The 144,179-nt window shown below is 43.5% G+C and overlaps 1 protein-coding gene, 1 long non-coding RNA gene and 1 pseudogene across 6 annotated transcripts in view; all 3 read right to left on the bottom strand.

Moving 5' to 3' along the window:
* The window catches only part of LOC105476610 (dual specificity phosphatase 26), an 8,372-nt gene extending 254 nt beyond the window's left edge, over positions 1–8,118 (bottom strand). The window contains exons 1-4 of one of the 5 annotated variants that reach the window (XM_011732693.2): positions 7,755–8,118; positions 5,378–5,674; positions 1,955–2,169; positions 1–632 (exon numbers count right to left, since the gene is read on the bottom strand). The exon at positions 1–632 is cut by the window's left edge and continues 254 nt beyond it. In XM_011732693.2, coding sequence (XP_011730995.1) covers positions 433–632; positions 1,955–2,169; positions 5,378–5,598 — 636 coding nt within the window. In that variant the 5' untranslated portion in view covers positions 5,599–5,674; positions 7,755–8,118 and the 3' untranslated portion in view covers positions 1–432. Of the gene's footprint in view, positions 633–1,954; positions 2,170–5,377; positions 7,285–7,327; positions 7,551–7,754 lie in introns of those variants that run through there. The other 4 variants (XM_011732694.2, XM_071068404.1, XM_011732695.3 and 1 more) reach the window with 4 other exon arrangements.
* Positions 8,119–23,713: 15,595 nt separating this feature from the next.
* LOC139355873 (uncharacterized) lies at positions 23,714–130,338 on the bottom strand. Its single transcript, XR_011607112.1, has 4 exons — positions 130,202–130,338; positions 120,642–120,705; positions 45,955–46,029; positions 23,714–23,967 (listed from the first exon to the last, which is right to left on the bottom strand). It is a non-coding gene; the product is annotated as an uncharacterized lncRNA (long non-coding RNA).
* A 26-nt stretch (positions 130,339–130,364) lies between these two features.
* LOC105476630 (homeobox protein VENTX pseudogene) lies at positions 130,365–131,161 on the bottom strand (annotated as a pseudogene).
* Between the last annotated feature and the right edge of the window lie 13,018 nt (positions 131,162–144,179).

The following is a 144,179-nucleotide window of genomic DNA, read 5'->3' as shown; positions in this document are numbered from 1 at the left end:
AACTCTACACCATTGCATTCATGCCTGCTGCATCCCTGACTTTCTGCACAAGTGCAGGGCAGAGATGGCCCTTTTGTTTTGGTGAGGGAGAGAGGGGAACACTTGGGCACAAAGAGGGGAAGGGACTGTGAATCCCGGGGAGCACCCTGGCCAGATCCCAGCGGTGTTTGAATCCCAGGACCATGTTTCATCTACAGCCTAGCTGCCTCCTTCCCTGGTCAACCCTTCCTGGGTGCCCATCCACCACACTGCCCAACCTCACTCCCCATCCCCTCCCACAAAGAGTGACAGTGGCCTGGGACTCGGCCTCTCCTGACCCCAGGGGAGGATGGGTGATCTGGGCCTCCTGCTACCTGCCACCTGGGCCTCCTATCTCCAGCTGGGAGCCAGGGACCCACCCACAGGCCTGGCCTGACCTCTCTCCCCCTCCCCTCATGCTTCTAGACCCTGCCGCAGCCTGCGGTCCAGGGCCAGGAGCTGCCTCAGGAAGCCCCGGTTGGGGATGATGCCTCGGTGGTCTTTGACTTTCTTGATGGCCTCCACAAGGGTGAGGTGGTGGTACAGCATGAGGTAGGCCAGTACCAGGGTGGCAGATCGGCTCACGCCCACGGCACAATGCACCAGGATCTTCCCTGAGAGGAGAGACACAGAGAGAGAGCTTCGAGACTGCTTGTGGCAGCTTGGAGGAGGCTGGGGAAAGGGTGACATGGGGCTGGGCACAGTGGCTCACGCCGGTAATTCCAGCACGTTGGGAGGCCGAAGGGGGCAGATTGCCTGAGGTCAGGAGTTTGAGACCGGCCTGGCCAACATGGTGAAACCCCGTCTCTAATAAAAATATAAAAATCAGCTGGGCGTGGTGGCACATGCCTGTAATCCCAACTACTCAGGAGGCTGAGGCAGCAGAATCGCTTGAACCCAGGAGGCAGAGGCTGCAGTGAACCAAGATCGTGTCATTGCACTCCAGCCCAGGCAACAAAAGCGAAACTCCAGCTCAAAAAACATGGACAGGGAAAAGGAAGACAGGTAAGTACAGGTGCGTGAAGACAGGAATGGGTGCAGATGAGTGGATGTTACGAATGCAGATCCCTGGCAAAAGGGGAGAGGCCTGGACAGAATGAGAGAAAGGTGACATGCAATGGCTCAGTGTCCATAAACCTGAAAGGGGTCAAAGGTGGAGACCCACCACTGATGTAAGAGCCAGCTTTGCATAGAGTAGCGTGAATGAATCAATTGAAAACACTGTCGTTACCAGCCCCTTCCTCTATCTCCCCACCATTCTAGCTTGTTATTCTCAACCATTGAATATATGTATGTATTTAGAGACAGGGTCTTGCTCTGCCTCTCAGGCTGAGTGTAGTGGCACAATCATAGCTCATTACAGCCTCTAATTCCTGGGCTCAAGAAATCCTCCTGCTGGCTGGGTGCAGTGGCTCACACCTGTAATTCTAGCACTTTGGGAGGCCGAGGCGGGTGGATCACCTGAGGTCAGGAGTTCGAGACCAGCCCGGCACACATGGTGAAACCACGTCTCTATTAAAAATGCAAAATTAGCTGGATGTGGTGGCACGCCCCTGTAATCTCAGCTACTTGGGAGGCTGAGGCAGGAGAATCACTTGAACCCAGGAGATGGAGGTTGCAGTGAGCCGAGATCACGTCACTGCACTCCAGCCTGGGCGACAGAGCAAGACTCCATCTTGAAAAAACAAAAAAGAAAACACCGATCACATATAATCATGCCACCCAGGTATAACTTGACACTCTTAACATTTTTGATAATTTCCTTCTTGTCTTTTTCTGTATTGCTTGAAAAAAATGGTTGAGATATTTTTTTCTTTCTTAACAAGATCCTGAGCGTTTTGTGATGTCACTAAAATCTCACTCCACTCTCAGACCCTTGGACTTCCCCAAATTCCAGGTACCCTGTTCTTTCCTGCTCCTGGCATTCCCCTCCTACCTCCTGGCTGGCTCAGTGCCCGGTGGATGAAGTCAGCCGCCGTCTGGAAGTGGATGCTCATGTCAAAGGCTGGCGAGTCGTGGGCCTCAACACCCAGGTAGCGGATGCCCAGCCCCTCATAGGCCTCGGGCGTGCCTCGCCACCGGCTGTGTGAGGCATTGAGGACGTGCGTAATGCCCAGGCGGCGAAGCTCCCGGCGGTTGCTAGCCATATCCCTGCATTGAGTAGAGGTTAAAGGAAGAGTAGGAAAGACAGGTTGTTGGGGAAGAGTCCCTTGAGTACACCCTGTTCATTTCCTGAATCCTATTGTTGATTCTTTTTTGTTTGTTTGTTTGAGATGGAGTCTCATTCTGCTTCCTAGGCTATAGTGTTCACTGCCGCCTCCATCTCCTGGGTTCAAACAATTCTCCTGCCTCAGCCTCTCGGGTAGCTGGGATTACAGGCACATGCCACTACATCCAGATACTTTTTGTATCTTTGGTAGAGATCGGGTTTTACCATGTTGGCCAGGCTGGTCTTGAACTCCTTGAGTTCAAGGAGTTGAACCTCAAGTCATCCTCCCACCTCAGCCTTCCAAAGTGCTGGGATGACAGGCGTGAGCCATCATGCCTGGCCTCCTGGATCCTACTATTGGCCTAAGCACACTATTTTACTTACTAGTGACCCAGAAGGGAGGAATCAAGATGGGCAATGACTTGGAGTCTTGTCTTGTGAGCCGTGGTTGAAGGTATAGGGGATATTTTGCTTGGAGAAGAGAAGACTAAGGGGATGGGGTAAAAATAGCCATAATAGAACTGAAAGTGTGTTTTCTGGAATTGGGATTGTCTTGGATCTGTAGGGTTCTCAAGGCGAGAATCAGGATCAAGGAATTAAAGCCCCAGGGAAGCAGATTTCATTTTTTTGAGGGGGAGGGGGGACAGAGTCTTGCTATGTCTCCCAGACTGAAGTGCAATGGTGCAATCTCGGCTCACTGCAACCTCTGCCTCCCAGGTTCAAACAAATCTCCTGCCTCAGCCTACTGAGTAGCTGGGATTACAGGTGCCCACCACCATGCCCAGCTAATTTTTGTATTTTTAGTAGAGATGGGATTTCACCATGTTGGCCAAGCTGGTCTTGAACTCCTGACCTCATGATCCACCCACCCAGGCCTCCCAAAGTGCTGGGATTGTAGGCATGAGCCACTGCGCCTGGCCAGCTGATTTCAATTTCATACAAGGAAGTACATTTTAATGGTGGAGTCTAGCTAAGGAAAGGGTGGAGCACCTCGGGAGAGAGTGGTTTTCCTGTCCCTGGGGTATTCAGGCAGAAAGAGGAGATGGCCATGCAGCCATGATGCTGCAGAGGGGAAATGAATGTCAGGCAGATTGTTCTGCTCATTTCATCAGTCCTGCTCACCCTGAGATAGTTTGGTTCTGACATCCATTCCACACGTAACTCCCCTGTGTCTCTACTCTTGTTGACACCCAGAACCCTCTTGTGTATTTGCCAGATATTCCAAGGCTCACATTTACCATTTTTTTTTTTTTTTTGAGATAGTGTCTTGCTCTGTCACCTAGACTGGAGTGCTGGAGTGCAGTGGCACAATCTCGGCTCACCGCCACCTCTGCCTCCCGGGTTCAAGCAATTCTCTGCCTCAGCCTCCCAAGTAGCTGGGATTAGAGGTGCCCACCACCACGCCAGGCTAATATTTGTATTTTTAGTAGAGACGGGGTTTTGCTATTTTGGCCAGACTGGTCTTGAACTCCTGACCTCATGATCCACCCGCCTCAGTATCCCAAAGTGCTGGGATTACAGATGTGAGCCACCACGCCTGGCCACATTTACCCTGTTTTATGACGTCGCCTTCAGGTGTTCATCTGGCCCAGACCCCTCAGCTTGGTGGCAGATGCCCCTGGGCACCACAGTCATATCTCAGGGCGAATGTCCTGTCCAGGGCAAACTCCTTAAGCAGTAAGCGCACTGAACTTGAGCCTCCAAGTCCTGGCTCTGCTACTTACAATCTGTGTGACCTTGGGCCAGTCACAACTTTTCTGAGCTTCAGTCTCCTCATCTGTAACCCAGGGATAGTGATACCTACCTCACAGGGCTGTTGTGAAGATTAAGAGAGATAATGAGTGTGAAAAAAATCCTTGTAGGCCAGGCACGGTGGCTCATGCTTGTAATCCCAGCACTTTGGGAGGCCGAAGCCGGTGGATCGCTTGAGGCCAGGAGTTCAAAATCAGCCTGGCCAACATGGCTAAACACCGTCTCTACTGAAAATACAAAAATCAGCTGGGCTTGGTTGTGGGCACCAATAATCCCAGCTACTTGGGAGGCAGAGGCAGGAGAATGAACCCGGGAGGTGGAGTTTGTCGTGAGCTGAGATTGGGCCACTGCACTACAGCCTGGGCAACAGAGCGAGACCCTGTCTCAAAAACAACAACAATGCTGGGCACAGTGGCTCATACCTGTAATCCTAGCACTTCGAAGACCGAGATAGGTGGATTGCCTGAGCTCAGGAGCTCAAGACCAGCCTGGGCCTGTCTCTACTAAAATACAAACAAATAATTAGCTGGGCAACATGGCATATGCCTGTAGTCCCAGCTACTCTGGAGGCTGAGGCAGGAGAATCGCTTGAACCTGGGAGGGGGAGGTTGCAGTGAGCCGAGATCGCGCCGCTGCACTCCAGCCTGGGTGACAGAGTGACACTAAAAAAAAAAAAAAAAAAAAAAAAGAAACCAAAACAAACCAAAGAAGCAAAACAAAAACAAAAACAAAAACAAAAACAAAATCCTTGTATAACTTTGAGAGAGAGAAGTGGGGATGGCTCTTCCTTTGATGTTTTTCTCCCACTAGCCCTCAAATTGCAGAATCTCTGTAGGCACTGCCGCTTTGCTTGGTCTCAAGAGAAACCACTGCAGCTTCCTACCTACTGCTCCTGGCTTCCAGTGACTGCCTTTTCCCCGAGACATTGCACAATAGATGGAAGGTCAGAGAAGTCATCTATTGTGCCTGGTATGTAGCACTGGCACATAATAATAAATATGTGATACATGAATGATATTATTACTGGAACAGAGTCTTTCTGTCCAGAGTTAGGTATTTTTATTTTATTTATTTTATTTTAAAATAATAAGTAGAGATGGAGTCTGGTTTTGTTGCTGAGGCTGGTCTAGAACTCCTGTACTCTAGATACTCCTGCTTCAGCCTCTCAAAGTGCTGGGATTACAGGCAAGAGACACTGTGGCCAGAGTTGGGCATTTCAATAATCCTGACCAAACTCTCCCAAACCTGCAGACTCTACCCTCGGCCCATGTGCCCTATCCCCTCAATCTTCAACCAGGAACCAATGACACCACTCCATGCTGTCTGCCACCCTTCTCCTTTCTTACACACACAAACACACACACGCTTTGCCATGGGCCCAGTCTGCCCGATACATACTGGTCTCCGAGATAGAGGCCTGGCCAGACCTCATCGGCATGGTTACAGGCTGTCTTGCCTGTGTAAAGGAGCCGCTCCAACTCAAAGACATTGAGGAAAGGATGTTGAACGGTTGGCATCTCCTCCAGGGTCCCTCGAGTTCGAACAGGAGACCTTGAGCTACTCCGGGAGAAGCGAGCCATAAAAGTCATGGAAGCCCAAAGCCAGTTACCAGGGCACATCTTAGAGGTGGCAGAAACCGTGGCAGCTGCAGGAGTGGCTGCGGTGATGATGGGTTCTGTCGCCAGGTAGCTGCTGCTGGAAGAGGAAGGGGTGTGAGACACACTTGAGTGAGTCCAGAGCAGCTTCTTCCCTTCCCTGGGCTGGTCCTTCGGGAGAAGATTCTAGAGGGAGAGAAGGTAAAGCCTGGCTCTGGCGGGAGCCTTCAGGGGTGGCTTTTCCTTCAAGCTGCAGCAGCTCCTTTTGCTCAGCTCTTTGGCTCTGCCACGCAACGAGGTGGGAGAGTCACATGTCCTTGTTTACGGGGAGAGGGAGCTGCCCAGCTGCTGGATTTCTGCTCTGTCACCCCACCCCCACTGCCAGCACGCGTGTGCACACACACACACACACACTCTTAGCACTTGGGTGGCTGTCCCCACTGCTGGGGATCTTGCCAGCTGGAAACTGGGTCTCATCTGCCTGGGGCTATAGGGAGAGAGCCTAGGGAGCTGGGATGGGGCTGGGGGTACCTTTAGACCCATCCAGAGACAATTAGCAGGGAGACAACAGCAGCTGAGGCCACGACACATGTCAGGCCTGCCACCTCTGTGCCAGAGAGTTAGACTTTAACCCCTTCATGACCTGCCACTGCCTCAGAGATAAACCTGCTATGGGAAGGGTGTGGTGGGCGGGGGATGGGGTGAGTGGAGAATAGCAATAAAGAGGAACAGTAAGTTTGGGAAAAAAATACTTGCTGAATGCACGAGCTTATGGAAGAAGGCACCAATCTATGTGCACAACAGGCAAACTCCCCTCCTTGGATCAGCATTAAGAAATTATTGATCAGATCTCAGCTCTAATGTGAGAATTTCTGTAGAAGCAGGGTTGGAGTGTTTTGTCTGTGTGTGTCTTGAAGGGAGGGGGACAGAGGTGGATGGTGGCGGAACTGACGCAGGGTTGAAGTGTTTTGTCTGTGTGTGTCTTGAGGGGAGGGGGACAGAGGTGGATGGTGGGGGGCTAGAAAGCAGGAAGGAAAGGGAAAAATGAAGGATCCTGCCAGGTCCAGGGGCTCAGAGGCTTAGAATTACCAAGTGTATGGCTGTTGGAGTCAAGTGACTCTACAAAACACATGAGGTCAATAACCAGGGGCTTAGCAGTTGTGTCTCAGATGACCTGTTGAGCTGCAGAGCTGGGAAGGACCAGTGTTTGAGGCTTGCCCTGGGACCTTCAGGCAGCGAGGCAACAATGGCAAGACCCCTCCCTTCCCATCCTCTCACACCTGTGGTCCTGCCTGTTTGAAAGCAGGAGGTCCTGGAGCCTGCAGAATCCCCTCCCACTCCCTTCCCGGCCTCCTGCCAGGGGAACTTCAACTCTATGACCAGCAGTGAGAGACCATCTTTGTCCCTGCCCACGCTCTGTCCCCGTCTCACACCCCTAGCCAGGGCCCAGCTCTCCCTTGCCCCAGTGCCAAGAGAAACCAAGCACTTACAGGGCATTAAAAGAGGGGTTTTAGGACCAGGATTGGTGAGGGAAGATTGGATCTTAGGGTGTTTAGGGAGAGAGAGAGTTTTCAATGGCTGGGTCCAGAAGGAGCACAGAAATATAGCACTACAGCCATCACCATCACCATCATCCCCACCACCATCACTATCATCCCTACCACCATCACCACCATCACTATCACCATCACCATCATCTTCTTCTACCTTTGCACTCAGGCCTAAAGACCCCATTACTTTATTACAATACAACCTTTCCTCTTAGCGAGTCTGCTGTCTACGAGATGATGAATGGATGGGGGAAGCGCGAAGGAGTCCAGGTCTAAGAAGGAGCTCTGTGGGGCTGTTTTTCCCGGGGAGGGGGTGCAGAAGCCCCTTTCTGTCTCAGGATACAGCCCTGGGCATTCTCCAATCCCATCCGTCGGCTCCAGGTGGCCCGCCGCGCCCTCCCTCCGCCTGCGGTCGCCTTTGTAACAGGTCCATGGCTGTCGCCCCAGTCCTCCCAACCAGGCAGCCCGGCCCCGCGCGCGAAGGGAGGTCGCCCGGGAGAGCGCGGCTGGCTCGCTGGGCTCGGGTGCCTGCTTCCCGGTCCCCTCCCTCTCCCGTCTCCCCTAGCTGGGCGCCTCTCTCCGGCCTGGGGAGCCAGCTGGGAAGGCGAAGGCCCACCGCAGCCCCTCTACCTCTTTGCAAGCGCTGCGCTGGGCCTCAGTCCGAAAGGCGGATCGCCGGCGCAGACAGCGCCACGGCCATGACGCTCCCGCTGCTGTCGCCGCCGCCGCCGCTGTTTCTGCCCAAGACAGGTTGACAGATTAGCAGCTATTTTTAAGCCATGACACGCACGTCGAAGCAGGGTTCAAATCAGCGTGTGCACTGGTGACATACAGGGACTCGGTCTCACATTCAGTGGCCCGAGTCGCCGGCAGCGTGGGCTCCCCAGCAACCCCCTAGGAGCCGGCGCTCCTTACAGACCAGACGCGGCCCCGCCGAGCCCCAGCAGCACCCCCTGGAATGCATGCGTGTGTTTTCAGAGCTGCACCAATTACAAAGCGTTTTGCCTAAAGATTACATTATAAGTCATCCCAGGCAGTGTCTTAAACACACACACTCCTCTCAGACAGAATTAACTAATTACATAGACACGATTCTGTGCACTGGCTTATACATGCCTCGGTCTCAAGAAACCGTGTCATAAAGAACAACGGTCCGTAGCCCCCATTAGCCTTCATTATATGCCATGTACTTCATGTAGCTTAAGACATTTTATCCTCCCCACAAATCTATGAGGGAGGCATGATTACTGTGGTCCTAATTTTAGGGAGGAGGCGACCTAGGCGAGAGGCTAAGTACTCTGCCCAGGTCACACAGCTCATTACTGGCAGAGCTGAGCTTGTTCAAACAATGGCAACCTGGATTTGCAGTCTATGTCCTTAACCACTCTCTAAACCAGTGCCTCCCACAAAATGGAGAAGGCACCATGGATTTCCTTCATTCAGGAAGCCATTTCCACCAGCTCAGTTCATAGTGAACGTCACTTTCCCCAGACTCTCAAAACATTCATCTTCATATTAATTTCTTTCTTTTTTGAGATGCAGTCCCACTCTGTCGCCCAGGCTGGAGTGCAGTGGTGCAATCTTGGCTCACTGCAACCCCACCTCCCAGGTTCAAGCCATTCTCCTGTCTCAGCTTCCCAAGTAGCTGGGATTACAGGTGCCTGCCTTCATGCCCCGCTAATTTTTTGTACATATGTTTGTTTGTTTATTTCTTAGTGGAGACGAGATTTCACCATGTTGACCAGGCTGGTCTTGAACTCCTGACCTCAAGTGATAAGCCCACCTTCTCCTCCCAAAGTGCTGAGATTACAGGCATGAGCCACTGTGCCCAGCCATCTTCATATTGATTTCTCATGTGCTGCCTTCTAGTGACATATTCACTTGATCTGCATTTTTATTCTAAGTACCAAGATTGTAAGCACTTTGAAGGCAGGGACTGTGCTACCTTCCCCAGTGCCTACCTCATTGTGTGAGAGGGAAGTGGGGAGATGATAAATGTTAGCAGATGATGCTGTTGAGAACTAGGCTGGCTTGAACTCTGGCTGTCTCCTAGAAGAAAGGCAGGAAGTAGATTGGCTCAGACTGAAGCTGACGGTGTCAGCTATATCTGAAACCAAGACTGACTCCATTCCCAGCAGTGGTGGCAGATCAGGTTTCAATCTCTGGATTAGAGAAAGTAGTGGCCAATGTGACAAACCCCGGGTTCCATGACAGGCTGCCATCCAAGTTTAACATACCTCCTAGCCTTTTTTTTTTCTCTAGAGAAACAAACTTAATTCTTTTCACTTTTCCCTGTCCTTTGTGGTACAGCAGTTTAAATAAGAAATGAAATCCTTTAATTTAAAACAGAGGCAGGGCATGGTGGCTCATGCCTGTAATCCCAGCACTTTGAGAGGCCAGGGCTGGCAGATCACCTGAGGTCAGGAGTTAAGACCAGCCTGGCCAACATGGTGAAACCCCGTCTCCACTAAAAAACAAAAATTAGCTGGGCGTGGTGGCAGGCGCCTGTAGTCCCAGCTATTTGGGAAGCTGAGGTGGGAGAATCGCTTGAACCTGGGAGGTGGAGGTTGTAATGAGCTGAGATCATGCCACTACACTCTAGCCTGAGCAACAGAGCAAGACTCCATCTCAGCAAACAAACAAACAAAAGCAAATACAAACAAATAATCAGACAAACAAAAAACCCCAAGGAATTGACCTGATAAATTTGAGATTTTAATTTGTGCATCCAGGAAAACCTAGTTAAAACATTTTCACAAAAGGAATTGTGAAAGAGCACTTATAAGATCAATGTCATTTTTTTTGTTTGTTTGTTTGAGACGGAGTTTCGCTCTTTTTGCTCAGGCTGGAGTGCAATGGCGCGATGTCAGCTCACCGCAACCTCCGCCTCCCAGGTTCAAGAGATTCTCCTGCCTCAGCCTTTCGAGTAGCTGGGATTACAGGCATGCGCCACCATGACTGGCTAATTTTGTATTTTTTAGTAGAGACAGGGTTTCTCCATTTTGGCCAGGCTGGTCTCGAACTCCCAACCTCAGGTGAAAATCAATGTCATTTTAAGTGAAAAGTCTTCAAGATTGGTAGGTTGAGAGGATGTTGTAGGTAAAGCTGATCTCAATCTTTGACAAGACTTCTGTTTCAACCCTGCATTGAACTTTTTTCAAAAAGCTGGGAAAATATGGTTTAAAGTACACCACAGACAATGTGCACAGCTGTTTATGGGTAACTATAGAAATTGTCCATGGGCTGGGTGTGGTGGCTCACGCCTGTAATCCCAGCACTTTGGGAGGCCGAGGCAGACGGATCACGAGGTCGGGAGATCGAGATCATCCTGGCTAACATGGTGAAACTCCGTCTCTACTAAAAATACAAAAAAAATTAGCCAGGCTTTGTGGCAGGCACCTGTAGTCCCAGCTACTTGGGAGGCTGAGGCAGAAGAATGGCATGAACCCGGGAGACGGAGCTTGCAGTGAGCTGAGGTGCGCCACTGCACTCCAGCCTGGGCAACAGAGTGAGACTCTGTCTCAAAACAAAAAAACAAAAAAACAAAAAAACAAAAAACAAAGAAAAAAAAGAAATTGCCCATGGACTGACATATCCATGAGGATCATTTTTATGAGTTGATCTATAGCCCACTTGATTTCTTTTCTTTTCTTTCTCTTTTTTTTTTTTTTGGAGGCAGGGTCTCAGGCTGGAGTGCAGTGGTACAATCATAGCTCACTGCAGCCTCAACCTCCTGGGCTTAAATAATCGTCTTTTAAATGATCCTCTTGCCTCAACCTCCTAAGTAGCTGGGACTATACAGGTGCCTGCCACAATGCCTGGCATTTTTTTTTTCTTTTTTTCTTTTTTTTTTTAGGCAGAGTCTTGCTCTGTCTCCTAGGCTGGAGTGCAGTGGTGCGATCTTGGCTCGCTGCAACCTCTGCCTTCCCAGTTCAAGCAATTCTTGTGTGTCAGTCTCCTGAGTAGCTGGGATAACAAGTGTATGCCACCACACCTGGCTAATTTTTGTATTTTTTGTAGAGATGGGGTTTCACCATGTTGGCCAGGCTGGTCTCAAGCTCCTGACCTCAGGTGGTCTGCCCGCCTCAGCCTCCCAAAGTGCTGGAATTAGAGGCCAGAGCCACCATACCTTGCCAATCAGCTCATTTAATCTCACCCATGTATTAAATTGGTGTCATCATTCTGATTGAATACCTGAGAGAGACTGACATTTGGTCAGATTAGTTAACTCATCCACATCTAGTGTGTGGCAGGACATAGGTTCAAACCCAGGGCTATCTTATCTGAAACTTCATTGTTTCAAGACTAGGCCGGAGAATCATTTCCTCTGTAAAGCCTTTTTGGATTCACTCTTTTTTTTTTCGAGACTGAGTCTTGCTCTGTTGCCCAGGCTGGAGTGCAGTGGCACAGTTTCGGCTCACTGCAACCTCTGCCTCCTGGGTTCAAGCAATTCTCCTGCCTCATGCTCCCAAGCAGCTGGAATTATAGGCATGCACTACCACGCCCAGCTAATTTTTTGGATTTTTAGTAGAGGCGGGGTTTCACCATGTTGACCAGGTTGGTCTTGAGCTCCTGGCCTCGTGATCCACTTGCCTCACCCTCCCAAAGTGCTGGGATTATAGGTGTGAGCCGCTGCGCCCAGCCTGCATCCACTCTTTTTTTTTTTTTTTGAGACCAAGTCTCGCTCTGTCACTGCAACCTCTGCTTACCCAGTTCAAGCAAGAGTGGCTCAATCTCAGCACACTGCAACCTCCACCTCTCAGGTTCAAGCAATTCTCCTGCATCAGCCTCCCAAGTAGCTGGGACACAAGAGTGTGCCGCTGCGCCTGGCTAAATTTTGTATTTTTAATAGAGACAGGGTTTCGCCATCTTGGCCAAGCTGGTCTCAAACTCCTGATCTCAAGTGATCTGCCCGCCTTGGCCTCCCAAAGTGCTGGGATTACAGGCGTGAGCCACTGTGGCCAGCCTGGATCCACTCTTATTTGTCCATTTCCTTCTTTGTGCTCATATACACTTCCATCAAAGGACCTATGAGCTATATTTGTTTCACTTATTTATATACTTATTTAAATTCATATTGCCCATACTAGAAGCATGAATGGATACACTATGCTGGGGTGAACAGATTACAGATGGAAAAATAAGGCTATGGAAAGATAAAGATAGGGCCAGGTACTGTAGCTCGTGTGCCTGTAATCCCAACACTTTGGCGGACCGAGGTGGGAGGATTTCATGAAGCCAGGAGTTTGAGACCAGCCTAGGGAACATAGTGAGATGGTGTCTCTACAAAAAATAAAGAATTAGCTGGCCATGGTGGCACACACCTGTAGTCCTAGCTACTTGGGAGGGTAAGGTGGGAGGATCACTGGAGCCCAGGAGTTTGAGTCTGCCATGAGTCATGATTGTGCCACTGCACTCCAGCCTGGGTGACTCAAAAAAAAAGATAAAAATAGATTTCAAAATAGTCTTGAAAGAAGTGATTAAATAAATATACAGACAGGGAGGTGTTCAAAAATAGAATGCGGAAAAAAAAAAAAAAAACCAAAAACAAGAATGACCATCAATATATGGCATACACTAAAGGTCAATTCTAACTTCTACCATTTAATTATGGGTTGGACTTTATATACATTAGCAAATTCACTCCCATAAATAGATTTAATTAATTCAATTTTACAGTTGAGGAAACAGGTTTAAAGCGCTGGTGGTAAATCCACTCTGAGGTCAGAGAGCTAATGAGTGGAATTTGAGCTTGGATTTCAACCTAGAACTATTTTAAACCAAAGCCTGTGCCTCAAACCACTGTAGTAGACTTGAAGAAAATAGAAAGGTAGTTGTTAAAATGTATTAAGCCCTGCTGTGTGCCAGGCATTTAACAGAAATGGCATGAATCATTCTCAAGTGACTCTCCTGGCTTTGTCCCTTCGGGGATGTGGCTCCCTGTGGCAGGATCTGCGAATGCGCACAAAAGGTTGGGACCCGCCGGGCGCGGTGGCTCACGCCTGTAATCCCAGCACTTTGGGAGGCTGAGACGGGCGGATCGCGAGGTCAGGAAATCGAGACCATCCTGGCTAACACGGTGAAATCCTGTCTCTACTAAAAATACAAAAAATTAGCCGTGCGTGGTGGCGGGCGCCTCTAGTCCCAGCTACTCCGGAGGCTGAAGCAGGAGAATAGCATGAACCCAGCAGGCGGTGCTTGCAGTGAGCCGAGATTGTGCCACTGCACTCCAGCCTGGGTGACAGAGCAAGACTCCTCTCAAAAAAAAAAAAAAAAAAAAAAAAAAAAGAAAAGAAAGGTTGGGACCAGCAGCCTCTTCAATCTCTGGAGAAGCTCCCTGCTGCTCTGTAATCCTTCCTCCTAAGTAGAGGATAGCGCTTCCTCCCAACCACACCCCAGGTACCGCCATGCCCATCCCTCCTGGGCTGGCTCACCCTGAAATCTGCCGGTGGGTGAAACAGCACTTTCACCTAATGCTTCAGATAGCAGAGGACCGACCGCTGTGACTTTATCTGGCGATGGGCTAAATAAGGTGAGGGGAGGAGGGGCACAGAATGTTCTTCAAGGGTGCCCATTTTCATGTTATTTTTCTAAATCAGCATCTTCCCAGTCCCAAACCTTCTTCAGCTTTTTATTGTTGCCTGTTTAACTCCTGCTTTCCTCCACGTCCTTGCGTGTGCTTTGTGTCAGTTCTTTCAGGCACCAAGCGGGTATTAGTGGGGCTCTTGCTGGCTCTGAATTGTGGAGACAGGCACGCTGGTCTTTTGTGTAGAGTGAGAATCTGGTTTTGCTTCAACTCCACTTCTGTCCTTCACCTTCCCACCAATGCATTCCGCTCCCTTTTCCTGCCGATTTACCTGGGGGTGAAACCATTTTAACACTGTTAATATTAAATATTAGTTTTCTTCTAAGGACCGCACACTGTTGCAAGGAGCAGAAATTCTTTCCATTAGCATAACTTTGTAAGGGAGACTAGTACTCCTCTAGTGGTAGTAAAGTTGAATTATTATTTGTGAAACAGGTATAAAACGAATATACAGTAAATCTCAGTATTACAACAACAGCAACAACAACAAGGAGATAGAAAAAAAAATGCCTAAATACACATCTTGAGAAAGACTGAAAAGAAGTATGTCAAATATTAAAAGAGGTAAACTCTAGCCAGAATAGGATTTCAGATAATTTTGTTTGTTTTCGGATAGGGACTTGCTGTGTCACCCAGGCTGGAGTGCAGTGGTGCAATCATGGCTCACTGCAGCCTCAACCTCCTGGGCTCAAAGGGTCCTCTTGCCTCAGCCTCCCAAATAGTTGGGATTATAGGGAGGTGCCACCACACTCAGTTATTTATTTATTTTTTTGTATAGATAGGGTCTCTCTATGTTGCCCAGGCTGGTCTTGAACTCCTGGGTTAGGTGACCTTCTCACTTTGGCCTCCCAAATTGCTGGGATTATAGGTGGGAGCCACCATGCTTGGCTAGATTTCAGATAATTTTTTTTTTTCTTTTTTGAGACAGGGTCTTACTTTGTCACTCAGGTTGGAATGCAGTGGCATAATCTTGGCTCACTGCAGCCTCAACCTCCCAGGCTCAAGTGATCTTCCTGCCTCAGCCCCCCAAGCAGCTGGGATTACAGGCGCATGCCACCATGCCCAACTAAATTTCATATTTTTTTGTAGAGATGGGGGTCTTGCCATGTTGCCCAGGCTGGCCTGGAACTTCTGAGCTCAAGGGATCTGCCCATCTTGGTGTTCCAAAGTGCTGGAATTACAGGCATGAGCCACCATACCCCACCTCAGACCATTTTTAATCTTGTCCTTTAAATTGTCTGTATTTCCCAAATTCTCTGCAATCAGTACATTTTTTTTTTTTGAGATGGAGTCTCACTCTGTCACCCAGGCTGGAGTGCAGTGGTGCGATTTTGGCTCACTGCAAGCTCCGCCACCCAGGTTCATGCCATTGTTCTGCCTCAGCCTCCCAAGTAGCTGGGACTATAGGCACCCACCACCATGCCTGGCTAATTTTTTGTGTTTTTAGTAGAGGCAGGGTTTCACTGTGTTAGCCAGGATGGTCTTGATCTCCTGACCTCGTGATCCACCTGCCTCAGCCTCCCAAAGTGCTGGGATTACAGACATGAGCCACTGTGCCTGGCCATGAATTAATTTTAAAATGTCAGTTTCATGAAATTAGTTGAGACTTTTTTAGTGGCTTCTTATGTGGCCAATTTTAGTAAATGTTCCATACATGCTTGAAAAGAATATATAATTCCTGTTTTGGGATGCAAATTTCTATCTTTATCTCCCTTCTACATAAGTCTTTATTTTTATTTTTTTTATGTTTTGAGATAGAGTCTCACTCTGTTGCGCAGGCTGGAGTGCAATGGTGTGATCCCGGCTCACTGCCACCTCTGCCTCCCAGTTTCAAGTGATTCTCCTGCCTTAGCCTCCTGAGTAGCTGGGACTACAGGCAGATGCCACCACACCTGGCTAATTTTTGCAGTTTTGGTAGAGATGGGGTTTCATCATGTTGGCCAGGCTGGTCTCAAACTTCTGACCTCAGGTGATCTGCCTGGCTCAGCCTCCCAAAGTCAAAGTGCTGGGATTACAGGCATGAGCCACCTCACCCAGTCCTAGCTGATTGAAATTTACATACCCTCTTCATAGGGGAGAGGGAGGTGGGGGAAATGTGAGCAATTGTGAAGAGTAATAAATAATTTTCAGGGGAAAAAATGGGCCCAAAGAGCAGACAATAGTTTAAAAATGATTAGGTTAATAAACTAAATGGGGCTGGTAAGTTATGGAAAGGTGAGGGATGGAACTGCATTGTGATCAAAGGTTGTCTTATTATGCAGGTAAAATCTCTTAGGTAATCTCTCAAAGCTGCCCTCAGAAGAATAGATGAGAAGTCTGTCTGAGAATGGTGATGACTTTTATTCTTGTTTCTTCTCTCGTCTCTTCTCTTCTGGTTAATCATTCCTGGTTATTTGATGAGATTCTTAGGGAGGGGGTCTTAAGACAATTGCATCTTTTTTGGAAGATATTATTCTTATTCAGATAAGAAAATTTCTGAGAGACTCTCCCTGTGCTGGAGGGTGGGTTGGGGGGACAATAAGAGAGGGTTAGGAAGTCCTTTGTTCTGAGGCAGCTTCTGAGGCCTTCTCATTTCCTTTAATTCAAAAGTACTCAGCATGCCAAAGCACCATGCTTTGGGGTATCATTCTCTGAACCCCAATATAAGCATCTCCTCTCTACCTTTTTCTCTCTTTCTTTCTTTTTTCTCTCTCTTTTCTTTCTTTCCTTCCTTCCTTCCTTCCTTCCTTCCTTCCTTCCTTCCTTCCTTCCTTCCTTCCTTCCTTCCTTCCTTCCTTCCTTCTCTCTCTCTCTCTCTTTCTCTTTTTGGAGACAGGGTCTCACATTGTCACCCAGGCTGGAGTGCAGTGGTACAATCTTGGCTCACTGCAGCCTTAATCTCCCAGGTTCAAGCGATCCTCTTGCATCAGTCCCCACAAGTAGCTGGTACTACAGGTGACCAGCTATATATATTTCTTTCTTTCTTTCTTTCTTTCTTTTTCAGATTTTATAGAGGCATGGTCTCACTTTGTTGCCTGGGCTGGCCTCAAACTCCTAGACTCAAGCTATCCTCCTGTCCTGGCCTCCCAAAGTATTGGGATTACAGGCATAAGCCACCATGTTCAGCCACCTATTTTTTCTTATATAACTATATCATAATTTTGTTACATAAATATTCAGTGTTTAGAATATTAAAAACTATACAATTGTGGTTGGGCATGGTGGCTTACTCCTGTAATCCCGAGGGAGGCTGAGGCAGGTGGATCACAAGGTCAGGAGATTGAGACCATCCTGGCTAACATGGTGAAACTCCGTCTCTACTAAAAATACAAAAAAATTAGCTGGGCATGGTAGCAGAGAATGGTGTGAACCCGGGAGGCAGAGCTTGCAGTGAGCCGAGATCGAACCACTGCACTCCAGTCTGGGTGACAGAGTGAGACTCCGTCTCAAAAACAAACAAACAAACAAATAAACAAACAAAAAACAATTGTTATTCACAGTTGAATCATGTCATATGCCATTTCTTCTCTTGCATAATGTTCTGTCTTCCCATCAGTAAATAATTATTTTTTGTTTGTTTGCTTAATTTTCTTTTTTTTTTTTTTTTTTTTTGAGACGGAGTCTCGCTGTGTCTCCCAGGCTGGAGTGCAGTGGCGTGATCTCGGCTCACTGCAAGCTCCGCCTCCTGGGTTCACGCCATTCTCCCGCCTCAGCCTCCCAAGTAGCTGAGACTACAGGCGCCTGCCACCACGCCCGGCTAGTTTTTTGTATTTTTAGTAGAGACGGGGTTTCACCATGTTAGCCAGGATAGTCTCGATCTCCTGACCTCGTGATCCACCCGCCTCGGCCTCCCAAAGTGCTGGGATTACAGGCTTGAGCCACCGCGCCCAGCCTGTTTGCTTAATTTTCAATGAATGTCTCAGTAATTCAGTCCCCATATTCTTTCCCAATTGCTTAAATGTTTTCTTGGTAAATATAGTTGTTTTCTTAATATCATTTTTTTTCATTAAGTCCTTTCTGGAGCCTTGTGACTTACCCTCATCTGGACTGGTTGCAGTCTACACTAGTATAAAGCTTGGTCACCCTGGAGATTAGAATCTTTTACTCTCATGCTGGGAATTCTTTTTGCCTCTGAATGTCCTGTTTCCTGGGCCTTCTCTGGTTTTTATTTTTAAGATTTTATTTATTTATCTTTTGGGGTTTCCTGCTTTAGAATAACATTATGCTCAAAAATGCCTAGTATATCCCTAATCAAGAGATCCTTTGTTTTACTTTTTCAGAGAATAAACCTACAATCTTATGCTGGGGTAGGGCAGGACCAGTTGCCTGACTGGGCAGTGATTAGAGATCTGGGGGTTTAATTTAAACAGATTTGCAGATAAGTCTGGGCTTTTAGTCTATCCTTATATGTGCTTCCAGATGTAACAGTGTTGCCAATTCCTGAGCCTTTTGGATATTTCTGTGGTGTAAATCACGTTGATTGTCAATATTCCCCAAGTGACTTTCTTTTTGCTTTTCAGCCTCCAAAATTTTGTTGCTATTAAAAGATTTTTCTGTTCTTTTCATTCTCGTGGAATATATATGTGCACATACATTTATATATGGATACATATATATGGATAATATATGTATATATAGATACTTATATCTCTCTATATAAAATCTACTGTCATTTTTATGAGGTTTCAGGAAGAAACAGAATTAAATGCTTGCTTTTAATATGCTATCTTTAACTGGGAGAGCCAGCTGGTTTTTGAAAACACACAAAAAATGATGGCTATTCTAACTTTTTTCCCACTCAGTATTTATTTAGATTCACCCGCATTTTTAAACAATTCTTTGGCATTTTTATATATATCTTTATACTGTTCATTCCTTGTAGGTTTATTTTTTCTTATTTAGTAGTTCTTTCTGTAAAGGACTATTGTTAGTAAATTCTTAAGTGATTGAATATCTATAATTTTTAATTTTTTTCTGACTTGTGGATGATATTTTGCTGGTGTTTGGAAATTTAGGCTCCCAATTATGTTTTTCAGCACATCAAAGATGTTACCTCATTGTCTTCCAGCATTTAGTTTTGCTGATGAGAAATCTTTTCTTCTGGGGTTCTTACCATTTCTTTATTGTAATCTGCCTTCCCTTTATGTTGGCTGTAGAATTTTCTCATTGTCCTTGTAGAATGCTGGCTTCCCAAATATCATCAGGATAACCTTTTAATATCACAAAGCTGAGTTTATTGTTTATCACAGTAAGTGAGAATGCTAACTTTGCAGAGAGCAACTCTGAGAAGGAATTGCAAGATCTGATTTATTGATATTTTGAAGTTTGGTTTGAGGTGGGTCTTTCAACACATGGACTTCATTAGAATTGAGTAATTATCATCATACAATAGTTTAGAATGTGTAGAAACAGCAAGGTAAGAATTTTGAGAAGAGGAGCTCAAAGAGTCTTGGGATGTAAACTGTATATTGATGCTTTTTGGAGTTGCTGGATCTTTCGATAAGTTTTTACAGTGAACGAGAAAGTTATTTGCAACTTTCACCTTCTTGGACAAGTCTCTTGGGGTAGCAAAGTTACACAAATGAAGACAATGGAATGGTAAAGTCCTGTTAAAGCAGACAGCAAACTATGTAGGTGTAGACAGTTTTGTTTTTTATTTTTCTCCTTTTTACTATTTTTCATTCTGAGCTGAAGGAGAGTCAGTTAGTATTTGGGGTGTGATCAATCCAGTTCCTTGCTGATTTGAGGCATCACAATTATGTATTAAGTTTCTGGGAATGACTGGTTCAATCTCCAATATTCTAAAGGTACATGTTTCAACCTTCATTAATATGAAGTTTTCCTGCTTTTTTTTGGATGATTATTTGTTGACTTATTAGTTGGGACAGCTATTGCACCTCAGCATTTAAGAATCTAGAGATCACCATCTGAACATTGCAACACAGACAAATGTACTAAACAAAGGATCATGTTCAGAGTTTGTCTTCTACTTCTCATCCAGGAGCCAAGTGTGCCCAAAGTAAATCAAGACCACAGATCACATCCCTATTCTGAGGATCCCACAAAATCAAATTTGGTGTTATTAGACAAATTACCTAAGTTTTCTGAAAATATTGATTACAGGAAAGATTCCAGAGGTCTGCAGGGTGGTAAGTATCGGGGGAACCTGCCCCCAATATTTCAACGTAGGTTCTTTCTATTTTCCCTAAGTGTCAGCCAGTCTGAGAAATAAAGAGAAAGAGTACAAAGAGAGGAATTTTACAGCTGGGCCGCCAGGGTGACATCACATATCAGTAGGTCCGTGATGCCCACCAGAGCCACAAAACTGGCAGGTTTTTATTAAGGACTTCAAAAGGGGAGAGGGTGTATGAACAGGGAGTAGGTCACAAAGATCACATGCTTCACAGGGCAAAAAGGAGAACAAAGAGCACAAGGCAAAGGGTAAAATAAAAAATTCTTGATAAGAGTCTATGTTCAGCTGTGCATATATTGTCTTGATAAACATCTTAAACAACAGAAAACAGGGTTCGAGAGCAGAGAACTGGTCTGACCTCAAATTCACCAGGGTGGGGTATTTTCCCCACCCTAATAAGCCTGAGGGTACTGCAGGAGACCAGGGAGTATTTTAGTCCTTTTCTCAACCGAATAAGACAGACACTCCCAAAGCGGCTATTTATAGACCTTCCCCCAGGAATGCAGCTCTTTTCCTAGGGTCTTAATTTTCCTTGCTAGGAAAATAATTTAGTGATATCTCTCCTATTTGCACATCCATTTATAGGCTCTCTGCAAGAAGAAAAATATGGCTCTTTTTGCCCGACCCTGAAGGCAGTTAGACATTATGGTTGTCTTCCCTTGTTCCCTAAAATCGCTGTTATTCTGTTCTTTTTCAAGGTGCACTGATTTCATATTGTTCAAACACACATGTTTTACAATCCATTTGTACAGTTAGATACAATTGTTACAGTGGTCCTGAGGTGACATACATCCTCAGCTTACAAAGATAGCAGGATTAAGAGATTAAAGACAGGCGTAAGAAATCTTAAGAGTATTATTAGGGAAGTGATAAATGTCCATGAAATCTCCACAATTTATGTTCCTCTGCCATGGCTCCAGCCGGTCCCTCCATTTGGGGGTCCCTGACTTCCTGCAACAGGTAAGTACAACATTCTTCCCCTAAAAGAATAACTATTTCTTATGAGAGGTCAATGTTAAATCTGAATCATCTTCATTTTGCACCCCTGCCTGTTCAATTTCTCCCTTTTTTTCTTCTTGAGGCAGAGTCTCACTGTGTCACCCAGGATCAGCTCACTGCAACCTCCACCTCCCAGATTGAAGCGATTCTTCTGCCTCTGCCTTTTGAGTAGTTGGGATTACAGGCACAAGCCACCATGCCCAGTTAATTTTTGTATTTTTAGTAGAGTCGGGGTTTCACCATGTTTGCCAGGCTGGTCTTGAACTCCCGACCAGAGGTGATCTACCAACCTTGGCCTCCCAAAGTGCTGGGTTTACAGGTGTGAGCCACCATGCCTGACCTCCAATTTCATGAACTTCTCAGGTGAGTACTCCCATAGCCTTGATGGCATTGTCTAACTTCCCTGTCACACTCTAGGATTCACCTTACTTTTCAGGACTATTGTGATGCATGAAGTGAAGAGGTTTGGAGAAGAAAGAAAACAATCCAGAATTCTCCTTAAGTAGGTAGGATTTCGGTTTAAAAATAAAGTCAATATGGACGGACTCAGTGGCTCATGCCTGCAATCCCAGCACTTTGGGAGGCCAAGGCGGGCAGATCACGAGGTCAGGAGTTCGAGGACAGACTGACCAACATGGTGAAACCCTGTCTCTACTAAAAATATAAAAATTAGCCAGGCATTGTGGCGTGTGCCTGTAATCCTGGCTACTCAGGAGGCTGAGTCAGGAGAATCGCTTGAACACGGGAGGCGGAGGTTGGAGTAAGCTGAGATTGTGCCACTGCACTCCTTCCTGGGCAACAGAGCAAGACTCCATCTCAAAATGAATAAATTAATTTAAAAAGTTAAAGTCAATGCTTGGTCTCTCTTCTACTTGAATTAAATAATCTAATGATCTGTCTTTTTCTAGAGAAGAAATTGAGCCAAAATGGATCCTAGGTGACATTAGTGTCTCTCCTGAAAGCAGGCATTGGTTGATCAAGGGAATATGTTTCTGTCCAGCTTAAAGAAAATGGTTACTAGGTCTTTGTGCTACAAATTCAAGATAGTAATTGGAGGCCACTTAATAATCTATTTTTGGCCAAAATAACCCTACAAGATTATCTAATGGTTGTAACATTCTGACACTGCTCATCAAGGATAGTTTGGCATCAGACAAAGAAATCTGTAGTACCAGGATCATTAGATAGTTTTAAAGCAGAGTTTCTCAAACTTGGCATTATTGACATTTTAGGCCTGGTCATTTCTTGTTGTGGATGCTCCATAATAAAAACTTTGACTGGCCTTTATCCCTGGTTCTGAGAGGAGATATTCTTGAAATTTCAGAATGATAAGTGTATCTTTGTTATGCTAATGGAGTGACTCAGGGTGGGACCCAAGAAAGCTTCAGGATGCAATCTGGTCCCTGGAAAGACCAAACACATAGGCACAGCATTGGGACTTTCAGTTACACAACTCTGTAAAGGAGAGAGGGGTTGGAGATTGAGCTTGATCATGTGGTCAATGATTTAATCTATCATGCCTTTATAATGAAACTCCAGTAAAAACTCTGGACACTGAAGCTCAGAGAAGCTTCCTGATTGGTGGACACATGGATGCAAAGGCGGGGAATGCACTCTATGCTGTGGGGGGAGGGCATGGTAGGTCGTCACTTCTTCCCAGGTCTTACCCTATGTGTATCCTTTACAATGGAAGTAATTGTAAGTATACCACTTTCCTGAGTTCTGTGACTCATTCTAGTGAATTCCTGAATTTGAGGAGGTTAGGAAAGCCCCTACATTTATAGACAATCAGAAGTGTAGGAAGCCTGGGGACCCCAGATACTGACAGCTCGTGTCTTAAGTGAGAGCAGTCTCATGGAGGACTTTGAATCTAACCTGCAATGTCTTCATTTACTCTGGGTAATTAGTGTCAGAATTGTATGGCAGAACTTCACTTGGAGTTGATGCTGAGTGAGGGGGCTCTCCTATGAATTGCAGGGTGTTTTTCAGCATTCCTGGCTTGAATCTGGGAGATGGAGGTTGTGGTGAACCGAGATCACACCACTGCACTCTAATTTGCGTGACAGAGCGGATCTGTCTCAAAACAAAACAAAACAAAACAAAACAATATTAAGAATAGGGGTCTGGCCAGGCATGGTGGCTTATGCCTGTAATCCGTGTACTTTGGGAGGCTGAGGTGGGCAGGTCACCTGAGGTCAGCAGTTCAAGACCAGCTTGGTCAACATGGTGAAACTCTGTCTCTACAAAAATATAAAAATTAGCCAGGCATGATGGCGGGTGCCTGTAATCCCAGCTACTCAGGAGGCTCAGGTGGGAGAATCAGTTGAACCTGGGAGGCAGAGGTTGCAGTGAGCCAAGATTATGCCATTGCACTCCATCCTGGGCCACAGAGTGAGACTCCATCTCAAAAAAAAAAAAAAAAAAAAAAAAAAAAAAAAAAGAATGGGGTCTAATGCATAAATAGGTGAAAACAGCCTTAAATCAGCAACAGAGAAAAGAAGAGAGGTAGGAAAACAGAAAACAAAAGAATGTAGATTAAAGAGTAGCAATCTGTGGTCTTAGTGCATGGACCTCAGGTGGGAATGCCTACATCCCCCACAGTTGTCTTGCTGGTTGAATGTTATCTCTTCCCAAAGACTGTATGTTTCTGCAGGTTCCTAAGAATGCTCAGGTTAAGGTCTCTGATAAAGACAGTCTTCCAAGAACTCAGGGATAGTTTATGTTTCTTTAGTTGAGAGACAGCCTTCTTAGTTCTCTATTGCTGCTGTAACAAATTCTCATGAGCTTATGGCTTAAAATAATACATGTTTATTTTGCTACATTTCTAGAGGTCAGAAATCTAAAATCAGTCCAGGGAATGCATTCCTTCTGGAGGTCTTAGGAGGCAATCTGCTTGCTTGCCTGTTCTGGCTTCTGGAGGCCACCTGTATTCCTTGGCTCATGATCCATTCCTTCATTTTAAAGCCAGCCATGTGGTATTTTCAAATACTTCTCTTTTTCTGCTTCTCTCATCACATTGCATTTTCTTTATTTGTGAAACTCCTGTTTCCTTCTTATAAGGATGCTTGTAAATACATTGGTTCCACCTGGAAAATCCAAAATCATCTTTCTATCTCAAGGTAATTAATCTTAATATAATTATAATATAATATATATTATATTATATTAATATTATAATATAATATAAGCTTAATTATATCTTCATAGTCCCCCTTTTCACAAAAAGTAACAAATTCACAGATTTCTGGATTTAGGATGTAGTCATCTTGGGGGTGGCTCAGACATGAAATGGAGGATCAGCATCTTACAGTTTTGCTGCTGTGCTAGTTGTTAACAGCATCTGATAGGGTCATTTCCACCATGGTTTAAGGGCTGTTTTTCTCTGAAGTCTGTTCCAATAAACCAGGTCTCCAGATTTTTTTTTTTTTTTTTTTTTTTTTGAGATGGAGTCTTGTTCTGTCACCCAGGTTGGAAAGCAGTGATGCGATCTCGGCTCACTGCAACCTCCCCCTCCCTCCTGGGTTCAAGCGATTCTTCTGCCTCAGTCTCCCGATTAGCTGGGATTACAGACGCCCGCCACCATGCCTGGCTAATTTTTATGTTTTTAGTAGAGATCAGGTTTCTTCATGTTGGCCAGGCTGGTCTCAAACTCCTCACCTTTGGTGATCCTCCTGCCTCAGCCTCCCAAAGTGCTGGGATTACAGGTGTGAGCCGCCACACCCAGCCCAGGTCTCCAGATTTTAAGTCATGCAAGGGTTGTTTAGGATAATGTTGAAGAACAGCTTCTCCTACCTATTGATGATAAAAATGGGTGTATTGTACCAGTCCCTTAATATAGTTGACCATGTCTTCTTGGAACAGGGTGATATCTACATTTAGAGGTAAACTTTCTAGACTCCCAAGCCAGCCTGTTACTAACTCATGGGTAAAGAGTTGCTAAACCCCAGAAACAGTTGAACTCATTATCAATAAAGCCAATGGCAATACCTTAGGCCACAGAAGTTTGAGAGTCTTGAAGAATTTTGGTAATTTGAGTTTTAGAATTTCATTATTTCTTTCTATCTTTCCTGAATATTGGGAGTGATATGGACAGTGAAGTATCTGAATGTGTCAGGGCTCTGTAAAGCTCTTTAATAACTGTCCCAGTAAAATGAATACCTCTATCACTAGAAAGATAGAATCCCCCTGGTTGGAAAGACCGTATCAAGTATTTTTTCTTTCCTCTCTGCAATTTCTCTCTATCCCATCTAGGCTTTCTAAAGATTTTGACAATGACTCACAACTAAGAGCAAGATAAGAGCTTAAAATCAACCATAAGAACTTTTTTTGTGTTCAAAGAAAAGTTTAATTTTAAGAGGCAATTGAGTTTTGAGGGTTGCTGGCCAGCTGAGGAAAAAAAGGGGAACAGATAAGAGAAAAAGATAGGGGCAGAGGGAAGTTTAAAGAACATAAGATGCAGGATAAGGAATAGTACCATAAAGACTCTTCAGTTTTGAGTTGTGATTTAAAGAGAAAGATCATTTTAAGTTTTCATTTTTTCCTCTTGGCCGGCCAAGAAATCACTTCAGGAAGCTATTTTGGAATTTGAATTTTTCCCTTCCCTCCCCTCCCCTCCTCTCCCCTCCCCTCCCCTCCTCTCCCCTCCCCTCCCCTCCTCTCCCCTCCCCTCCTCTCCTCTCCCTTCACCTCCTCTCCCTTCCTTTCTCCTTCCTTCCTTCCTTCCTTCTTCCCTCCCTCCCTCCCTCCCTCCCTTCCTTTCCTTCCTTCCTTCCTTCCTTCCTTCCTTCCTTCCTTCCTTCTTTCCTTCTTTCTTTCTTTCTTCTTTCCTTTCTTTCCTTTCTCTCTTTCTCTCTCTCTCTCTCTCTCTCTTTCTCTTCTTTCTCTCTCCTTCCTTCCTTCCTTCCTTCCTTCCTTCCTTCCTTCCTTCCTTCCTTCCTTCCTTCCTTCCTTCCCGGAGTACAGTGGTGAGATCTCGGCTCACGGCAACCTCCGCCTTCTGAGTTCAAGCAATTCTCTTGCCTCAACCTCCTGAGTAGCTGGGATTACAGGCAGGTGCCACCATGCCAAGCTAATTTTTGCATTTTCAGTAGAGACGGGGTTTCGCCATGTTTGCCAGGATGGTCTCAAACTCCTGACCATGGGTGATATGCCCGCCTCCACTGCACTCCAGCCTGGGCGCCAGAGTGAGACTCCATCTCAAAAAAAAAAAAAAAAAAAAAAGAAAGTGAAAAACAGAATGGTTGCATAGGTACTCAAAATATAGTTTCTACTGAATGTGTATTGCTTTCACACCATTGTAAAATTGAAAAATCCTATGTTGAACCATTGTAAGTTGGTGACTGTATATATACACGTTTATATGTATATAAATCACATATACTTATGTGATTTACATATATTTATGTAAATATATGTGATTTATTTCTAATTTTCTTCTGTTATGAGACATATGCTCGCAAATATACACTTATTTTTGAAACTAACTTGCAGATGCCAAAATACTTTCTTTCTTTTTTTTTTTTTTTTTTAAGATGGGGTCTTGTGAGATGCCCAGGCTGGCCTTAAACTCCTGGGCTCAAGTGATACTCCTGCTTCAACCTTCTGAGTAACCAGGATTATAAAATAAGCCACCATGCCTGGCCACATTAATTCTTTTTTAAATGTCATGATCGCTAATTAGAACTGTTTTTTTGTTTTTGTTTTTGTTTTTTTTTTAGAGACAGGGTCTCACTGTGTCCCCCAGGCTGGAGTGCAGTGGTGCAGCCATATAGTTCACTGCAAACTCAAACTCCTGGTTTTAAGCACTCTTGCCTCAGTCTCCCAAATAGCTGGGACTATAGGCACGTGTCATAGCACCCAGCCCAAAATACTTTCATCCCAAATACCCTATTATATATCTCCTAAAAAAAACCACATTCTCATATATAACCACAATGGCACTATGACCCCTAAGGAAACTGACAATAATTCCTTAATCTTTTTTAATATGCAGTCCTTTTTTTTTTTTCTTTTTGAGACAAAGTCTCTCTCTGTCGCCTAGGCTGGAGTGCAGTGGCACGATGTCAGCTCACTGCAACCTCTGTCTTCCAGTTCAAGTGATTCTCCTGAAAGAAAGAAAGAAAGAAAGAAAGAAAGAAAGAAAGAAAGAAAGAAAGAAAGAGAAAGGAGGGGAGGGGAGGGGAGGGGACGGAAGGGGAAGGGAGGGGACGGGAGGGGAGGGGAGGGGACGGGAGGGGACGGGAGGGGAGGGGAGGGGAGGGAAGGGAAGGGAAGGGAAGCCTCTTGAGTAGCTGGAATTACAGGCATGTGCCACCATGACCAGCTAATTTTTTGTATTTTTAGTACAGACGAGGTTTCACCATGTTGGCCAGGCTGGTCTCAAACTTCTGTCCTCAAGTGATCTGCCCGCCTTGGTCTCCCAAAGTGCAGGGATTACAGGCATGAGCCACTGCGCCCGGCCCTTTTGAGTTCAGAATATAATCTCTCTACCATGTTCCTCTTCCATTACATTGACTTATTAGATATAAGAGGCCTGTTGTCTTAAAGGATGTCCCATATACGTGTCTTGTTTGTTTCATCATAGTGTCATTTGCATTTCTTCTCTACTCTTGTGTTTTCTGTAAACTGAGTTATGTCAAAACTGAAGTCTTTGTCAGGTCATTTGTGGGTTTCCATTTCTTGTTACTGGTGCTTTAGTTTAAACATTTGGTGGTGTCATGTTTCCCTGATTATTTGAGTTTCTATGGCCATGTGTTTGTGTCTGCACATTTGAAGAAACAGGCACCTACTCTGATCTTTTCTTTTTTTTTGAGACAGAGTCTCGCTCTGTTGCCCATGCTAGAGTATAGTGGTGTGATCTTGGCTCACTGCAACCTCCACCTTCTGGGTTCAAGCAATTCTCATGCCTCAGCCTCCCAGGTGGCTGGAATTACAGGCATGTGCCACCATGCCTGACTAATTTTTGTATTTCTAGTAGAGATTGGGTTTTGCCATTTGGCCAGGCTGGCCTCAAACTTCTGGCCTCAAGTGATCCACCTGCCTTGGCCTCCCAAAGTGCTGGGATTACAGGCGTGAGCCACCGCGCTCACTCACCTATTTTGATCTTTATAGGCTGACTTTGTTAGGAAAAGCCCTTTGCTAGTCAGCCTGTCCAGAGTTTCTTGGTGGGCCATCATGGCAGGCTTACTGCTGGAGGCCTAAGCCAGGCTGGTGTGGTATCTGGGTCCACCTGGGCATCATGCCTGGGTCTGTGGGGTTGGGCCTGGAGCCTGGGTCCGCTGTGTCAACTGATTCTCCGAGGTTGGGCCTGGAGCCTAGATCTGCAGGGACAGGCCTGGATCCTGGATCGATGGGTGCTGACCTGAAGTCTGAGTCCACAGAAGCTGACTTGCCACCAAAGTGGGTCTTGAGCCTTAGTGTGTAAGGGCTGGCCAGGCACTGGGATAGGCTTGGTGTCCAAAGCCATAAGGATGTTTCTGGAGTCTGAGCCTGTGGGGGCACACCTAGGTCTTGGATCCATGGAGGCCAGCCTAAAGCCTGGGTCTGCAGGGTCTAGTGTAGAGCCTAGGTTTGCAGGTGCTGGCCTGGTGCCTGGGTCTGCAGTAGCCAGCCTGGAGTCTGAGACCACAGGGCTGTGCTGAGGTGGGTCTGGGGGCTGGGTCTACAGGAGCAGGCTTGTGTCCTGGAGCCACAGGGGCTGGCCTTGAGCTTGGGTCTCAAATCTCCATTTATTAGAGCCTGTTATATAATATGGCATTAGCTTAGGCATTGTATTTTGCATGTAGTAGACTTTTAGTGATGTTTTATTGCTTACCCTCCCCAGTCTTCTTTATTCATAATGCAGATTGCAAGGATTAGAAAAATCTCTGATCACTGAAAAAGAGCTTAAATAATTTGTAATTTGGCTACAGAAGAAAATATTTGAGGGAAATTTAGAGATTAAGAATTTTAAAAAAGTTTATGATAGGCCGGGTGTGATGGCTTACGCCTGTAATCCCAGCACTTTGGGAGGCTAAGGTGGGCGGATCACAAGGTCAGATCCGCCCACCAGAGACCATCCTGGCCAACCCATCTCTACTAAAAATACAAAAATTAACTGGGCGTGGTGGAGCACACCTGTAGTCCTAGCTACTTGGGAGGCCAAGCCAGGAGAATCACTTGAACCCAGGGGGTGGAGGTTGCAGTGAGCTGAGATCGTGACAGCAACACTGCACTCCAGCCTATCGACAGAGAGAGACTCCGTCTCAAAAAAAAAAAAAGTTTATGATAGTGGTCTTTATCTTTGATGAAGTCAGATATACTTCCTTATTAAAGTGTAACAATAGATTAAAAAAAGACTTCAAGCAGTGTTTGTTACAAAATGTTTCTAGCACGCTCTCTCTCTCTGTGTATGTGTGTGTCTATATATATATACACATACATATTTGAGACACAGTTTTGCTCTTGTCATCCAGGCTGGAGTGCAATGGCATGGTTTCAGCGCACTGCAACCTCCACTGTCCCAGTTAAAGTAATTCTCCTGCTTAGCCTCCAGAGTGGCTGGGATTAAGGCGTGCAACACCACACCTGGCTAATTTTATATTTTTAGTAGAGATGGAGTTTCACCATGTTGGCCAGGCTAGTCTTGAACTCCTGACCTCAGATGATCTGCCTGCCTTGGCCTCCCAAAGTGCTGGGATTACAGGAGTGAGTCACTGTGCTTGGCCTATATTTTTACTTAATAGATAAATGGTACAGCTTCAAGCCATGATCTGTAATAGTTTCACTTCTATCATACATCTGGTTGGCAGTCTCAGTGATATCATTAGGGCTTTTCCATATTTGTGATTCCACATTCAAAACAGGTCACGAAAGTTAAATTAGCTAAATTTTAATTATTCATGGGAGAGGAAAAGTTTGGGATTAAATGTATAGCAGATTAAAGATCTTTATAATGGCCACATTCTTTACCAGGGATCTTGAGAAATTGTATCTCATGAACTCATTGGGATACTTCTAGCTAGAGATAGTGAAAGGTTGGTGAAATGTATATGCAAGTTCCTTGTACTATTTTTGCAATTTTTCTGCAAATTTGAAATTATTTCATCATAAAATGTTAAAAATAAAGACTGCTGGGTCCGGTGGCTCAGGCCTGTAATCCCAGCACTTTGGGAGGCTGAGGTGGGGGGATCATCTGAGGTCAGGAGTTCGAGACCAGCTTGGCCATCATAGTGAAATGCCATCTCTACTAAAAATATAAAAAATTAGCTGGGCGTGGTGGCGGGTGCCTGTAATCCCAGCTACTCAGGAGGCTAAGGCAGCGGAATCGCTTGAACCCGGGAGGTAGAGGTTGCAGTGAGCCGAGATTGAATAAATAGATAAATAAAGACTCTAGGTTGGGTGTGGGGACTTATGCCTGTAATCCTAGCACTTTGGGAGGCACAGGCAGGAGGATCACTTGAGCTCAGAAATTCGAGGCCAGGCTGGGCAACAAAGTGAGACCCCCATCTCTACAAAAAAAAAAAAATTAAAAATTAGCTGGGCATTGTGGTGCATGCCTGTGGTCCCAGCTACTCAGGAGGCTGAGGTGAGAGGATTGCTTGAGCCTGGGAAGTCAAGGCTGCAGTGAGCTGTGATTGTGACACTGCATTCCAGCCAGGTGACAGAGGGAGACCTTATTTAAAAAAAAAAAAAAATGACTCTGGTGCCCAAAATAAATGAAATAGATACATTGAGTATATTGCATATATTGTATATTTCTATTTGGGTACCACACATGTATTATTATTAATGTATTTTATTTATATGTTCTTATCAGAACATAGTTACCTTTTTCTGGCTGGGCACAGTGGCTCACGCCTGTAATCTTAGCACTTTGGGAGGCCAAGGTGGGTAGATCACTTGAGGTCAGGAGTTTGAGACCAGCCTGGCCAACATGGTGAAATCCCATCTCTACTAAAAATACACAAATTAGCTGGGCATGGTGGTGGGGCCTGTAATCCCACTACTCAGGAGGCTGAGGGAGGAAAATCACTTGAACCTGAGAGGCAGAAGTTGCAGTGAGCCGAGATTGCGCCATTGCACTCCAGCCTGGGCGACAGAGTGAGATTCCATCTCAAAACACACACAGGCGTGCACACACACACACGAACATAGTTACCTTTTTCTGGATATAATTCCAACACTATTGGTTTATCCTTCTAAGTCTGTAGGAGATTAGGTCTAGGTGCAATGGCTCACGCCTGTAATCCCGGGACATTGGAAGGTAGAGGCAGGAGGATAGTTTGAGGCCAGGAATTCGATACCAGCCCTGGCAATTTAGGGAGACCCTGCCTCTACAAAAATTTTTTAAAAAATTAGCCGTCGTGGCACGTGCCTGTAGTTTCAGCTCTTCGGTAGGCTGAGGTTGGAGGATTGCATAGGTTGCAGTGAGCCGTGATTGTGCCATTGCACTTCAGCCTAGCTGACAAAGCAAGACCCTGTCTCAAGGAAAAAAAAAATGTAGGAGATTAAAGGAAGCAAATCAGAAATCTGGAGAGGTGGTATTTAGCAATCTATAGAAATGGAAGTTGCAAGAAAAGGGAGAGATCTAAGAACTAAAAAATGGTAGAAATAATTATAAATCCTTCAGTACCTCCTGGGGCATTGCTGTTTTACAGCATTGCAAACTAATGGAATAAATGAGTTAATACTGATTAATTTATATATGTAAAGCAATTAGAACAGTATCTGGCATATGGTAAGCACAAAATAAATATTAGCTATTATTTGTTTATTATGATATTTTTGTGTTGTCACCCAAAGGGTAAATTCAGCTCTTTTATTTCTAAGAAGGCAATAAACTGTGTAATATGTTGTGCTGGATGAACTGTTGAAGGAGATAATGAAACCGCAGTGCCTCCCACGTACCCGTGAGAAACACAGACCCACTGTTCCCCGCTTTCCACCTCCCCGCCCCCAGTCTTAGTTGCTATTGCTTATGGAGTGTGTTCTGCTGGGAACTTGTCCCGGTGGCTAGAATATTTTCTTTTCTTTTTTTATTTATGTGTTTAATTTTATTTGTTTAATTTTTTTTTTTTTTTTTTTTTTTTTTTAGAGACGGGGTCTTTCTCTGTCACCCAGGTTGGAGTGCAGTGGTGCAGTAGCTCACTGCAGCCTCAAATTCCTGGGCTCAAGCAGTCCTCCTGCCCCAGCCTCCTGAGTAGCTGGGACTACAGGCATGCACCACCATCTACCATGCCCAGCTAATTGGTTTTTTTTTTGAGAGCCAGGGTCTCGCTCTGTTTCCCAGGCTGGCCCAGAACTCCTGGGCTTAAGCGATCTTTGTGCCTTGGCCTCCCAAAATGTTGGGTTTACAGGTGCGAGCCACCACACCCAGCTCCAGTAGCTAGAATAGCCATGTGGATAAAGGTGGGCGCCATGGCTCACCATAGAAGGTAGCCATATAAATAGACAATTCCAAATGGTTTCACAGCAACAGAGGTAGACAGAGGTGAGAAAAGGGGATAAAGGAAAGAGTGGAAATGGATGGTAGAGAAGCACGTCCTTAGCTATCTAGAAGTCTCAGCTATCCACAGTGAATCATTTCCTTAAAGTTCAGCTGGCATCTATAACTTCTTTTTAATAATGGAATGAAAGGTTTTGTTGCTGGAAAGGGAATCTCAGAGCATAGGAAAGCAGAAGTCGAGAAAGTAACACTGTCTGAACATTAGTTCCAGGCCTTTTTCACTGCCTGTGACAAATCACTTAATCTCACTGGGCCTTAATTCCTCTCCTATAAATGGAGAATTAATATTCCACCAGGCCCTGTTGATGTCTCGGGGCTGTTATGAGACTCATGGATCACACACACGCACACGCAGGCATGCACACACATCCTAAAGTGCTATGCAAATTGAGGGGTTATGGCTGGGTGTGGTGGCTCACGCCTGTAATCCCAGTACTTTGGGAAGCCCAGGTGGACAGATCACCTGAAGTCAGGAGTTCGAGACCAGCCTCGCCAACATGGTGAAATCCTGTCTGTACTACAAATACCAAAATTAGCAGGCGTGGTGGCACGCACCTATAATCCCAGCTACTTGGGAGGCTGAGGCAGGAGAATCACTTGAACTTGGGAGGGGGAGGTTGCAGTGAGCCGAGACTGCACTGCTGCACTCCACCCTGGGTGACAGAGTGAGACCCTGTGTCAAAAAACAAACAAATCAAATTGAAGTGGTTATTTTGAAGGTGAGTGGTGGGGTTCAGTAAGCCTGTCCCAGGCTCTTCCAAAATTACCCCACAATGGCAGTAAAGCATATTTATTAAGAGCATGTGCTTTGGAGTCAGATACCTGAGTGTGAATCCTGGCACTCTGCCTGAGTGTCTCTAAATCTCAGTTTGTTCATTTAGACTGTGATATGACTTCTTGTGATGATTAAATAAAATAAAATATGTAAATCGTTTATTGTTACCAGAAAGGGGTCCGGATCCAGACCCCAAGAGAGGGTTCCTGGATCTTGCACAAGAAAGAATTTGGGGCAAGTCTGTAGACTAAATGAAAGCAAGTTTATTAAGAAAGTAAAAGAACAAAAGAATGACTACTCCATAGGCAGAGCAGCAGCTTGGGCTGGTGGACTAAGAACACTTACAGTTATGTCTTGATTGTATGTTAACAGGGGGTGGATAATTCATGAGTTTTCAGGGAAAGGTGTGGGCTATACCCAGAACTGAGGGTTTCTCCCTCTTTTAGACCATATAGAGTTTATATGCTAGTACTATAGCATAGTACTTTTAGAATGCTAATGTACTATAATTAGCATATGAGCAGTGAGGATGACCAGAGGTCACTCTTGTCATCATCTTGGTTTTGGTGGGTTTTGCCAGCTTCTCTACTATGAACTGTTTCATCAGCAAAGTCTTTGTGACCTGTATTTTGTGCTGACCTCCTATTTCATCCTGTGACTAAGGATGCCTTAACATCCTGGGAATACAGCCCAGTAGGTCTCGGCCTTATTTTTACCCAGCTCCCATTCGAGATGGAGTTCCTTTGGTTCAAACACCTCTGGCATTACCACAGCACCTGGTTCATAATAAGCACTCAACAAATGACTATTTTGATTATCCCACTGTGTGTAAAGTATATACTAACCTTGTCCTCATGAAAACTTTGTTCATTCACTCCTTTATTTTTTGTGTGTGGTGTGTATCATGTCTTGAGTCTCCTTTCATTTAAGTTGACATAAAGGAAGTGAGGCAAGTATTAGGAATAATTTGAAGAGGTCGTCTATGGTGACCACATTTTCTGAACTAAGAATCTGAATGTATTATCTGACAAAGGCATGAGTGTATAGAAGAAGATAATGAGACAAGGTCTTTGAAATTGGGTTGACTTAGAAAATCTGGGACTTGTTGGAGGGATGAATGAACAGGAAGAAAGAAAGAAAGCAGGGAAGGATGGGGGGGAGAGAGAGAGAGAGAGAGAGAGAAAGAGAGAAAAGAAGGAAGGAAAAAGGGTTGGGGGAAAGAAAAAGAGACCCAGGAGGAATTCACCTCTCAGCCACTGGAGGCTGCTCTGGTTTTTCGTATTAAGTGGCTCTGTATAGCAGTTTACTAGCCAGGAAATCTCACACACAACACTAAAGAGCCCAAATATGAGGAAAACGTGATCACCAAAAGAGGAAACCATAGAGTCAGAGCTATTAGTCCCTGGTAGGAGAAGGATGGATGGATGGATCATGAAGAAGGGATCTCCTTTGAGGACTAAACTGTTATTTCTGAAAGTCTGGTGAGGAAGTAGGTGGGCTAAACCACAGGACATCTGAACTTTATAGAACTCAGATTTCCTCCTAATTAGAGAGCATAACAGGAAGGTAAATACCTCTGGGGAAGAGGTGTCAAATTCACATGGAGGTACAAATGACTAACATCAGGCCCTTTCCTGAAAGTGAACTTTTATGGGACAGAGGAAGGAAATAAATGTTTCCTCCTATTTACTTTTTTATTTTTGCATCTTCCATGAGATCCGAAAACGTTTCCTTCTAAAAGCATTTCTAATTATTAACCTTTCTATTATGGAAACAATGAACAAAATAAATAAAGAATATATATTACTCTTATTCCCACAAGGCAAAGATAACTTCTGCTGACTTGGTGAATTTATTTTCAGTTTTAAGGTTTGACACTGGAGGTATAGAATAAATTTATAAGACAAAACATTTGGAAACCATATTAATTTTTAAACTCTAGAATATTAAATATTCATTGTTTTGAATTTAGCAAATGCATAAAAACACAATAAGACAATTTTAAAAAATCATCCCAAATCCCAACACTTAGAGATAGACATAATTATATTTTGCTGTTTTGCTTTCCATTTGTCCCTGTGCATACACAGATACACACATATTTTTATGAAAATTAGAATCATAGTGTATGTAACTATTTTGTAACCTTCCTTTTTTTCTGCTTAAGAGTATTTCATGACTATTGCTCCATTTACTAAATATTTTTTAATATGAACCGTTTTAAGCAGTTGCATATTATTTTGTTGTGTGAATGTATTATCATGTAACCAATTAGAAAGGGACATTTTAAAAACTGCAAGGAAAGAAGTTATTTTCTAATACCCTTAAGCAATTTGGAAAAAAACATTTAAATCTACACAATTATAAAATTCTTATTTGTCTACAAAAGAAGATTCAATAAAGCAACTGAAGTAGGAGACAATGAAAATAAAAATAAAACAAAGCAAAATAAAAAAATAAAAAAAGAAAGCAAAACAAAAAGACAGCACGATCTTATAATTTTTCACATGAAGTCTATAATTTAGTTTTCTGTTAACTCAAATGAATCTACCTAGTGAGACTAAACCAGAGGGGCTTCCATGTCAGCATGTATCCTACAAGGGCTCCAACTCAATCTGCTCCAAACCCAAACTGATTTCATTTTGCTCCGCTATATCATCAGGAATGTTTCTCCCTTTCCTTCAGTTGCCTTATTCTAAAACCTAAACTCAGGCTCCCTTGGTTCCTTCTTTACCCCCACCTGATTCAGTGTATTGAACCAAATTACTAAGGTATCATTTCCTTACTTCTAGTCTTTCAAACCACCCCTCTCCTTCACCATCACTGTCACTCCTTGGGTGGTCCCTCCTCATTTCCTTATTTTTATTATGTTTATTAAGACGGAGTCTCACTCTGTCGCCGAGGCTGGAGTGCAGTGGCACGATCTCAGCTCACTGCAACCTCCACCTCCTGGGTTCAAGCAATTCTCCTGCCTCAGCGTCCTGAGTAGCTGCGACTACAGGCACGTCGCACCATGCCTGGCTAATTTCTGTATTTTTAGTAGAGATGAGATTTTGCCATGTTTGCCAGGCTGGTCTCAAATTCCTAACCTCCAGTGATCCACCCACCTAGGTCTCGCAAAGTGCTGGGATTACAGGCGTGAGCCACCATGCCAGGCCCTCCATTTTGTTTTTAAATTTTTTATTTTTTGTAGAGATGGGGTCTCACTATATTGCCCAGGCTGGTCTTGAACTCCTGGGGCTCAAGCAGTCCTCCCTCTTTGGCCTCCTAAAGTGCTGGGATTACAGGTGTAAGCCATCACACCCAGCTTCCTACTCAGTAGTTTGAATTTACTCCAGGCCAGGTGCGGTGGTTTGCGCCTGTAATCCAGCTCTCTGGGAGGGCAAGGCGGGTGGATCACATAAGCTCAGGAGTTTGAGACCAGCCTGGGAAACATGGTGAAACCCTGTGTCTACCAAAGATACAAAAATTAGCTGGGCATTGTGGTGCACGCCTGTGGTTCCAGCTACTCGGGTGACTGAGGTGACAGGATTGCTGGAACCTGGAAGTTGAGGTGGCAGTGAGTCATGATGATACCACCGCACACCAGCCTGGGTGACAGAGTGAGACCCTAACTTGAAAATAAATACATGAATAAATAAATAAGTGAATTTACTGCAAATGTAATTTGTACATTACTGAGTAGTGACTTTTTATTTTTAACTAATTTTTTTGAGGCAGGGTCTTGCTCTGTTGCCCAGCCTGGAGTGTAGTGGTACAATCATAGCTCACTGCAGCCTCAAGCTCCTGGGTTCAAGTGATCATCTTGCCTTGGCCTCCTGAGTAGCTGGGACTACAGTTGCGTATCACCTGGCCCAGCTAATTTTTTAAAATTATTTTTTGTACAACTGCTCAGGAGGCTGAGGCAGGAGGATTGCTTGAACTTAGGAGGCGGAGGTTGCAGTGAGCTGAGATCATGACACTTCTCTCCAGCCTGGGCAACAGAGCAAGACTCCATCTAAAAAAAAATATATTTTTTGTAAAGACAGTAGTCTCGCTATATTGCCCAGGTTGCTCTTGAAATCCTGGACTCAAGTGATGCTTCTGCCTCAGCCTCCCGAAGTGCTGGGATTATAGGTATGAGCCATTGTACCCAGCTAGAGTTAGTCTTTTTTTTTTTCCCAGCGGTCACCCAGGATGGAGAGCAGTGGCGTGATCTCTGCTCATTGCAGCCTCCCATGTTCAAGCAATTCTCCTGCCTCAGCCTCCCAAGTAGCTGGGACTACAGGTGCCCACCACCATGCCCAGCTAATATTTTTTGCATTTGTAGTAAAGACAGGGTTTCACCATGTTGGCTAGGCTGGTCTTGAACTCCTGACCTCAGGCAATCCACTGGCCTCGGCCTCCCAAAGTGCTGGGATTATAGGCGTGAGCCACTGTACTCAACCAAGTAGTCACCTTTTAAATGCAAATTTGTCCTGAGCACTGGTGGTTCACTCCTGTAATCTAGCACTTTGGGAGGCCAAGCCCGGCAGATCACTGAGGTCAGGTTTGAGGGTGCGTGCCTGTAATCCCAGCAACTCAAGAGGCTGAGGCAGGAGAATTGCTTGAACTGGGGAGGCAGAGGTTGTAGTGAGCCAGATTGAACCACTGCACTCCAGCCTGGGTGACAGAATGAGACTCTCTCTCAATTAAAAAAAAAAAAAAAAAAAAAAAAATTAAAAAAAGCAAACTTGATTTTGTCCCAGCTGCTTAAAGTAGATAAATTCCAGATTCTTTAGCATGGGGCCCCTGTCTAGCCTCATTTCTGGCTATTTCCCACCTTGAATTCTACTGCACACAAATCCTAAGAAACAATGTGAAAATTCAAAATATTTCATTTTTTTTCTCATCTTCATGTCTTTGAATGGGCCTAGGATCACTTAGCCTGTTCTTCCTTTCCATTTTGCTTGGCTAAATCTACTCATCATTTAGAGCTCATCTCCAAGGTTATCTCACAAGTTGTGTGTGTCTCTCCTTCTCCTCACTCTCCAATCTGGGTAGTTTATCTCTTTTATGTGCTGGATAGCCCCTGAAGCATAATTCTATTATAGTGCTTATCATACTGCATCATAATACGTTTTTCTCATATTAAACTATGAGCCATCTGAGCTAGGGACACTGGTTTTTAGCCCTACTTTCCATTTTTTTCTCTGCTTAGTACTTGGTACATTGATGGTACTCTGTAAATATTTCACTCCGTAGTGAATAATTGACACTTTGGAGTGAAGAAGGGCTCAAACCATTCATCAACAGGTGTTAGAGTCAAGAAAGTAATTAATTTCCGATGTGTGGGAATTTCTCAGGACCTGGGATATAGCTTAGGGCACTTCACTGAGACAGGTAAAATATCCCTTATAAGTAAGGAAGAAGTTTGTGTCTGTGAATCTATTCTTTGTTAAGTGCATGGGTGCAGTGATTTAAAAAGATGTTTATATGGGATGATGGTACATATTTGTAGTCCCAGCTACACGGGATGGTCATGAATATGAGCTGAGCCCAGTTTGGGCAAAATAGAGACTGTAGTCTCGAAAAACAAAACCAAACCAAACCAAAGAAAACTTACAAAAAAAACATGTTCACAAATACTTTGATAGTTCTCCTTTAAAAAAGCAAAGCCCAATACTACTTTTGAATGTGGATTGTACTGCCTGACTTTTAATGAATAAGATAAGTGGTTCCTGGCTGGGCGCGGTGGCTCATGCCTGTAATCCCAGTACTTTGGGAGGCCGAGGTGGGAGGATCACCTGAGGTCGGGAGTTGGAGACCAGCCTCACCAACATGGAGAAACCCTGTCTCTACTAAAAATACAAAATTAGCCAGGAGTGGTGGCACATGCCTGTAATCCCAGCTACTCAGGAGGCTGAGGCAGGAGAATCACTTGAACCCAGGAGGTGGAGGTTGTGGTGAGCCAAGATCGCACCATGGCACTCCAGCCTAGTAAACATGAGTGAAACTCTGTCTCAAAAAAAAAAAAGAAGTGGTTCCTGGCCAGCCAGATGCAGTAGCTCATAGCTATAATCCCAGCACGTGGGAGGCTGAGGTGGGAGGATCACTTGAGGCTAGGAATTCAAGAGCAGGTTGGGCAACACAGCAAGATTCTGTCTCTACAAAAGATTTAAAAATTAGCTGGTATGGTGGTATGTACCTGTAGTCCTGGGTATTCCAGAGTCTAAGGCAGGAGGGTTGCTTGAGCCTGGGAGTTTGAGGCTGCAGTGAGCTATGATTGTGCCACCCTGCACTCCAGCCTGGGCAACAGAGCAAGACCCTATCTCAACAAACAAACAAACAAACAAAAAATCAAGAATAGTGGATTCTCCATCTCCAGTTGAGTTTTTAGATGACTGCAGCCTCAGCCAATGTCCTGATTGCAACCTCAGGAAAGACCCTACTCCAAACTATCCAGCTAAGTTGCTTTTAAATTCCTGACCCACAGAAACTGTGAGATAATAAAAATTTGTTAAGCTTTTAATTTTGGAGTAGTTTCTTACACAGCAATAGATAACCCACTCAGTGGGCAAGGTGAAGATTGCTCTGAGCTCCTTATGTTGAAGCATGGCTGCTTTCTAGCAGGCACCACTGAGAACTTTCAAAGCCTGACAATACTTCTGGTCTTTGTGAAAATATTCTCATCTTGAAATATAACTGTGGCTTTTATAGGTACCCCAAGGGCCCTAAAGAGCTCCAGACACAGCATAATTAGGTGGGCGGCTCAACCAGTTCACTGAATTGGCTGTTTTTCCATATCAGTGAAAAGAGAAGTATCTTAGTTCATTTTGTGCTGCTGTAACAGAATTCCACAAACTGGGTAATTTATAAAACACAGAAATCTATTTCTCACTGGAAGCTGAGAGAAGTTCAAGATTGAGATGTCTGGCCAGATGTAGTAGCTCACACCTGTAATCCCAGCACTTTGGGAGGCCAAGGCCGGTGGATCACCTGAGGTCAGGAGTTTGGGACAAGCCTGGCCAATATGGTGAAATCTCGTCTCTACTAAAAATACAAAAATTAGCCAGGCATGGTGGTGAGCATCTGTAATTCCAGCTACTCGGGAGGCTGAGGCAGGAGAATTGCTTGAACCTGGGAGACGGAGGTTGTAGTGAGCCAAGTTCATGTCACTGCATTCCAGCCTGGGTGATAGAGTGAAACTCATCTCAAAAAAAATAAAAAATTAAAAAAAAAATAGATTGAGATGCCAGCATCTGGTGGGAGCCTTGTTGCTGTATCCTAATATGGCAGAAGATATCCCATAGCAGAAAGGCAAAGGGGAGAGGGGGAGAGGTGGGCCGAATTTGTTCTTTTATAAGAAATTCACCCCATGATAAGGACATTATTCTATTCATGAGGACAGGGTCTCATGGCCTAATCGCCTCTTAAAGTTTTCACCTCTTACTAACGTTACAAGGATAATTAATTTTTTTATTAAAAAAATTTTAAAAAATAGAGACAGGGTCTCACTATGTTGCCCAGGCCGGTCTTGGGGACTCCTGAGCTCAAATGATCCTCTTGCCTTGGCCTCACAAAGTGCTAGGATTACAGGCATGAGCCACTGTGCCAGCTGGTAATTAAATGTTAACATGAGTATGGGAGGGAACAAACATTTAAATCACAGTAGGAAGGTTTCCAGCAAAATTCTCAGGCCTTATTATTTGACATTAGAACTCTAAAACATATACAGCTGAAAGAGGAAAAAACATTGGGAAAAGGAGATGCCATCTTTTTCTCAACTTCCCTTGCTCCATTTCATAAATATAGCCCCTGTCTTTGAATTCTGTTTATAAATCTGAGCTGTAAGGGTGTTTTTTTGTTTTGTTTGGTTTGTTTTGGTTTTTGAGACAGTCTTGCTCTCTTGCCCAGGCTGGAGTACAGTGGCACAATCTCGGCTCACTACAAACTCCGTTTCCCGTTTTTTAGTAGAGATGGGGTTTTACCATGTTTGCCATGCTGGTCTTGAACTCCTGACCTCAGGTGATCCACCCACCTCAACCTCCCAACTTGCTGGGATTACAGGCATGAGCCACTTCACCCAACTTGAGCTGTAAGGGTTTTCACTGGATGGTGAGGGTGAGTTCTGCTGGAATATTATGGTAACATAAAGGAAGAACTGATGACTCCAGTGAGACATTTTGAATAGTCCTTGATGAAATTCTCACACGCTTTGGTAAAGGGATTCACTTATATTGTGAACTCTTAAACCAGAAGGAACTGGGCTCAAATCTAGGTGTTCTGCTTGTAAGCTCTGTGTCTCTGGACACATTTTTTGTTTGTTTTTTGCTTTTTTTTTGGAGACAGAGTCTTGTTTTGTTACCCAGGCCAGAGTGCCATTGTGTGATGTTGGCTCACTGTAACCTCTGCCTCCTGGGTTCAAGAGATTCTCGTGCCTCAGCCTCCCGAGTAGCTGGGACTACAGGTGTTCCCCACCATACTCGGCTTATTTTTTGTATTTTTAGTAGAGACAGGGTTTTACCATGTTGCCCAGGCTGGTCTCAAACTCCTGAGCTAAGGCAATCTGCCAGCCTTGGCCTCACAAAGTGCATGGTGGGATTACAGGCGTGAGCCACCATGCCGGCTGTGGTCACATTCTTAAACTTCCTTAGTTGCAGCTTCTTCATGTCAAAAATACAGGAAAATAATACTGATCATGACCATTGAACAGATATTGAATGTTTATCATGAGCCAGGTAATTAATTAGTGAAGTTCTGGGTACACAAATGGCCCCTTCCCATATGGACTTCTCAGTCTAGTAGAGAAAACCAACCAGTTAACACACCCTTTCATTTTAAGAATCTGGGTCATGCCCCCAGAGGGATAATTGGTCCCAGGGTGTCCTGAAGGGCGGGTAGTTAATTCAGTCTTGGCAGCATGAAGCTGGCATGGAAAGTTTTCAAGAGGGAAGGACTTCTGAGATAATACCTGAAAGATGAATAGACAGTAGCTAGAAGAATGTTGGGAGTAGGTAGGGGTCCTTGCAGGAAAAAAACACCATTTACAGAAGATTGGAAGGCTGGGCGCGGTGGCTCACACCTGTAATCCCAGCAGTTTTGGAGGCCGAGGTGGGCGGATCACCTGAGGTCAACAGTTGGAGACCAGCCTGGCCAACATGGTGAAACCCCGTTTCTACTAAAAACACAAAAAATTAGCTGGGTATGGTGGCGGGCGCCTGTAGTCCCAGCTACTCGGGAGACTGAGACAGGAGAATGGCTTGAACCCGGGAGGCAGAGGTTGCAGTGAGCCGAGATTGTGCCATTGCACTCCAGCCTGGGCAACAGAGTGAGACTCCATCTCAAAAAAAAAAAAAAAAAATGGTTTGGAGAAGAGAGTTAGCTGGTATGTTCAGGCACTGGAGGTAGCTTTGTATGGTTGGAAAATGGAGTGCTAGGTTGAGACGAATGAGAGAGGCTAAGAGGTCAACAGAAGCCAGACTGAGAAGGACTTCACTGGGTTGGTATAAAAATTAAATTAGATATGTAGAATGTATATAAATAATGGTTCCTTCCTGTTGTAAAAATTAAATGAGGTATATGGAGTGTATATAAATAATGGTTCCTTCCTGACTTAATCTTGTGCAATGAAGAAAGATATTCTGCAATAGGGAGCAGTTTTTAGTGAATAATTGTTGTGCAGAGACATTTAGCTCCTTGAAGGACAAGGATTACATGTTATTAATCCTTTTTTACTCTTTTTTTTTTTTTTTTTTTGAGGCAGAGTCTATTGCTCAGGCTGGAGTGCAGTGGCCTGATTTCGGTTCACTGCAACCTCCACCTCCCGGGTTTGAGTGATTCTCCTGCCTCAGCCTCCCAAGTAGCTGGTACTACAGGTTCCCACCACCATGCCTGGCTAATTTTTGAATTTTTAGTAGAGATGGGGTTTCACCATGTTGGCCAGGCTGGTCTTGAACTCCTGGCCTCAAGTGATCCACCTGCCTCGGCCTCCCAGTGCTGGGATTACAGGCATGAGCCACCACACCCGGTCTGTTAACCCTTTTTAATATGGTGAACAAAGCCGGTTGTTATGTTGCATTAAAGCCTGGTTCCAGGCTGTTTTCAGAGTGGCTTCCTTCAGACAGTCTCTCCTTTGGTGCCATCTATATCTTATCCTTTTTAGGATTTGTCAGTGTGTGCTTATGCTTGAGGTTTTGTAGTGGTGATGAGTGGATGTCTTGGGGGTGGGTAGGAGTTGATAACAACTGAGTTTGCAGTAAATAAAATAGATAAAAGGCAATTATTTGTGAGAAGAAATAATTGGCAAAACCACTCTGCTGTCAGATTTGATAGAGCTTGGACATGCAGTAGTCACGGCAAACATTTTCTAAGGCTGTGGCAGATGGGTGGGAGTGAGAGTGGGGTGATGAAAGGAGGAAGGGAAAGGGAAAGAGAAAGGCTCCTGCCTTTAGGTCCTCATGCTAAATGAACTGCATGCATATGTAAGCCTACATGGCATAGATTGCAGAAATGCCATAAAGAGCCTTGATATATCAGATATAGAGAAATTAATTCTGATCAAGGGATCTAAGAAGAATGCAGAGGGTAGAATCTGGGCTTAATGGAGGGACCAAGAACACACACAAATGACTTGGCATTGAGGGCGCTCACTGAGTGTTCTCCTCTGATTCATTCCCTCATCATGTTCTTTCTGTTACTATCCTTTCTAAGACTAAGCAGTAATCTGCGCCTAGAAGTGGCTCTGAGAGAATGTCGTGCAGGGACAGCAGGATTTTGTTGATGATGCTTCTGTGCCTTGAAGTATAACATGGGCCAGAAGAAACCTCAGCACACATGAGTTGAATGCAAATGTGCCAGACCTTGAAACCTTAATTTCTTGGAAAATGAAGTTTAATCACCAAATATAGTCACTAGAAAAATACCATTGCCAAATCTGTACTTGATTTTGAATGCAATATTGGTCTAAATCCACTCAATTACTTTTTTGTATTTTTTATTGCGATAAAATATATGCAATATTTGCCGTTTTATACCATTTTATTTATTTATTTTTTGAGACAGGGTCTTGCTCTGTCACCTAGGCTGGAGTGCAGTGGCGCAATCCCAGCTCACTACAACCTCTACCTTCTGGATTCAAACAATTCTTGTGCCTCAGCCTCTGGAGTAGCTGGAGTTACAGGTGTGCACCACCACACCCGGTAATTTTTGTATTTTAGTAGAGACAGGGTTTCGCCATGTTGGCCAGGCTGGTCTCAAACTCCTGACCTCAAGTGATCTGCCTGCCTCGGCCTGCCAAAGTGCTGAGATTACAGGCATGCACCATCATGCCTGGACTATTTTTTACCATTTTAAAGTATACAATTCAGTGACATTAATTACATTCATCATGCTCTGCAACCACCATCATCTATGTGCAAAAATTTATCATACTGCACAGAAACTTTGTAAGCATTAAATAATAACTTCCTATTCTCACCCATCCCCCCAGCCTCTGGTAGCCTCTAATCTGATTACTGTCTCTGTTAATTTGCCTATTCTGAGTACCTCACAGAAGTGGAATCACACGATTTTTGTCCTTTTGTGTCTGGCTTATTTCACTTAGCAAAATGCTCTCAAGGTTTTCGTGTTGAGCATGTATCAGAACTTTACTCCTTTTCATGGATGAATAATACTCCATTTTATGGATATATCACATTTTATCCATTCATCTGTTGATGAATATTTGGGTTGTTTCTATCTTTTGGCTATTGTGAATAATGCTGCTATGGACTTGGTTGTATAAATTATCTGCTTGGATCTCTTCTTTCAATTCCTTTAGGTATATACTTAGGAGCAGAAGTGCTAGAACATAGTCTATGTTTAGCTTTTTGAGGAACCACCAAACTTTTTCATAGCAGCTGCATTATTTTACACTCTCACCGGCAGTGCACAGGGGTTTCATTTTTTACTACTTCTTTGCCAACATTTATTTTCCAACATTTGTTTTCCTTTTTTTTTTGTTTTTTTTGCTTTTTTGTTAGTAACCCTCCTAGTGGGTGTTTATTGGTATCTCATTGTGGTTTTGATTTGCATTTTCCTAATGACTAGTAATGTTGAGCATCTGAGGGCTTGGGATCTCATATACATTTTCTCACTTGGTTTTCCAAATAACTATTAGCATCACCATTTTAGGAATATTGAAACTGAGGATATTACACATTGTAACTTGACCAAAGTCTTACAAATCTAAGAGTTGGAGCCAAGATGAAAATCTAGGGCTTGTGACTCCAATATCCTTTCTACTACACCTTGTTTTGTAAATTGTTACACATCTTATAATGTAAGGCAGTTTTAATGTTATTTTTACATGGCAAGGTAAAAGTGACATTCTGGGGAAGCCCTTCTGTTTCAAGCCTGAATAATATCTCTGGCTCATGAAAAAGAGTAACCTTTTGGGCTGGGTGTGGTGGCTCATGCCTGTAATCTCAGTACGTTGGGAGGCCAAGATCGGAGGATTACTTGAGCCCAGGAGTTCAAGACCAGCCTGGGAAACATGGCAAGACTCCTGTTTCTACAAAAAATTAAAAAAATTAGCCTGGTGTTGTGGTGTGTGCCTGTAGTCTCAGCTACCTGGAAGGCTGAGGGAGGATTGCTTGAGCCCAGGAGCTCGAGGTTACAGTGAGCTATGGTTGCCCCACTGGACTCCTCCCTGGGGGACAGAGACCCTACCTTAAAGGGTTAAAAAACCATAAAACAACAGTAACCTTTTACCTGTTAAAAACGAGCTCTATTCCCCCCATCCCACAAATACCTCCACTCTTAAGTGCATAAAGAAAACAGGTGACATCAATGAAATACTTAACAAGCACTTACTGATGAGGAAGGGCCAGGGATAATCTCTGCTTCCAGTTCAGCAGCGGCAATTCCTGAGAGCAAAAAGGCAGAAGTCTGGGGAAAAAACAGAAAAAAAGAAAATTTTCCATAATTTTGGACCTGAATTTGATTTTCTTTCTCCTGGGATAAGCCTCACATCCTAGAAAGCAAAGTTTCTATTTGTACTGGGAAGGAAATACAAGCCAGTCAAGCAAAATCTTTTTTCAAACGTTTTTTTTCCCCAAAGGCTCAGCACACGCCACCTGGTGGAAAGAACGTGAAAGCACAAGGTTGCGTTTCTCCACCCTTTAACTGGGCACTTACTGGGTCTTGAAGGACCCTAACAGAGCAGGAGTTAATGTCTTCTCTCTGGAGACTATTTATCTGTTTTTTTTTTTTTTCTTGTTTTTTTTTCTTCTTGTTCACTTTCAAATTTTACTTTCATGACCTTGGGTTTGGGAAGGCAAAGGTGTTCTGAGGATACAGAAGTGTGATATTCCCTTGTCTCTCAAATGCAATTGGAATCAAAGTTCCAGATCTGGCTCAGAGGCAGTAGAGTTCCAGCCTTGCTACTGGGAAGGGCTGGGAGTGTTTTGGGAGGTGACCATGACATACTCAGTTCTGGATGTCCTCAACATAGATCACTTTTAGGGGACCCAGAGGCTTGGGGAGACCTAGACATCATGGAAGTTCAAAATCCAGGGTGAAGTGGGAGTGGGGCCAGAGTGGCCACTGCAGGAACAGCTTTTGTGGCTACAGGGCACCCTCTCCACCATGCTGCCGGCTTCCTGCTGGCTTTGGGGGACTCGGGTCATGAGCAGTGCAAAGACAGGCAGAACCAGGTCCACGTATGTTTGTGTCTTTCCACAAGGTTAGACTTTTACTGATGCCGTTTCAATCATAAAAGCCGCAAGCTACAAGCTACACAGGCAATTCTCCTAAATACCACCTGCTCACCCATTAGTCAGAGCTATGGGCACACAGGTTCAAGCCACTCCACAAGTCAGTCAATATTGCAAACCATTCATAATAGTATACTTAATATGTAAATGTTATAAACATTCCATATCAAACAAGTAAGATTTAACATCAAGAGAAAAGGGGATAGGAATAAGGGTTAATGAACCAGTCCAGGAAGAGCGACGTGGACAAGGAGGGTGTCTTGGGCTGATCTGGACAGTTGTCAATGTCTCGCAAGGAAGAGTTTTTGATTTGAGCAGAGCCTTGGGTGGCAGATGCCAGGTATCGATCACAAGCACCAGCAAGACAGGGTCTGTCAAGATGGCTAGGGCTGGCTGGTGAAGTCTGGCTCATCTTATCACCCTTGAGTCCTCTGATGAGGGCTGATAGTAAAGGCTCATGTGCCGTTATCTGGTTGGGTGTTGTCTCCATTGGCATAATGCCCTTTGAAATGTAAAATAAAGTCTTTTTCTAAGATAGAGTTACTTACATCAAGGGTGCCTTATACAACCTGGCAGATGCAGTTGGTTCCAAAGTTGGTATCCTGAGTCTGAACACAACACAGGCAGCACAAAGCCTCATAACTGTCTCTTTTCCACTTGGCAATCAGGTTTGGATCTGCGTAATCTTCTTTCAGACAATACGCACACAGTTCTCTGCTGATGGCTTTCTGCTAATGAAACATCTCTAAGATGTAGCAGGATTTCCGATGAGGAATCCTGAAGGTGGGTCAGAGACACTCCCCTAGCCTCTTTTCTTCCTGAAGTTCTCTCTCAGCTTCCTTCATCTTCCGATCCAACTCATTCAATGTTGCCTCAATTGGCTACCAGTTATCACAGGACATTTTTTGGCTTTTTTTTTTTTTTTCCTTTTTCATTTTCCATGTGTAGGATGTTTGAATCGAGCTGAACCTGGAGAGTTGGGCATGGAAAAGTCATTTTGAGGATCCTCTCTCCTTTGCTCTCTGCATCTCTAAACCTCAGGGTGTGCTCATGGGCTATTTAAAGGGTTTCCACTTGCTTGGGTCAGCCCAACCCACACCTTCAAGGATTTCGGGCTTTGTTTACATCTGCCAAATCCCCTTAAAGCCGCACCTCAACTAGGGGTTGATTGGACAACTGGGAGAAGGTATGCTACAGACCATCCTGAGAACAGGAGTCATCATGCCCAAATCATCACAAAGCTGCAATCGAATCAGTCACAATTCCAGGAAATAAATATGTTTATAAATTTAACTAAAGGACAGACTGAAAATGTTTTCACAAGACTGGTTCTTGATAGGTGAAGTGCCTCTTTATATGGCAAGAGTGATGTCATATCTTCTACCTAATGTATAGAAAATGAATTCAGTCTTTCCTCTAGCACAGGCGATCCTAGTGAGCTCTCCATGGTTGATGGTTTAGAAGAGTTCTGCTTGGGACCAGACACAGTGGCTCACGCCTGTAATCCCAGCACTTTGGGAGCCAAAGGTGGGTAGATCACTTGAAGTCAGGAGTTCGAGACCAACCTGGCCAACATGGCTAAACCCCGTCTCTACTAAAAGTACAAAAAGACAAATTAGCTGGGTGTGGTGTTGCGTGCCTGTAGTCCCAGCTACTCGGAAAGCTGAGGCAGGAAAACTGCTTGAACCCAGTAGGGGAAGGTTGCAGTGAGCTGAGAGATTGTGCCACTGCACTCCAGCCTGGGTGACAGAGCGAGACTCCATCTCAAAAAAAAAAAAAAAAAAAAAAAAAAAAAGAGCTCTGCGTGGCTTCGGAGCCCTCATTGGTAGAGCTCCTTCTCTGATTCCTCCACAGTTTCTGGCCTGGCAGGTGCTGCCTGTAGGGGAAGCTTCCGGCAACTCTCTCCTAGTTATGGAGAGGAGCTTATGTACGTGAGGGCCCTTTTGGTAGGCTCAAAATGGTCCCTCTAAAGATATTCATGGTGGGGTGTGGTGGCTCACAACCGTAATCCCTGTGCTTTGGGAGGCCGAGGCAGGAGAATCGCCCAAGCCCAGGAGTTGGAGATTAGTCTGGGCAGCATAGCAAGTCCCCATCTCCACAATAAATAATAAAAAAAAACTGGCCAGGAGTGGTGGTGTGTGCCTATGGTCCCAGTTACTTGGGATGCTGAGGAGGGAGGATTGCTTGAGTCAGGAATCTGAGGATGCACTGAGCTATGATTATGCTGCCACTGTACCCCAGACAGAGTGAGATTCTTTGATTTTTTTATTTTTTATTTTTCTTATTTTTAGAGACAGGGTCTCACTGTGTTTCCCAGGTTGGTCTCAAACCACTTGGCTCAAGTGACCCTCCCGCCTCAGCCTCCAGAATAGCTGGGACTACGGGCATGTACCACTGCACCTGGAAATCTCCTTGACTTCATTCAGTTCCAGTGCCCTTTACATTATATTCTGTATGAACAGTGCCCCTCCGGAGTCCAGTAACCCTGTGGTCCTGACTCATAAACAATAATATAGAATAACAGAATCTGGCCGGGCATGGTGGCTCATGCCTGTAATTCCAGCTCTTTGGGAGGCTGAAGCAGGCGGATCACCTGAGGTCAGGAGTTCTAGACCAGCCTGTCCAACATAGTGAAACCCTGTCTCCACTAAAAATACAAAAATTAGCCAGGCATGGTGGTGCCTGCCTGTGATTCCAGCTACTTGGGAGGCTGAGGCAGGAGGACTGCTTGAGCCCAGGAGGTGGAGGTTGAAGTGAGTTGAGATTGTGCCATTGCACTCCAGCCTGGGTAATGGAGTGAGACCCTGTCTCAAAAATAAATAAATAAATAAATAAATAAAATAAAATAAATAGTTACAGAATCTTTCTGAAGATTTATTAAAATTATTTTATCATTTTACTTACTCTATGATAATGAGGTGATTTTATGTAGAAATAATTCTTTTTTTTTTGAGATGGAGTCTTGCTCTGCCCTCCAGGCTGGAGTACAGTGGTACCATCTTGGCTCACTGCAACCTCTGCCTCCTGGGTTCAAGCGATTCTTCTGCCTCAGCCTCCTAAGTAGCTGGGACTACAGGTGTGCACCACCACACCCATCTAATTTTTTTTTTTTGTATTTTTAGTAGAGACAGGGTTTCACTATGTTGGCCAGGCTGGTCTTGAGCTCCTGGCTTCAAGTGATACGCTTGCCTCCACCTCCCAAAGTGCTGGGATTACAGGTGTGAGCCACTGCGCCTGGCCAAGAATATTATTTTAGATTTATTTATCTTGAACAATTGTATTATAGGCTAGGCATGGTGGCTCAGACCTGTAATCCCAGCACTTTGAAAGGCCGAGGCGGGTGTATCACCTGAGATCAGGAGTTTGAGACCAGTCTGGCCAACATGGTGAAACCCTGTCTCTGCTAAATACAAAAATTAACCTGGAGTGGTGGTGCATGCCTGTAATCCCAGCTACTTGGGGGCTGAGGCAGGAGAATTGCTTGAATCTGGGAGATGGAAGTTGCAGTGAGCCAAGATCACACCATTGTACCCCAGCCTGGGCAACAAGAGCAAAACTCTGTCTCAAAAACAAAAAAATTGTATTATAAAGTTTAATATAATCTTAACAATGTATGTTCATTTATTCCAGTGGTCCCCAACCTCCTGGTTACAGACCAGTACCAGTCCATGGCCCATTAGGAACTGGGCTGCACAGCAGGAGGTGAGCGGAGGGCAAGTGAGCATTACCGCCTGAGTTCCGCCTCCTCTCAGACCAGCGGCAGCATTAGGTTCTCATAGCAGCACGAACCCTACTGTGAACTGCACGTGTGAGGGATCTAGGTTGTAAGCTCCTTATGAAAATCTAATGCCGATGATCTGAGGTGAAAGAGTTTCATCCCTCCCTACCCCCGCCCTCCCATCCGTGGAAAAATTGTTTCCCATGAAACCCATCCCTGGTGCCAAAAAGGATGGGGGTCACTGTTTATTCAACAAATATGGTTTGAGGCCATTATATGTAGCAAATACTGCTCCCTTAGCTTATCCTCATTTAATTCCTGACACGTTTAATTTATCTGAAGTCACTTACATGTAAAAAATATTTTTGTTGACAAACATAAATTCCAAACTGGCATCATATCCCATATGGTTTGAAGACTAAAGTCATATCAAATTATCTATTCAGGTTAAACCTATGTTATACCATCAAATCTAGAAAAAAACTGCCTTTACTCTGTAAACTTTTGAATTCATGCATTATACATTAAATTGTAAAATGGTTTGCTTTAGTATTTGTATGTTTTATTCCTTTTTTTTTTTTTTTTTTGAGATAGAGTCTTGCTTTGTTGCCCAGGCTGGAGTGCAGTGACACAATCTTGGCTCATTGCAACCTCCGCCTCCTGCATTCAAGTGATTCTCCTGCCTCAGCTTCCTGAGTAGCTGGGAAAGTGCGCACCACCACACTCGGCTGATTTTTGTAGTTTTAATAGATATGGGGGTTTTGCCATGTTAGTCAGGCTGGTCTCAAACTCCTGACCTCAGGTGATTCACCCACCTCAGCCTCCTAAAGTGCCAGGATTACTGGCACCAGCCACCGCACCCAGCCTGTATGTTTGTATTTATAACTGACAAGATGAGAAGTTTAAAGCTGATATTTGCAAGTACTTTACTGCAAGTAAAACATTTTTGATATGGATAGCATTCACTCTGATTTAATGAAGATGCAACTAGGATATAATCACCACTATATTTTCATTTTTAACCTACATTTTAGGCAGAGATATCCAATGAGTTCCTAAAGCATTGCATAAGCAGAAGGTAACTCAAATCTATGAGAAAGATCTATTTGAAAGGAATTTGTAGAAATATTTTCACCTTACTCTCCCAACTTACTGCTTTAATTTCTGTTTCTTGTATTTCCTTTTTTTTCAACCAACATCACATTATTGGAATATATTAAATGATAATTGACAGTAAAAACCAAAAGGTTATAAAGATCACCATGATAGCTAATGATGTTCAGCTGAATGGTAATTCATCAGCCAAGTGGCAGAATTGTAAAACACTCATTGAAAACACACTCAGTATTGGAGGCCAGGTGCAGTGGCTCACACCTGTAATCCCAGCACATTGGGAAGCTGAGGCGGGTGGATCATTTAAGGTCAGGAATTTGAGACCAGCCTGGCCAACATGGTGAAATCTCATATCTACTAAAAGCACAAAAAAAAGCTGGGCATGGTGGCATGAGCCTGTAATCCCAGCTACTCTGGAGGCTGAGGCAGGAGAATTGCTTGAACCCAGGAGGTGGAGGTTTCAGGGAGCCAAGATTGTGCCACTGCACTCCAGTCTGGGCAAAACAGCAAGACCCCATCCCCCACCCCCAAAAAAGGGAATAAAACATAGAAATACTAAAACCATTTTACAATTTTTTTTTTTTTTTTGAGACGGTGTCTCCCTCTGTCGTCCAGGCTGGAGTGCAGTGGTGTGATCTCGGCTCACTGCAAGCTCTGCCTCCCAGATTCACGACATTTTCCTGCCTCAGCCTCCCAAGTAGCTGGGACTACAGGCACCCGCCACCATGCCTGGCTAATTTTTTTGTATTTTAAGTAGAGACGGGGTTTCACCATGTTAGCCAGCATGGTCTCAATCTCCTGACCTCGTGATCCGCCTGCCTCGGCCTCCCAAAGTACTGGGATTACAGGTGTGAGCCACCGTGCCCGGCCCTTTACAATTTAATGTAAAATGCATGAATTCAAAGTTTAGGGAGTAAAGGTGGTTTTTTTCTAGATTTGATGGCATAACATAGTTTTAACTTGAATAGATAATTTGATATGAATTTAGTCTTCAAACCACATGGGATCCGATGCCAGTTTGGAATTTATGTTTGTCAACAAAAATATTTTTTACATGTAAGTGACTTCAGATAAATTAAACAACATGTCAGGAATTAGATGAGGATAAGCTAAAAGAGCAGTATTTGCTACATATAATGGCCTCAAACCATATTTGCTGAATAAACAGTGGCACCTTTTTGGCACCAGGGATGGGTTTCATGGCAGACAATTTTTCCATGGATGGGAGGGTGGGGGTAGGGAGGGATGAAACTGTTCCACCTCAGATCATCAGGCTTTAGATTCTCATTAAGGAGCATACAACCTAGATTCCTCACATGTGCAGTTCACAATAGGGTTCGTACTCCTATGAGAACCTAATACTGCTGCTGGTCTGATAGGACGCGGAGCTCAGGCGGTAATGCTCACTTGCCCTCCGCTCACCTCCTGCTGTGCAGCCCAGTTCCTAACAGGCCACGGACTGGTACTGGTCTGTGGCCAGGGGTTGGGGACCCCTGGAATAAATGAACATATATCATTAAGATTATATTAAACTTTATAATTTTTCAAGATAAATAATCCTAAATAATATTCTTGGCTGGGTTCAGTGGCTCACACCTGTAATTCCAGCACTTTGGGGGGCAGAGGTGGGTGGATCACTTGAGGCCAGGAGTTTAAGACCAGCCTGGCCAACATGGCAAAACCCCATCTCTACTAAAATACAAAAAATTAGCTGGGTGTGGTGGTGCACGCCTGTAGTCCCAGCTACTCGGGAGACTGAGGCAGAAGAATCACTTGAACCCGGGAGGCAGAGGCTGTAGTGAGCTGAGATTGCACCACTGCACTCCAGCCTGGGTGATAGAGCAAGACTCTATCTCAAAAAAAGAAAAAAACAAAAACAAAAACCCAAAATCTACGCAAAATCACCTCAGTATCATAGAGTAACTAAAATGATAAAATAATTTTAATAAATCTTCAGAAAGATTCTGTGATTCTATATTATTGTTTATGGGTCAGGGCCACAGGGTTGCTGGACTCCGGAGGAGCACTGTTCATACAGAGTATAATGTAAAGGGCACTGGAACTGAATGAAGACAAGGAGATTGCCACGTGCATTGACGCATGTCCGTAGTCCCAGCTATTCAGAAGGCTGAGGCGAGAGGGTCACTTGAGCCAATCAGTTTGAGACCAGCCTGGGAAACACAGTGGGACCCTGTCTCCTAAAAAAGAAAAAATTCAAAGAAACTGACAAACATCACTTGTTGGATTGCATCATTAAATCCTACCACAATCTTTCAAAGAAAGTATTATAAATGTGAGGAAACTAACAATTCATTACCTTTTTCAAAACCACTTTGTAAGTTAGTGGAAGGACTTGGATTTGAACACAGGTTTTCCTGGTTCAAGCACCTGTCCCTGCACCCCCAATCCTATCTTAGGGGCTTATTATTGTGATCTAAAAATGTGCAACAAGGAAGGCCTGAGAAAGGTAGTGGGGTGGAGAAGGAACACAGTAGAAAAAATTGGGTGGGGATCCATGGAGTATGAGGTGGGAGGGAACAGCCCGGTGCTTGCACCCTGGGTTGGTGGAAGCTGGTGTGATCATGTTGGGAGGATGGGAGTTGGTTTAGTTTGGGACACCTTATGCTTGCGATTCTGTAGGACACTGAAATGAACAGGTCTAGTTTTGTCTGATTGGAGTAAACATTGTCTGGGTCCTTAAGATGATTTTGAGCAATGGTTATGGGGGAAATACCAAAGAGAATATTTACTTCCTTCCAGAATTTGTCAGAAGACAGCCCTGGAAAGGAACCCTTGATGTCTTGACTCAGGATTGTTAACTGAAGAATCATGCAGGAAATTCATACATTTTGAGAAAAGACTTTATTTCTTATAAAGGGTTATAGCATGAAGGCTGGCCATGCTGTAGGCTGGGAAGTGCAGGCTCTGTAAGAGACCAAAAGCAAGCACTTTGAGGGAGGAAGGATGAAACAGGAATATTATGCTGAAGGGGTTGGTCAAGTATACATATTCAACAGGTTATAGGAGGAGCTATGAATATTCATGAAGGGGGTCCTAATGCATGTGTAGTGAATAAAGATGTATATTATATATCACCCATGTTCACTTTGTGGTGGTGACAACATTTATTTCTTTATTTCTTTTTCTTTTCTTTTCTTTTTTAAAATAGAGATGAGATCTTGCTATGTTGACCGTGCTGGTCTCAAACTCCAGGTTCAAGTGACCCTCTTCCTTGGCCTCCCAAAATGCTGGGATTACAGGCATGAACCACCATGCATGGCAGATAGAGACAATATTTAAATGCAGTAAAATTAGGCTCTATGTATTATTAGTAGAAAGTGAAGCAGGGACACGAACCATTCAGTGCTCAGCCTCTGTAAACTGGACAGAACCAGTTCATGGTCGGTGGTCTTTTGTCAGAAGAAAATGAACTCAGTCTTTCGTAAAATCAAAGCTGTAGTTATGGCTAGTGGAACAGGGGTTAGTTGGTCAGTGAGCTGCAATTGCTTTAATACTGTGTATCTGGAGGCCAATGCTTGGTTGTCTGCTAGAGAAAAAGAAGAAAACCTTGTGGCAGTTAAAATATAGTTTACTCTTTAAGTGTAGGGGGTGCATGACTTAATCCTTGCCTGGCATGGCCTTAGATCTTTATAATTTGGTATCATATTATTACAGAGTCTGTTCTGTCTCACCTAGGGGCCTGGGGCTTTATTTTTCTTTACAAGGTTTATGTGGATGTGGAGTCAGATGAAGACCTGCAATATAGGAGTGCAGGTGTCCGTCATAGCCTCACCTCCCACCTGGGCCCCCTGTATCATATTTAATCATGCTTTGGGCCAGTCACTTACCCCTGGGTGCAGGAGGTACCTGCTAGGTCTTCCTGTCTATACAACTCCTCATAGTCCAAGTTTATGTTCAAGGTGCTTTCTTAATGTCCTAGCCCAGGGAATACCAGAGAACACCACTGGGCCAGCAACTTAGCTTTGCTGCAAGGAACGTGAATAGAACATGTGGTTGTTCCCTAGTTTAAGCCTTCCAGGCATACCCAGTCTAAAAGTCTGCTTGTGGCTGTGGTTATGGCAGAATTGTGTGGCTAGGTTTGATGGGAGAAGGTATCTTTACTTGATCTCTGCTTTGAGGTAGGGCTTGAAATGTTCAATATTATCTATTACCATTAATTTATCACTTATTTTTTATTTATTTATTTTTTTGGGGATCTTGCTCTGTCACCCAGGCTGGAGTGCAATAATGTATCATAGCTCACCCCATCCCCAAACTCCTAGGCTTAAGCAATCCTCCTGCGTCAGCCTCCCGAGTAGCTGGGGCAACAGGTGTGCACCATCATGCCTGGCCACTTTTTTTCACTTTTTGTAGAGATGGGATCTTGCTATCTTGCCCAGGCTAGTCTTGAACTCCTAGCCTCAAGTGATCTTCCCACCTTGGCCTCCTAAAGTGCAGGGATTACAGGTGGGAGCCACCATGCCTGACCCATTTATCACTTCTAATGGAAACACAAAAGCCATATGCAGCATCTCCCTCTGATATGGTATGGCTGTGTCCCCACCCAAATCTCATCTTGAATTGTAGTTCCCATAATCCTCATGTGTTGTGGGAGGGACCCGGTGGGAGGTAATTGAATCATGGGGGCAGTTACCTCCATGCTGTTCTCGTGATAGTGAGTGAGTTCTCACAAGTTCTGATGGTTTTATAAGGGAATTTTCTCCCTCTTCACTCTGCACTTCTCCTTGCTGCCACCATGTGACGGATGTGTTTGTTTCCCCTTCCACCATGATTGTAAGTTTTCTGAGGCCTCTGAGCCATGCTGAATTGTGAGTCAATTAAACCTCTTTCCTTTATAAATTACCCAGTCTTGGGTATATTTTTATGGCAGTGTGAGAACAGACTGATACAGTAAATTGGTACCAGAAATGGAGTCCTGCTGTAAAGATACCCAAAAATGTGGAAGGGAGTTTGGAACCGGGTAACAGGCAGAGGTTGGAACAGTGTGGAGGGCTCAGAATAAGAGAAAATGAGGGAAAATTTGGAACTTCCTAGAGACCTACTGAATGGCTTTGACCAAAATGTTGATAGTGATATGGACAATGAAGTCCAGGCTGAGGTGGTCTCAGATGGAGATGAGGAACTTGTTGGGAACTGGAATAAAAGCAACTCTTGCTAAGTTTTAGCAAAGAGACTGGTGACATTTTGCCCCTGCTCTAGAGATCTGTGGAACTTTGAACTTGAGAGAGATGATTTATGGTATCTGGTGGAAGAAATTTCTAAGCAGCAATGCATTCAAGAGATGACTTGGGTGCTGTTAAAAGCATTCAGTTTTATGTAGTCACAAAGATATGGTTTGGAATTAGAACTTATATTTAAAAGGGAAGCAGAGCATGAAAGTCTGGAAAATTTGCAGCCTGACAATGCAATAAAAAAGAAAAACCCATTTTCTGAGGAGAAATTCCACCTGGCTGCAGGAATTTGCATAAGTAACAAGGATATAAATGTGACTCCCCAAGATCATGAGAAAATGTCTCCAGGGCATGTCAGAGATCTTCATGGCAGCCCCTCCTATCACAGGCTTGGAGGCCTAGGAGTAAAAAATGGTTTCATGGTCTGGGCCCAAGGCCTTGCTGCTTTGTGCAGTCTTGGGACTTGGTGCCTTGCATCCCAGCCATGGCTAAAAGGGGCCAATGTAGAGCTCAGGCCATTGCTTGAGAGGGTGCAAACCCCAAGGCTTGAAGGCTTACATGTGGTGTTGGGTCTGTGGGTGCACAGAAGTCAAGAATTGAGGTTTGGGAACCTCCACCTAGATTTCAGAAGATGTATGGAAATGCCTGGATGTCCAGGCAGAAATTTTCTGCAGGGGCACAGCCCTCATAGAAAACCTCTGCTGGGACAGTGTGGAAGGGAAATGTGGGGTTGAAACCCCCACACAGAGTCCCCACTGGGTCACTGCCTAGTGGAGCTCTGAGAAGACGGCCACCGCCCTCCAGACACCAGAATGGTAGATCCACCAACAGCTTGCACCATGCACATGGAAAAGCTGCAGACACTCAGTGCTAGCCCATTAAAGCAGCTGGAAAGGGAGTTGTATGCTGCAAATCCACAGGGGTGGAGCTGCCCAAGGCTGTGGGAGCCCACCTCTTGCCTCAGTGTGATCTGGATGTGAGACATGGAGCCAAAAGAGACCATTTTGGAACTTTAAGGTTTAATGACTATCCTATTGGATTTTGCCTGTAGCCTCTTTGTTTTGGCCAATTTCTCCCATTTGAAGTGAACTGGGTGTATTTTCCCAATGCCTCTACCCCCATCATATCTAGGAAGTAACTAACTTAATTTTGATTTTATAGGCTCATAGGCAGAAGGGACTCACCTTGTCTCAGATGAGACTTTGGACTGTGGACTTTTGAGTTAATGCTGAAATGAGACTTTGGGAGACTGTTGGAAAGACAGGATTGTTTTTTGAAATGCGAGGACATGATATATGGGAGGGGTTGTGGTGGAATGATATGGTTTGGCTGTGTTCCCACCCAAAATCTCATCTTGAATTTTAATAATCCCATGTGTCAAGGGCAGGGTCAGGTGGAGATAATTGAATCATGGGAATGGTTTCCCCTACACTGTTGTCATGATAGTGAGTGAGTTCTCATGAGATCTGATGGCTTTATAAGGGGCTTCCCTTTTTTTTTTTTTTTTTTTTTTTTTGAGACGGAGTCTCGCGCTCTGTCACCCAGGCTGGAGTACAGTGGCGCGATCTCGGCTCACTGCAAGCTCCGCCTCCCAGGTTCACGCCATTCTCCTGCCTCAGCCTCCGAGTAGCTGGGACTACAGGCGCCCGCCACCTCGCCCGGCTAGTTTTTTTGTATTTTTAGTAGAGACGGGGTTTCACCATGTTCGCCAGGATGGTCTCGATCTCCTGACCTCGTGATCCACCCGCCTCGGCCTCCCAAAGTGCTGGGATTACAGGCTTGAGCTACCGCGCCCGGCCATGGCGGTGGGGGGGCTTCCCTTTTGTTCGGCTCTCATTTTCTCTCCTGCCACCATGTGAAGAAGGATGTGTTTACTTCCCCTTCTGCTACAATTGTAAGTTTCCTGAGGCTTCCTCAACCATGCAAAACTGTGAGTCAATTAAACCTCTTTCCTTTATAAATTGCCCTGTATTTGGTATGTCTATTAGCAGTGTGAGAGTGGAAGAATACACCTTCTTTTCCTGAGCTGACAGGTTAAGCCTTTATAGGTAAGAGGGGTGTGTGTGTGTGTGTGTGTGTGTGTGTGTGTGTGTGCGCGCGCACCTGTGTGTGCAGGAAGAAGGCTGGGTGGTGGGGGTGGCAGACAGTAGAAGCACAGGAGATTAAAGCAAATAAAAAGAATCAAAAGGATTGGAGAGAGAGAAAGAAAGAGCTATAGTAGAGGTAAATCATATCCAAGTGAACAATGATAATTTACTTTAGGAAAGGGCAGCAGGCATCAACTGATAGCTAACATTGTCTGCCTATGAAAGGAGTAACCTTTCCAGAGAGCAAGAAATTCACACAGGGAAGGGAGGGAACGACGTTGTTCTTTGCAGTGCAAGATAGACTGTGGCTTTCATTAAAATAAGAAAGGTCGAAGAAAGCAGGTGTTGAAAGCTGGCAGAGTTCTAGCAAAATCATTCATGGTGCCTGGAAGCAGGGGCCATACCATCAGCAGAAATAGGCTGTTCAGCTCCATAGCTGAGCTGCTCTTCCCTGCCCCGGCCTCCTCATTGTAGATAACCAGCCTAGTGCATACTTTGTCAGAAACATGCAGCACAAAATCTCTTTGGTCTCTGTGTGAAGATAAGGTAAATTACAATTACTCAGTTTAGACAACGAGTTCCACTTGACCAAGAATCCTTACAGATATTTGTGTTGTTACAGAATTTGTTCATTTCACCAGTGCTCGGTGCACTGGTCTCATCTGTGCATTAAAAAGACTTGGTTCACGGCTCTCCTTTCTACACATGAAAGGCTGTGGGGTGGGAGACAGTGTCCCCAGCTCTACGATTCTTTGTTTTTTCCCTGAAAACAAGTCATATGTGTGTGTATATATATAGATGCATATAATTTTTTTTTTCCATCAGGACTCATCTAGCTAGAGCCAGATCTCTTAAGGGTTTTATTGTTGACTTTTAAGGGTTAAATAAGGTACTCCACCTCCACCAGTTTATATGTTGATGTCCCAACACTTGGCATCCCAGAATCCCAGAATATGATCTTATCAGGAAATAGGGTCAGTACAGGTAACTAGCTGAGATGTGGTTATACTGGAGCAAAAGAGCCACTAATGCAATATGACTGGTGTCTTTATGAAAACAGAAAATTTGGACACAGATACATACACAAGGAGAATGCCATGTGAATATGTAGATAGCCATCTAGAAGCCAACAAATGACATCTAAGGCTGAATACAGTGGCTCATGCCTGTAATCCTAGGGATTTGGGAGCCTAAGGCAGGAGGATTACTTGAGTCCAGGAGTTGGAGATCAGCCTGGGCAACATAGTGAAACCTCCATTTCTAAACAAATTTTTTAGAATTAGCCAGGTATGGTGGTGCATGTCTGTAGTCCCAGCTACTAAGGAACCTGAAGCAGGATGATTGCATGAGCCCAGGAGTTGGAGGCGCTAGTGAGCTTTGATGGCACCACTGCACTCCAGCCTGGATGACAAAGTGAGACCCTGTCTCTCAAAAAAATTATATCTATATATAACAAAAATTGGCCAGGCGCAGTGGCTCATGCCTATAACCCCAGCACTTTGGGAGGCTGAGGAGGGTGGATCACTTAAGGTCAGAAGTTCAAGACTAGCTCATCTCCACTAAAAAATAACAAAAATCAGCCAGGCATGGTGGCTCATGCCTGTAGTCCCAGCTACTTGGGAGGCTGAGGCATGAGAATCCTTGAACCCAGGAAGCGAAGGTTGCAGTGAGCTGAGATTGTACCACTTCACTCCAGCCTGGGTGACAGAGTGAGACACTGTCTCAAAAAAAAAAAAGAAATGAGGCTTAGAACAGATCCTTCCCTCAGAGCCCTCAAAAAGAACCAACCCTGCTAACACCTTGACCTGGGATTTCTAATCTCCAGAACTCTGAGACAATATACTTTTTTTCCCTTCTTTTAAAAATTTTTTTTGTGGGTACATAGTAGATGTATATATTTATGGGATACATGAGATGTTTTGGTACAGGCATGCAATGCATAATAATCACATCATGGAAAATTGGATGTCTGTCCCCTCAAGCATTTACCCTTTGTATCACAGACAATATAAGTATACACTTTTAGTTATTTTAAAATGTACAATTAAACTATTACTGACTGTAGTCCTCTTGTTGTGCTACCAAATACTAGGTCTTTTCCTCCTTTCTAATGATTTTCTTTTGTACCTGTTAATCTTCCCCACCTACCCCTACCTCCTCCACCACCCTTCCCAGCCTCTAGTAACCATCCTTCTATTCTCTATTCCCATGAGTTCAATTGTTTTGATCTACAAATAAGTGAGAGCATGCAATGTTTGTCTTTCTGTGCCTGGCTTATTTCACTTATGAAAATGACCTCCAGTTCCATCCATGTTGTGGTAAATGACAGAATCTCATTCTTTTTGATGTCTTGATAGTATTCCATTGTGAATAAGTACCATATTTTCTTATCCATTCATCTGTTGATGGCCTCAGATTGCTTCCAAATTTTGGTTTTTGTGAATGGTGCTGCAACAAACATGGGAATGCAGCTATCTCTTTGATACACTGGTTTCCTTTCTTTGGGGTGTATGCCCAGCAGTGGGATTGCTGGATCATATGGCAGCTCTAGTTTTAGTTAATTTTTTTTTTTTTTTGAGACAAAGTCTCTCTCTGTCATCCAGGGTGGAGTGCAGTGGTGCAATCTTGGCTCACTGCACCCTCTGTCTCCTGGATTCAAGTGATTCTCCTGCCTCAGCCTCCCAAATAGCCGGGGTCACAGGCACACACCACCATGCCTGGCTAATTTTTGTATTTTAGTAGAGACAGGGTCATATGGTTTGGCTGTGTCCCCATTCAAATCTCAACTTCAATTGTATCTCCCAGAATTCCCATGTGTTGTGGGAGGGCCCCAGGGGGAGGTAACTGAATCATAGGGGCTGGTCTTTTGTGTGCTATTCTCATGATAGTGAATAAGTCTCAAAAGACCTGATGGGTTTATCAGGGGTTTCCACTTTTGCTTCTTCCTCATTCTCTCTTGCTACCACCATGTAAAAAGTGCCTTTTGCCTTCCTAGATGATTATGAGACCTCCCCAGCCATGTGGAATTGTAAGTCAAATTATACCTCCTTTTCTTCCCAGTCTCAGGTATGTCTTTATCAGCAGCGTAAAAATGGACTAATACATGGGGTTTCACCACGTTGGCCAGGCTGGTCTCAAACTCCTGACCCTAAGTGATCTGCCCACCGCAGCCCCCTAAAGTGCTGGGAGTACAGGCATGAGCCACCATGCCCAGCCTCTATTTTTAGTTTTTTGAGGAGCCTCGAAACTGTTCTCCATAGTGGTTGTACTAATTTACATTCCCACCAACAGTGTACACGGTTTCCCTTTTATCCACATCCTCACCAGCATTTGTTGATGATATACTTGTGTAATTTAAGGCACCTAGTTTGTGGAATCTTGTTATGGTAGCCCTAGTAAATGAATACACTGACCACTGTGAGTATTTAATTAGAGATAACAAATGTTTGGATATTGCAAAGGTAATTATGTTTCCAGAATCTGAAAAAGTCTTCACCAGAGTGCCTTCTGGGTGTTCCTCAGCTTTTGCCTTTAATTAGATCTTTATTCCAAATAGCCTAGAAAATCTCATTTGAAATTACCCAGAGTTATTATAATAGATGATAAAATGTATTATTTGTTCAAATTATATATCCATTCTCCAACCCTGCTGTGCTTCCCTGAGGCAGGACTACACCCACTTCACTGGCTTTGAATTTGGTCTTGTGACTTGACTTGACCATAGGTGTGTGGGTGGATGGGATACACTCCACACAACAGAAGCTTCAAATGCCATTGTTTTAAATGCAGTCACTCCTTGCATGCTGCTGTCTGCCATGAGCATATGCATGTCTCAGATAGGAGCGTCTCCATTGACTTGGGTTCTGAAATGAGAAGACATGTAGAGCCCAGCCTAGCCCAGTGGAACCGAGCAAAGTAATGTAGGTGAGAAGCAAATGATAGAGGTTCATTTATTATTATGATAAAATCTGACAAATATTCAAATGAACAATCATAGTGATAGCAGCAGGAGGCAGACAAGTCCCTAGGCAGACAAGGGTGGGTCCCTGGTGAAATTGGACCTTCAAACCAAAGACAGTTTAAAGCCTGAAAACTAAGCTACAAGTCTCAGATAAATCAACGGGCTGGATTGAGAACGTCTCTTACTGTTTGGCATGCTTTCCTCTGATTGATGCCACCCTTTCCCTATTTTGCATATACCTACCCTTCCCTAATTAGTTGTTTACACTGTCATGCCCATCTTTGAGTAGTGCCTTTTTTTTCAGACAGTTTTGCGTGCTTACAAACCAATCAACATGCACTTCCCCATTCTGAGCCCATAAAGGCCCTGGCTCAGCCACACTGGGGGACTACCCGCCTTTGAGGAGACCTACTTGTCTTTAGGTGGGGGACCACCCACTTCCAGTCCCCTCTCTGCTGAGAGCTGTTCTGTCGCTCAATAAAACTCTTCTCTGCTCTTCTCACCCTTCAGTTGTCAGTGTAATTTCATTGTTCTTGGACACGGGACAAGAACTTGGGACCTGTGAACCCAAATCTAATCTTGAAATGTAGTTCCCTCAATTCCCAAACGTTGTGGGAGGGACCTGGTGGGAGGTAATTGAATCATGGGATCAGGTCTTTCTCATGCTGTCCTCATGATAGCGAATGTCTCATGAGATCTGGTAGTTTTATAAAGGGGAGTTTCCCTGCACAAGCTCTCTTCTCTTGTCTGCCTCCATGTGAGATGTGCCTTTCACCTTCTGCCACAATTCTGAGTCCTCCCCAGCCACATAGAACTGTAAATCCATTAAACCCCTTTCTTTTGTAAATTGCCCAGTCTCAGGTATATCTTTATCAGCTGCATGAAAATGAACTAATACATATGGGTATGAAAAACGATGTAACACTGTAGCCCCCTGTTTTCCACCAGTGCCAGGTAATCATCCCATGTGACAGGAAGCAGTGGTAGGGCTGGGCCAGCCCTGGAGCTGGGGGCTGGAGTGGGGTAGTGAGACCAAACAAGCTGTAACACAAACAGGCTGAAGCAAGTGCAGCCACATGGCTGAGTGGGTGGGGTACCTCCAGTGGTGAGCTCAGAGCTGAGTGGGGCCTGGGTAGGGGCATCGCCAGCTGTGTAGGTCTCCAGCTGGTGAAACAGCACTGAAAAAGTCCTGCATCAATAGTTTTCATTTGTGTGTCAGATTCTGTGCTAGGAATTCCCATATGTTATCTTTGACATGGGTGGAGACTTTATATGGTTTGGATGTTTTGCCCCCTGCAAATCTTACGTTGAAATGTGATCTCCAAGGCCAAGCATGGTGGTGCATGCCTGTAATCTCAGCACTTTCAGAGGCAGAGGTGGGTGGATCGCTTGAGGCCAGGAGTTTGAGACCAGCCTGGTCAATGTGGTAAAACCCTGTCTCTACTAAAAATACAAAAATTAGCCAGGCGTGGTAGTGAGCGCCTGTAGTCCTAGCTCCTCCAGAGGCTGTGGTGTGAGGATTGCTTGAACCCAGGAGGTGGAGGTTACAGTGAGCTGAGATGGACTCCAGTTTGGGGGACAGAGTGAGACCCTGTCTGAAAAAAATAACAAAAAAGGAAATATGACCTCCAGTGCTGGAGGTGGGTCCTAGTAGGAGGAGTTTGGGTCATGGGGGTGGATCCCTCATGAATGGCTCATGGTTGGTAATGATTGAGTTCTTGCTCTGGGTTCACATGAGATCTGGTTGTTTAAAAGAGTGTGGCCCTTCCCTGATCCTCTCTTGCTCCCACTCTCACTACGTGACACCCCAAGTCCCCCTTCACCTTCTGCCATAATTGAAAGCTTCCTGCGCCTCACCAGAAGCCAAGCAGATGCTGGCACCATGCTTCTTGAACAGCCTGCAGAACCGTGAGCCAAACAAACCTCTTTTCTTTCTAAATTACCCAGCCTTAGGCATTTCTTTATAGTAACGCACAAAATGGCCTAACGCAGGCCTCTACACCCCTGATGTATTTCTATTCCATGTTGAGGAAAAAGGCTCAGGGAGGTTAAGTAACTTTCTAACTCAAGCAGTGGCAGAGTTGGGAAATGAATCCAGATGATGTAGACTCTAAAATCAGTTTTCTTTCCTCCCTGCCAGGAAGCCTCCTGTCTCGTCATTTCTATTGTTCTTCATGTTGCTAAAGAATTCTCACTGAGGCCAGGCACAGTGGCTCATGCCTGTCATCCTAGCACTTTGAGAGGCTGAGGTGAGTGGATTGCTTGAGCCCAGGAGTTTGAGACCAGCCTGGGCAACATGGTGAAACATTGTCTCTACAAAAAATACAAAAATTAGCCAGGTGTGTTGGCACATGCCTGTAATCTCAGCTGTTTGGGAGGCTGAGGCAGGAGGATCTCCTGAGCCTGGGAGGTCGAGGCTACAGTGAGCTGTGATTGTGCCACTGCACTCCAGCCTGGGTGACAGAGCAAGACCTTATCTCAAAAAAGAGAAAACAAAAAATTCTCATTGGAATTGGTTATATTACAGTATCTTTCGTCAAAAGTCTGTTGGAACCCAGAACCCCTTATGTCCAGACCTGGCACTGGTTGCTGTAGGAGTTTGGTGAGATTTTACTCCGGGTGGTCTTTCACATATTCTCAACAAATCTCTCTTTTTCTTCTCATAGATCTTTCAAACTTTTACATTCCCTTAAGTCTTTTGCTCCTCATGTCCTCCTTAATTTTTTTTCTCTCTTTTTTTTTTTTTTGAGATGAAGTCTCACTCTGTTGCCCAGGCTGGAGTGCAGTGGCACAGTCCTGGTTCATTGCAACCTCCACCTCCTGAGTTTAAGCCATTCTCCCGCCTCAGCCTCCTGAGTAGCTGGGACTACAGGCATGTGCCACCAGCCCAGCTAATTTTTGTATTTTTAGGAGTTATGGGGTTTCACCGTGTTGGCCACACTGGTCTTGAACTCCTGACCTCAGGTGATTCGCCCACTTTGGCCTCCCAAAGTGCTGGGATTACAGGCATGAGCCACCATGCCTGGCCCTCCTTATTCTTAGCAAATGATTTTGTCTTTCATTTTAGGAGTGATTTTTAAACTTGAGCAAGTATCAGAATTACTGGGGGGTGATTCTAGATTTTTTTTCTTCTTTTTTTGGAGATGGGGTGTCATTCTCTTGCCCAGCCTAGAGTGCAGTGGCACTGTCATAGCTCACTGCTGCCTCCAACTCCTGGGCTTAGATGAGCCCCCCTCCTCAGCCTCCTGAGTAGCTGGGACTACAGGCAAATGCCACCATGCCTGGCTAATTAAAAACAATTTTTTAGAGATGGGGTATTGCTATGCTGACCAGGCTGGTCATGAACTCCTGGCCTCTAGTGATCCTCCTGCCTTTGCCTCCCAAAGTTTTGGGATCGCAGGTGTACACCACCATGCCGTGCTGGGTGATTCTGTTAAGCACAGAGTGCTGGACCTCACCCCCAGAGTTTCTGATTAAGTAGGTCTGGGGCAGGGACTTAGCTTTACTTTTCTCACAAGTTCTCTGCTGATGCTGATGTTGCTGGCCCAGGGATGACACTCTGAGAACTACTGGTTTAGAGAAAATAATAGTTATTAAAAGAGAACTTCCTCAGTGACTTGCCACTGCTGCCACTTCTTGACACTTAACATGTTTCTACGCTTCCCTCCTTTCTACCTGCAATGTTAAAGTGAAGTCTAGCTGCTTCCACTCGTGATCTGGATCCTAATGCTGTCTGTCTCCTCAGACATGGTTCAATCAATTTTTCACTTTTTCTTTTTCTGAGATGGAGTCTTGCTCTATTGCCCAGACTGGAGTGCAGTGGTGCCATCTCGGCTCACTGTAACCTCCCCATCGTGGGTTCAAGTGATTCTCCTGTCTCAGCCTCCTGAATAGCTGGGATTACAGGCATGCACCACCACACCTGGCTAATTTTTGTATTTTTAGTAGATACAGGGTTTCACAATGTTGGCCAGGCTGGTCTCAAACTCCTGACCTCAGATTATCTGCCTGCCATGGCCTCCCACAGTGCTGGGGGCATGAGCCACCATGTCTGGCCTCCTCTGATTTCTCAATCACTGTTGTGGAGGGCCTTTGCAGATGAAATTGAGTTTACTAGTCAGCTGAATTTAAACATAGAGAGATTATTCTGGATTATCTGGGTGGACTCAGTGTAATTGTATGAGCCCTTAGAAGCAGAAAAGGAAGGCAGGAGAACCAACCAGGAGACGTCCGGGAGATATGAAGTGTGATCAAGATTTGACCTTGCCAGGCAAGGTGGCTCATGCCTGTAATCCCAGCATTTTGAGAGGCTGAGGCAGGAGGATTGCCTGAGTCCTGGATTTTGAGACCAGCCTGGGCAACATAGTGAAACTCCATCTGTACAAATAATTTAAAAATTGGCTGGGTGCAGTGGTTCACACCTGTAATCTCAGCACTTCGGGAGGCCTAGGTGAGCACATCACGAGGTCAAGAGATTGAGAACATTCTGGCCAACACGGTGAAACCCCGTCTCCACTAAAAATACAAAAATTAGATGGGCGTGGTGGTGTGCGCCTGCAGTCTCAGCTACTGGGGAGGCTGAAGCAGGAGAATTGCTTGAAACCAAGAGGCAGAGGTTGCAGTGAGCTGAGATTGCACCACTGCACTCCAGCCTGGCAACAGAGTGAGTCTCCATCTCAAAAAAAAAAAAAAAAAAAAAGAAAAAAAATTAACCCAGCATTGTAGCATGTGTTTGTAGTCCAAGTCACTTGGGAGGTTGAAGTGGGAGAATCCCTGGAACCTGGGAGCTTGAGACTGCAGTGAGCCATGATTGCACTGTTGAATTCCAGCCTGGGCAACAGAGTAAGATCCTGTCTAAAACAAACAAACAAAATATTTGACCTGACCTGCCATTTCTGGCTTTGATAATGAAGCCAAGGATTGTAGGCAGCCTCTAGAAGGTAAGAATAATTTCCAGCTGGCAGCCAGCAAGGAAATGGGGATCTTAGTCCAATAATCGCATGGAATTGAATTCTTCCAACAGCCGGAAAGAGATGATTCTTCCCTAGAGCCTCCAGATAAAAGCCCAGCCAGTCCACACTTTGATTTAGCCCAGTGAGACCTGAAGTGACTGTAACTGTCCAACGGGTTCTTCCTGCCCACTGCACAAACAAAATTAATTCATGGAGATCATGACATTGCAGTAAAGAGAGAGTTTAGTTGACATGAGGTCAGCCATGCCATGGGGGAGACAGAGTTATTACTCAAATAAATCTCCCTGAGCATTTGGGGACCAGGTTTTTTCAAGGATAGTTTAGGGGGAAGAGATGGGGGTGGCTCGGCAATGGGTGCTTGCTGCTGATTGCTTGGGGGTGAAATTATAGGGGTTTGGAAAAGTCTTCCTGCATGCTGAGCTGCTTCCGAGTGGGGCCACGGGAGCTGGTCAGCAGGTGTCAGACATACAAAAAACCTGAAAGCATATCTCAAAAGGCCAATCTTAGGTTCTGCAATAGTGATGTTATCTGTAGGAATAATTGGGGAAGTTGCATATCTTGATCCTGTGACCTCCAGAGTAATGACTGGCAATCATTTATTTCTACACCTTGGCAGAATTTAGCCTCTTCTATCTTCCTAGCCTGGTGTCTCTCACTAGCTTTACAAAGGTGGTTGAGCTCTGTGAAAGAGCTGTTATCATTTAAACTATAAAGTAAATGTCTCCCAAAGGTAGCTTCACCTAAGCCCAGGGAGTCTAAGAGCAGCTTGAAGGCCAAAGGCATGATGGAGGTTTGGCCAGATCAGATCTTCTTCACTGCCATGATTTTCTTACCGTTATAAATTTTGCAAAAGCAGTTTTGCAATCTGCTTGGCTTCTGAACTACAGAACCATGGGATAATAAGCGTGTGAGTTTTAAGGCATTAAGTTTGTGCTTATTTGTTACAGCACCATTAGGAAACTAATACACCACTTTTTCGTCTTTCATTCACTCTTTTGGCAATTGATTTCAGTTTTCTCCTCCATCACTCTACTGAAACAATTATGATCAAGTTTTCAGAGGTATTTTATGGCATAATCCTACAGATGCATTTCAGGCCTATCTAACTTGATACCTTTGTAGTATTTGATGGTGCCTGTCACGACTCTCACCTCCTTTGAGTTTCATGACACCATGCTGTAGGTTTTTCTGTTTTCTCTCTGGTACTTCTCACTTTCCTTCAATGGCTTCTTTTCCCTTTGCTGTCACTTTTACCTTTGCTGAATGACATATTTGCATTCCCCAGAGTTCTAGCTTCTCTTCTCATTTTATGACCTCTCCTTGAGTGAGCTCATTTTTTCCCATGACTTCTACTAAATAATGATGAAAGAACTTTCTGGGGTTGGATGTGGTGGCTCACATCTGTAATCTCAGCACTTTGGGAGGCCAAGGTGGGAGGACTGCTTGAGGCCAGGAGGTGGAGACCAGCCTGGGAAACATAGGGAGATTCTATCTCTATAAAAAATAAAAATAAGTTGTGAGGGGAGGAAAAACTTTTCCTCTACCCTTGTTATGTTCAGTGCCTGGGGCCTGTGTATTAAACTAATATAAGACAGATTAACAGGAAAAAGACATATAGTTTGTATTACTAGTTATGTGCACAAGAGTTCACAGACATAAAACTCAAAGAATTAGTTAGACTTGGGTGATTACATACAATTTTAAACAAAGGAAAAGTGGGTTTGGGCTTTGAGAGATGATAAATCATGGAAAAATAATTAGGAAATATATGGAAGGAACTAGTGACGGTAAGGATCACTGTGGCAAGGTTTGTTTACCTTACTAAACAGGAGTTGGGATAGCAAGCTCTCCACCTCCAGGGATAACAGTCAGTCTCCCCTTCCTGGTTCAGAAGAGGGAGGCACCTTCATGAAACAAATGTATGCCCTACTTTTAGTTGGATAACGGGCGGGTAGAGAACTCTTCCAGCACCTGCTGATCCTCAGTTACCTTCACCTCAAAATAATTCCTGTGCTGAAGTGGCATATTCCATTGGCAAAGCCAGAAATCTAGAGTTATCTTTAGCTCCTGCTCATCATTTGCATAGAATCAGTCATCAACTTTGGTCATTTTTATTCTCACTTTCTTTACTTTATGGTTTCCTCATTTTTAAGCTATGGTGACATTGACAATGATAATGTGAATAACTAACATTTATTGGACTGTTACCATGTATAACTATGAAAAGTGCTTTATATGTATTTTCTTTCTCTTTTCTCTTTTTTTTTTTTTGTTTTGAAATAGGGGCTTGCTCTGCCACCTGGGTTGGGGTACAGTGGTGCAATCATAACTCACTGCAGCCTTAACCTCCTAGACTCAAGCAATCCTCCTGCCTCAGCCTCCCAAATAGCTGGGAATACAGGCATGTACCACTGCGCCTGGCTAATTTTCTTATGTTACTCTCACAATAACTCCATAACTGTACCTGATGAGCATTATTATTAAATCCATATGCCAGATTATGAAACTGAACCTTATGAGATTAAAAAAGTGCTCAAAGTCCTATGATTAGCAAGTGGCAGAAATTGAACCGATCCTAGGTCTTTCTACCCCACATTTACTACCTCATCCTACCCTCATATAGAAAGTCTGCGGTAGCACTCACAGGAATGGGCCCGCATGTTGGAATTCAATCCCAAACAATGCTCGATTTCAGGTATGCCTCCTTCCAGGACATTCTCCACAGCGAGTGGTCACAGAGTGATCTTTCTTAAATACACATCTGATTCTCCTTCTTGCCTGATTACTGCTTTCAATGGATTTCTAAATCTTTCAGAATAAATTCTGAAGCCCTTTCTCAGTCCTTCAGCCCTTGACAGTTTCCTATAAATAGACTATGCCTAACTATATGGCAACACTGTATTTCCTGGCATGCAATATGCTTTGCTTGGGCTTCAGCACTCATTATTCCCTCTGCTGGGAACATTTTCTGTTTCCCCTCCCACCCACTTCATCTGGACTCAATTTGTACATTACCTCTTCTAAGAAATGCTTCCTGACCTTCTCCTTCACTCAGTTTAGGCTAATTTTCCTCCCTCTGAGCTCCCTAGGCAACCTGCATAGACTTCTAAACTAAATGGCAGTAAGCACACTGTATTAGTCCATCTTCATGCTGCCAGTAAAGACATACCCAATACTGGGTAATTTGTGAAGAAAAAGAGGTTTAATGGACTCACAGTTCCACATGGCTGGGGAGGCCTCACCGTCATGGCAGAAGGTGAAGGAGGAGCAAAATCTCATCTTACATAGTGGTAGGAAAGAGAGTGTGTGCAGGGGAACTCTCTTTTTTAAAACCGTCAGATCTCGTGAGACCTATTCACTATGATGAAAACAGCACCAGAAAGACCCGCCACCATGATTCAATTGCCTCCCACCGGGTCCCACCCACGACATGTGGGAATTATGAGAGCTACAATTCAAGATGAGATTTGGGTGGGTTAAAATCAAGATGATGATTCAAGCCAAACCATATCACACACTAATTCGTAATTGTCTATTTCTCTCTGTTTTCCAGTAGTCTGCAGCTTCTTGAGGGACTGGATCTTGTCTTAATTATCTTTTTTGCATCTCTAGGACCTAATAGGGTGCTTGGATCTTTTTTCTGTTTTTTTTTTTTTTTTTTTTTTCTGACATGAAGTCTCGCTCTGTCACCAGGCTGAAGTACAGTGGCATGATCTTGGCTTGCTGCAACCTCCATCTCCTGAGTTCAAGCGATTCTCCTGACTCAGCCTCCCGAGTAGCTGGGACTACAGGCATGCACCACCATGCCCAGCTAATTTTTGTATTTTTAGTGGAGACAGGGTTTCACCATGTTGGCCAGGCTGGTCTTGAACTCCTGATCTCCAGTGATCTGCTCCCGTCAGCCTCCCCAAGTGCTGGGATTACAGGCATGAACCACTGCACCCGGCTGGTACGTGGCTCTTAGTAAATGTTGAGTTAATGAACACATGTGCTGAATAAAGTAGATTCTAAATAAACATCTATTGCTCTTTGATTAAATCATACATCAATATTTCTAAATTTTTTAAAACTAAGAGAAAATGAGCACAATGTCTTTTTTTCTTTTAAATGCCAGATCTGATCTACAAGAATAATTATGAGCCCTTTATCACAAACAAACACACACTCAGGGCTAGGTGCGGTGGTTCTCTCCTGTAATCCCAGCCACTCAGGATGCTGAGGTGGGAGGATCCTTTGAGGCCATGAGTTTGAGGCTACAGTGAGCTATGTCACACCACCACACTCCAGCCTGGGTAACAGAGTGATATTCAGTTTTTAAATAAATAAATAAAATATACACTCAGGCTTCTGGTGCATTTGAGTGGAGAGAGGATCTACCTTCTGAACTGTTGTAAAGAATAAGATAAAGTATAACATGAGAGGCCTAATTTAATACTTGCCTTATGCACAAAAAAATCCCACCATACCTAGGAGTGCATATAACCAACGAGGTGAAAGATCTCTACAAGGAGAACTACAAAACACAGCTAAAAGAGATCAGAGATGACACAAACAAATGAAAAAACATCCCATGCTCATGGATTAGAAGAATCAATATTGCTAAAATAGCCATACTGTCCAAAGCAATCTACAGATTCAATACTATTCCTATCAAATTACCAATGTCATTTTTCACAGACCTTGAAAAATCTATTATAAAGTTCATATGGAACCAAAAAGAACTCGAATAGCCAAAGCAAAGCAAGAAGAACAAAGCTGAAGGTATCACATTACTGGACTTCAAACTATACTAGAAGGCTACAGTAACCAAAACAGCGTAATACTAGTACAAAAACAGACATAGAGCAATGGATCAGAATAGAGGGAACCATAAATAAAGCCACACACCTACAGCCATCTGATCTTTGACAAAGTTGACAATGACAAGCAACTGGAAAGGACTCCCTATTCAATCAATGGTGCTGGGATAGCTGCCTAGCCACATGCAGAATAATGAAACTAGAAGCCTCATTTCACCATATGCAAAAATTAATTCAAGATGGATTAAAAATTTAAATGTAAGACCTCAGACTGTAAGAATTTTCAAACAAGACCTGGGAAATACCATTTTGGATACCGGCATTGTCAAAGAATTTATTACTAAGTCCTCAAAAGATCTGTAACACAAACAAAAATTGACAAGTGGGACCTAATTAAACTAAAGAGCTTCTGCACAGCAAAAGAAACTACCAACAGAGAAAACAGACAAGCTACAGAATGGAAGAAAATATTCACAAACTACGCATCTGACAAAGTTCTATTATTTAGAATCTATAAGGAATTTAAACAATAAGGCTGGGCATGATGGCTCATGTCTGTAATCCCAGCCCTTTGGGAGGCTGAGGTGGGAGAATTGCTTGAGGCCAGGAGTTCGAGACCAGCTGGCCAACATGGCTAAACCCCGTCTCTACTAAAAATACAAAAATTAGTCAGGTATGGTGGTGCGCACCTCAAATCTCAGCTACTTGAGAAGCTGAAGCATAAGAATTGCTTGAACCTGGGAGGCAGAGGTTGCAGTGAGGCAGTATCACATCCCTGCCCTCCAGCCTGGGTAACAGAGTGATACTCGGTCTCATAAAACAAACAAACAAACAAATTCAGCAAGCAAAAGCCAAATAACCCCATTAAAAATAGGCAAAAGACATGGACAGATACTTTTCTCAAAAGAAGATATACAAGCGGCCAACAAAAATAAGAAAAAATGCCCCATATCACTAATCATCAGAGAAATGCAAATCAAACCCACACTGAGATACCATCTCCCACCAGTCAGAATGGCTATTATTAAAAAGTCAAAACACAACAGATGCTGGTGAGGCTACAGAGAAAAGAGAACACTTATAAACTGTAGTTGGTGGGAATGTAAATTAGTTCAGCCACTGTGGAAAGCACTTTGGAGATTTCTCAAATAATTTAAAACAAAGCTACCATTTGACCCAGCAATCCTATTACTGGGAGTATACCCAAAGGAAAATAGATAGTTATACCAAAAAGACACATGCACTTGTATGTTTATCACCATGCTATTCATAATTGCAAAGATGTGGCATCAACCTAGGTGCCTCTCAATGGTAGATTGGATAAAGAAAATGTGGAATACTTCCCAAAGGTGGCATGTGAATTAGTTAAAAATATTAAAAAAGAAAATGTGGAATTCTGTGTAGCTATAAGAAAGAATGAAATTATGTTCTTTGCATCAACACGGATGCAGCTGGAGGTCTTTATCCTAAGTGAACTAACATAGAAACAGAAAACCAAATACTTGATGTTCTCACTTAAAAGTGGGAGCTAAACACTGGATATTCATGAACATAAAGATGGGAATGATAGACACTGGAGACTGTTAGAGGAGGAAGGGAGAGAGGGTGTCATGGGTAGAAAAAGTAACTACTGGGTACTATGCTCAGTACCTGGGTGATGGGATCATTCTTATTACAAACCTCAACATCACACAATATACCCAGGTAACAAAGCTGTACATGTACGCCCTGAATCTAAAATAAAGGTTAGAAAAAAAAATACTTGCTTCATATAAGAAAACTAACAAAAAATTCCACACTAATTTCTCCTCCCCACATTCTCTTTCTCTGCTTGATTCTTCTTTTCTTTCCCCTTTTCCATCTCAGATGGACGACATGTTACTGGAATAAAGAACTCTGTATGCAAATATGGGAGTTTGAATCTCAGCCCTGCTGCTGACTGTGGTGTTTTTTGTTTGCTTGTTTTGAGGCGGAGTTTCCCTCTTGTGGCCCAGGCTAGAGTGCAATGGTGGATCTTGGCTCACTGCAACCTCCGTCTCCCTGGTTCAAGCGATTCTCCTGCCTCAGCCTCCCAAGCAGCTGGGCACCTGGCTAATTTTTGTATATTTTTAGTAGAGATGGGGTTTTGCCATGTTGGCCAGGCTGATCTTGAACTCCTGACCTCAGGTGATCCACCCACCTTGGCCTCCCAAAGTCCTGGGATTACAGGTGTGAGCCACCATGCCCGGCCTGTTAGTCTTCAATTGTATAGGCTCTTGGGGATCTTGAGAGAGTCCCCATCAGCAGGAAGGCCCTCACTAGATGGGGCCCCATAGTCGCCATAAGAAATACATTCCTTTTCTTTATAAATTAAAAAAATTAGTTTTTAAAATTTTATTCTTTGAGTTACATTTTTTTTTTGGTTTTGCCTCCAGTCCCTAATATAGTGCTAGGCACAGAGTTTATGCAGTAACATTTATTCCTTCAGGAAATATCTATGGGGTCTCTATGATTCCTAGTTAAAGAGCCTGTGCAGGAAGAAGGATTTCTGTAGTTAGGGAGGGATGACAAGTTCTGAATTCCAGGGTGAGGGCTGCAGCTGCTGACCTGGACAGCCAGGACTGGCTCCAAGCCATCTGCTTGGCCAGCACGTGATTGGTTGGACATAGAAAGGAATAAAAACCAATCAAGAAAGATGACCTTTAGTGGAATTAAGCAATTTGCAAGCAGCTGCAGAGATCCTAAGACCCCTATAAGAGCAAGCAGATTTGCCTGCCTTTTATGTTGGACTCCCATCAAACTCATTAATGTCAATAAGAAAGAAATTGAGCTTGTCTTTGTTGTGAGCCTAATGTAAGCCTTTGCTGGTTGCACTAAATTTCTCTCTTTGATTTCCCTCTCTTTGCCTTTTTCTGTTCCATTTATTTAGTGTCCCTTTTGGTAGTGGCTCCTTTAGCCTTCACTTTCAAACAAAGGACGGGAGAGAGAAAGAGAAAAAGAGAAGTTTAAAGACCAGGAAGAAACTTTAGAGTGAGTGGTTAGCCTTTCTCCAAGGTGATATGCTTAGATCCTCCCAGTTCAACTCCGGGGAAATTCCACTATAGAATGATGGGTGCTTAGGTGATGCTGGGGTACAGCTATGGAATAGGTTGGAATTCCTACCAAAGGAGAGCTGATTGCCTCCATCCCTGCTGAACCACTACTCAATATGAAACATCTCATTTGGAAAGATTGGTAACTTAGGCCTCTAACTTACTTCTAAGTAGTAAATTAGGTTGTAGATAACACAAAACTCATTTCAAACTGAGTTAAGCAAAAGGGAGAATTCATTAGCACATATGGTACAGCAGAAGAATCCCAGGGGAAAGCTGGCTTCAAGTACTGTCATCTGAAATTAGTTTCTCTCCATCTCTTGTTTTTATGTTTTATTTTTTGTAGAGACGAAGTCTTGCTATGTTGCCCAGGCTGGTCTTGAATTCCTGGCCTCAAGGAATCTACCCACCTTGCCTCCCAAAGTGCTGAAATTGCAGGTGTGAGCCACTGCGCCTGGCCCCATCTCTTGGTTTTATAGTCAGCTTCATCCACAGGCTTCATGTGAGGCCTCCAGCAATGGTAGGATATTATCTTCCTAAATCTAAGTTCAACAGAAAAAAAAAATTGTTTCTTTCCTATAGCTCCTGCATAAATCCTGGGATTAACTATGATTGGACCAATTTGATATTACTGAACCAATCACTGTAGACAGGGAATGAAGTTTGCCAGTTGATCAGACCTAGGTCACATGTTCACATTGACCAGTCCCTGGACTAGAGAATGTTGGGGCCACGACTGTCAAGCTGAAGTTACATATTCCACTCCTAATTGGGGTGGACACCCTCCAAATCACGTAGCCTGAGAATAAAAAAAGCTTGTATTCCTGAGATGAGTAAGGGAGATTGGGATACTATTGCCATTAAAATAAATCATTAAAGGAATGGATGCAAGGCAACCAAACCAAATAATTATTAATATCCACAAAAACTGGGTAGTGGGCAGAAACAGAATTTCTCCTAAGTAAAATAATGCCATTCAAAGCCATAGTTAGACAACCACCCCTGAGGTCTCTGGGCTGAATGCTTTATTCTGATAATTATCATAATCATATGAAGCATTTTATTTTACTTTATTTTGAGACGGAGTTTCATTTACTCTGCTGCCCAGGCTTGAGTACAGTGATGCAGTCTCTGCTCACTGAAACCACTGCCTGCCAGGTTCAAGTGATTCTCCTGCCTCAGCCTCCCGAGTAGCTGGGATTAAAGGTGCACACCATCACGCCTGGCTAATTTTTATATTTTTTGTGGAGACAGGGTTTCACCATGTTGCCAGGCTGGTCTCGAACTCTTGACCTCAAGTTATTTGCCCGCCTTGGCCTCCCAAAGTGCGGGGATTACAGGCATGAGCCACAGTGTCCAGCCTGCAGCATTTTAATAATAGGTGCAGTGATGTAGAATAGACTATTGTGTGATGTATTGTCTCATTTTATATATATTAGTGCTTTTTAAAAATTGTATTTTATTGTGGTAAGAGCACTCAACATGAGATCCGATCTCTTTGCAACTTTTTCAGTGTACAATGCAGTATCGTTACCTGTAGGTTACAATACTGTTATAGATTATAATCTACACATAATAGGCTATAATGTTGCACGGTAGATCTCCAGAACTTCATCTTGCTTGACTGAAACTGTGTGCTGTTGATTAGCAACACCCCATTTCCCTCTCCCCAGACCTGGCAACCACCATTCATTCCACTCTTTGATTCTACGTGTTCGATTATTTGAGATACTCCCTATTGGTGGCATCAAGCAGTATTTGTTCTTCCGTGACTAGACCTGTTTCACTTAGCATAATATCTTCAAGGTTTATCTAAGATTAATGTTGTTGCATATTGCAGAACTTCATTTTTTTAAGGTAGAATAATATTCCATTGCATGCATATACCACATTTTCTTTATCCATTCATCTACCAATAAATGTTTAGATTGTTTCCACATCTTGGCTATTGTGAACAGTGCTGTAATGAATATGAGAATGCTAATATCTCTTTGAAGTCCTGATTTCAATGCTTGTGGATTTATGCCCAGAAGCGGGATTGCTGGATTATATAGTACTTCTACTTTTTTGTTTTGTTTTGTTTTTTTTGAGACAGGGTGTCTGTCACCCAGGCTGGAGTGCAGTGGCACTATCTCAGCTCCCTGAAACCTCTGCCTCCCGGGCTCAAGCAATTCTCCTCTCTCAGCATCCTGAGTAGCTAGGATGACAGGTGCATGCCACTGGGCCCGACTAATTTTTTTTTTTTTGAGATGAAGTCTCTCTCTGTCACCCTGACTGGAGTGCAGTAGCACGATCTTGGCTCACTGCAACCTCTGTCTCCCAGGTTCAAGTCGTTCTCCCGCCTCAGCCTCCCAAGTAGCTGGAATTGCAGGTGTCCGCCACCATGCCCGGCTAATATTTTTGTATTTTTAGTAGAGGCGGGGTTTCACCATGTTGGCCAGGCTGGTCTCAAACTCCTCACCTCAAGTGATCCACCTGCCTCGGCCTCCCAAAATGCTGGGATTACAGGCATGAGTGAGCACACCTGGCCACCTGCTACTTTTTTAAAACAAAAAGGATTGATTTAAAATAAAGCCTAAAAAAAGGTTTGCTGATTTTCGAGTTACAAGTAATGCTGATTCACATTCGAATGTTTATGTTATTGGTAAGGGTTCCAGTCAACAGTAGGCTATTAGTAAAGTTTTGGGGGAGACAAAAGGTGTACACAAATTTTCAACTGCATGGGGTACCCTTAATCACCACATTGTTCAAGGGCCAACTGTATTCATTGAGCATTGAGAATATACTTTGTCTGAACATTAGTAATAAAAAAAATAAACTTTTTTGGAATTTTAGACTCTACTTGCCATTATGTACAAATGAAGTAACAAAGTTGGCAAGGTCCCTTGCACTGCACTTGCTTATCTAACTATGTGCTTGCTTATACATTATAGGGGCTACTCTTGAAATAAACCAGGCATGGAGACCCAGCTGCAGAATCCTCCCCATCTAGAGATTACCTCAAGGCAGTTGATCTACAACCCAGCTATTGTCACCTCGAGATGGCACCAGCCCACACTCCAGGTGGGCAATAACTCAAGACGGCCATCAGAACAAGACATACAGACCCTGCACCCTGCACCACTCCCACATGCTTCCCATGCCAACTTCTCTTCTTGAACACATTCACTTGCCTAAAGTTTTGAGATGGTTTCTTTGAGGCTTGAGCCCAACCATCTCCTAGCTACTAGCCTTTGAATAAAATTTCTTTGTTTTCACAGCATTTTGCTTCTTTAATTTTGGTTTTCCAGTGGCAAGCGGCTGGACCTGAGTTTGGTTACATTGGCAAGTAGAGTCTAAAAATCCAAAAATGTTTATATTTATTATTACTAATGTTCAGACAAAGTATATTCTCAATGCTCAATGAATACAGTTGGCCCTTAAACAATGTGGTGATTATGGGCACCCCATGCAGTTGAAAATTTGTGTATACCTTTTGTCTCCCCTAAAACTTGACTAATAGCCTACTGTTGACTGGAAACCTTACCAATAACATAAATAGTCGATTATACATATTTTGTGTTATATGCAGTATGTACTGTATTCTTACAATAAAGTAAACTAGTGAAAAGAAAAAGTTATTAAGAAAATCATACAGAAGAGAAAATACATTTACTACTCATTAAGTGGAAGTGGATCATCATAAAGGTCTTCATCTTCATTGTCTTCACATTGAGGAGGCAGAGGAAGAGGAGGAAGAGAAAGATTTGATTGGTTTTGTTGTCTCAGGTGTGGCAGAGGAAAAGGAAAACTCACCTATATGTGGACCCTTGAAATTCAAACCGATATTATTCAAGGATCAATTGTACTTCTTAATTTACCCAGTCTTTTGTGATGAATGACAGCTTTTTATTAGTTTGAGGAGTAAAGAGAATGTTACCAAAGTAATCATATAGGCCATGATAAAAACCAAATACAATAAAAACAAAAATTAAAAAAAAATTTAGATTTTATTTTAGAGATACAACTTTTAGAATGCAAAATATTTGTTTTAAAAAGCCTAAAAAAGGCTTGATAATTTTTGAGTAACAAGGAATGTTGATTCACTTATGTACAAATGAAGTAACAAAGTTGATAAGATTATAGAAATTGAGTTAATTGTCACAAGGTAGGTGTTAAAATAAGTCTTCTGTGACAAAAATAGTTTACACTCTTAGTGAACTAATAATTTGCTATAGCACACATTTTAACAAATGTAATTTCCTATAACAAACATTCATAGTATCAGAGTTATAAATCAGCAATCATTGGCACTATTAAAACAAATCAATATTACAGGAAAGCTCTTTGCCATTCTTGGTAAACATTCTTAGACAGAAACAACTTTATGCTGACAAGATACAGATAAGTCTCCATTTAATGTAAATTTTATGGCAGGTAAGTTGTATGTAAATGTTCACTAAGCTTTTTCTCAACTTTAACAAGATAATCATCTAGTTGAATACTTTGTCTTCTCAGAGTTCCTATTCAACAGTCCTCCCAGTTCTCCAGTTCTTTTCAAGGGGTTCTTACTCAGCTGCCAATTAGGTTTTACAGCTTTTGACTTCAGTTATATTTTCTATATTTTCTTTCCTTTTTTTTTTTTTTGACACAGTTTCACTCTGTCGTTCAGGCTGGACTGCAGTGGCATGATCTTGGCTCACTGCAACCTCCACCTCTTGGGTTCAACGGATTCTTGTGCCTCAGCTTCATGAGTAGCTGGGATTACAGGTGGTGTGCCACTATGTTAGGCTAATTTCTTCTTCTTCTTTTTTTTTTTTGTATTACTAGTAGAGATGGGGTTTCACCATGTTGACCAGGCTGGTCTCGAACTTCCTGACCTCAAGTGATCCGCACGCTTTGGCCTCTCAAAGTGCTGGGATTACAGGAGTGAGCCACCACACCCAGCCAAGTTATATTTTCTAGTCAAGGCCGAATTTTAAAAGATGAGGCACTCCTGAAGGAGAAATGTTATCAGTGGGCTGTGATTTCTCTGGTGGGCCCATGATTCACCATTCACCACCACTGTGACCTGTGATTCTGGAATTTTACATCTCAGCCTGATGGGGACTGGGGAAATAGCTTACCACACTCAGGTTAAATGCTTTAAGATCAAGGATTCCCATCCTTTTTTGGGGGGCTCCCCGCATGAAATGCAGATGTATAACAAATGCATATGCATTGAAATGGATTCTCCTGCTCTCATCAAATCCAGGAGCAAAACCAAAGAGAATGTAATAGCAACTAAATAATGTAACAGGTTACGACCCATGTCTACACCTTGGGCTTTACATTTTTCTTGTTAATACTGTTGTTGTCTGAAGTGTTTCTGCCCACAGAGTGATGCTTTCTTCTGGGCTTCATGGTCAAAGCTCAGAGCCCATGATTTTATTTTAACCCCATAACCAACCTTATATCAATCCTATCCTTATCTATTCCAAGTTGGTGAGCAAAAGGTTACTCACCAGGAGAAAATATTAAGTGCCAATATGCCAGTAAGATCAAACTCAGTTTAGGAGAGCAAATTCTGTTTTTAAAATTTATTATTATTATTATTATTGAGACAGAGTCTTTCTCTCTCGGCTCCCTGCAACCTCTGCTTCCTCAGTTCAAGCGATTCTTGTGCCTCACCTCCCAAATAGCTGGGACTAGAAGTGTGTACCACCATGCCCAGCTAATTTTTGTATTTTTAGTAGATATGGGTTTTCACCATGTTGGCCAGGCTGGTCTTGAACTCCTGGCCTTATGTGATCCACCCACCTTGGCCTCCTGAGGTGGATCATATTCTCTTTACTCCTCAACACTGAAGTGTTGGGACTACAGGCGTAAGCCACTGTGCCGGCAACATTTTATTATTATTTTTTATAGAGATGGGGTATTCCTATGTTGCCCAGGCTGGTCTCCAAGTCCTGCACTTAAGCGATCCTCCTATCTTGGCCTCCCAAAGTGCTGGGATTACAGGCATGAGCCACCACACCCTGCCCAAGTTCTAAAATAGCCACCACAGTATGATTTTAATAAGAGATACCATTTTATGAAATTTTACCAGAGCTGCAAGGAAAAATCCTCCGGCAAAGGGTCCTTCTACCATAGTTATCCTATTAAAGTTTGGATTTCTTTTCTTGTAGAGGTTGCTACAATGAGGTGGGATAAGTCTTTCAAATGGAGCCATGTTGATATCTAGGAACAACCTCCTGCTTTCAGCATGGAACCTCAGAGAAAAGGTTATGGCATATGAACCCACGATGATGAAAGCACTCACCTGATATTTCATGCCAGGAATGATTTATGTTTCCCTTGAACTCTGCCCACTTTGCTCCCTGAGCCTCTTGTGAGTGTAAGGTGGTGATAAAGTTGTGGAAAGAACATGTGAACTCTAGATCTGACCCTGCTTGCCATCTTCAGGTATGTGATTGGTGTCTGGAGACACTTAGGATGTGAGTTTATGGGAGGGTGACATTTTCTCTCCTTGGAGGAGACTTTGTGTGTGCAAAGGTGTGTGTGTGTGTGTTTAGGAAGTCCTAGACACGGGTAAAACAGCTGGCTGCTAATAATATAATATTATTTAAAGATTGTCACTAAAAGTTTTCCCTCATCTGAACCATCTAAATATTTCCCTGCTGGCTCTGTCAATATTCATGGTGCCTACAATTCTGCCAGTTATTCATGTTTTTAATTATGTTAGGGGCTGACAGAGGCCTTGGTCAACATGCAAACATTTGAAGGTAGTTAATATATTAAATAATTAGCTGCAGCAACTTGACTTTCTCAGCTTATGTGACTTGCCACAAAAATTAACCAGATCATCCAAGAGTGGAAAACTGGCATAGTAAGTTTTGCCGAGGTGGTGGTGTGCGGTGGTTGAGGAGGAATCAGGAAAGCTGTCGAGTCTGGGAGGACCCAGGTGTCGCAGTATGCTTCACTGGGTATCTCAAAGGGTAACCGGGACAACTAAGCCTCCTCAAAAGGTTTTGGCCATGCCATAGTCACCAGAACAGTGTGGTACTGGTATAAAAATAGGCACATAGACCAATGGAACAGAATAGAGAATCCAGAAATAAACCCAAAAGCTTACAGCCAACTGATCTTTGACAAAGCAAACAAAAACATAAAATGGGGAAAGGACACCCTTTTCAACAAACGGTGCTGGGATAATTGGCTAGCCATATGTAGAAGAATGAAACTGAATCTTCATCTCTCACCTTATACAAAAATCAACTCAGGATGGATTAAGGACTTAAACCTAAGACATGAAACTATAAAATTTCTAGAAGGTAACATTGGAAAAACCCTTCTAGAAATTGGCTTAGGCAAGGATTTCATGACCAAAAACCCAAAAGCGATTGTAATAAAAACAAAGATAGATAACTGGGACCTAATTAAACTAAAGAACTTTTGCACAGCAAAAGGAACAGTCAGCAGAGTAAACAGACAACCCACAGAGTGGGAGAAAAATCTTCACAATCTATACATTTGACAAAGGACTAATATCCAGAATCTACAACGAACTCAAACAAATCAATAAGAAATAAACAAACAATCCCATCCAAAAGTGGGCTTAGGACATGAATAGACAATTCTCGAGAGAAGATATACAAACATGAAAAAATGCTCAACATCACTAATGATCAGGGAAATGCAAATCAAAACCACAGAGTGATACCACCTTACTCCTGCAAGAATGGCCATAATCAAAGAAAAAACAGTAGATGTTGGCATGGACGCAGTGATCAGGGAAAACTTCTACACTGCTGATGGGAATGTAAAGTAGTACAGCTACTATGGAAAACAGCATGGAGATTCCTTGAAGAACTAAAAGTAGAACTACCATTTGATCCAGCGATCACACTACTGAGTGTCTACTCAGAGGAAAATAAGTCATTATTTGAAAAAGATAATGGTGGCTGGGCATGGTGGCTCACACCTGTAATTCTTGCACTTTGGGAAGCTGAGGCGGGTGGATCACCTGGGGTCAGGAGTTCGAGATCAGCCTGCCCAACATGGTGAAACGCCATCTCTACCAAAAATACAAAAATTAGCCTGGTGTGGTGGCGGACGCCTGAATTTCCAGCTACTTGGGAGGCTGGGGCAGAAGAATCACTTGAACCTGGGAGCCGGAGGTTGCAGTGAGCCAAGATCGTGCCACTGTACTCCAGCCTGGGCTACAGAGAGAGACTCCATCTAAAACAAACAAACAAACAAGCAAAACAAAAAAAGAAAAAGAAAAAGAAAAAGATACTTGCACACACATGTTTATAGCAGCACAATTCACAATTGCAAAATTGTGGAACCAACCCAAATGCCCATCAATCAACAAGTGGATAAATAAACTGTGGTATACATATATGATGCAATACCACTCAGCCATAAAAAGGGATGAATTAAAAGCATTTGTAATGACCTGGATGAGATTGGAGACTATTATTCTAAGTGAAGTAAGTCAGGAATGGAAAACCAAACATCGTACGTTCTCACTGATATGCGGGAGCTTAGCTATGAGAACGCAAAGGCATAAGAATGATATAATGGGCTTAGGGGACTTGGGGAGAAGAGTGGGAGGGGGTGAGGGATAAAAGACAACATATACAGTGCAGTGTACACTGCTCAGGTGATGGGTGCACCAGGATCTCAGAAATCACTGCTAAAGAACTTACTCATGTAACCAAATATCACCTGTACACCAATAACTTATGGAAAAATAAAATAATAAAAACACAAATAAATAATAAGGGTTTTGGCCATGGAAAGTAGGAGAGAAAGGAAAGTGCATTTCCAAAAGGTTAACAAAAGGCTAAAGATCAACTTTGTTTATGTCATGCATTTTCCAAAATCTGGCTCCATCTCTCTTTTGCTTAATTGCACTTGGGGTGTGGGTGTATATTTTGGGTGCAAAAGAGTCTAGGCATGTCTGTATTTAACTGAATTTTTTTGTGTGTCTACATTTTTTTGAAAGACCGGGTCTCCAGGCTAGAGTGCAGTGGAGCAATCATAGCTCACTGCAGCCTCAAATTCCTGGGCTCAAGTGATGGATCCTCTTGCCTCAGTCCCTGAGTAGCTGAGACTACAGCAGTGCCACTGCTCCCAGCTAATTTTATGTTTTCTTTTTGTAGAGACGGGGTCTTGCTTGTTGACCAGGCTGGCCTCAAGCTCCTGGCCTCAGGCAATCCTCCTACCTTGGTCTCCCAAAGTGCTGGAATTACAGGTGTGAGCCACCACGTTGGCCTAATTTATATATAAAAGTCTCCTAGTCAGTATGCCTGGGTATGTACATGGTATAAAACATGAAAGGGAGTATGTGATATGTGCACATTTATGTTCCCAGAAAAAAAGGAAATTTGCTAAGCATTTATTATATCGTGTCCTTGTATACAGGCTGTCCTGAGAAACGAGACCTTGGGTTCACTATTAAAAAATGTGATGCTGAAAACGATGTTTCAATGTTAAGTAATTCATCTTGAATAAATGAAAGAAAACAGAAAGCCAACTTGCTGTATGATAGGGCAAGACAGTGAAACTGTAAATAAAGGATTAAGTTAGCCAGAAAACCAGGTGAGTTAGCTAAGTAGAGGGGTAACTACTTCCATAATGTACTGAGCTACTAGGATAATAGAGCAATTTACCTAAACAGAGCAGCACCGATTTGTCAAGGCATTGATTTTTTTTTTGTTTAATTTCCTCCCTCTAAGGCCAGCAACTCCACTTCCATACGGCAGGTGGCAGCATTGCTGGCCGCAATCCCTGCTCAGCCATGGCCGGCTGCGTTCTGTGATGAATCTGTCAGGGCAGAAATGCTTGTTTGCATTGCGGGAGACCGTAACCTTTTAGAATTTCATTAAGAAAAGAAAGGCCACTCTGATTACTATTAGAATCATTTTACACTTTTGATATGTCTCTAGAGCAGGCAAATACAGTAGCAGTGTTAAAGTGCCTGGGTGGCTATTTCAAAAACAGATGTAAGAATTTGTTCAATTCCTGCCCACAGTGAAAATAAATCTACGGCTTTTAATCTTGCCGAGATTACAGTCTGGGAATGTGCATTGTGTTGACTATAACCACACTCTCAGTTTTCAGCTGGATTTTATTTATTTATTTATTTTTGAGATGGAGTCTCGCTCTGTCACCTAGGCTGTGCAGTGGAGCCATCTTGGCTCACTGCAACCTCCGCCTCCCAGGTTCAAGCGATTCTCCTGCCTCAGCCTCCCGAGTAGCTGGGATTACAGGCATCTGCCACCATGCCCAGCTAATTTTTGTATTTTTAGTGGAGACGGGGTTCCTCATGTTGGCCAGGCTGATCTCCAACTCCTGACCTCAGGTGATCTGCCCGCTTCGGCCTCCCAAAGTGCTGGGATTACTGCCATGAGCCACCACGCCCATCCTGGATATTATTTTATATATTTTATTTTCTTGATTCTATCTGTTGAATAATACCTTATTATGCAGTAATAATTGGCAAGGTTCTACCATGAGTTTTGTGCAGAACATATAAATTCTTAGATATGGGCTCCTTGATAGTAGCCATTGTGTTTTAATTATAGTGTGGTCCTTTTACTGATAGAATACATGTACAAATAATAATATTTAAAATTCATTCAGTACTTACTTTATGCCTGCCACTGTTCCAAATTCTTTACGTGAACTAATGTATTTAATTTTCATCACAGGTCGGCTGCTGTGGCTCACGCCTGGAATCCTAGCACTTTGGGAGGCCGAGGTGGGCAGGAGGATCACTTGAGGTTGGGAGTTCGAGACCAGCCCAGCCAACATGGTGAAACCCTGTCTCTACTAAAAATACAAAAAAACTAGCTGGGTGTGGTGGCGGGCACCTGTAATCCCAGCTACTCAGGAGGCTGAGGCAGGAGAATCGTTTGAACCCAGGAGGGGGAGGCTGCAATGAGCCGAGAATGCACCATTGCACTCTAGTCTGGGGAACAAGAGTGAAATTCCGCTTCAAAAAAAAAAAAAAAATTATCATCACAATGCTCTGAGGACTGTACTATTGCTATCCCCATTTTATAGATGAATAAATTGAGGCATAGAGAGATTAAGCAACCTCTAGAAAAATTTCAGGCTATGATAATCCTTGTTTTTATATAATTTACTTTTTAGTTCCTGATTTTTTTTGTGGGGGAGGAGTTGTAGCCCTCAAAATGTCAAATGTGTGAGTTTCTGAAAAGTTGATGCAAAACAACATTTCACATATTTTAGAAACTCATATTTTGTCATTATGCAAATAGTGCATGATCCCATTTATTTTTTTATTTTTATTTTTTTAAATTTATTTATTATTATTATACTTTAAGTTGTAGGGTACATGTGCATAACGTGCAAGTTTGTTACATATGTATACTTGTGCCATGTTGGTGTGCTGCACCCATCAACTCATCATTTACATCAGGTATAACTCCCAATGCAATCCCTCCCCCCTCCCCCCTCCCCATGATAGGCCCCTGTGTGTGATGTTCCCCTTCCTGAGTCCAAGTGATCTTATTGTTCAGTTCCCACCTATGAGTGAGAACATGAGGTGTTTGGTTTTCTGTTCTTGTGATAGTTTGCTAAGAATGATGGTTTCCAGCTGCATCCATGTCCCTACAAAGGATGCAAACTCATCCTTTTTGATGGCTGCGTAGTATTCCATGGTGTATATGTGCCACGTTTTCTTAATCCAATCTGTCACTGATGGACATTTGGGTTGATTCCAAGTCTTTGCTATTGTGAATAGTGCTGCAATAAACATACGTGTGCATGTGTCTTTATAGCAGCATAATTTATAATCCTTTGGGTATATACCCAGTAATGGGATGGCTGGGTCATATGGTACATCTAGTTCTAGATCCTTGAGGAATCGCCATACTGTTTTCTATAATGGTTGAACTAGTTTACAATCCCACCAACAGTGTAAAAGTGTTCCTATTTCTCCACATCCTCTCCAGCACCTGTTGTTTCCTGACTTTTTAATGATCGCCATTCTAACTGGTGTGAGATGGTATCTCATTGTGGTTTTGATTTGCATTTCTCTGATGGCCAGTGATGATGAGCATTTTTTCATGTGTCTGTTGGCTGTATGAATGTCTTCTTTTGAGAAATGTCTGTTCATATCCTTTGCCCACTTTTTGATGGGGTTGTTTGTTTTTTTCTTGTAAATTTGTTTGAGTTCTTTGTAGGTTCTGGATATTAGCCCTTTGTTAGATGAGTAGATTGCAAAAATTTTCTCCCATTCTGTAGGTTGCCTGTTCACTCTGATGGTAGTTTCTTTTGCTGTGCAGAAGCTCTTTAGTTTAATGAGATCCCATTTGTCAATTTTGGCTTTTGCTGCCGTTGCTTTTGGTGTTTTAGACATGAAGTCTTTGCCCATGCCTATGTCCTGAATGGTACTACCTAGGTTTTCCTCTAGGATTTTTATGGTATTAGGTCTCTAATCCATCTTGAATTAATTTTCGTATAAGGAGTAAGGAAAGGATCCAGTTTCAGCTTTCTACTTATGGCTAGCCAATTTTCCCAGCACCATTTATTAAATAGGGAATCCTTTCCCCATTTCTTGTTTCTCTCAGGTTTGTCAAAGATCAGATGGCTGTAGATGTGTGGTATTATTTCTGAGGACTCTGTTCTGTTCCATTGGTCTATATCTCTGTTTTGGTACCAGTACCATGCTGTTTTGGTTACTGTAGCCTTGTAGTATAGTTTGAAGTCAGGTAGCGTGATGCCTCCAGCTTTGTTCTTTTGACTTAGGATTGTCTTGGAGATGCGGGCTCTTTTTTGGTTCCATATGAACTTTAAAGCAGTTTTTTCCAATTCTGTGAAGAAACTCATTGGTAGCTTGATGGGGATGGCATTGAATCTATAAATAACCTTGGGCAGTATGGCCATTTTCACGATATTGATTCTTCCTATCCATGAGCATGGTATGTTCTTCCATTTGTCTGTGTCCTCTTTGATTTCACTGAGCAGTGGTTTGTAGTTCTCCTTGAAGAGGTCCTTTACATCCCTTGTAAGTTGGATTCCTAGGTATTTTATTCTCTTTGAAGCAATTGTGAATGGAAGTTCATTCCTGATTTGGCTCTCTGTTTGTCTGTTACTGGTGTATAAGAATGCTTGTGATTTTTGCACATTAATTTTGTATCCTGAGACTTTGCTGAAGTTGCTTATCAGCTTAAGGAGATTTTGGGCTGAGACAATGGGGTTTTCTAAATATACAATCATGTCATCTGCAAACAGGGACAATTTGACTTCTTCTTTTCCTAACTGAATACCCTTGATTTCTTTCTCTTGCCTAATTGCCCTAGCCAGAACTTCCAACACTATGTTGAATAGGAGTGGTGAGAGAGGGCATCCCTGTCTTGTGCCAGTTTTCAAAGGGAATGCTTCCAGTTTTTGCCTATTCAGTATGATATTGGCTGTGGGTTTGTCATAAATAGCTGTTATTATTTTGAGGTACATTCCATCAATACCGAATTTATTGAGCGTTTTTAGCATGAAGGGCTGTTGAATTTTGTCAAAAGCCTTTTCTGCATCTATTGAGATAATCATGTGGTTCTTGTCTTTGGTTCTGTTTATATGCTGGATTATGTTTATTGATTTGCGAATGTTGAACCAGCCTTGCATCCCAGGGATGAAGCCCACTTGATCATGGTGGATAAGCTTTTTGATGTGTTGCTGAATCCGGTTTGCCAGTATTTTATTGAGGATTTTTGCATCGATGTTCATCAGGGATATTGGTCTAAAATTCTCTTTTTTTGTTGTGTCTCTGCCAGGCTTTGGTATCAGGATGATGTTGGCCTCATAAAATGAGTTAGGGAGGATTCCCTCTTTTTCTATTGATTGGAATAGTTCCAGAAGGAATGGTACCAGCTCCTCCTTGTAACTCTGGTAGAATTCAGCTGTGAATCCATCTGGTCCTGGACTTTTTTTGGTTGGTAGGCTATTAATTATTGCCTCAATTTCCGAGCCTGCTATTGGTCTATTCAGGGATTCAACTTCTTCCTGGTTTAGTCTTGGAAGAGTGTAAGTGTCCAGGAAATTATCCATTTCTTCTAGATTTTCCAGTTTATTTGCGTAGAGGTGTTTATAGTATTCTCTGATGGTAGTTTGTATTTCTGTGGGGTCAGTGGTGATATCCCCTTTATCATTTTTAATTGTGTCGATTTGATTCTTCTCTCTTCTTTATTAGTCTTGCTAGTGGTCTGTCAATTTTGTTGATCTTTTCAAAAAACCAACTCCTGGATTCATTGATTTTTTGGAGAGTTTTTTGTGTCTCTATCTCCTTCAGTTCTGCTCTTAGTTATTTCTAGCCTTCTGCTAGCTTTCGAATGTGTTTGCTCTTGCTTCTCTAGTTCTTTTAATTGTGATGTTAGAGTGTCAATTTTAGATCTTTCCTGCTTTCTCTTGTGGGCATTTAGTGCTATAAATTTCCCTCTACACACTGCTTTAAATGTGTCCCAGAGATTCTGGTATGTTTTATCTTTGTTCTCATTGGTTTCAAAGAACATCTTTATTTCTGCTTTCATTTCGTTATGTACCCAGTAGTCATTCAGGAGCAGGTTGTTCAGTTTCCATGTAGTTGAGCGGTTTTGATTGAGTTTCTTAGTCCTGAGTTCTAGTTTGATTGCACTGTGGTCTGAGAGACAGTTTGTTATAATTTCTGTTCTTGTACATTTGCTGAGGAGTGCTTTACTTCCAATTACGTGGTCGATTTTGGAGTAAGTACGATGTGGTGCTGAGAAGAATGTATATTCTGTTGATTTGGGGTGGAGAGTTCTATAGATGTCTATTAGGTCTGCTTGCTGCAGAGATGAGTTCAATTCCTGGATATCCTTGTTAACTTTCTGTCTCGTTGATCTGTCTAATGTTGACAGTGGAGTGTTGAAGTCTCCCATTATTATTGTATGGGAGTCTAAGTCTCTTTGTAAGTCTCTAAGGACTTGCTTTATGAATCTGGGTGCTCCTGTATTGGGTGCATATATATTTAGGATAGTTAGCCCTTCCTGTTGAATTGATCCCTTTACCATTATGTAATGGCCTTCTTTGTCTCTTTTGATCTTTGATGGTTTAAAGTCTGTTTTATCAGAGACTAGTATTGCAACCCCCGCTTTTTTTTGTTCTCCATTTGCTTGGTAAATCTTCCTCCATCCCTTTATTTTGAGCCTATGTATGTCTCTGCGTGTGAGATGGGTCTCCTGAATACAGCAGACTGATGGGTCTTGACTCTTTATCCAGTTTGCCAGTCTGTGTCTTTTAATTCGAGCATTTAGTCCATTTACATTTAAGGTTAAGATTGTTATGTGTGAACTTGATCCTGCCATTATGATATTAACTGGTTATTTTGCTCGTCAGTTGATGCAGTTTCTTCCTAGCCTCGATGGTCTTTACATTTTGGCATGTTTTTGCAATGGCTGGTACCGGTTGTTCCTTTCCATGTTTAGTGCTTCCTTCAGGGTCTCTTGTAAGGCAGGCCTAGTGGTGACAAAATCTCTAAGCATTTGCTTATCTGTAAAGGATTTTATTTCTCCTTCACTTATGAAACTTAGTTTGGCTGGATATGAAATTCTGGGTTTAAAATTCTTTTCTTTAAGAATGTTGAATATTGGCCCCCACTCTCTTCTGGCTTGGAGAGTTTCTGCCGAGAGATCTGCTGTTAGTCTGATGGGCTTCCCTTTGTGGGTAACCCGACCTTTCTCTCTGGCTGCCCTTAAGATTTTTTCCTTCATTTCAACTTTGGTGAATCTGGCAATTATGTGTCTTGGAGTTGCTCTTCTCGAGGAGTATCTTTGTGGCGTTCTCTGTATTTCCTGGATTTGAATGTTGGCCTGCCCCACTAGGTTGGGGAAGTTCTCCTGGATGATATCCTGAAGAGTGTTTTCCAACTTGGTTCCATTTTCCCCCTCACTTTCAGGCACCCCAATCAGACGCAGATTTGGTCTTTTTACATAATCCCATACTTCTTGCAGGCTTTGTTCATTTCTTTTTCTTCTTTTTTCTTTTGGTTTCTCTTCTCGCTTCATTTCATTCATTTGATCCTCAATCGCAGATACTCTTTCTTCCAGTTGATCGAGTCGGTTACTGAAGCTTGTGCATTTGTCACGTATTTCTCGTGTCATGGTTTTCATCTCTTTCATTTCGTTTATGACCTTCTCTGCATTAATTACTCTAGCCAGCATGATCCCATTTATATGAGATATCTAGAATTGCCAAATTCATAGAAACAGAAAGTAGAATGGTGGTTGCTAGAGGAACGGTGGTTGCTAGGAGATACAGGCGGGGGAAATTGAGAGTGGTTTAATGGGTATAAGGTTTCAGTTCTGCTAGATGTAAAGGTTCTGGAGATCTGTTGCATATCAATGTGAATATACTTAACACTACTGAACTGTACACTTTAAAAATGGTTCGTTGGGTGAGGTGGCTCATACCTGTAATCCCAGCACTTTGGGAGGCCGAGGTGGGTGGATTATCTGAGGTCAGGAATTCGAGACCAGCCTGACCACCATGGTAAAACCCCGTCTCTACTAAAACTACAAAAATTAGCCAGGCGTGGAGGCAGGTGCCTGTAATCCCAGCTACTTGGGAGGTGGAGGCAGAATTGCTTGAACCCAGGAGGCGGAGGTTGCAGTGAACCAAGATCATAGCATTGCACTCCAGCTTGGGCAACAAGAGGAGGTTCCATATAAAAAAAAAAAAAAAAGTGGTTACAATGGTAAATTTATGTTATGGAATTTCTAACCACTATTAAAAATTGAAAAAAGAAATTCGTCAAAGAGAAACAAACCAACAAATCCTATTCTGTCATTAAGGAATGAATTCAGTTTGTAGTTAATTAAAATTGTATTTGAGCCTCTTAGCACATTAAAATAATATTTGTTGAAACAAGAAGCAAAGTAGTATGTTTGCTTGCTTTTTTATTGTTCCTAAGAGTCAACTCTGAAAAACATAGACATCCATTTGAAATTCCAAAACCTACTGCTAAGGAGAGTTACTGATAAGCAAACAGTTTTTAACTGGAGGAGAAATGTATCAATACAGACAAAATATGCTAATTTGTTAAAAATTTGTAAGATTTTGTCATAAACATGGTACTGTAGGAAGAGTCCTAGACTTTGAAATACAAGACTTAGGTTTAAAGAATTACCTTGCCGTGTGACCTCATGCAAGTCACTCCATATGTCTGAACCATAGTTTCCTCATTTTAAATGAAGATAATTTCTGTGTGTCTCTTAGAATTCTTAAATGGATTGAATGAGTTAATGGCAAGAGAGCATTTAGGAATGTTAATGACTATAATTATAAATTATGATCAATATTATTAATGCTTTATATTTGTATGGAAAATTATATAGAAAGTCTATGCTTTATGTCAGAGTAGACTCTTTGAACTCGAGAAATCCTAGAAGGCAAGTAGCAGTTCTTGGTTAGCTTTTGTATGTGTCATGTAGAATCACAAACAAGAAATTAACGGGCAAACTTTTTGGTGCTGCTGACAGTGATAGTTCAGCTATCATTCCTGAACAGCAAAGGGCAGTTTTTACTTAGGAAACAGGGATATTCTATAGTTTGACTCTCTCAAATAAGTTGACCCAAATCGATTTCTTATTTGGCTCTTATTATAGGCCTGAACTTTTAGGAAAGTAGAGTTTCTTTCTTTGTTCTCTTCTTATTGTTTCGCTTATCTCACCATTCAGAGATCTAAGATCTAGAGCTACTGCTGTTAACAATATGGGACACCCTTCCTGTTCTTTTTATACATTTTTTCATAGCTGAGCTCACATTGTACATGTTATTAATATTTATATACATATATATATATATTTAGAGATGGAATCTTGCTATGTCAGGCTGGAGTGCAGTGGTTATTCACAGGTGTGATCATGGTGCACTGCAACCTCAAGTTCCTGGCTTCAAGCAATCCTCCTGCTCCAGCCTCCCAAGTATCTGGGACTACGTGCGTGCATCATCTTGCCTGATTTGTACATGTAATTTAGCGTCCTGCTTTTTTTTTTTTGAGATGGCGTCTCACTCTGATGCCCAGGCTGGAGTGCAATGGTGCGATTTCAGCTCACTGCAACCTCCGTCTCCCAAGCTCAAGCGATCCTCTCACCTCAGCCTCCCAAGTAGCTGGGATTATCAGGCACACGCCACCTCGCCCAGGTAACTTTTTGTATTTTTGGTAGAGATGGGGCTTTGTCATGTTGGCCAGGTTGGTCTCGAACTCCTGACCTCAGGTGATCTGCCCACCTTGGCCTCTCAAAGTGCTGGGATTATAGGCATGAGCCACTGTGCCCAGCCAGCATCCTACTTCTTACACTAAAAACATATCATAGCCATTGCTTATGTCTTTAACTGTCTATAAAATCATATTGATAGCTATAGAACGTTGTATGATTTGGATTTATACTAATTGATTTAACTGATGGCCGATTGTTGGACTTTTAATATTATTCATTTTATTCATATACCTATTTTTTGAGGCGGAATCTTGCTCTTTCACCTGAGCTGAATGCAGTGGTGTGATCCTGGCTCACTGTAACCTCCGCCTCCCATTTCAAGCAATTCTCCTGCCTCAGGCTCCCGAGTAGCTGGGACTACAGGCGCGCACCACCACGCTGGGCTAGTTTTTGTATTTTTAGTAGAGTCAGGGTTTCACCATCTTGGCCAGGCTGGTCTCAAACTCCTGACCTCAAGTAATCTGCCTGCCTTGGCCTCTCAAAGTTCTGGGATTACAGGCATGAGCCACCATGCTCAGCTGACTTAATTTTATTCAATTTTTGACATTAATACTTAGATTTTATTGCCTCCACTGTGAAACTGCTAATCTAGATCCAATTTTATTTCTTTGTTAGGAGAAAGAGCTAGACTTTCTGGGTTTCAGAACTGTGGTTCCTATGAGAATTTTTAGTCAACACAAAAATGCCAAGGAAGATGTAGAGGTCTCTCTGAGACTCAACAGGGTCTTCATGAGTTCTCTGAAATATCTGTAACCATGTCAGTCCCCCAAGTTTCTTTTGTGAAGATGGGAGCAGCATGTGGTGTTACCATTTCCTCTGTTTAAAACTATCACCGGGCTGTCATTTCAGCAACATCTTAACAAATGAAAATCCTCCTCTGAGTCAATAGTAATTATAGGAATTTATCACAATTGCCAATCAAGGTGTTCTGAAGAGACTCATCTTTCTTGTTAAATTAGCTTTCACTGCACGCAAACAGTGAGTTATCTTTAGGAAATCAATTGCAGGGAAATTACAGCTTTCATGGAGTGATATAACCTTGCCAACCGTCTTGTTATACATAATTCCTCTACCAAGAAATTCAGCTGGGCTCACATGACTTATTTTTTGGGATCGTATTTCAATGCAGTGGATGTGGAAAAGGCAACTTCTGAAGGCGCAGGAAGGAGAGAGAGGCAAGGACCTTGGAAATGTCTCAAGACACTTGCAGCCAATTAAACCATCACCCCAGAAGAGGTCAGTAGGCTGAGGTTTGTCATTTCAAAAGACTTTGATCCAAGGGATTTGGAGATAGATGTCATAGCTGGTAGATGTCACTGCTAGTCTTTACATACCCACACTAGAAGAAACTTTAGTTAGAGGATACTTTGGGTAATTATTGAGTTCTTTAAAGAAGCAGTAACATAGGAGTTTTCTGAGAAGACTTGTTGATATGGTGTGAGCAAGGATCACTTTCTGCAGCAGTTGGGGAAAGTCTCTTTTAGCATTTAATCTCTGCTGTAGGTTCCCACATCAAATGTATGGCTCATTGATGCTATAACAAGATGGTAATTAATATGCAATTAACCCAGAATTACTAGGGAATTACCATGTGGTTTTTAAATGAACTTGATTTAGCAATTTTTATGTTTATTGGCCATGCCCAGTGCATGTTTTCCTCCTGAAGCATTTGTGAATACACTAGATGATGCCAGCTATTGTGAAAACCAGACAGAATCCTGACTCTCACTTTAGCATGACTCACCTGAGCATGGCATGTATGTAAAGTTGATATGTTTCAGGAGGTCATTAGTGGAACTGGCAGAAGTATCACTTTTAAGTGTCAAGTACTGTGTTAAACATCTCTTCTGTAAGTTACCTCATTTGATCCTCATCTCAACCTTATAGGGTTGAGCTATTATTGTTTCCATTTTACAGATCATGAGACTGAAGTACTTGTGAAATTTCCTTATCACAGTCTCTTGGGTATTGCCTCTCTTGAGAACATCAGGGACAACTTCTCTGTACAGAATTCTGAATTCAGACAGACAGCCTGGGGAGGGCCCACGATGACACTGTTATCAAAGGGTCACTAAAGCTAGAGGAAGGTGCTAGGCATGGAGCACTGAGAGAGAGTGGCCGATGAAGTAGCATCTGAACGGGATGGCCAGGGAGAGGGAAGTGGCGGGGGAGGGGGTGGCATTTGTCAAGGATTGAACACAGTGGAAAGGACCATTTATTGTGGGAACTAAAAGGAAAACTTGGTCTGAAAGTTAGATGGGGCCTAGGTAGTCTTTCAGCACCTAAAAAACTTATTTTTTTAAACAAATTAACTAATTATTATTTTCTTAGAGACAGGGTCTTGCTCTGTCACCAAGGTTGGAGTGCAATGGTGGGATCATAGCTCACTGCAGTCTCAACTTCTGAGCTCAAGTGATCCTCCTGTCTCACCCTCCTGAGTAGTTGGGACTATAGGCATGCATCACCATATCACCATGCTTGGCTAATTTTTAAATTATTTTTTTGAGACATGGTCTTGTTGTGTTGCCCAGGTTGGTCTTGAACTCCTGACCTCAAGCCATCCTCCCACTTCATCCTCCTAAAGTGCTGGGATTACAGGTGTGAGACACCTCACTCAGTCATAAAGAACCTTTTATAAGAAAATAACATAAAATGCTTGGCTTCCCTACTTGGGTATTGGATGCACAGTTTACAGGCAGGTTTCTGTGTTATTCAGATGCAAGATACCCAGGCACCTACAGGATGGCTTTCTCAGTTTGCTCAGGTTGGGCCATTGCTAGTGGATACTGTGCTTTGTGTGAATTAGAAAAGGGTACCCCACAGGGCAGGCAGTGCGCCCCTTAGCAGTGCATCCTGGGGAGCAGATCATACCATAGTGAAAAAGGCACTCCTTCCTCCAGGCAGCTGTCCCTGGGCCAGGAACATGACAGGTCTCATGTGCCTTGTGCTGGTCAGTCCCCACTGCTTCTAGCCAGGAACCCTGTGTACAGACAGGCAGCACAGCCACACACAGTCCTTTTGACATCGGAGTGAGGCAGGGAAGTGCTGGGTACAGGTCTGGGTCTTTGGTGGGGGCTCCACCCTCAAGCCTGTGCCTCTGGACCTAAATGAGAACAGGAACTCTTGTTTTCACACCCAAATGTTGCATTTTCTAAGATCACTGTGGCCCCCACCACCGGAGCCCCCATCCTATGACCATATAAACATGAGCCCTTATTGGGCACAAGCACAAGTGGGTGAATATTAGAACTAGCAGACAAGTGATGACAGAACAACGGGGCAGAGAAAGAGAGAAGAAAAAGGACGTCTGGACATTGAGGGGGTTTCAGCGGAGGCGGTCAAAGAAGAGTCCAGCCGCTGGGCAGCACCACTCCAGGGGAAGATCACTTTCCCATTCCATCCCCACTTCCAGCTCCCCATCCATCTTGCTGAGAGCCACCTCCACCACTCAACAAAACCTTGCATTCATGCTTTGAGCCAATTCTTCTGATACACTGGGAGCGAGCTCGGGATACAGAAAGCTGTCACATTGGCCTTCTGCCCTTGCGATAAGGCAGAGGGTCTACTGAGCTGATTAACACAAGCCTTCTGCAGCTGGCAAAACTGAAAGAGCACACTGTAACATATGCCCACTTGGGCTTCAGGAGTTGCAGACACCCACCCTTAGATGCTGCCGTGGGACTGGAGCCCCAAAGAACTCCCCAGGGCCGCTGCACCTGCCTGTCTGCATGCTCCCATTAGAGGCTTGAGCAGCGGGGCAAGTGAAGGAGCAAGCCACATCCCTGTTGCACATCCTGCGAGGGGGATAAGGGAACTCTCCCGTTTCACTTCCACTTTGGGAATGGGGGCCCTAATGCTGGCAGAATCAAAGCTGTGGCTGAAGAGAGTAGCTATGTAGTTACAGGGTTAAGTTATCTCTCTCTGTGAGAGTGGCCTTCCATCTGCAGAGTGAAATTGAGATATCCTGCTGATTCTCTTTCTCCTGTTTATAGGCTGCGGCTTCTGATGTATGAGAGGGGTGCTAATACACATGGGTTCTACATGTTGATAGACTGGAGAGACAGCACGAGGGTATAAAATCAACCTGCCATTCCTAGTTTCTCTCCTTGATCTTGTTATGAGTTTAGCAGCTGAAATAGTTTATGGCTCACTCCCATCTAGAGAGGCAGTTGGGGAGAGCCCTGCTCTGAGAAATAATGCCTTGCACTAATTCACAGCATCTGAAGAAATCAAAATGAACGTTGCAAGCTTTCAGAGTCAGCACCTTGTCTTTCAGAATGGGAAGGGCAAGGGCCTTGGAAGCTGCAGCCTTTGAATCAGAGCCCAAGGCCAAACACGATGTGATGGCTTTTCCTGTGCCCTCAGTGTCCCCAGGAGCCCAGAGTCATAAATCTATAGAAGGCGGCAGCTCTTTACCCTGAAGGGGCCTTGGAGCATCCTCCAGTTGTTCTGTGCAAACTTCTGTCATTGCTAGAAGCAAATGCTACCCTCTAGGCCCCCAGGGTTTAAAGGTACTGGGCCTTGGATCACCTTGGAAGTCAGTAGTGACAGAGATTGTGGGCAAGTATGCAGCAAGAAACTAGCTGATAAACATTTAAAAAGGGAATAGAATGCTTATTCTCTTGTCCTCATATGTTATCGCAAAAATAATAAAACAATATCAAATGAAATTAAAAGAAAAATGTGACCCCTTTGTTTCACTTTTGCATATTGACTTTCAGTTCTTGTTTTTGTATCTGTATATTTACACAGTTATAAATCAGAGTGGTGATTTATAATATATTAGGGGAAGGAAGCAGAATGCTCAATGCCTATCTATATTTCTTCTCCACATTTTCCTGTTTCTCAATTTTAGTGGCTACATGACATTCCTACACTAAAATAAGAATATACTTTCAAAATCTTGCTGTTTAACTCCTGTTCCTTATCTGCTCTTTCCTAACTTCATTCAGGCTGGGACAGGGAGGGAGTGAAGCATGTCCTGTTTAGAGTTTAGAGAATATCCTGGGCTGAACAATATGGATACAATGTCTAAAGGTCTTTCCTGCCATCATTTTACTTTATATCACTTGTCAGTGAATCCTCCTATCATTTATAAATCATTTTCAGACATGTTATCTCATCACCACAACTGTATGGTATATCTCTTCCCACCTTTATAGATGAGGAAAAAAGAGCCACGTATCAGTAAGTGGCAGCCCCAGAACTTAAAGTCAGACTTCTGACTCATCATCTAGCGCATTTCTATTCACCCTTCAGAGCCCAGTTCGAAAGTCATGACTTCTAAGTAACTTTTACTATCAGTTCCCTCCTGATATGGTTTGGATCTGTGTCCCCACCAAATCTCATTTGGAATTGTAATCCCCAATGTTGGAGGTGAGGCCTGGTGGGAAGTGATTGGATTATGGGGGTGGATTTGTCCTGAATGGCTTAGCACCTTCCCTCTTGGTACTGTCCTCGTGATAATGAGTGAGTGCTCTTGAGATCTGGTTGTTTAAAAGTGACTGGCACTTCCCTGCTCTCTCTCTTCCTTCTGGCTCTAGTTGTGTGTGGGCTCCCCCTTTGCCTTCTGCCATGATTATAGGTTTCCTGAGGCCTTCTCAGAAGCCAAGCAGATGCCAGCACCATGCTTCCTATACAGGCTGCATAACCATGAGCCAATTAAACCTCCTTTCCCAGACTGAGGTATTTCTATCAGTGTGAGAATCCCATCCTCATTAAATATAAATTGTTCTTGGTTGTTGTTTTTAAAGTTGTGGTAAAATACACATAACAAAGTTTACTATCTTAACCACTTTTAAATGTACAGTTCAGTGACATTAGGTATATTCGTATTGCTGTGAAACCATAACCACCATTCATTTCCGGAGCTGCTTCATCATCCCAAAGAGAAACTCTGTACCCACAAACAATAGCTTCCCATTCCTCTCTCCCTACAGTCCCTGGATAACTCCATTCTACTTTCTGTCTCTACAGATTTGCTTAATCTAGGTACCTCATATAAGTGGAATCATATAAGATTTGTCCTTTTGTATCTGGCTTATTTCAAGTTTTATTCATTTTGTAGCATGCATCAGAGTGTCTTTCCTTTTTAAGGCTGAATACTTTTCTAGTATGTGTATATGTATATTTTGTTTATCCATTCATCTATTGAGGGACACTTGGGTTGTTTCCATCTTTTGACAACTGTGAATAATGCTGCTATGAGTATTGGTGACATGGGAAAAGTTCTCTTGTCCCCCTCACAGGGCAAGCCACAGGGGTGTAGCTTGCTTCTTCAGTGCTCCACTGCTTAAACCTCTAGGGGAGCATATAGACAGGCAGGCTGTGGGGCTCTGACCTCACAGCAGTGTCTGGGGTGAATGTTCACAGCTGTAGCCCCAGTAGGCATGTGCTACAGGGTGCTCTTTTAGTTTAGCTATCCGTAGGCAGCTTGTGTTAGTCAGCTCAGTTAGACTTCTGCCTTATCACAAGGACAGAAGGCTTTCTGTATCCTGGGGTTCTTGCCTTGGTGTACCGGAAGAATCAGATCACATGTGGGCTTGGAGAATGAGTGCAAGGTTTTATTGAGTAGAAGTAGCTCTTAGCAGATGGGGGAGCCAGAATGGAGGAGCTGGGCCACTCGGTGTCCTGGACTCTCCTCTGACTGCCCCAGCCAAACTCTGCCTCATTCTGCTGGTCAATGGCCTGCTAGCATGCTTTCCTTGATGTCCTTTAGATGTCCAGCCACTTGTGTCTTCTTCTGCCGATGTGTTCCTCTCAATGTCCAGCTGCTTGTGTGTCTGCCTGCTAGAGTCTTGGGGGTTCTTACAGGCACAGGATGGGGGTGTGGCAGGCCAGGGTGGTCTTGGGAAATGCAACATTTGGGCACAAAGGCAGGAGAGTCTGTCCTCACCTAGGTCAACAGGCACAGGCCTGGGGGTGGAGCCCTAGCCAGGGACCACACTCTTCCCTTCCCAGGATTTCCCTGCCCACCTCCTGTATCATTGGTATACAAACGATAGTGACGGGAGTCAAAGAAATTCTAGGCAGGCAGGGGCGGGTCCCTGGCAAAACCCCACCTTCAAATAGAAAATCCTGAAACCCATGGCCCAAGGTGAGAACTTCCATCCCTGTGTGCTCACTCTCTCTCGATTGTTTTTTTCTGAATAATGTCTTTTTACCAATTGAATATTGCCTTTTCCAAAACTACCTATGGCCCACCCTGCCCCCATCATGTGCCTATAAAGACCCCAGACTCAACTGGCAGAGAGAAGCAGAGCTTGGACATCAGGAAGAAGTGGTTGGACGTTGGGAAGAGGCGACGTCCTCTTCAAGACAGTGGCTGGATAAGGCAACTTGACTTTGGGAGAGAGAGGCAGAGAGGTGGCTTGACTTTCCTTCTTGTCCCCTCTCCAGCTCCCCTCTCCATTGAGAGCCACTTCCATCACTCAATAAAATTCTCCACTTTCACCATCCTTCAGTTTATCCATGTGATCTCATTCCTCTTGGGCACTGGACAAGAATTCGGGATGTACCACATGCAGGTACCCCAAAAGGCTGTCACACTGGCCCTTTGTCCTCACTAGTGGAGGGCAGCTGCTCCATGTGATGAGGCAAACAGCCCACCGAGTTGATAATACACTGCTGTCTGCAGATGGCAGAGCTAAGAGAGCATTATAACATGCCCTCTGGGGCCTTGGAGTCACAGACATCCCATCTGGATGCTGCCACAGGGCCCACACAGATTTCGCTCCTGCTGATGCCAAAGCGGCCCATTCCTGTGGATGTTCACTCACATGCTCCCTCCTGCAAGGGGTTGAATGGGGTGGGCTGAGTAAACAAGGCACCCCTGTAGCGAGTCCCACAAAGGGGTCAAGAAAATATCCAGCATCACAAGTATTTGTTTAAATCTCTGCTTTCAACTCTTTTGGGTTTTCACCTAGCCATGGAATTGATGGATCATATGGTCAATCTATGTTTAACTTTTTGAGGAGCCACTAAATGGTTTTTCACAGTGGGGACATCATTTTGTATTCCCAGCAGCAATGCATAAGGGTTCCAATTTCTCTACATCCTCACCAATATTTGTTTTTGATAATAGCCATCCTAATGGGTGTGAAGTGGTACTTTCATTGCCTTTTAAACAAGTATTAAATATGATTCTATTGCCCAGATCAGCGCCAGCACAATGATGTGTGGTTTCTGAATCCTGCTACAGACTGTGAGGTGTTTGAAGATAGGGACTGTGTATCCACAGTCCCTGGTACAGTGCCTTGCAGAGTATAGGTGCTCAGGAAATGCCTTTGAATCCTGACTGTTTACTATCTCCTCATTGTGGCTTACTGACATTCTTTTTCAAAATGCCCTTTCATTGTTTTGGCACATTTTGGAGAGAAAAGGCTAAAAAAAGGTCTTTGTCCCCTGAGAGGTCTGTATGGAAGAATGAACTGTGCTGGGCACAATTTGGTCTTTCCATTTCATCACAGATATCAAAATCCTTCACAGCTTAACAGCATTTTTCCTGGCTTTTCTTTAATAGAATGCTTAAGAGCACCTTTTAAGCAGACAATGGATTGGTGATAAGTATCCAAAATCGAACAAGACAGTGCCTGCACTTGAGAAGTTCCTGGCTTATTGGGGAAATATCTACAAACAGCAACAAAACAATGTAGAAAGAACATTGTATTGTTGTGGGAGGGATCTGGTGGGAGATGACTGAATCATGGGGGCGGGTCTTTCTCATGCTGTTCTTGTGATAGTGAATGGGTCTCATGAGATCTGATGACTTCAAAATGGGAGTTTCCCTGCACAAGCTGTCTTCCCTTGTCTGCTGCCATGTGAGATGTGCCTTTCACCTTCTGCCATGATTGTGAGGCCTCCCCAGCCACATGGAACTGTAAGTCCAATAAACCTCTTTCTTTTGTAAACTGCCCAGTCTCAGGTAGGTCTTTATCAGCAGTGTGAAAATGGGCTAATACACAAGGGGAGAGAGGTAATCCCAGAAAGGAGGACTGGTCTGTGTAAAGTCAGGGAGGGAGATGAGAAGAAACATTTTGGAGTAATGAGACATTGGGCAAGATTGTAGGTCAAAGAGAACAATTAAAGAATTTTAAATGAGGAAATGAAGGGTGGATTGGAGGGGGCTGAGGTAGAAGGCAAGGAGATCCATCAGGAAGTTCTTGTCATACACAGACTTGGAGAGGGAAGATGAAGACCTGAGCCATGTCATTGGCAGTAGGGATAGAGAGGCAGAGAAAGGCCCTGCAGATATATACAGGGTTGGAATGGCAAGACGTAAGTAGTGACCAGTTGAATATAGGAAGTGAGAGATAGGAAAGAGCCAAGTATAGGCATACCTTGGAGATATTGCAGGTTTGGCTCTGTGCAGTGGGCAAGAAGAACCCATTGGGCTGTAACAATTTATCTTAGCATGTGATGCTCTTTGATAGCATTTTACCCATAGTACAATGTATTTCAAAATTATAGTCCATCCTCTCAAACCCTGCTATAGCTCTATCAACTAAGTTTATGTAACATTCTAAATCCTTTGTTGCCATTTCAGCAATGTTCATGCCATGTTCATGGCACCACCAGCAGTAGAGTCCATCTCAAGAAACCATTTTATTTTTTGCTCATCCATGGAAGAAGCTCCTCAGCTGTTGAAGTTTTATTATGAGATTGCAACAATGCAGTCACATATGCAGCTCCATGTTTAATTCTAGTTCTCTCATTATTTCCACTACATCTGCAGTGACTTCCTTCATTGAACTCTTGAACCCCACAAAGTCATTCATAAGAGGTGGAATCAACTTCTCTCAAACTATCATTAATGTTGGCATTTTTACCTTTTCCCATGAATGCAAATGTTCTTTATAGCATCTAGAATGGTCAATCCTTTCCAGGGTTTCAATATACTTTTCTCAGATCCATCAGGAGAATCACTCTGTATGGCAGCTGTAGCCCTAAAAAATGTATTTCTTAAATAAGAAGACTTGAGAGTCAAAATTACTCCTTGATCCATAGACTGCAGAACATATGTCATTTTAGCAGGCATGGAAACAACATCAATCTCCTTGTACATCTCCATCAGAGCTGTTGGGTGACCAGATGCATTGTCAGTGTGCAGTAATATTTTGAAAGGACTCTTTTTTCTAGACAGTAGATCTGAACAGTGGGCTTAAAATATTCAGTTATGATGCTGTAAACAGATGTGCTGTCATCCAGGATTTGTTTTTTGATTTGTCGAGCACAGGCAGAGAAGATTTAGCATAAATCTTTTTCTTTTTTGAGACAGGATCCTGCTCTGTTGCACAGGCTGGAGTTCACTGGCTCAATCATGACTCACTGCAGCCTTGACCTCCCAGGTTCAAATGATCCTCACTTCAGCCTCCTAACTAGCTGGGATGACAGACACACCACCATGCCTGAAAATTTTTTTGTTGTATTTTTTGTAGAGATGGGGTTTCACTATGTTGCACAGGCTGGTCTTTAACTCCTGGGTTCAAGCCATCCTCCTGCCTTGGCTTCCCAAAGTGCTGTGACTACAAACATGAGCCACCACACCCTGCTGACTCAGCATAATTTTTAAAGACCGTAGGCTTTTTGGAATGGTAAATGAGCATTGGCTTTAGCTTAAAGTCACCAGCTTCCTGAGCCCCTAACAAGAGAGTTAGCCTGTCCTGTCCATTAAAGCTTTGAAGACAAGCATCGAATTCACTCTATGAAAGTCCTGGATGACATCTTCTTCCAATAGAAGGCTGTTTTGTCTACACTGACAGTCTGTTCTTAGTGTAGCCACTTTCATCAATGATCTTAGCTAGATTTTCTGGATAACTTGCCACAGTCTCTATATCAGCACTTGCTGCTTCATCTTGCACTTTTATGTCATGGAGATGACTTATTTCTTTAAATCTCATGAACCAAAGTCTGCTAGCTTCCAACTTTTCTTCTGCAGCTTCCTCACCTCTCTCAGGCTTCATATAATTGAAAGGTATTAGGGCCTTGCTCTGGACTTGGCTTTGGCTTAAGATAATGGTGCATCTGGTTTGATCTTCTCTATCCAGACCACTCCAACTTTCTCCATATCAGCAATAAGACTGTTTCTCTTTCTTATCATTTGTAGGTTCGCTGGATTAGCACTTTTCATTTCCTTTCAGAACTTTTCATTTGCATTCCCAAGTTTGCTAGCTGTTGACATGCCTTCCTTAATAAGCCTAATCATTTATTTCTAGTTTCTGATTTAAAGTGAGAGATGTGAAACTCTTCCTTTCATTTGAACACTTTGAGGCCATTGTAGGGTTATCAATTAACCTAATTTTAATATTGTTATGTCTCAGGGAATAAGGAGGCCTGAAGAGATGGAGAGGATGGGAGAATGGCTGGTCAGTGGAGCTGTCAAAGCACGCAAAGTATTTATGGATTAAGTTAGATGTCTTCAATTGACATGGTTTGTAGTGCCCCAAAACAACTATGATAGTAACATCAAAGATCAATGATCACAGATCACCCTAATAGATATAACAACAAGAAAGTACGAAATATTGTGAGAATTATCACAACATGACACAGAAACATGAAATGGGCACATGCTGTTAGAAAAATGGCGCTCATTAACTTGCTTAATGCAGGATGGCCACAAACCTTCAATATTTAAAAACTCTTATTATCTGTGAAGTGTACGTAATACAGTGAAGCACAATCAAATGAGATGTGCCTGTAGAGGACTCCAGATTTCTACATCGAGTGATTCCTTTCTATTCTTTAGTCTTTTAAGAGTATTTAAAACTGAACATTGTATGATGAGTCTTTTACCAGACCTTTAGGTGTGGCTCAAAAAATACCAAAAGTACACATAGCATTTATTCATTTATTTTTAGCTCTTTAGAGGTTACTGTTTGCAAGTTTTTGATCCATCAGTGATATCTTTATGTATCAATATCAAATATTATGAGCCTATTATGTGTCAGATACTTTGCACATATCCATCCTTCCTTCCTTAATCCACACATCTTAGTTATTATTATTCCCATGTAGTGGATATGTCATAGACAGGGGTGCTAAAGATGTCATATATGTATTTTTTAAATCAATTCAATCTGACTCCATGTACCCTTGTCCCGCTAAGTCAATCTTTCATCATTAGGATTCTCTTTTCAACCCCTTCCCTATGACAGTACAAATGTCAGAAGGGTCTTACTCAAACAGAGGCTTTGGAGAAAGCCATTTGGTTTTCTGCCCATCCTGGTCACAGCTCATTTGCTCATTCTATAAGTCCACATTTTTTTTTTTTTTGAGGCAGAGTCTTGCTCTGTTGTCCAGGATCCAGTGCAGTGGCACCATCTGGGCTTACTGCAACCTCTGCCTTTTGAGTTCAAGCGATTCTCCTCCCTCAGCCTCCTGAGTAGCTGGGATTACAGGCACATACCACCATGCCTAGCTAACTTTTGTATTTTTAGTAGAGATGGGGTTTTGACATGTTGGCCAGGCTAATCTTGAACTCCTGGCCTCAAGTGATCCTTCTGCTTTGGCCTCCCAAAGGGCTCGGATTACAGTCCTGAGCCACTGTCCCTGGCCCCATATGTTTTTTTTTTTTTTTCTTTTTTTTTTTTTAACGGCATCCTTGTCAAGACTGAGAACAAAAGTACTTAAGGTCACTTCTCTCTGTGATATCATCCAGCCATCACCTTTTTTACACTGCAGTCTCCTAGGGATCCTGCCAGGTTAGTTTTTTATGAAAACAAAGCCAAGAAGAAAAGCTGTCTTCAGGTATCATAAATAAGGTCAGGGAGACCTTGCCACCTTCTTTGAATGGGAAGAATAAAATGCAATGATAAAACAAAACAAAAAAGTGAAAGCATCCTGCCACATCCCATTTAGAGTAGTTACTCTACCCTTTTAGAGTCATCAGATAATTTGCCAAAGTCATTGTGGTGGGAATGATCATGATTCCCCGAAGATGTCCACATTGGAATCCCCAGAAGCTGTGATTTTTACTTTACGTGACATGAAGGAACTCGTGGATATGCTTGATGGAAGAATATCCTGGATTATTTGAGTGGATTCAATTTCATCTCATGAGTTCTTAAAAGTAGAACATGGCTCGGATATGAGTGAGGACTAAACCATCCATGTGGCTGGCTTTGAAGATGCAGGGAGGGAGCTATGAGTCAAAGAATGTGGCAGCCTCCAGAAGCTGTGAACAGTCCTTAGCTACAGTCAACAAGAAAACTGGGACCTACAACCACAAAGAACTGAGCTCTGCCAACGATCTGAATGAGGAAGAAAATGGATCCTCCCCTTGAACTCTCAGAAAAGAAAACAGCTTTGCCGATACCTTAATTTTAGCTCAGTGAGTCTGTAGGTATGACCCGAAGAACTGTAAGCTTATACATTTGTGTTGTTTAAACTGCGGAGTTTGTGATAATTTGTTACGGCAGCAATAGCCAATATAGTCACAAAGTTAATAAACGCCAAGCTTGCACTCCAGATCTGTCATAGTCTAAAGTCCATGCTCTCTGTATGATGTTATATTTCTTCTATTTAAAGTATTCCCAGGTCCAGCGCTATCCTACACAAAGTTAAATTAGAAAATGGAAAATGTGGATTTTTTCTTCTGAAAATGACCTATTGTTGTAAAAGCAATAGATCTTATTCAGAGTCAGATAATACATACAAATACAAAAAGAAAGTAAAAGCCCCCAGAAATCCAGAATCTAAAAATCAAGGTTAACAATATTTTCACAAACATCCTTCCAGAAAATTTGCTTCATGTGTATATACGATAAATATTTATACTTTTATATATGTTTCTGTAATTGCTTTTTTGATGAGACAATTTTTCATAGATATCATTGTGTCAGTAAATATAGATCAACACCATTATTTTAGGTGACTGAGTAATATTCTATTGTACGGATGATTCATAATTGATTTAAGCAATTCTTATAAATGGACACTAATGTTGTTTCCAATACTTAGCTCTTATAAACAAAACTGTGATTAATGTCTTTTTATCTTACCTTTCTTGTTTGAATATCACATTAAGGTAATTGCAAAATGGGGATATTCACAGTATGCATAAATTACACTTTTATATATTTTGAAAAAACTGACTTCCAGGCAGGTTTTATAACTTACATTCTCAGCAATACTGTGCAAGTGAGTCAATGTTTTCACAAGCTCATCAATGTTAGGTTCTGTTAATCTTTGTGATGTTTGTCTACCTGATAAGCAAATAAATAATAAACTATTTTTTTTGACTTTTTTGTTATTTAACAATTGACTTTAAAAAATGTTTATTGGTTATTTGTGTGTCTTCCTTTGTGGGCTTATTATGAGAAATTGATATAGCATAGTGTAAAAGTGTAGACTTTTTTGAGTGACTGTTCCATTTGCTAGTTGTGCAATTTTTGAACAAGTTATTTAAATGATCCGAACCTCAGTTTTTCTACCTATGATATAGGCATAATATTATATACTTCCTAAAGTTACTGAAAAAAATGAAAATAGATAATTTAGGTAAAACTCTTAGCCTGGGATGCAATGAGGTGTTTCATAAATATTTGTTATTGTTAATGAGATATTTTGTTTTATACATTTTAATTTGCAAAAATTTAAGAGCTCTTTAATTATTAAGGCTATTTATTCTTTGATATTAACGTTGCAAAATGTTTTGTGTGAGTCTATTTTAAACCACTAGAAATGGAGAAGAAAATATGGATACAGTCCTAGAAATACAGGTACTTAAATTCTTTCAAAAAAATGAATCAGTGGCAGGGCATGGTGGTTCACACCTGTAATCCCAGCACTTTGGGAGGCTGAGGTGGGTGGATCACCTGAGGTCAGGAGGTCAAGACCAGCCTGGCCAATATGGTGAAATCCCATCTCTACTAAAAATACAAAAATTAGCCGGGTGTGGTGGTGTGTGCCTGTAGTCCCAGCTACTCGGGAGGCTGAGAGGCAGGAGAATCACTTGAACCTGGGAGGCGGAGGTTGTAGTGAGCCGAGATTGTGCCATTGCACTCTGGCCTGGGTGACAGAGTGAGATTCTGTCTCAAAAAAAAAAAAAAAAAAAAAAAAAAAAAAAAAAAAAAATCAGTGTATTATGGCTCCGATCTAGTCCTATAGAAGGCATTTCATCTGAAAAAAACTGTAGAGAATCTCCAAAAGGTCCAGTTGTACTTGGCTGTTCTGATTTCTATGTTGTCATTTGCCAATGGCTGAGGTTGTTCAATCTCAGGGACTGACTACAGCTGTAGGGTTTTTAGCTTATAACAAAGACAGGAATGGGGAACTCACAGTTAATTTCAGCCCCCATTTGGCCAGTGCTTCTTTTGCTAGCAAGGCCCTGACCAACTTTTCCAAACCTGGTGTTGGGGGTTGCACACTGTCATCACTTAATTTTGTTTGTTTTTTGAGACAGGGTTGGCTTTGTTGTTCAAGCTGGAATACAGTGGTGTGATCATAGTTCACTGTGGCTTCAACCTCCTGGGCTCAAGTGGTTTTCCTGCCTCAGCCTCTCAAGTAAGTAGCTGGGACTACAGAAGCATGCTGCCACACCTGGCTAATTTTAAATTTTTTGTAGAGACAGAGTCTTGCCATGTTGCCCAGGCTGGTCTTGAACTCCTGGGCTTAAGCCATCCTCCCAATTTGGCTTTCCAAAATGCTGGCATTATAGGCTTGAGCCACTGCACCTGGCCACTGACGTCACTTAAGCTCTATTTAAAAATCAACCCTTACTCTTAACTCCTCCCCAGCCTCGTGGGACCCTTTCATGAGCATTGATATCGCAGCCCTAAATTCTAGGTTTTTAGTAGGGAGGAGCCCTGCCTCTGACAGCCCCTCCCTCAGCCATACAGAGGGGTGTGGAGTTCTGGTTAACATTTATTTCTCTTTGCTATGATCTGGCTCCCTCTCCCTCCTCAGAGGGGTCAATGCCCTGCCCCCTTCCCTTGCTCAGACTTTTCCTGGAATCATCAGCTTTCTTCCTCTTGACTGACTGATTCGGGGCCCAGCCTGCCAGCTGCCGACGGAGGAGTGATTCGTTGATTCATGTTAACAACTATTAATAGGGCTCATTATTTTCCAGGAAACCGACAAGATGATGCTCCTCCTTGTCTTCTGTTTTGGGGGTACAATTGATTCCTCCTCACCACGTTAAGTGGCAGCCATTTAAATCATATTGATGTCTACCGTTCAAAGTGATGCCTCTGATGTCTTGCGTGGTAACAAATTAAATATGGGAGCTGGAATCCTGAACATGCCATTTACCTATTTTCAGGCACAAGGTGGAGCTTATTGCAAAGAGTGAGGCACTGGGGTTTTTTATTTTGAGGCATAGATGTGTGAATATAGTCTGTGTGGAGTTTCACAGATAAGTGTCTATGTGTCTGACTTCTGCCTGGGTATGCATTTATTTTTCCCCCTTGTCAGTCACTAAAGTCTGAATTTCTCTGTTTATCACTAACTTTAAAATATATCCCCAGTGCCTCAATGGAGTTAATCAGAGGACCTTATAAGTTCTGGTGATTTCTGGACTCTTCCAGAAGAATGCTGAACTGTTTTAAGTGTATGCATTGGGTGGGTAGGATTGACAGGCAGGTGAGTGAGAATAGGAAATTAACATGGACTTGGGAGGAGACAACATAAGATTCAAGATTAATTACCTCTGGCTGGGCAAAGTGGTTCATGCCTGTAATCTCAGCACTTTGGGAGGATGAGGAGGGAGAATTGCTTGAGGCTAGGAGTTCAAGGTCAGCCTGGGCAACATAGCAAGACCCTGTCTGTACTAAAAATTTTAAAATTACCCAAGCTTGGTGGCACATGCCTATAGGCCAAGCTACTAGGGAAGCTGGGGTGGGAGGATTGCTTGAGCTCAGGAGTTCGAGGTTGCAGTGAGCTATGATTGCACCAGTGTACTCCAGCCTGGGTGACAGCATGAGACCCTGTCTCTTACCAAAAAAAAGATCAGTTACCTCTAAAAAGAGATGGGACTAACATGAAGCAAGCCACCTTGTAGATAGCAGTGCAGAACTAGTGGGATGTTGGACTATTGTGGTTTGCCTGTTGTTTCTTTTTTATTAAAATCAAAACAAAACAAAAAAACCCATTGTTCTTTTCTTCCACCCTGGCCAGTATGCTTGTAAGAGGGGACATTGGTGGTGGATCTTCTCTTCTGATACTGTGACTCCTCAAGTCTCCCACTGGGATCCTGAGCCCTGTGACTGGTCAGAAAGACTGCGTGGAAACCGGTGGTCCTGCCCTAGGATGTGCACGTCTTTCTGTGTGTCTGCTGGAGGATGCTTGCTTGTCTGTGTGTGCATGTGTATTTCTGTGCAGGTGCATTTCAGAATGTTTGCGGCTTGTCTGGGAGTTGCTGATTTGCTAAGTGTGGTGCAAAGCCACAAGGGAGAAAAAACTTTCCTAAGGACGGATTTGTAATGGCTTCACAAAGTGGACGGGAGTGAAATAAGACAGCTGGGAGAAGCAGCTTATGCAGTGATTGCTTCCCGCGCACCCCTTAAGTGAGTTGGCAGCCCGAGCTTCAGCGAGTGGCGCATCTGATTGATTGATTTAACATTACAGCCTCCGAAAATTGTGGAGGAGCTGTAATTGTTGCTGGAGGTGGCTGTCAGCTTCACGCTGAGTGAGTGACTGGTGTCTGAGAGATCCCTGGGGCCCTCTCGCTGGCCCTGTGTGAGGGGTTCCCTTCAAGCTTCATCGGCACTACTGTTGCTTGGCGGACTCGTTGGCGACCACTGGGTTTAAGGGCTTTGGAGGCTGATGTGCAGGCAACACACACACAAACACACGTGGGTGCACACAATCACACAGGCACAGGCACAGGCACATCACATCTGTTTGAGTTTTTGTTAAAATGACCTGGAAAATGGTCTCATTAGACATCTACCTTTACTGCCTCTTACCTTTATTTCCCTGGCCATAGGGAAATTGGGTCATAGGGTCACAGGGAAGTTAGGTCAAGCCCCATACTTGAGCACAGCAAGATGATGACTTTTTGTTGTTGTTGTTGTTGGTTTTTTTTGTTTTTATTTTTTTTTTTTTGAGATAAGGTCTCACTCTGTTGTCCAGGTTGGAGTGCAGTGGCATGATCACAGCTCACTGTATCCTCAAGGCTCAGGTGATCCTCCCATCTCAGCCTCCTGAGTAGTTGGGACCACAGATGCACACCTCCGTGCTTGGCAAATTTTTAATTTTCTTGCAGAGACAGGGTCTTGACATGTTGCCTGGGCTGATCTCAAACTCCTGGGCTCAAGTAATCCTCCTGCCTCGGCCTTCCAAAATGCTAGGATTATAGGCATGAACCACTGGCACCGACTAGATCTTGGCCATCTGTATAGTTTGGCACATTTGGAGTTGACTCACAGTGTAGGAGCAAGGATAAGGACACCATTTGTTTAGCTATCTATTTATTTGAGCAGAGTCACAGAAAGAGTCCCTGACACAGGGACTAGCAGGGAGGGAGCAAAGGGTGTTCCACACAAAGGAATGAGGTGCAGACAAGCAGGAAGTGTATGCACCTGCAGAGGACCTTACAGGACAGATAAAGGTGGGACAGTCAAGGAAGCCATTTTGAATTGTTCCTGGAGTCCCACTATTTTCTCAGGAAGTAGCTGCTGAGTAATGTGAATCCAAGACCATTGGTCCTTAAACTCCCTTAAGCTGATGAATGATATTCCATTATTTTGCCTCTTGGTTTAGGGTTTTGGATACTTTAAAATTCAAATATCCCAGGGGGAGGAAGTATTTTCATTTTTTTCCCCACTCATTTACACTTTTCTGGAAGTTGGCTTATTAGATCTTCTCCCTAGAACATGTTTTGAGTGGGTGAGGACAAGTGGGTGGTGGATGTAAGGAGGAATCTGCAGGAGTGAATTAGCTTCTCTAGGGGGATTGATAGGGTAATCCATCATCTAACTGACTGTGTTTTCTGGTAACTATGGCTGTTCTCTGGAGGGGTAGCAAATGTGGTTGAGTGGACATGGGATGGATGACCCTCATAAAGAGTAACCAACCGGACATGGTGGCTCATGTCTATAATCCCGACACTTTGGAAGGCTCAGGCAGGAGGATTGCTCGAGTCCAGGAGTTCAAGATCAGCTTGGGCAACAAAGTGAGACCCCCATCTCCACAAAAAATTTACAAATTAGCTGGGTGTAGTGGTTCGTGCCTATAGTCCCAGCTACTTGGGAGGCTGAGGTGGGAGGATCCCTTGAGCTGTGATCCCAGGAGTTTTTGAGGCCGCAGTGCGCTGTGATCACACCTCTTCACTCCAACCTGGGTGACAGAGTGAGACCCTGTCTCAAAAAAAAAAAAAAAAAAAAGAAGTAACAAAATACATATATACTTCCTTTAATCTCAATTTCTTTTGGATTTGTTCCATTGCATGGGGAAACTGAGGGCCTAGGAAATGCTTCAGAATGACTCTTGCTAAACATGGCCTGAACAATTTCAGGCCAATGACATTGATAAATGACACATTCCTCAGGGCAGGCTCATCCTCAGGGCAGGGTCCCAGGTCGCACGTGAGATGTGTGGTCTGTGCTTTCAGCATGCCATCTACTCCCCCTCCTCCTCCTATGCCACTTTCCTGCAAACCCCTGATCTTCTCCAAACCTCCTTCAGTGGCAGCCTTCCCTACTTCCCTAGCTAATGTGATAGCGATTTCATCCTTTAAGTTGGTCAAGACCAACACCTGGACATTCACTGCTTCAGGAGGTCCTGGGATATACACTTCCAGAGGACCTTGGGGTTCTACCCTCAGCCTCCAGACACACGGTGTCTGAAGACCACACCTCCACCATGGTCACCATGATTCATCTACTGTCAGCTCTTGCCTGGATCACTACAAAGGCTTCTGAGAAGTTCTCCTGCTTCTTCCACCCCTGTCCCCATAGACTAGCATCTGTTCTTAGCACCACAGCCAGAGTGATCTGTGTAAATCATAATCCGGGTTGTGCCACTCCTCTGGCTCCCAACCTGGCAACAGTTCCCTATTTCAAGGGTGAAACCAGGTCCTTAGAGTGGCCCGCAAGGCTCTACACGATCGAACCCTTAAACCCTAGTTCCTCCTTCCTTCCATTCAATTTTCCTTGCGTACTCAGCTCCCTGTTCTTCCTGGAGCAGCTCAGGATGTGTTTCTATGCTCCTACCCTGGATCCTTTGCTGTAGCTGTACCCTTCGCCTAGAAATTTCTCCAAGACATCTGCTTGGCTCCCTCCCTCACTCCTTCCACTCCGCTCAGATGCTATCTTCTTGGTTAACATTTCCCTGACCATCCTATTTAAGACGCATTCTCCCCTCCTATCCCCACCCCTGCCGTGCCTCACCTTTTCTCTTTCTTCCTTTTCTTTCCTTTCTTTTCCTCCCTTTGCCTTTCCCCTTCCTTCCTTCCTTGCTTCCTCCTTCCTTCCATCCTTTTTTTTTTTTTTTTTTTTCCAGCCTCTCGCTCTGTTGCCCAGGCTGGAGTGCAGTGCTGCGATCTGGGCTCACTGCAACTTCTGCTTCCTGGGTTCAAGCAAATCTCCTGCCTCAGCCTCCCCAGTAGGTGGGACTACAGGCGCACATCACCACACCTGGGTATTTTTTTTTCTTTTGTATTTTTAGTACAAATAGGGTTTCCCCATGTTGGCCAGGCTGGTCTTGAACTCCTGACTTCAAGTGATCTGCCCACCTCGGCCTCCCAAAGTGTTGGAATTACAGGCGTGAGTCACTGCGCCATGGAATGTGTTACCTTTTAATGCATAACTTACCTAATTAGTATGTTAATATTTCATTATCTGTCTCCCTCCACCAGAATGGAAGTTCTATGAACTCCTCCTTTGGTCAGTAATGTACTCTGAATACCTTGAAGAGCAGTTGGCATACCATAGGTGCTCAGCGTATATTTGTTGCTTGCTTTTTGATAAATTCTCTCTCTTAGTTAACTGCCCCTGTCTTAAAAAATTTTCATCTGGCCGAGCGCGATGGCTCACACCTGTAACCCTAACACCTTGGGAGGCTGAGGCAGGCAGATCTCTTGAGCCTGGAGGTTCAAGACCAGTCTAAGCAACATAGTGATACCTCATCTCTACAAAATATTAAAAAAAAAATTAGCTGGGTGTGGTAACACACACCTCTAGTCCCAGCTACTCAGCAGGCTGAGGTGGGAGGATCACTTGAACTCAGGAGTTTGAGGCTGCAGTGAGCCACGATTGTGCCACTGCACTCAAGCTTGGGCAAGAGAGTGAGACCCTGTCTCAGAAAAAAAAAAAGAAAAGAAAAGAAAAGAAAAGAGAAATTCTCATATGACAACTCATTCTGGCCTTCCAAATGAAACCTGCCTTCCCAGGCAGTGCCTTATTCTTCTAGGTATTTTCAGTTTCTATCAATCCTTTTAGAAAAACTGACACTGCTGTGTTTTGTTCTCTTAGGACTCTGTTTCTAAGTAGATTGTGTAACTCAGTCTATGCTAAACTGTTATTATTTATTTTTTCCCTTGGACATATTTATAGTACAATATAGTTTGGCCCTAAAAACAAATGTTCTCTTCCTAGGAGTCATTTACCATTTGACTCTCAGGTTTCTAGCAGGCCATGGGGCAGACAATTTTCAAGGGTGAAAGAGCGAGCTTATATCTCAAGTAGGTAGCATGGGTGGTGTGGTCTGGGTTAGCCCTGTCTGCCTCAGAACAGCAGTCAAGAATCCTTGTCCCCAGTCACTGCCCCAAATTCTATATGCTATTTTTCTATTATTAATTAAAGAAACATGGACTATGTGTCTCTATGTATTACTTCATTTTAACCAATGCCACATTTCCGTGTGGGAGATATTATCATCCTCATTTTATAGATAGTATCCCCAAGGGCCAGAGAAGCCAAGTAACTTGTCCAAGTGTGCTAGCAGGTGACCAAGACTGTGATAGGGATTACAGTTCATATTATATCTTTTCAGTCCAAGTTTAATGCTCTCAAAAAAAAAAAAGCATCCCCCCTTTTTTTTCTTTAAGAGACAGGGTCTTGCTTTGTCGCTCAGGCTGGAATGCAGTGGTATGATCATGGGGGTCACTATAACTTCAAACTCCTGCTTTGGTCTCTTGGGAATCCTCCTGCTTTGTTGTCTTGGGAAGCCAGGACTACAGGTGTGCACTACTATGCCTGTGATTTAAAAAATTTTTTGTAGGGATAGGGTCTTGCCACGTTGCCCAGGCTGGTCTCCAACTCCTGGCCTCAAGTGATCCTCCCACCTCAGCCTCCCAAAATATTTGGATTACAGGCATGAGCCACTGTGCCTGGCCAAGACTTCATTTTTTAGGGCAGTTGTAGGTTCATAGCAAAAGTGAGTGGAAAGTACTGAGAGTTCCCATAGTCGTCGCACACCCACAACCTCCCTTACTATCACCATCCTTCACCAGAATGGTGCCTGTGACAGGGATGAACCTAACTATTATTATTGCCCAGAGTCCATAGTTCACATAAGGGCTTGCTCTTGGTGTCATTCATTCTATGGGCTTTAACACATGTACAGTGATATCCATCCATCACTGTAGTATCATACGGGGTAGTTTCACTGTCCTAAAAATCCTCTGTGCTCTGCCTATTCATTCTCCCTCTCCCCTAACCCTGTGAAACCACTGAGCTTTTTACTGTCTCCATAGCTTTTCCTTTTTCAGAAAGTGATATAGCTGGAATCATACAGTACACAGACTTTTCAGATTCACTTTCTTCACTTAGTCATATGCATTTAATGCACATTTTAGTACAGCAGATTCCTCTTGGGTTCAAAAAAATTACCCTCTATGATCCAGAATCAGAATGCAATTAAACATTACTAATTGTATTATTATAATGTATTTAATGGACATTTATAAGATGCCTAATTATAGCTGATATATATAATACATAGCTGCACATATAATATGATTCCATTCATTCTGACTTCCCTCCCCCAGCCCTCAACCTTTTGTAAAGATGGACCCCCTCCTAAGTCCATAGCAACAGGACTCTGAGCTGGTGACTCCCTTATAAGTAATGAGGGGTAAATGTAAGATAAACAAGATGGGGAAAAGAAGCCAGAGAGAGGGAGGGGACTGCAGACACAGGGACATGGTGACCTCCGATTATCCAAAGCTGTTTCTCTAACACAATTTTGTGCTACGACCGCCTGCTGTCTACAGTCTGCACACTGCCTTCACTCCTCCTAATTAAAGCCAGCAGGCTAGGATGGAAAAAATAATCTGAAGCCAAGAGGGTGGGGTAGGGAGAAAGCAATAGCTTCTTTTCTTTTTTGGGGGGAGATTCTGAGCTTGTTCTAGGCTAGGTGAAGCTGCCCCAAAGGACATACCCAGGAAATTAAAACCCAGGGTGGTCAAAGGTATCATTTGAATTTACTGCATTCCATTTTGCTGAGGCCTCTGGACTGTGGCTCAGCATGCTGGAAGAAAGGGAATGACAGATGAGGGAAACTTAGACTTTGTCAGGCTGACATGAGACATGAGAGTCTGCATGACATGAGAGTCTGCATGACTCTCTCCTGGCCCTAACTATTCGTGGAGTCTCAATGGGAGGAAATAGGTATTCAGGAATAACTGCATTTGCCATTATTCTCCTTTCTTTTGTCTACTAGACTACTCGGTGGTCTTAAATTTTGGTGGACATCCAATCACCTGTGTATTAGTACATTCTCTCACTGCTATAAAGAACTACCTGAAACTGGGTAATTTATAAAGAGATGAGGTATAATTGACTCACAGTTCTGCAGGCTGTATAGGAGGCCTGGTTGGGGAGGCCTCAGGAAACTTACAATTATGGCACAAAGGCGAAGGGGATGCAAGCACATCTTCACATGGCAGCAGGAGAGAGAATGAAGGGGTAAGTGCTACACACTTTTAAACAACCAGATCTTGTGACAACTTACTCACTATCATGAGAACAGCAAGGGGGAAAACTGCCCCTGTGAGTCAATCACCTCCCACCAGGCCCCTTTCACAACACTGGGGATTACAATTCAACATGAGATTTGGGTAGGGACACAGACCCAAACCATATCAACCTGGAAGACTGATTAAAACACAGATGGTCAGGACCCACCCCAGAGTTTCTTTTTTTTTCTTTTTTTTTAGATGGAGTCTCACTCAGTCACACCCAGGCTGGAGTGCAAAGATGCGATCTCAGCTCACTGCAACCTCTACCTCCTGGGTTCAAGTGACTCTCCTGCCTCAGCCTCCTGAATAGCCAGGATTACAGGCACCTGCCATCATGCCTGGCTAATTTTTGTATTTTTGTAGAGATGGGGTTTCACCATGTTGGCCAGGCTGGTCTTGATCAGGTCTGAGGTCTGAGGTCAAGATCTCCTGACCTCAGGATCCACCCGCCATGGCTTCCCAAAGTGCTGGGATTACAGGCATGAGCCACTGCACCCGGCTTCACCCCAGGGTTTCTGATTCAGTAGAATCAGGGTGGGTTTCAAGAATGTGCATTTCTAACAAGCTCCCAGGCGATGCTGACGCCGGCGGTCTGGGACCACACTTTGAGAACCAGTGCTCTGGTTCACACTTTGAGAACCAGCTGTTCCCAAACCTTCCCATGTATGGGCCTTCAGAATCATCCATTATTTGATTTTCTTGGTTGGCATTCACAATACATGTAGCTGAAGTGTGCTTGCAAGAGAGAGAAGGTTTTCAGTGCAGGGCATTCTGAGCTAACATGATCCCTCTGTCAGCAGGCAGTGATACATCCATCCACAAAGCCCTGGGTGAGGGAGTTAAGCTCCTTTTAAATAATGTTGGATTGGGACGGGCGTGGTGGCCCATGCCTATAGTTCCAGCTACTTGGGAGGCTGAGGCAGGAGGATGGCTTGAGCTCAGGAGTTCGGGGCTGTAGTGCACTATGCCTAATGGGTGCCCATACTAAGTTTGACATTAATATGGTGATCTCCTGGGAGTGGGGGGCCACCAGGTTGCCTAAGGAAGGGTGAACTGGCTCAAGCTAAAAACGGAGCAGGTGAAAACTCCCACGCTGATCAGTAGTGGGATCACACATGTAAATAGCCACTGCACCCCAGCCTGGGCAAGCCACAAAAAACCAGAAAAACACAAAATGTTGGATTGGGCAACGAGGAGATTGGGGTTGAACCTATTTCCACTATGGGATAGCAGAAAGAGCGTGTGTGGTTAGAGAGTTAGTCAGGTTTGTTCCATTCAATTCCTAGTTCTGCCTCTTATGGTGAAGTAGCATTGAATGTGTTATTTAACTCATTTGTGCTTCCATTTCCTATTCGTAATTTTTTTTTTTTTTTTTTTGAGACAGAGTCTCGCTCTGTCGCCCAGGCTGGAGTGCAGTGGTGCGATCTCGGCTCACTGCAAGCTCCACCTCCCGGGCTCATGCCATTCTCCTGCCTCAGCCTCCCGAGTAGCTGGGACTACAGGCACCCAACACGATGCCCGGCTAATTTTTTGTATTTTTAGCAGAGATGGGGTTTCACCGTGTTAGCCAGGATGGTCTTGATCTCCTGACCTTGTGATCCACCCACCTCGGCCTCCTAAAGTGCTGGGATTACAGGCTTGAGCCACCGCGCCCGGCCCCTATTTGTAAATTTTATTTGTTCCACAAATATTTATTAAGCACATACTGTCTTTCCAGCTTCTGGGGATACAGTGGGTAAGAGCACACAGTTTCTGCCTCATGGAACTTATACTGTGGTCCCAGCTGCTTGGGAGGCTTAAGCAAGAGGATTGTTTGAGCCTAGGAGTTTGAAGCTGCAGTGAGCCATGATTGCACCATTGCACTCCAGCCTGGGTGACAGTGAGACCTTGTCTCAAAAACAAACAAATAAACAAACAAACCCTCCCTGCATTTGTATCCCCTAAATCTACAACAAACAAACAAAAACTAAAAGTACCTTAAAAAAAGAATATCTTAGCATAATTTATGAGATTTTTAAGGGAATGGTTTGTCTTTTCTCCCTCAGCTGTTCATGGTCTCATCTCTAAGGTATAAATGACACATCATTTGACTCTTTCCTTTGACCAGATTTGATGGAGAGAACAAGGTAAAAGCATTGAGGGGAGGGTGGAAGAAGAAAACAGTTCCATATTTTGCACACTCATAGGGAAAGGGCATGGATTTTGCTGCAAACAGGCTCAAGGTTGAATTCTAGTAACTCCACTTAAACTTTGAGCAAATTGTTTAAGCTTTCTTTGTCATCCATGAAATGAAAATACCACTACTACTAATACCTATTTTGTAGGCCAGGAATGGTGGTTCATGTCTGTAATCCCAACACTTTGAGAGGTTTGAGGTGGGAGGATTACTTGAGGTCAGGAGTTCAAGACCAGTCTGGCCAACATGGTGAAACCCTGTCTCTACAAAAATTACTAAAATTAGCTGGGCATGGTGGCAGGTGCCTGTAATCCCAGCTACTTGGGAGGCTGAGGCAAGAGACTCACTTGAATTCGACAGGTGGACGTTGCAGTGAGCTGAGATCGTGCCACTGCACAATCTGGGTGACAGAGTGAGACTCTTTTCTCCAAAATACACCCCAAAAAACAAAAAACACAAAAACCTATTTTACAAAGCCATAGTAGAAGAATGAATAAGTTCTGGTCTGAAGTATCTACTCAATAAATACTTATTATTTGGCATGTTGTTTAGTGCCTTTTTCTTACCACTTTCCTCTCTGTTGATTCTTCTCTGCTCAGGTGAAAAATTTCTCTGCTGTCTGGGCTTCACCTTTTAGGGAAGAAAGATATAAGATATTATGCTAATTTGCATTAATGTTTGGGGCACAATAAGTCACACAGTACCTTTCCCATGAATGTTGCATTTTAAAAGGGAGTATCCCATGGAGAAGGCGATGTTTAATACGCAAGCTGGAATTTCAGGCTTCTACAGCAAAACTAATTTGAAGTGATGGTGGGCAGAGGAGCTTTACTAGTATAGGTCAAAACACCTCTCAAGATCACTGATTTTGTTCTCATTCTTCTCATTCCTGGATCCTAGGTGGTGGGTATTTGCACTGTCTTTAATTGCCATACTCATAGGGTCAAGGGAGGCCTTTTTATCTGGGGAGTCAGGCAGGCAAACCTCTTCCTGGGCCTTAACAGGTTTTATTAGTTTCTGCCCAGTCATTTGGTGGTGTTGGTGCTGGAGGCAGTATGTGTATGTGTGTGGATTTGTAGTTGTTTATTACTCTAGTGGTAGAAATGGGGGCTATGGGCCATGGTGAAGTGGTTGGGCAGGGAAGGCTCCAGAAAGGAGACATTTGGGCTGTCTTTGAAGGAAGAACTGGAGTCTAGCAGGCTGGAAGGACATTTCGGGCAGAAGGAGGAGCACGAACAAAGGCATTTACTAAGAAAGCATCCCTTGGGATGGAGGGGAGGGCTGGAGTGTCTGCAAAGCTGCTGACCTCTGGCCCTGGGGGGTTCCCATCCCCACCCCGTCCATTTCATGGCCTTCCAAACCACTGTGCGGTTAGCAATTCATTGTCTTGAAGGACAAACGCATTGCCCTTTCTTTACTTTAATGCTGCATTCTTTAGGTGTCGGGTCCCACACAGCCAAGGCTTGGGGACTCTGTCTGTCCACGCACACCTTTTTCAGAGGCAAACGTAACCTTTTGGTCCCTGGGTGACTAACCTCTGTGATTGTTTTGCTCATTTGCTATAAATGACTATCTCTACCACTTGGTTAATTATGTGATTACAGCAGCCAGTGACAAGGAGAAAATTAAAAATCCATGCTGCATTTTCCATAACACTTTATTGCTCTATGCAAAAGAGGGCAAATGCAATTTAGCTGAGCTGCGGTGAACAAGAGCTGTTTCCTTCCCCTCGTTTCAGCCCCTCCCTCATCCTCCCCTGGAGAGAAGCTGTGTTAGCAGATGACTAAAGCTGGGAAGAGAGCAGGTATGGAAGGAAACATAAATTACCATTATCCCTGACAATTCTGGACAGTGCCACCCACTGAGCAGCAACTCAGCCAGACATTTTCCCCTGATTTCAGGAAAGGCCAGTGAGTTGTGGGCTTCTGCTAAGTGCATTAGTATAGAACAAGGTTTCAGCTTGGGCTCCATATTTGATCTTTATTTCTTTATCATGTCCTGCTATAGTTGTGCCTCTTCTGAAAAATCCAAGATACAGAAAGGGGAGGCACTGCTAATACGGAGCGAGTACAGTTCTTGGAGCCAAGACACCTGAGTTCTTGGAGTCAAGATATTCTGCCACTACACCAACATTCAAATTCAGGAAATACAGAGAATGCCACAAAGATACTCCTCGAGAAGAGCAACTCCAAGACACATAATTGTCAGATTCATCAAAGTTGAAATGAAGGAAAAAATGTTAAGGGCAGCCAGAGAGAAAGGTCAGTTACACACAAAGGGAAGCCCATCAGACTAACAGCAGAACAGCAGAACTCTCGGCAGAAACTCTCCAAGCCAGAAGAGAGTGGGGGACAATGTTCAACATTCTCAAAGAAAAGAATTTTCAACCCAGAATTTCATACCCAGCCAAACTAAGTTTCATCAGTGAAGGAGAAATAAAATCCTTTACAGACAAACAAATGCTTAGAGATTTTGTCACCACCAGGCCTGCCCTAGAAGAGATCCTGAAGGAAGCACTAAACATTGAAAGGAACAACAGGTACCAGCCATTGCAAAAACATGTCAAAATGTAAAGTCCATCGATGCTAGGAAGAAACTGCATCAACTAGCGAGCAAAATAACCAGCTAATATCAAATGACAGGATCAAGTTCACACGTAACAATATTAACCTTAAATGTAAATGGACTAAATGGTCCAATTAAAAGACACAGAATGGCAAATTGGATAAAGAGTCAAGACCCATCAGTTTGCTGTATTCAGGAGACCCATCTCACATGCAGAGACACACATAGGCTCAAAGTAAAGGGATGGAGGAAGATCTACCAAGCAAATGGAAAACAAAAAAAAAAGCAGGGGTTGCAATCTTAGTCTCTGATAAAACAGACTTTAAACCATCAAAGATCAAAAGAGACAAAGAAGGCCATTACATAATGGTAAAGGGATCAATTCATCAGGAAGAGCTAACTATCCTAAATATATATACACCCAATACAGGAGCACCCAGATTCATAAAGCAAGTCCTTAGAGACGTACAAAGAGACTTAGACTCCCATACAATAATAATGGGAGACTTTAACACCCCACTGTCAACATTAGACAGATCAACGAGACAGAAAGTTAACAAGGATATCCAGGAATTGAACTCAACTCTGCACCAAGCAGACCTAATAGACATCTACAGAACTCTCCACCCCAAATCAACAGAATATACATTCTTCTCAGCAACACATTGCACTTATTCCAAAATTGACCACATAGTTGAAGTAAAGCACTCCTCAGCAAATATAAAAGAACAGAAATTATAACAAACTGTCTCTCAGACCACAATGCAATCAAACTAGAACTCAGGACTAAGAAAATCAACCAAAACTGCTCAACTACATGGAAACTGAACAACCTGCTCCTGAATGACTACTGGGTACATAACGAAATGAAGGCAGAAATAAAGATGTTCTTTGAAACCAATGAGAACAAAGATACAACATGCCAGAATCTCTGGAACACATTTAAAGCAGTGTGTACAGGGAAATTTATAGCACTAAATGCCCACAAGAGAAAGCAGGAAAGATCTAAAATTGACACCCTAACATCACAATTAAAAGAACTAGAGAAGCAAGAGCAAATACATTCAAAAGCTAGCAGAAGGCAAGAAATAACTAAAATCAGAGCAGAACTGAAGGAGCTAGAGACACAAAAAACCCTCCAAAAAATCAATGAATCCAGGAGTTGGTGTTTTGAAAAGATCAACAAAATTGATAGATCACTAGCAAGACTAATAAAGAAGAAAAGAGAGAAGAATCAAATAGACACAATAAAAAATGATAAAGGGGATATCATTACTGACCCCACAGAAATACAAACTACCATCAGAGAATACTATAAACACCTCTATGCAAATAAACTAGAAAACCTAGAAGAAATAGATAATTTCCTGGACAATTACACTCTCCCAAGACTAAACCAGGAAGAAGTTGAATCCCTGAATAGACCAATAGCAGGTTCTGAAATCGAGGCAATAATTAATAACCTACCAACCAAAAAAAGTCCAGGACCAGACAGATTCACAGCTGAATTATACCAGAGGTACAAGGAGGAGTTGGTACCATTCCTTCTGAAACTATTCCAATCCCAATAGAAAAAGAGGGAATCCTCCCTAACTCATTTTACGAGGCCAACATCATCCTGATACCAAAGCCTGACAGAGATACAACAAAAAAAGAGAATTTTAGAACAATATCCCTGATGAACATCAATGCAAAAATCTTCAATAAAATACTGGCAAACCGAATCCAGCAGCATATCAAAAAGCTTATCCACCATGATCAAGTGGGCTTCATCCCTGGGACGCAAGGCTGGTTCAACATATGTAAATCAGTAAACGTAGTCCAGCATATACACAGAACCAAAGACAAAAACCACATGATTATCTCAATAGATGCAGAAAAGGCCTTCGACAAAATTCAACAGCCCTTCATGCTAAAAACTTTCAATAAATTCGGTATTGATGGAACATATCTCAAAATAATAAGAGCTATTTATGACAAACCCACAGCCAATATCATACTGAATGGGCAAAAACTGGAAGCATTCCCTTTGAAAACTGGCACAAGATAGGGATGCCCTCTCTCACCACTCCTATTCAACATAGTGTTGGAAGTTCTGGCTAGGGCAATCAGGCAAGAGAAAGAAATAAAGCGTATTCAGTTAGGAAAAGAAGAAGTCAAATTGTCCCTGTTTGCAGATGACATGATTGTATATTTAGAAAACCCCACTGTCTCAGCCCCAAATCTCCTTAAGCTGATAAGCAACTTCAGCAAAGTCTCAGGATACAAAATTAATGTGCAAAAATCACAAGCATTCTTATACACCAGTAACAGACAAATAGAGAGTCAAATCATGAATGAACTCCCATTCACAATAGCTTCAAAGGGTATCAAACACCTAGGAATCCAACTTACAAGGGATGTAAAGGAACTCTTCAAGGAGAACTACAAATCACTGCTCAGTTAAATAAAAGAGGACACAAACAAATGGAAGAACATACCATGCTCATGGATAGGAAGAATCAATATCGTGAAAATGGCCATACTGCCCAAGGTAAACTATAGATTCAATGCCATCCCCATTAAGCTACCAATGACTTTCTTCACAGTATTGGAAAAACTGCTTTAAAGTTCATATGGAACCGAAAAAGACCCTGCATTGCCAAGACAATCCTAAGCCAAAAGAACAAAGCTGGAAGCATCACAGTACCTGACTTCAAACTATACTACAAGGCTACAGAAACCAAAACAGCATGGTACGGGTACCAAAACAGAGATATAGACTAATGGAACAGAACAGAGTCCTCAGAAATAATACCACACATCTACAGCCATCTGATCTTTGACAAACCTGAGAAAAACAAGAAATGGGGGAAGGGTTCCCTATTTAATAAATGGTGCTGGGAAAATTGGCTAGCCATAAGTAGAAAGCTGAAACTGGATCCTTTCCTTACTCCTTATACGAAAATTAATTCAAGATGGATTAGAGACTTAAATGTTAGACCTAAAACCCTAGAAGAAAACCTAGGTAATACCATTCAGGACATAGGCCTGGGCAAGGACTTCATGTCTAAAACACCAAAAGCAATGGCAGCAAAAGCCAAAATTGACAAATGGGATCTCATTAAACTAAAGAAAACTAAAGAGCTTCTGCACAGCAAAAGAGACTACCATCAGAGTGAACAGGCAACCTACAGAATGGGAGAACATTTTTGCAATCTACTCATCTGACAAAGGGCTAATATCCAGAACCTATAAAGAACTCAATCAATTTACAAGAAAAAAACAAACAACCCCATCAAAAAGTGGGCAAAGGATATGAACAGACACTTCTCAAAAGAAGACATTCATACAGCCAACAGGCACATGAAAAAATGCTCATCATCACTGGCCATCAGAGAAATGCAAATCAAAACCACAATGAGATACCATCTCACACCAGTGAGAATGGCATTCATTAAAAAGTCAGGAAACAACAGGTGCTGGAGAGGACGTGGAGAAATAGGAACACTTTACACTGTTGGTGGGACTGTGAAGTAGTTCAACCATTGTGGAAAACAGTGTGGCAATTCCTCAAGGATCTAGAACTAGAAATACCATTTGACCCAGCCATCCCATTACTGGGGATATACTCAAAGGATTATAAGTCATGCTGCTATAAAGACACATGCACACGTATGTTTATTGCGGCACTATTCACAACAGCAATAACTTGGAATCAACCCAAATGTCCATCAGTGACAGACTGGATTAAGAAAATGTGGCACATATACACCATGGAATACTATGCAGCCATAAAAAAGGATGAGTTCGTGTCCTTTGTAGGGACATGGATGCAGCTGGAAACCATCATTCTCAGCAAACTATCACAAGAACAGAAAACCAAGCACCGCATGTTCTCACTCATAGGTGAGAACTGAACAATGAGATCACTTGGACACAGGAAGGGGAACATCACACACTGGGTCCTATTGTGGTGGGGGGGGAGGGATAGCATTAGGAGAGATACCTAATGTAAATGATGAATTAATGGGTGCAGCACACCAACATGGCACATGTATACATATGTAACAAGCCTGCACGTTGTGCACATGTACCCTAGAACTTAAATTAAAAAAAAAAAAAAAGATATTCTGCCACTTACCTCGTGTCTGAGGTGGGGCCGTTGCTTATTCTAAGCCTCCGTTTTCTCACTTATAAAGTAGGGATTTTAAAGCACCCTTTCTATTCTCTCACATTTAACATCTCTGGAATCAGGCTACCCTGATGATGGTTGTGTTTTAGCATGCGTCAAAAGTTCAACTGACTTCACTTTTTTAAACAGTGTTCCATTAAATAATATTGGGTCTTAGAATTGGCATTTTAGACTTGATGAAATAAGGTCCTGTGCAGGCTGGTTGTAGAGATTTAAAGAAGAAATATATGTTATTTATGTGACTCTCTATGCTATTGTCAGACCCCTAGGATACAAGTTCTAATCCAGGCTCCCTTGTGTTCACCTAGACAAGTTATTCAAAATTGATCCCCTCACCTAGAAAATGAAACAACCTCCAAACTCTCCATAAGAATTAGCCTAAGGTGGCCGGGCGTGGTAGCTCAAGCCTGTAATCCCAGCACGTTGGGAGGCCGAGACAGGTGGATCACCAGGTCAGGAGATGGAGACCATCCTGGCTAACCCGGTGAAACCCCATCTCTACTAAAAAATACAAAAAGCTAGCCGGGCGAGGTGGCGGGCACCTGTAGTCCCAGCTACTTGGGAGGCTGAGGCAGGAGAATGGCGTGAACCCAGGAGGCGGAGCTTGCAGTGAGCTGAAATCCGGCCACTGCACTCCAGCCTGGGCGACACAGCGAGACTCCGTCTCAAAAAAAAAAAAAAAAAGAATTAGCCTAAGGCAGTATAGGGCCAAGGAATTAAACAAAGCTTAGGGGTCAATAGTATTTGCACCATCCCTATCCTCGGCTACACATATTTGTGGATGCAAAGATTCCTGGTAGTTACAAAGGTCAAAGTTACAAAGCTACAAAAGTTACAAGGATTACTGGGAGTTACAAAGACCGGTCACAGATGAGGTTTAGGGTTTATGGGTGTGAGTGGCATACATGTTTAGTTTATCTGTGTTGCTATAACAAAATGCTACAGGTTGGGTAATTTATAAGCCAGAGAAATTCATTTCTCATAGTTTTGGAGGCTGGGAAGTCCAAGATGAAGGCACTGGCAGATTCTATGTCTGCCGAGGGCTGGGTTGCTCTGCTTCCAAGATGGTGCCTTTTACCTCATGTGGTGGAAGGGACGGAAAAGGGTGAGCCCACTTCCTCAAGCCCTTTTATTTTATTTTGTTTTGTTTTTTGAGATGGAGTCTCACTCTGTTGCTCAGGCTGGAGTGCAGTGGTGTGATCTCGGCTCACTGCAACCTCCACGTGCCGGGTTCAAGTGATCTCCTGTCTCAACCTCCCAAGTAGCTGGGATTACAGGTGTGCACCACCACGCCCAGCTATTTTTTTTTAATTTTTAGTTGAGACAGGGTTTTACCATGTTGCCAAGGCTGGTCTTGAGCTCCTGATCTCAAGTGATCAGCCTGCCTTGGCATCCCAAAGTGCTGGGATTACAGGCATTAGCCACCATGCCCAGCCCCTTTTATTTTTGAGAGACAGGGTCTTGCTGTGCTGTCCAGGCTGGAGTGCAGTGGTGCAATAATAGTTCGCTCCAGCCTCGAACTCTGGGGTTTGAGCCATCCTCAGCCTCCCAGGTAACTGAGACTATAGGTATGTGCCGCCATGCCTGGCTAATTTATTTTATTTTGTAGAGACAGAGGCTCTCACTATGTAGCTTAGGCTGGTCTGGAACTCCTGGGCTCAAGTGATACTCTCACCTCAGCCTCTCTAGTAGCTGAGATTACAGGTTTGAGCCACTGCACCCAGCATAAAGTTCCTTTGTAAGAGTTCCCACCTTCATGACTTAATCACCTCCTAAAGGCCCCACCTCTCTATCAAATTGATGATTAAGTTTCAACATATGATTTTGGGGGACACATTCAGACCATCGCATATGGCACAGTAAATTAATATAAGGTGGCTAATTGAGGTATAAAGAGGTATTGCTTGTGAATAGAAGAGGTAATTTCAGCAGACAGGTTCAGGAAATATAACACTCCTTTTGAGTCTTGAATTATGTCTGGAGTTCCAAAAAATGCAGGAATAAGGGAAATGAACAATGAAGCACATGTGAAAAGGGTAAGTTGTGCTCGAGAGGTGACAAATTATCTAGTTTGACTCTAGAGTACTTGGGGGCTAGAAGTGTTAGAAGGGGTTGGAGTGTTTTGGGGCAGAGAAAAAGCTATGATGGGAACTAGGTAACTGACATTACTATCTGCCTACTTGCTCCAGCCACACATCTTGATGTAATCTCTTAAGTCTTTCATTCTTCTTTTTCCTTTGCCTCCCACACGTGATCCTAGAGTAGATTTTGTAGAATCCTACCCCTCTTGCATATCATGCCTCCGTTCATGTCTTTCCATCTCTCTTGCTGTCACTCTGGTCCAGGCCACCTCCATATCTCACTTGAAATCTGCAGGGGCTTCCAACTGAGTTCCCTGCCTCGTCCCTTGCCCCAGTCCAATCTCTTCTTCTTAGGGTAGCTGACCCATTTAGGCTGAATATCACATTAGCTTGCTTCCTTTCTTTCCTTTTCTTTCTTTTTTTTTTTTTTCTGGTTGTTAACACTTCCAACAAGGCAGAAATGAGTAACGGGAAAGTGGAACTTGCTGTGGACACGGCCACAGGACCACCCTTTTGTTCCTGTTGGGATGCCTGGGTCGGTTTCACAGGTCGCCTCTCAGTCCTGCAGGCTGAACCCGTCTGTCTGGGCGCCCCGCGCTGCCTGCCTCCTGGGCACTCTGGGGCGACATGCATGGATGCGTGCTTGTCTAAGGTTCGGTTCGTGCGGTGAGGAGTCTGCACCAAAAATGCTCCATCAGTGAGGGAGAGTCCTCCCCGGGAAGGGCTCCTGTGCCTCCCATTCTAGGCACTTCGAGATTTTCTGCAGGAAGTGCTGTCCTTGAGTCATTCTGTTTTGTCCCGAGGCTGCTGCGAGGAGCGGGACAGGTGGGCACATGCTGAAGAGTGGGGACATGTGAGACGGCTTCAGTCCAGACACAGCCACAGGTCCCGGCCGCCCTACTTTCCCTGACCATAGAAGAGCAGCCCCCAGCAGGCTGCGGGCACAGTTCCGGCTCACTCACGGCCTAGAGCGCAATGCAGGGCCCCAGCACTCCGTCTTAATTTTCACCTTTGTTCCCTCCTGCTTTCCAGCTTTGGTGTCCTTGTCAAGAGGGATTCGAACCCCAAGGTTATAAACACGACACTTGCATTCCCTTCCAATCCTTCATGGTTTTCTGTTTTACACACAAAGCTTACAAACTTTACTTTTTCCAACTGGAAAACCAGTCTTTCCAACATTTTTTAAAAAACAAATTATCCTTTTATCATATGCTGAAAGCCTCACCCATAACAAGCCCACTTCTGCGTTTGACTCTGTTCACTGCCCCTGCATTTACTTCCTAAACGGACCCTTTTGGTAACTTACAGTGAAGAGGTGGCTTTAATAAATATATTCTCCAGAAAGCTCCAGAACCTTTGCGTGGGTCAGGGTGAGAGGTGCCGCCACGATGTAAACAAAACAGAATAGCTGAGTCCTCCAGGTAGGCGCCAGGTGCGATCTGCACAGACCGCGTGTGTGGGAAACGGAGTCAGAGGTGCATCCTCAAAATGCATCCCCCCGCCTCCGGCCGAGCACACAGGCCCTAGGGCCCGGTGGACAGGGCTGGTTCCAGCGTACGCACGCCACTTCCTGGGCTTGGGGGGTGGTACGTCAGAGGCTACCCGTAGCAGGAAGCCCCCGCAGAGGCTAGGGCATCTTCTTCCACTTGGCAGAGACCACAGAAGGGAGCCAGGGGACAGCATCAGAGCCTGGGGACCGGCAGGGGTGCCCAAGGGCACAGCAGCTGCAGGCCATTGGCAAGGCCAGAAGATGGTGAGTGGAAAGCCGGGGGCGCGTGGAGAGACCCCGAGAAGGGGCTCTTCAGCTGGGAGCCCCGCATTTACTGTTTGTGTTTCATCTGGCGATTTTGAAAAAGAAACCAGGTTTTTGTCTGGACCTCCGAGAGCTTCATCTCCCTGGCCAGCCTCTTCCGCTCCAGAGGGCCCAGGTACTGGTGGTGCCGGAAGACGCCCTCCAAGGTGCGGACCTGCTTGGTGGTGAAGGCTGTGTGGACACAGGGGGCCCGCCAGGGGTTTGGCTTCTTAAGCCAGCCACGGCCCTCTCCAGCGCAGGCAGATTTGAGGACCGAGCCTCCTTGATGCTGACGGCCTGAGGGGGCTCTCGCGTGCTGGATGTCTGGCTCGGTCCAGGGAGGCTCCCCGGGGAGACATAAGTAGGCCTGTGGGTGTGGGTCAGCCATGGGCAGCTGCTCTGGGAGAGCCAGTCCACGGAGCCAAAGCTGGAGGCCTGCTGCCGGCCACGAGGTGGGGAGGAGGAGAGACGCATGGCGGTCAGGTGGGTCTGAGGGAAGGCCGGGCGGGGCTGGTCAGGCACAGGACCCACCACCTGCTGCCTTTCTTAAAACCTGCTAATGGTTTCTCATCATACGTGGGGTTAAAAATCCATGGGCCATAAGGCCTACGTGGTCCAGACTCTCCAATCTCGTCTCACACCATTCTCTCCCTTGTTCCTGACGCTCTACCCACCCTGCTCTTCATAGTTCCATCGGGCCTTTGCCTTGGCTGGTTCCTTTGCTTGACGTAGTCATCCCCTAGAGGGTCATGTGGCTTGCTTCTCGTTATTCAGGTCTCCGTTTAAATGTCTCATGCTCAGCTGCTCTTCCTAATCACCCATGGTAGAGTGGTCTCCCACCCCCGTCATTCTCTAGCGCTGCTTTATTTTCTTCATAGCACTTGACTCCATTTGAAATTTTCTGTTTGCTTGCTTAATTTGTCTCCCTTCTACAAAGAAATTAGGAATCTTGACTAATTTCTGATCTCTTGATTTTCCCAGTGTCTCCCATGCTTGACATTTAATTGATATTTACTGAATAAAAAGGCAAAGCTGGAGTGGCAGGCTGAGGCTAAATTTTGGAATGCTTGGGTGCATTGCTAAGGAGCCTGGACTTCACTGGATAGTTAAGAGGAGAGGCATTAAAACTCTTTGAGCAGAGGATTAATACAATTAGAAGTAAACTTTATGAGTATTGACCCAGTGGTAGAATGCAAGATGAATTGGAGAGGGAAGCGGCTAGGAATAAGAGATCTCTTAGAAGCCAGACTTCATATACTAGATGACTTGACTCTTTCTAAAATATTTGATTTACTGGCTTCTTTCTTTGCCGCTGTGCATAAGAAACAGTGTGTGGATGCTCCTCTAACACCTTGGACATAAAATCAGTAGAGCATTATTACTTTTTTTTTTTTTTGAGACTTAGTTTCACTCTAGTTGTCCTGGCTGGAGTGCAATGGCACAATCTCTGCTCACTGCAACCTCTGCCTCCTGGGTTTAAGCGATTCTCCTGCCTCAGCCTCCCAAGTAACTGGGATTACAGGCATGTGCCACACGCCCAGCTGATTTTTTTTGTTTTTGTATTTTTAGTAGAGACGGGGTTTCTCCATGTTGGTCAGGCTGGTCTCGAACTCCCGACTTCAGGTGATCCGTCCCTCTCGGCCTCCCAAAGTGCTGGGATTACAGGCATGAGCCACTGCACCTGGCCTACTTTTTTGTTGCCCAGACTGGAGTGTAATGATGTCATCTCAGCTTACTGTGGCCTCAAACTTCTGGGTTCAAGCAATCCTCCTGCCTCAGCCTCCTAAGTTGCTAAGACTATGTGCATGCACTAATTTTTTACATTGTTCTTTGTAGAGGAGTCTTACTCTGTTCCCCAGGTTGGTTTCGAACTCCTGAGCTCAAGGGATCCTCCTTCCTCAGCTTCCCAAAGTGCTGGGGTTACAGGTGTGAGCCACAGTACCATTTACTACTTTCAAATGTCCTTATTTGTTGATGGATTTGTTCTTTCCTCCCCTCCCGTCATCTCTGGACTGTCTTGTTCATCAAGGATGAGACCACATCTTGTTCTCTTGATCCCGGAATCTGGCACTGTATAAGGCTCTCAGCAAGTGTTTAACACTTGTTTGTGGGATACATAGATGTGGGAAGTAAATACTTTTAAGTGTTTTCAGAAGGCTGTTATCCTGAGTCATTTCAAATTGGCCCATAGGCAAGTCTTTGTGTTGTGCAAAGCAAGGAATGGCACCTTTAATGAACTGGGAGGCTGAGGTAGAGATAAGGGCATGATGAGGGAAAAGATGGTAATTCTATTCTTTATTTTGGTTTGTTCTCCAGACTTTTGTTTATTGTTACAGAGTTTTTCAGGTCATAAATGCAGAAGAGACATTGAGATCATTTTCAGGAGAACTGAGAAGGTATCTGTCGCCATAATTCAGTGTGTTTTATTTTGGGGAATGAGAGTCGTGTTTTCATTTCATTTGTTGTTGCTAAGCTCTGAAGATTGCCAATTAGCCCTTGCCCTTGCTGGATGCCTTGGTAAATTTTTAAAATTTGTGGTCCTTGAAAAAACAAAGCAAACAGCCCTATTATTTTTCTGCACTTTTGTATCTTTATTGTAGCACTTATTATAGTCTGCTTTATATTATGGTTATTGGTGTGGCTTTCTCCTCAGCTAGATTGGGAAGCCTTTAAGGCAGGAACTATGTTCATTAATCTCTTAGCTTGGTGCCAGGTACATAGAAGGAGCTTAATTGATGCAGGCTGTATGGAATTTTTTGTAATTGTACATTAAGACATAGAGAAGAGGCTGTTTTTCTTTTTCTCAGTCCCCTTGGGAACTAGATGTTGATGCCATATTTTCTGTATTTCTGTTTGATCTGAAATCATTTATACGTTGTCTTCAGGTATTTCATAAGGATTGTATTTGTATATATCAACATCTATATCTATATCTGTCAGAGGCATTTGAACCAAAGTGATTCCATCTTGAATAGGGGCTGGATAAAATGAGGCTGAGACCTACTGGGCTGCACTCCCAGGAGGTTAGGCATTCCTGGCCACAGGAGGAGATAGGAGGCTGACATAAGATACAGGTCACAAAGGCCTTGCTGATAAACCAGGATGCAGTACAGAAGCTGGCCAAAACTAAGATGGTGATGAAAGTGACCTCTGGTCATCCTCACTGCTCATTATGCACTAATTATAATAATTAGCATGCTAGAAGATGCTCCCAAATGTCCCAAAGACAGTCTACAAATGTCATGGCAATGTCCAGAAGTTACCCTATATAGTCTAACATGGGGAAGAACCCTCAGTTCTGGAAAATCCCTACTCCTTTTTTGGAAAACTCATGAATAATCCACCCCTTGTTTAGCATATAATCAAGAAATAACTGTAAGTATACTCAGTTGAGTGGCCCATGCCACTTCTGCCTATGGAGTAGCCATTCTTTTATTCCTTTACTTTCTTAATAAACTTGCTTTTTCACTCTATGGACTCACCCCAAATTCTTTCTTGTGTGAAGTCCAGGAACCTTCTCTTGGGGTCTGGATTGGGACTGCTTTCTGGTAACATATCTGTGTCTATGTCTGTATGCCCATCTGTCATCTGTCTGCCTGCCTATGTATGTATGTATGTATGTATGTATCTCTCTCTCTCTCTCTCTCTCTCTCAAGAGTACAGCTGTCTTTCCTGCAACAGACTGCTTGCTCTTCAGGAACTGGGTAGTATCCATGGGATAAAGATTGCTGCTTTGAAATTTTCCATTGTTATGTTTCTGAGATTTTTGCATCATTTTTCAGCTTCAGGGATATAGAGCAGAAAGTATTTCCTGAGTCATTGCTAATGAAGACCTCTGTGGAGTTTTCCTAAGTAGGGAGACTCTGTTAAGAGTAGAGGGAAGAACCAGAGCTTAATGTGATTCCTCCTTAAAGAGTAGATGCCTGCAGAGGCTATTTGGGCTATCTGTGGCCTTGGGCTGATATTGAGTTGTATGGATATATTTAACCCTTGCTTGGACACTGAGAACCTCCAAGAGTTGTTGGTTTTGAATCTTGAGAGTGCCTTAGAAATCCCTAATAAGACAGCTGGAACCACAATCACTGGCAAACTTATCCCTAAAGGTCTGATCATTTACCCTTAGTCAGGGTTTGGTCAGGTGGTCCCCTTTCTGTTCTCCTTAACTCAAGAGGAAGGTAGAAAACTGGGACTGGAAAAGCCCCTTTCCACGCAGCAGCTTAGCAGGGCCTGTGGAAGTGTAGGAAGATGCCAGTGGCAGAAGGTTCAGTTGGCTGCCTGACTATGGTCACGCTAGAAATTAGGATTCCGATGGTTCTTCCAGATGGGCATCCAGGTTACTTTATTCTATGAGACCCAGTTCCTTTTGGGATTTGGTTTCAAATGTATGTTTCATAGAGCTAATTAAAAAATCATAGTGTTGATGTTATGGATGGAATGCAGGGGGAGCCTCGGGAAAGGCATCAGAGTGATGCCAGGAGGTAGACTTGCACTCAAAAGATGCACGAAGGTGGCCGCAGCAGTTAACAGCAACTGCTGTGAGTCAGCCCCAAGTCAGGGATCTTCTAATGACAGCTCAGAAAGGAAGCTGCAAGCAGCGGTCCACTGAGTGGCTGATAGTTATTGATACCAGAGGAAGCCATGGCACTGGATATAATTGGCAGAACAGGGGGCACATTATACGAAATGATACCTTTAAGAATTAACAAGTTTCCCTTCCTCTAGAGATAAATCAGTATAAAAGATGTTTAAATAAATGGTCATGTCAATGATGGATAAAATGATTTCTGTCAAATGAATTAAATTGATTGGGGAGATGCAAGAGAGATTTCTTCACTCTGGGATGAGTGGGCATAACATTTACAAGCCATGCCATCGTATGATTTCTTGGTTTCTGGGTTGTTTTCTAATATAGATCACTGAGGAAATGATATAAGTTCTGAAGTGCTCTACTACAGAGATGAAAACCACCAATTTATTATTATTGCCAAAGGGAGCCTCCTCTAGAAGGGACCTAGAGCATGTTATAAGTAGCTCTTCCTTGTCTGGCTGGGCTAGTGCAGGTACAGTTCTGCATGGAGGCAGCTGAATGACTATGTCAGCCTATGGCTGCATCTCCCTGGAAGAGGTTAAAGTGACCTCAGGACAGACTAAAAGTCAGCCCTGGGTCACTGCCCAGGGAGATTGGTTATGGTACCATGGTTGTGGGTTTAGGTGGTGGACATATAAATTATAGAACTTAATTTATAGAAATATATAATTCTAAATATATTATCTATTTTATCTATCACACTTCATACCTACTTCATTAACTATGAATTAAATTAGTTCTCCAGATTAATTATAACTATACTACATAATATAAAGTGTATTTGTATATTTATAGTATACTATATATATTTTTTATGTATATATAGTATATTTGTACAATAATAAGCTCTGTACAGGCCAAGTGTGGCCTAGTGCCTGTTTTTGTAAGAAAAGTTTTATTAGAACACAGACACGCTCATTGCATTGTCTGTGACTGCTGTCCTGCTCCGACGGTAGAGTTGAGAAGTTGTGAGGAGACCACAGAGCTCTCAAAGTCGAACATGTTAACTCTCTGGCCCATTGCAGGCATGGGCTGTTTTTGATCTAGTCTGGTCCTCTGATTTCACCCATGAGGAAGCTATCCTGGGAGGTAGGATGACCTTGCTGGATCACACGGCTGGACATGGAAGAGTCAGAACTGAAATTACCTCCTCAGCTTCCCTGTGTGCTTTCACACCCTGTACCAATGGTACCCTGTACCACCCAGCTTCTCCAGTCATCACCCATTTATGGCAAGAGGAAAGAGATTCAATGAAGAGTAAGTTTTTTTTTTTCCTTTTTTTTTGTGACAGAGTCTTGCTCTGTTGCCCAGGCTGGAGTGCAGTGGCGCAGTCTTGACTCACTGCAACCTCTGTTTCCCAGGTTCAAGCGATTCTCCTGCCTCAGCCTACCGAGTAGGTGGGATTACAGGCACATGCCACCACACCTGGCTAATGTTTGTATTTTTAGTAGAGTCGGGGTTTCACCTTGTTGGTCAGTCTGGTCTCAAACTCCTGACCTCGTGATCTGCCCACCTTGGCCTCCCAAAGCACTGGGATTACAGGCGTGAGCCACTGTGCCTAGCCAAGAGTAAGTTTTAAGAAAGGGACGAGAGGGAAAAGTCTAGCACATGGGAGACTTTTGGGCATCACACTGAGGGAATTTGGGTAGGATTCACAGCAAGAGGGGTTCATCAGTAGGAGTGCCAGTGTTTCCCACTTGGCATTTTTCTTTTTGTTGCAGTGGGCTCAGGCCCTGTTGTGGAGCATGTACACAGGCTCTGGCTGTGTCTTTCCAAGTGTCCATCATCAATCCTTATGACAAACATATGGGGTAGGGGATGTTTTTATTCCCACGTTAAAGATGATTAGACTAAGGCCAGAGATGTTAAGTAACATGCCCTTGATCCCAAAGCTGGAATGTGGTAGAACTGAGGTTTGAACTCACGTAGATAGGCTCTAGAGCCAGCCTCATTGAAATCACACTTCATATACCATCTTCTTGCTGCTTTTCTGATGCTGGGCATGTCATTGTGGGAGAAGCCCTTTTTTCTTCTTCTTTTTGAAAGAAAGCAGAATTTACATTTATGTTGACCATATTTTCATTATCCGTGACTCAGTACAGAGAACCTTTCTGTGTCTTATAGGATGAGGTTGCTTATCCTTCAGACACTACAGAAGGAAGAAGCACAACTAAATGCATTAATAACACTTACCTCCTGGCTTCAAGGCCCTTCTTCATATAATTTACCCCAAGATACCAGAGTGCTCAAAGACATAGAGGAATAAGATTATGTCTATCAGATACTATGCATATTATCAGAGTGACAGAATTATCTATGCACCAAACCCCCACAACATGTAGTTTACCTATATAACAAACCCGAACATGTACGCCGAAACTAAAATAAAAATAAAATACATTATTAGGTTCTAGAGAAGAAAATTCTATAACTGGATACAAGTTATACCTTGATAATAATAAATAAATGTGATTAGATAATAAATGATTAGAAATAAGAATATATTTAACTTAAGAATTTAAAAAAATTTTTAAATTTTTTTATTAATTATTACAGAGTCACAGGAAATTGCAAAAAAAAAAGAAAGAAAGAAAGAAAGAAAAACATGTGCAAGGAAGACCCATTTTCCCTAATGGTACCATGTTGCACAGCTACAGTACAATATCAAAACCAGAAAGTTGACACTGATAAAATCCACAGAGCTTGTTCAAATGTCATTACTTTTACATGCACTCATTTGTGTGTATATATGTATATAGTTCTGTGCAATTTTAGCACATAGATTTGTGTAACCACCACCCATAACAATCAAGATATGGATTGTTCTATTATCACAAGACACCCTTGTGCTACTCCTTTATCACCACACTATGCCTACTTCTACTCCTCACTCCAGCAACCAGTCATCTGCTTTCTCTGTCTATAATATTGTCATTTTAAGAATGTTATGCACTCAGGCCTGTAATCCCAGCACTTTGGGAGGCTGAGGTAGGAGGATCACTTGAGCCCAGGAGTTTGAAACCAGCCTGGGCAACGTAGTGAGCCCTTATCTCTACAAAAAATAAAAAAATTAGCCCAGAGTGGTGGTTCATGCCTGTAGTGCCAGCTATTCAGGAGGCTGAGGTGGGAGGATGACTTGAGGCCAGGAGGTGGAGGCTGCAGTGAGTCAAGATCATGCCACTGCATTTCAGCCTGGGCCACAGAGTGAGACCTTGTCTCAACAACAACAACAACAACAACAACAACAACAACAACAACAATGACCACCAAGAATGCTATGCAAATTTAATGATAGAGTATTTCACCTTTTGAGATTGATAGCTTTTTTACTCAGTCTAATGCTCTTGAGATGCATCCAAGTTGTTGCATGTGTCAATAGTTCATTCCTTTTCAATGCTGTGTAGTATTGCATGACAGGGGTTTCTCACTGTGTAACCATTCGCCTGTTGAAGGAAATTTTGGTTGTTTCCAGTTTCTGGCTATTACAAATAAAGCTGCTATAAACATTTATGTACAGATTGTGTGTGTATGGCCAAAAGTTTTCATTTCTCTGGGATAAATGTCTAGGAGTGCAATGTTGTGTCATACAGTAAGTACATGTTTAGTTGTGTAAGAAGCTGCCAAACTGTTTTCAGGAGGGGCCGTATCATTTTACATTACCACTGGGCATACATGAGCGATCCAGTTTCTCTGCATCTTTGTCAGCGTTGGGGATTTTCCGTTTCTCACTTGAGTGATTCAGAAAGGTATGTAGTGATTGATCATTGTGGTTTTAATTTGCATTTCCCTCATGGCTAATGTTGTTGAATGTGTTTTCATGTGCTCATCTGCCATCTGTATATCCTCTTCAGTGAAATGTGTATTCATGCATTTTACCATTTTATAATTGGATTTTGTTTTTTTAATTGTTGAGTTTTGAGAGTTCTTTATATATTTTAGATATGAGTTCTTCGTTGACTATGTCATTTGCAAATATTTTCTCCCACCCTGCAGCTTGATTCGTCATTCTCTTCACAGCTTTTTTTTTTTTTTCAGAGTAAAGGTTTTTTTTTTTTTATTTTAATGAGGTTCAATTTGTCAATTTTTCCTTTTATGGATTGTGCTTTTAGTATCAAAGTGAAGTGATCTTTTGAAACAGGGTGGACAGTGGCTGGGATGAGTGTTACCAAAAAAGTTTATGGATCTACTACAAACACTAAAAGGCCAAGTGAGACCCTTTCATTCTCTTTGCATGAAGTGTGGTCTGATACCTTGTTTTAGCATCAGGCTATTGGGAGAGTGAAAGTTAAGCAGCCATTAGTATCTGGGAAAGAGACAGAGGCGGGATGTCAGTTATGGGGGCACAGAATAAAATCCTTAAGAGTCAAGAGCTATCTCTGAGAATTAATGGACTGCTTTCCTCGAGCCTATTCAAATAATTCAGCTCATTTCATGTGAGATAAATTACAGTACGTTGTCACCCTGGCTCCCAGAGGAGGACACTTCTGTGATTCACAGTGCTCACCCCCTGGGAGCCTGAGGTGGGGGCACAGGGGCCTGTCTAGCTGATTGATGACTTGTGGCCTGTTGGTCAACCTCCCTGCAAGGAGCAGGGCAAGGGAGGGATTCAAATGAAGCCACTGCCCACAGGACAGGCCTGGACTGTAGCATGGAGAGGGAGCAATCTTAACAACCGCAGTCAGGTTCAACCTTGAAGCACCATTTGGCATTCTCTAGAGGATGCATCCCTACAGGTTGCAAGCAGAGCCAGCGTCCAGCTTTGTTGTGTGTAGCCTTTGTTATTGTTGGTGGTTTTGCTGGTTGATGCTGTTGTGTATGTGTTGAGGCTGTGGGGGGTTGTATTGCAAGGGAGAAGCAAATTCTGGGTGTAGGAGAAATAGCGCAGTGTGCCAGAAATGGAGCCTAGGGCATGATCTTATGGTGATGGGAAGTTCTGCAAGGAAGCATGGATATCTGGTCTTTTGAACTATGGAGCTCTATGGGAATTAACCGTAAAGCAACTTAAAAAAATCCTACTGCCCCTTTATTATTTATTTATTTTTACTTGTAGTATAATTACATTGGTATAAAGTTCAAGAACAGACAGAACTTGTCCATGGTAGAAATCAGAAAAGAGAGAAGTAGAAATTGACTGAAGAAGGTCACAAGGGAACTTATTGGAGTACTGGAAACATGCTATATTTTTTATTTATATATATTTTATTTGGATCCAGGCGAGTTAGATGGATAGATAATTGATGATGATGATGAAGATAGACAGAGAGATAGATAGATAGATGGATAGATAGAAAATAGGTAGAGAGATGCTAGGTGGATAGAGATTGATAGATAATAGAAAGATAGGTGATAAATAATAGGTAATAGATCATAGATAGATGATCATGATGATAGAGAGATAGATAAATGTAGAGATACATATCACTGAGTTGTACACTTAAGATCTATACGTTTTACTTTATGTAAATCTTACCACTCATTAAAAAAATAAGTTTTTAGAAAAAGGAAACAACCTATACTGGATTTTGAAAGGGGTCCCCATTTGCTGAGTTCCCCATGTGGCCTCTACCCCATCCCCTATTCCCTCGTCAGAAGTTCTTTCTTCCTAGGCTCCAGGGCTTCTCCTGGCTACGTCTTCATGGCTGAGTACACACAGGGTTCAGAGGCTTCTTGGAAGCCTCTTGCTGGCTGGAAGGGCCCTCACTTAAGGTTTGGGTGTTCAGCTTGGCATACATCATCCCGTGGGCTTCTTCAGCTCTGGAGGCCTGGGATCCTTCATTCAGGGCAGGCGAGCAACTCTTCCCAGCTGTTGGCACGTCTGTCACTGCCTCTTTGGGTTCTTTGGAAGAATGGGAGCTTTTGGTCGCCTTGTCAGAAGCTGCCCCACTCTGGGTGTTTGTAGATGAGAAAGATGGAGAGGAGGAAGATTAAGATGATTATGACAGTGATGATACTCCCAGCTCCCAGGGGTTCCTCGTCCCCACTTTTCTGTCTGAGGAGGCTTGTTTCCTTCAGTTTTATTGATTTGTGGAAGCAAAATGTACTGAGGTTTAGTTCCACCGACTCTGCCATCTTCTCCTTAGCCATGCAGATGCTTTGTAATTACCACTGCACAGAAGATTCAGGATAGAGCAGTTTTGTTTTATTTATTTATTTTTTTCTTTCCTTCCTTTTTTTTTTTTGAGATGGAGTCTGGCTCTGTCTCCCAGGCTGGAGTGCAGTGGCATGATCTTGGCTCACTGCAACCTCTGTCTCCCGGGTTCAAGCAATTCTCCTGCCTCAGCCTCCTGAGCAGCTGGGACTACAGGCATGTACCACCATGCCTGGCTAATTTTTTTGTATTTTTAGTAGAGATGGGGTTTCGCGATGTTGGTTAGGCTGGTCTCGAACTCCTGAGCTCAAATGATCCGCTCGCCTCGGCCTCCCAAAGTGCTGGGATTACAGGCAGGAGCTACCACGCCTGGCTTTTTTCTTTTCCCTCCCTCCCTCCCTCCCTTCCCTCAATGTCTTGCTCTGTCGCCCAGGCTGGAATGCAGTGGCACAATCATGGCCCACTGCAGCTTCAACCTCCTGGGCTCAAGTAATCCTTCTGCCTCAGCCTTCTTTGTAGTTGGAATCACAGGGTCATGCCACCATGCCCAGCTAATTCCTTAATTTTTTTTTTTTATAGAGACAAGGTCTCACCATGCTGCCCAGGCCAGCCTTGAATTCCTGGCCTCAAGCAATCCTCTTGCCTTGTCCTCCCAAAGTGCTGGGATTATAGGCATGCGCCACTGCGCCCGGATGAGTGTTGTTTTTTTTTAATAGATGAGCAAACTGAAGCTCAAATAGGATACATGACGTGCTCAAGGTCACACAGCTAGTGAGTAGCAGAGCTTGGAGTTGGGGTCACCATCAGCCTTCATTAAACTCTGCTGGTGGGATTCACCACCTCACTCTCATTGCCTTCACCATCCACAACTCCTACTGCCACTTTAAATCTATTCCCCGCATCTAGTTTTCCTGCTGCTGAATAAAATCTCAGACATTCTTCTGAATTTTCTGGTGGTTCTTATGTAGTATGAAATCTAACAATTACCTTAAATGATAAACACAGCCTAGATTCAGAAAATAGAAGATCGACTGCCTTATAATAACCAGTATGCCAATTCTAACTCACAGTGGAGACTTCTCCCACCTTCTCTAGCCCTAGCCAGGTGCCGGGAGGCCTGGAGCAAAGAAGGAGGGTGTGGTTGGCTCCTCCTGTATTTCCTGCTCTGACTAGCTGTTATTTCTGACCCTTCCAGGTTGGAGATGAGAGGCCAGATGGAAGGACGAGAGGAACAGAATGTTACTTAACAGACACTGTTGGAAGCTGGCTTCAAGCTCTCTAAGCTTGGCAGATGTTAAAAAGAGAATCTTTCTCTCTCATGATATTCCAGTTAGTTCTTTGGAGATGCCTTACCTCCCCATTACTGGAGATCCTGCACTAGCTGCTCCCCTGTTGCGGCTAATAGCATCTGTATTGCAGCTGGTCACTTTTTGCCGAGCCCTCAGGAATTTGGCAATACCTTCAGTGCAGTAGTTCTCAATGATTTTGTCTCTCACAACTGGGAAGTGGAATTGGCATCTAGTAGGTAGAAGCCAGGGATGCTACTAAATATCTTACAAGGCACAGGACAGCCCCCCACAACAAAAAATGGTCTACCTCAAAACATCAGTGGTGCCAAGGTTGAACAAACCAGCTCTAGTGCATGGAAGACTCTCATGCATCTTTTGCCTGAGCAAATTCTTGGCTTGCAGGTGGGTGTCATTGTAGTCTATCTCCTTTAGCTTACCTGTCAATAGCTAGCCAGCACGTCTCTTGTCCATATCCGCTAGACTGCACTTCTCTGGGTGGTCCTGCTAAGGTCCCCCTTCCTTGGCTTGGGGGTTAGGCACACAGTACAACTCTCTTCAGAGAGACACCTATGCCCATAAATACCTTCTCTTCCTCTAGTTTTATTCCCATGGTGTGGGTGACAGGCTTAGGTTTCTAACTAATTATTGTAAATTTTACCTGCTGTTTATTGCTACAATAATTCTACGTAAAACAAAAGTGTAAAACCTCAATGGTATCCAACAAGATGTGTATTTATTGCTTGTGTGTTTGACTAAGATGATTGACTAAGGTTCTGCTGATCTGAGCTGGCTTATGTGTCTGGGGGCCAACCAGCTGTTTCCTGATCTACTAGGTAGGTGCAAAAGTAATTGTGGCTTTTGTCATTAAAAGTAATGGCAAAAACTGCAAGTACTTTTACATCTACCTAATAGAATGGGCTTGGTTGGGGTGATTGCTCTACGTGTTTTCCATCCTCCAGAAGGCTTGCTTGGCTGTGTTCTCATGGCAATGACAAACGAGCAAAGGTATAATATTAGCAAGGATCAAGAATATGACAGAGGCTAGGCATGGGGGCTCATGTAGGTATTCCCATCACTTTGGGAGGCTGAGGCTGAAGGAATGCATGAGACCAGGAGTTCAAGAGCAGCCTGGGCAACATAGTGAGACCCCATCTCTAAAAAAAAAAAAACATTTTAAAAAAGAGTATGACAGAGATCTAGTGATAACAGGAAGGTTATCATGTTAACATACGGTAAACACATATTTATCTTATACATTGTAGTATGCATAGTTGGCATGCAACACATGTATTGTCTTTATTACAAAAAACAAAGAAAATAAATGAATGAATGAGTGGGTGAATAAATGGGATGGGGAACAGCTTGAAAGACAGCATCTAGGGAGGGAAAAAAACTACTGGGTCAGGAGGTAAGTGGCTCTAGCTTGACCTGCTTTCATTCACAGCCCCTAAGAAAACAGGTTATAAGTCCACACCCAATCTCACACCTTAAAAGCATAAGCCTTCATGGAGATCAAAGGTAGGAGTT

The sequence above is a fragment of the Macaca nemestrina genome, chromosome 8 (assembly GCF_043159975.1).
Source record: "Macaca nemestrina isolate mMacNem1 chromosome 8, mMacNem.hap1, whole genome shotgun sequence".
Lineage (NCBI taxonomy): Eukaryota > Metazoa > Chordata > Mammalia > Primates > Cercopithecidae > Macaca > Macaca nemestrina.
Note: the sequence above shows the minus strand (reverse complement) of the source record. Positions and strands in the feature narration are given on the sequence as shown.